The following is a 128846-nucleotide window of genomic DNA, read 5'->3' on the forward strand; positions in this document are numbered from 1 at the left end:
AGCTCTCGTTGGGTGCCGCTCCTGCGCCCTGGAACTTGACGTTTATTATCCGGGGAATTGGTACAATGCTGCAAGATGAGGCTTCCTCCCGTTTTGCAGAGGAGGCAGCTGCCCTTCTGTAAGATGTGACTCAATTTTATTCCAGAGAAATAGGCACTTCATATTCACAAATGTTTTGAGCCTTCTTTTGGGCTGGTTTTCTACCTATGGAACTAATCTTTCCTCCCATAGCCCAAATATCATAATAATAACGAATACTAAATAAAAATAGTGAATAATGACTATCATTTACTATGCTCTTACTATGCACTAGATCCGAGGTGCATACTCATCCTCGTTTACAAATGAAGAAACAGGCTTGAGAATGATTCAATAGTTTGTCCAATGTCATTTAGGTTGTGAGAGGTGGGATCAGGACTCATTCCCCACCATGCTGCTGAAGTGATCCGTATAAAATTATATTTTATTGCACTTACCATGTTTCCTTATAATATTGGGGTAAAAGCTGGCTTTAAGTCTGAATTGAAGGCAAGGCTTGGGACCTGTTTATCTCTCTTCCCATTGCTTAGCACAAGGCCTGATATAAATGTGCAATTCCAGTGTCTTTAATCACCAGTGAGGATCCAGGTCTCCAGAACAGTTTGGGTCAGCTGTGGGGAACTGGGTTGCTTTCACCAGGGGACTGACCAGTGCCCCATGGTTATTTTCCTTCCATTATCAGTTAAAATCTATATATATTTCTAGGCGATTGATTAGTCATTCAATAAATATGGGCTCCAAAATCCATATTGCAGGTGGTTGTTTTTCTAATTTGTCCTTATCTTTTAGTTTCCTTTCCCCTAAGAAGCCCTCCCATTATAGAAATTTATTGGGGAAGACAATAGTGCCGTTATATTCATTTTACACGTGTAAATTCTGTGCTTCAACCCAGAGTGTTTGGCTCCTTGAGGACACCGTACCTGCCCTGTGATTGTTAATTTCTTCCCTTGTGCTAGTAGCCGTGGAGTCAATGTCTGCCGATTGCTCGTTTCGGTTCTGCAGCCAGGCCGGCAGGCTCCGAGCAGCAGCACAGTTTGCCGTTGTGTCTATGCGATGGGAGGAGAGCATGTGCTTCCTCATTCCTTTCAGGTTATGCTGGTTGGGCAGAAACCTCAAATGACTCAATTTCTGAAGCAGTTTCTTTTAGTGATGGTAATTATTGAAGTCTCCATGTTCAGAACTTCCTCAGTGTTTTTCTTCTTCCCTTTTATATGATTTGGAAAAAAATGATTCAAGTTAGCTGTCCCGCTTCCATTCCGCTTTGAACTAATAGAGCCATCTTGTATATTTTTTAAATCACTATTCACAGGTCTTTTATTTCTCTGGAGGAGAAAATACAAACTTTCCTTGCAGTAATAAACTGTTCTTGAAATGTCTCTGTGGTTTCCCTCGGGATCGTTCCCGTGTGGTAATAGTCTTAGTTCTTCCTTATGGCCAGCTATCACACACACACCTCCCACCACATGCCCTGGGTATTCGTGTTCAGAAATGAAACATTTTCAAGAAATGCAGAAAACAGTGTACAATTCTTTTGCCTTTCGTGGTTCTGCAGAAACCCCCCTTCACAAGAGGCCTGTTGGAGCTCCTAGGACTCTGTGGTCCCTATATGCTTGGAATGCCAGGAGAATCAGAGAAGGAGGTGACATTTGGGGCAGAACTGCGCTATCGGGACATTTTTCTTTTCTCTGGACTGAGCCTTCTGTGACTTGTTGGGCTTTGGCCCAGACAGGGCTTAGAGTATAAAAGCTCCAGCCACTCCCAAGGGCCGCATAGCAACTCCTAGGGCCACATAGTAGCCAGCGAGTGGTGGGGAAACCACAGGATCTTGGGAAAGGGCAAGGACGAGCCAAAGTGAATTCCTCCTCTTCCCACCAGACAAATCTCTGAAATCCCAGGAAACTGAATTCACGTCTAGGCTAAGTTCCCACACTCTTTCCTCACAAGAGGGCAATTAGTTATACAGGAGAGGAAGGACTGGAGAGGAGATAAAATTAAAAACAAAATCCTTTACCTAAGTCCAGAGCCTTCCAATCAAATTATCAAGTGGGACAGGCAACAAATCTTGACTTTTGTCGTTAACATACAGCTCGCTTCCTGTCTGATGCTGCGGGATGTGGCGTTGAAAATCTGGTGGCATCTCAAGACCAGGACCAGCAGATACGCCAGCTTTCCACCCACTGGTAGCCTCCACTGGCCCAGAATGTTGAACCTACTTGATGCTGTTTGCCTTGCTTACATTGAAGTTTTAAAAATTCATTTGTTGGGGGGCTGGCCTGGTGGCACAGCGGTTAAATTCTCACATTCTGCTTCTCTGCGGCCCGGGGTTCACCAGTCCAGATCCCAGGCGCGGACATGGCACCACTTGGCAAGCCATGCTGTGGTAGGCGTCCCACATATAAAGTAGAGGAAGATGGGCACGGATGTTAGCTCAGGGCCAGTCTTCCTCAGCAAAAAGGGGAGGATTGGCAGATGTTAGCTCAGGGCTAATCTTCCTCAAAAATAAATAAATAAACAAAATAAAAATGCAGTTATTGTTTTCCAGTGCATTTCGTTAGGAATTTTAGCTATTTTTAGAAAACGGTGACACTATCACTGAAATAATTGTTTCCTCTCAGACACTGCAGTGGTCCATCACTGTTAGAGTTTGTCTAACATTCTCGTTAGCATTTTCCATATTAAAAGGCTCACTACGTAGTGAACAAGCACATCCTCAATATATCTGCGGTGTAAGGATTTGCCACCTGGGTAACGTTTGTCCTCAGGAATTGCTCTGATTAGATTTGTAGAACTTGGAGGCTGGTGGCCATGTAGCCTGCCTCTTGGTTTCTGCCTCTAACAGACATTGACTGGGCCCCTACAGCCTCTGTGATAGGCTCAGGATGCGCGCAGGAGAGCATCCAGCCCTCAAGGAACTTACTTGCAGGGGAGAAACAGATACCAAGCAGCCAATCATATGTTTACTTCCTTGTAATTAAACTAAGTGTTGGGAAAGGCGCTGATTGGTTGTTGGGATATCTGCAGTAGGGTACCACCCCGCCTGGGAGATCAGGAAGGTCTCTGCTGGGGAGGGGCCTGGGGATGGGAGACCTGAGCCCCTCCCAGCCCCCTCCCTGTCGCCCATTGCTGTCTCTCCTCTACCCCGTTTATTTCCTTGTTGGACATGCCCACAATTGTCTGGATTTGTTGCCTTGTTTATTGTTTGCTTTCCCCCTGGAATGGCAGCTCTTTGAGAATAGGAGCTCGCTCTGTCTGGTCACCACTGTACCCCTGCCCATAATGGCTGTCCAGAGTGGGCGCTCCTTGTGTCCTGAAGGGGTGAGTGACTGGCTGACAGCGAGAGAGGAGCTCCCAGTGGCCAGATGGCTCTGGAAGGAGTGAGCGTCAGGCTCGGAGGGAGATGAGGCCTGCAGGGGCTGGAGCGCGCAGGACAAGAGCCAGGAGCCCAGAGGAGGTTGGGTAGAAGCGACACGACCCAGACCCAGTTTATGTTTTTTCCGTCTCTCTGGCCGACATGTGGCAAGTGGTCTGGAGGCAGGCCAGGGTCCCTGTGGAGGAAATGTGCGTATAAGTGTTTGCTTTGGTTTTGTGATCTTTTAATCTCTACATTTGAAATTAAAAAACATTTCAAACAGATGGAATATAATTTCAACATGTATGTATTCAGCACCAAGATAGATGTTAAAATTTTGCCTCCTTTTTTAAAAAAGAAATAAAACATTACGGATCCTGGTGAAGCTCTGCACGCCATCTCCACTCTTCCCTTCTCCATCCCCACTTTACAGAGGAAGAAACTGAGGCACAGAGAGGTCCCGCCATGGTCCCCAAGGTCTCTTGGTGAGCGGAGGTAGAGTCTAGGTGTAGACCAGGTGGGCCAATGTACTCTTGTTTGGCAGGTTTTTAAGTTTTCCATAGATTGAATCATTCTGTGCACAACTTTGCAATTTGTTCTTTTCACGTAGCATTATGTTTTTGAGATTTATCCGTATAGGTCTATTTCATCTTCTAGAATCTAAACTCCACGAGAGTAGGAATTGTTGTCTCCTTCAATCACTGCCTGGCCAGAGTAGATGCTCAATAAAAATCTGCTGAGTGAATTCATTCTTTTTCCACCACCAAGCGGTCCATTGCGTTTGTGAGGCGGGTTCTCTAGGATAGATACCTAGAAATGAGACAGTTGGGTCCCAGGTAAGGGCATCCTTAATTTAGTAAAGGTTATTAGAATGACTTTCTGGAGAAGGTCTCCCAACAACTCGTCACAGAATGTTCCAGGTCAAGGCAGAGTAAAACCTCAACCCCCCAGGGCCCCATATGTCTTACCTCCACCTGGCCAGCTCCCCGACCTCCCTTTCTACCACCCTCACCTTCATACACTGATTCCAGCCAAGACACACACACCTCCTTGCTCCACGGGAGACGGGCCAAGCCCCTCCCCACCTCTGGGCCTGCCCCCTGCTCTCTCCTCAGTCCCCTCATGGCTTGTTCTGGTCCCTGCTCTGTGCCATCCACTCGCTGGGGCTTCCCTGCTCCCCACCTCCCGCCAATCTCCTCCCTCCCTACCCTGCTTTCCTTTTTCTTTATAACATAGGACCCTGGCTGATAAACGTGTACGTTGTATGGACAGTGTGTGTGCGCCTCATCAGGGTGTGTTTCACGGTGGCAAAGATTTTGTCCGTCTTAGCCACTGCTGTTGTCAGTGTCTTGAATAGTGCTTGGCACTTGGCAGACGTTGGTGCATAGTTTTTGAATGAATGAATAATTCCAGGGAGTTTCAAAAGTACAGACATGATGAAATAAATCGAAATTTTGTATTAGTCTTTTTCCGTAGCACTCATACATAATCATTATATATTTGGTATTTTAAGGATTTGAAATGCTTAAGAGAACTTAGCATACTAGTATCTAACGGGAACTTTGTGAGTCTAATTTAAAATGTGAAATCGAATTGAGTAAACTTGTGATTTTAGGTTGAGATCTTACTAAACTTATAAATAGTACTAGGATATTTAAGAGAACTTGAGATTCAAAATATTACAAGTTTAATTTATTAGATTTATAAGATATATTTAAGTCTGTCAGATACTGTCAGGTTTGTCAGATAACTGAGATACTTACAAAGTAAATCAAATATATTAAATTTGTAAGTGCAGTTTAAAATGGTGAAGAGAATTTAATTATATTGTCTCTAAAAAGACCTGTAAAAGTTGTTGTCAAAATTTGCTAGAGTTATAAAAAGAAAAATAAGATTTGTAAAATGAACTTAGTTTGAGGAAGAACAAGGTTTTTCAAATTTGTAATTTTCACTAGTCAAAAAAGAATTTTTCTGTTTGTTGGTGACAAAGCTCAGCCCTGAGCTAACATCTGTGCCAGTCTTCCTCTATTTTATGTGGGATGCCACCACAGCATGGCTTGACACGCAGTGCTTGGTCCACGGCCAGGATCAGAACTTGTGAGCCCCTGGCCACCAAAGCAGAGTGTGCGAACTTAACTGCTACGCCAGGGGGACGGCCGCAGGAGGTAATTTTCTAAAGCGCTATCCAGAGGTCGAGTACTACTATTATTACAGATGAGATAACCGAGGGCCACCGGGATCTGGGGAGGCAGGCCCTTGGATGCACGCTGAGGGACCCCAGCATCCCAGCTCCCCACCTCGGGCCGCTCCCTCCACCTTGGACAGCTGCCTCTCTGCCCACTGTCCCTGGTGTCCTGTTAATGGGTCTGGGGCTGATAACTAGTAATAGTAACTAACAATTGGCTGGGGGCAAGGTCTATATGCTGACTCCTACAAGCCCTCTGTGAGGTTGTTATTATCCCTATTACAGACGAGGAAACTGAGGCATGTGGTCCCCGAGGTCTCTGGGCGAGTAGGAGCTGGAGTCTGGACCCAGCCTTGCACTCTGAGCAGCGGCTCTCACGTCTGCCTCTCTGAGGACATCTTGGTCTCTCTGGGAGCTTCCTGGGGGCCTTGGTGGCCTGGGGTGAAGGTCACTCAGTCCACAGAGGAGGCGCACCTGCCACCTGAAATGCCCCCTCTCCGCGCCTGTCCCTTCCTCCCCGTCTCCCCCTGAATCTGGTGTGTGTCTCTGAGTGTGTGCCTTCCTCTCATCATTCAGGTTAACCAGGTCACCAGGTGCCCTCCAGCCAGGCTCTGTCCACAGGCATCCCAGGGAAGGCAGCCCACTTGAGAAGGACTGTCCTCACTAGACAGCCCGTGCGCGACTCTCACACAGTCAGTCTGCAAAGGAGCAGCCCGGTGTGAGTACAGTTCTGACCACAGCAGGAGATGCAAAAATGATTCTGACAAGAAGTTTACGGTCTGAGCGCCCTGGCAGGGGTACAGCTGTCATACACACCACAGCTGGTGACACCTGGAGAGCACAGGGAGGGAAGAGTCATTTGTGGCCGGAGTGGCCCGGGCCCCACAGGGAGATGACCTGTGAGCTCGGCCTTAAAAGGAAGCCCAGTCAAGTTCAAATCTGGCCGCTCCTGAGCACACGTGTCCAAAGAGGGCTTTTGATTTTCAAATTTTACATCTGTCACCAGAAAAGCTCGAGTCTGAGCCATTTTGAGGGACGGGGGAAGATGTCCACAAATGACCCTGGATGCATCTTTTAAAAGACATAAATTTTTGCTCACAGGGTGGCGTTTTAGAGCGGGTGAGGCTGGTGATCTCAGAGATCCCACCTGCCTTACTCAGATCCTGAGTACTAACACCTTCCTAAACTTCCAGGAGAAGGAGCAGGTAGACAGAAACACACTGTCCGGGGAGGTGCCCTCCGTGCGCAAGCGTTTTCATTTGAACTGTTTTGTTAAATTTTAACAATTGGGAAACTTGGAAAACTGCGCTACCCACTTCCTGGCGTTCCTCAAAGGAAGGGTACAGAATTTGTACAGAAACCCCAGTGATGCTGTAGGGTTACCACCACGGAGGCTGCGTGATTGTGTGCTGTGATGTGGGGACGACCCCAGGGCTGTGGTGCCTGGTGGGCTGTTGGCCCCCATTACAGGGCCCGGAGCTATTTGAAGTCTTTACTTCCAACCTTATTCTGTGTGTTGATTCATCCCAGCTTTGCCTTCTTCCTGTTCTCAGCCAGCACGTCTGCCCTGGCCTCCCTGGGGCTACTTCCACCTCTGCTGAGGGACCTGGAACCAGAGCCCCAGCTCATTCCAGCTCTGTGCCAGTTATCTCGCCACCAGCCGTGTCAACATCACTACACTTTTGCATTAGGTCGATGAGAGATGGAGGTGCAAGTGTTTTTTTGTTTGTCAATCTGGTGTGCAAATATATATATATACATATGCATATGACGTAATATACTTGTATAATATATAACGTGTGTATATATAGTTGCTGTTTTAATTTTCTTTTTCTTTAATTTTCGTTTTCTTGATAAGCACATTTTAATACGTGTGCTGACCTTTTACATTTCTCTTCTGTGGCTTGTCTGTCTGCCTGTTTTTCTGTTCTGTATCAATCGTAAACCCCTTTTGGAGAGCAATTTGTCAGTTTCTAGCAACACTTTAGAAGTATACATTCTTTGACCTAGAATTTGCTTCTAGAAACTTGTCTTACAGAAATGCTTACACATGTGCACAAAGATATACACGCTAGGATATTCGTTGCAGCAGCTTACAATGTGGGAAAACAGGAAATGACAGAGATGTCCATCGCTAGTGGAATGGGTAGGTAAATTACAGTATTTTCATACTATACAGTGCCCCCAAAATGAAGACCATCTATGTAGTCACAGAAAAAGCATAATCCAAAGTACTCAAGAAGAAACTTTATCTCTGCCTGAGCACCACGTGCTCGGTGTTCCCCTCTGGGAGGACCGTGCTGGTCAAGGGGAGGATGGAAACTTCCTCTGATGGTTCACTCTGTGCTTTTCTGTTAGTTTTCATCTTCTACAACACAAATTATTTGTGAAGTACTTGTGTTCTAAACAATTTTTTCAAGTAAAAAATATTCTATCTAAAGCCCTGCCACTTCAGGTGTGGTCCAGGGACTGGCAGCATGGCATCGGCTGGAGTAGGTTGCAAACGCAGAGTCTCGGGAGGGTCCTCAAGCCTGGACGCACAGCCCCCTGGAGAGCTTTATGCCCACGCTGAGGCGGGCCCACCCTGGGGTTCCTGATGGGCCTGGGTCTGTGGCAGGGCTGACCCTCTGCTCTAGCGTCTGTACGTGTACAGGTCAGCAGCGCGAGTGGGGCTGTGGGTGCCCTCCCAGAGGCCCAGGAGAGCCAGGGCAGGCCCTTGGGGCTGCTCTGTGGGTGTGGGGTTTTCGGCTTCCTGTTGGGTTTTCTGTGGTGTGGGATCTTTAGACCGCTGGATCAGTGAGCCCACTTTAAGCCAAGTCCTATCCTGAAAGACTACGTGTCCACACAGGATCACTCAGGAGTTGATTAACTGCATTTTAAAAACCTCCTCTAAGCACTTTGACGTTTCTTTCAATAGCAATCTCCCCTGGACATTATTTCTCAACATGAGGTCCACCACTTCAATGCCACTGCCACTGCAAATGGGCTGGTTCACCCGGGTCCAGTCTGGCCTGCTGGTGCTCTGATTTTGGGGGTGTGTTTTACGTTTTCCCAGATCCCAGAAATAGCCGAGCGTAGGTCTCATGTGAGGAAGGAGTCATGAACATTTTAAACAAAGCTTAGTCCCAGCATGCCCACTCCTGCGCGCACACGCTCTCCACATTCTTTGGGAAGCCCCAGGGTGTCAATTCCAGGAAGGTGTGTCTCACAGATGGAAATGTTTTCCTCATGCCTGAGGCTGTGCGGTGCAGGGTGTAACTTTGAAAATCCTAGATACCCTGCAAGATTCCACCAAGACTGAAATTTATTATTTTCCAGGAAATGTCCTCGGTGCGGTGATACAGGGCACAGGCTGTGTGGTGGGGGTCGGGGGAGAGACAAGCAGAAACAAAAGGCTGGCGGAGTGTGTGTAAGGCACTAAAAGACAGGGTCTGATGTCCTTGGAGCAGATGCGCCGAAGTGTAGGGTTCCATCCGGGGGTGGTGGCAACAGACATGGCCACAGACACAGGTGTTAATTGAGTCACATCTTCATCCATTTATCCATCCGTCCATCCATTCCTTTATTCAAAAAGTATTTATTTAGTGAACAGGACCGAAGAGTCTGGGCCCTATCAGTGTGGGATACGAGGAAGGGCTTCAGCTCAGGCCGTGGGTGGGGGAGGGGAGACTTTGAACCCAGATTTGGAGTGGGAAGCATCAAGGACAGTCTCCTGGAGGAAGTGACACCCAGGCCAGGCCCTGATAGCTGAGCAGGAGTTATTCTCCTTGGAGAGCCCAAGAGATGAGGTGGCCGGGGTTCCAGAAAGGGTGTGGCCCCTGCAAAGATCTGGAGGGGTCTTAGAGACCAGTGGAAGAGCTCAGAGGGAAGTCATGCCAGGCGGAGCAACTGGAGATAAGGAAAGGGACAGCACCGTGAGAAGGGCCCGTTTGGGGATGGCGGGGAACTCCACACAGCTGAAACAGGAGTGGCCAGGTGCAGGAAGGGGAGGGGAGGGGCTGGAGACAGGCCGGGCACTTCTGCAAGAGCCAGAAATCGAAGTCTCAGGCTGAGGAAGGGGGATGAAGGGTCCCCAACGAACAGGCAAATGGGATGCAGCAGAAGGTTAGGCAACAGCCGGACTCACTTGGAGGGCACTGAAGTCCCAAATCCATCTCCATCTGGGGTACAGCCTGCACGTGCCCCCCTCCCCAAGCTACAGAGGAGATGCAGGTGGGCGGGCCCCAAGTGAGCATTGTCCTGGAGGTCCCCACTTTGTACAGCCTCTGTTCAAGTACCACCTCTCCCCCACCACCCGCAAATATTTACATCCTGTTTATGCCGAGGCCTCCCAGGGCCTCCGTTTTCATGAATAAAATATGAGTTCCTAGGTCGAGCCAAGAAGGGAAGAAACCCCCACCAGCTGGTGGGGACCAGAGGCGGTTTAGTGTTTCGGTTGCTGTTGCCTCCCGAGTGACATTTGGAGGAAATTGGAATTAGCCGGTCAAGGTGACCCGGGCCGGGAGATTTGGCATTTTCTATACTCTCTGGTGTTCCTGGAACTAAACTGCTTGCAGGGCACATTCCCCAAGCTTTAGTCACAGGGCTGTTTCCTGAGAAGCTCTGACTTTCACTAGTTCATCCTTCCGAAATGTTCTAGTAGAGTCAGAGCGTTTCACAGCTGAGCAATGACGTAGCTTGACGCCCTCCTTTCAAAGATGAGGAAACAAGGCTCAGAGGACGAGGGCTTGCCCAGGGCCACTTGGCTATTGGTGATGACCTGTCAGGGTTCCATGTCACCTGATCCAATATTCTTTCCACTGCATCACACTTCCTGCAAGTGCAAAATATTTAAATTAATAGACTGTATTTTCAGAACAGTTTTGGATTTACAGAAAATTAAGTAGATAATAGAGAATTCCCATATATCTATCCCCTTTCCTGGCACACAGTTCCCCCTATTATTAACATCTTACATGAATGTGGTACATTTATGACAATTAGTGAACAAATATTGATACAGTATTATTAAAGTCCATAGTTTACATTAAGTTCACTGTTTTTTCTTTCTTTCTTTTTTTTGGTGAGGAAGATTGGCCCTGAGCTAACACCTGTGCCAGTCTTCCTCTATTTTGTATGTGGGACGCCACCACAGTATGGCTTAATGAATGGGGTATAGGTCTGCACCAGGGATCCAAACCAGTGAAGCCCTGGCTGCTGAAGCAGGGCATCTGAACTTAACTACTATGCCTCTGGGCCAGCCCCTAAGTTCACACTTTATGTTAAACAGTTTTATGGGTTTTGACAAATGCATAATGTCCTGTATCCACCATTATAGTACCCGAAAAATCACCTGTGCTCCCCCATTCACTCCTTCTGCCTTCCCTCCCCCACCAGCCCCAGGCAACCACTAATCTTTTTACTTTCTCCCTGGTTAGGCCTTTCCCAGGGTGTTATAGAGTTGGCATCCTATAGTAGGTAGCCTTCTCAGAGTGGCTTCTTTCTCTTAGCAATATGCATCACATCCATTTTTTTAAGTTCCCACAGAAAATTCCCCATGAGTCATGGTGATCTTATAGGTTGGTGAATATTTCACATTCTTTGTCCAAATCGTGGTTCTTCCAAAGACGTGGAAAATTCCTGGAAAACGACACAAAATTCTTCTTTAATTACAATTATAGAAGGATGCAGCTTGGTGCCTGGACTTGCTTCTTTGAGCCTCACAGTTTTTTTTCTCTCTCGCTTTCTTTTTAAAAAAAATTTTCTGACTAACAATAATGTACAACTGAAATCTCACAAGGTTGTAATCTATCATAACATTAATAAAAAAAATAAAGAGCTTCTTTAAGGCAACGGAAAACAGGATTGAAACGAAAAAACAGCTCACTAATTGGGAAAAAATATTTACAAGCCACTTATCCGACAAAGGATTAATCTCCATAATATACAAAGAACTCACACAGCTTAACAACAAAAAAACAAACAACCCGATCAAAAAATGGGCAGAGGACATGAACAGACATTTCTCAAAAGAAGATATAAATATGGCCAATAGACACATGAAAAGATGTTCATCATCGCTAATCATCAGGGAAATGCAAATCAAAACTACACTAAGATACCACCTTACACCCGTTAGATTGGCAAAAATATCCAAAACCTAGAGCGACAAATGTTGGAGAGGTTGTGGAGAAAAAGGAACCCTCATACACTGTTGGTGGGAATGCAAACTGGTACAGCCACTAGGGAAAACAGTATGGAGATTTCTCAAAAAGTTAAAAATAGAAATACCCTATGACCCAGCCATCCCATTACTGGGTATCTATCCTAAGAACCTGAAATCAGAAATCCCAAGAGTCCCTTGCACCCCTATGTTCATCGCAGCATTATTTACAATAGCCAAGACGTGGAACCAACCTACATGCCCAGAAACTGATGATTGGATAAAGAAGATATGGTATATATACACAATGCAATACTACTCAGCCATAAAAAAAGACAAAATTGGCCCATTCGCAGCAACGTGGATAGACCTCGAGGGTATTATGTTCATCGAAATAAGCCAGTCAGAGAAAGACAAACTCTATATGACTCCACTCATAGGTGGAAGATAACATATAGACAAGGAGAACTGATCGGTGGTTACCAGGGAAAAGGGGGGGTGGGGGGAGGGCACAAAGGGGGAAGAAGTGTACTCACAACATGACTAACAATAATGTACAACTGAAATCTCACAAGGTTGTAATCTATCATAACATTAATAAAAAAAAAAAATTTTCACACCTAGATAAGGAGAACAGCTTAGTGGTTACCAGAGGGGAAGGGGGTAGGAGACGATGGAAGGGGTAAAGGGGCGGACACGTATGGTGACAGATAAAAACTAGACTATTGGTGGTGAACACGATGCAGGCTATACAGAAACTGAAATGGAATAATGTACGCCTGAAATTTACACAATGCTATAAGCCAATATGACCTCAATAAAGTAATTTAAAAAAAATAGACACCAAAGGTAAAAACAAATTTTTTCCACCTGAATTTTGTCTCATGAATTTTTCCTTCTCACTTCGTCCTGCTCTCTGGTCTGACCGGGCTCTGAAATCTCGGTGGGGCGTGGGCTCCGGAGACGTTTTGTTTCTGTGGACGTCGAGTGTTTTCCTACACCGGGCTGTGTGCTAGAAACCGTTTCCTGCAACGCTTTGTTTAATCTCTACAAGCCGTTAGTGAAGAAGTCTTTACTCCTGTTTAAGCCGGAGGGAACTGAGTGAGGCCCTGAGCCCCTTGCCCCAAGCCAGGCAGCCGGCTAGTGCCTCAGGGGGGCCTTGAACCCCATCCCGGGCCAGCCCAGGCCTTTAAACCTCCGCTGCTTCCTTGGGCAGGTCTTCATTTTAATTTTGATCCAAATAAAAACTGTCTCAAATTTCCCTGGTTTTCAGACTGGCGTGACAGAGTCAGTAACCTGAAGAAATACTTTTTATGGGAAAGAAAGTTCTGGTTTAGAACTGCCGGCGGAAAACAAAACAGGAAGTTGAACATTCCCGGCTTGGATGGACCATCTGGACTCCACTAGAGTTAGTCCTGCCAGAGACCGGGCTGTGCGCACCCCACCCTGGGCTGAGGGGAGAGAGGAAGGGGCTCAAGGTGGGCTGGATCTGCCCTCCCTCTGGGGTGGGAGTCAGGGTGGGGGGCGGGCGACATCCGAGCTGAAGCCAGGGCAGGGGAGAGAAGGAGAAGGTGAGCGCAGACCTCAGGGCTGTGGGTGGGATGAGTCAGCCTGGGGGCGTCCGTCTCTGGAGAGCCCGCCTGGCTGGGGCTGGGTTGGCCCTTGCTATGACAGGCACTGGAGTCACTCTCTCCCGGGGAGCCCGGTCCGTGTGCAAAGCCCTGGTAATCCTGCTCTGTGAGAGCATAATTACCGACCCCTACAAGTACTTACAGGGCACCAGGAACTATGTGAAGAGCCCTAGAGAAAACACCGTTTCATTTTGCTCCCCCAGAGAGGGAAACTGAGGCACAGAGCAGCGAAGGTCATTGTCTAAGGTCACACAGACAGTAAGCGGCAGGACTAGGATTCTAAGGGTGGCTGATGGTCCCCAGAGGCTGCGCTGCTTGGCCTTACAGCCTCTCTCTAGACAGACACCCCAGCCCTCCTGTGTGTCTGCTTTCCCAGGAAGTACCCATGTAGATGTGGCCCTCCAGGACCAGTTCAACTGACCATCTTAGCAACTGAGGAATTGAGTGATTTTTTGAGAACTGAGGCCCCTTGTCCAGTTCAGGCCGGTTGAGACCACCAATCCATCAGCCGGGGCAGGGCAAGTGCTCAGCAAGTGACCTTTTTGATGTCAAGGAGCTGAAAACCCCACCCTCAAATCCTGGTGATGCGGCCATCTTGTGAACATGTGTCCTGTGAGGAGCCATGAAGCTGGACTACGCCTGCGCAGATCGTCAATTTCCTCGCTCTCCTCACCTCCAGTCATCTATCCCCGCACTTCAGACCTCCTTGCCCCCTGCCCCATAAATATCCCTGAGTCCCTATTTTCAGGGAGGCCATCCGAGATTGATTTTCCTGTCTCCTCGCTTGCCTGTCTTGTGATGAAATCCTTTCTCTTTGCAAACTCGGTGGCTCGGTGAGTGTGGTAATCATGCAGCCGGCAAAACAAACTTGGTTGGGTAACATCCGGGACCAGGTCTGAGGTGTCATTTCATCTCCTACATGAGGCAAAAAAAGGAGGAACAGGGATGAAGGGGCCCGAGTGTCTGTGGCCCCAGTGTGGTTGGACGGTAGGAAAGAGCAGGAAGGAGTATTCTGAAGAACCAGCAACAGCCATGGGAGGGGGCTTCCTGGGGAAGCAGGATTCATGGATTCTTTCCCAGGCCCGGGCTCCTTGGGCTCAGGCCTCAAGGCTGAAAAGCTGGGGGGGCCCGTGGGGCAGTGCCCTCGCCACCCTCCACAGGCCCCCATCCAGGCAAGCATCACAGGGAAGCTGAGCCATCGGGCTAGAGGACAAATGGCCACATCCAGATTTTAGCAGACAGCTGGGATGTGACCCAGGTGGAAGGCAAGTCAAGGGGGTGCTGGCAGGGACCCTCACCTCCTGCTGGGGCCCCGCTGCTGCTGGGAAGGTCGAGGAGGTGAGGCAGGGCAGGCTCAAAGGGCACTGGGCACAGGTGGCCTGCCAAGCCAGGCCCACGAGCAGGGCCCAGGGGGCAGGAGGTCAGGCACCCGCAGGGACTGGTCCCTGGATCTAGGTCTCAGACTGAGCCGGCTGCGTGCAGCCGTCCACGTGTGAGCAGCCTATCTAAGTGGAGGGGCTTCACTTCCTACGTCCCTCTGCTTCCAGGCAGCTCTTTATCTTCTGGAAGCCTGCTGTGGGTTTCCCCATCTCGAGATCTCCAGAAGCTGGATCTTTCCAGAAGTTCCCTCTTTCATAAAATGAGGAAATTGGATTGAAATATTCCAAGGTCCTATAACATTCCAAATACTGTGAATTTGGTGTTGTTTCTACATTGGTTATTTAAGGCAAGTACTAAGCTTTACTAAGTTACTTTCCTTGGAAACTTGGATTAAAAATATATCTGCATTTTAAGTGCATAACCAGAACTTGTTATTTACCAATATTCTGAAATTACTTTGCAAAGCAAAGAATCATTTTGTAAAGGGAATCAACTTAATTTTATCTGGAAGAATAAAAAAGCGGCTACAGAGGAGAGCCATCCTGGAGCCCGGCCTCGCAGCGTGTGCTGACCAGGTTGTGACCGTGCACTGGCACCCTTGGGTGGCGTTTGCCATACTGTCACTGATTTTGTTTCTCTTAACCTTTCTGGGTTTTGTTCTTGTTGCAAAAGATTCAATTATTAAAGCACTGAGCACTATATGTTTATTTTATTAACTACTGAAAATGTGTAACATTAATCTCCATGGCCATGAGGTCTTTGGTTTATGATAATTTGCCCAAGAAATTTTCTTTAAGGAAAAAAATTGGCCCTGTAAGGGGGAGGGCATTCTATGTTGGGATCCATATGCGGCTTCTTTTGGACAAAGAGCCATGTTGCTAAAAAGTCAATGGCACCAAAGAAAAAGATGATCAATTTGAGTACATTAATAGTAAAAACTTCTGGCCATTCCCAGACACGATACACAAAGTCAAATGGCAAGCCACAAACCGGAAGAGGTCTTGGCAGTTCTTGCAACTGATGAAGGAATTGTACCTCGGATAAGTAAACAATCCTGCAAATCATCAAGAAAAAAGCAAACCACCCAAAAGAAAGTGGGCGAGTGCACGGATAAGCGTTCACAGAAGAGAGTCACAACCCGCAAGCTTCTGCAAGAAGCCCGACCCCATTCGTTGTCAGATTTTGCTGGTTTGTCTGGTTTTGTTTTTCACAATGACTGGACCAGCAAAAATGAAAGGATCTGAGGAAACAAAGTGTCATCATGGATACCGGACAGAAAGCACTTATCTTCTGCTGTGGGAATGGACATAGGAAGAACCCCTTGGGAGTAACTTTGATGTTGTGCAGCAAGGTGAAGGCACATGTCCCCCGGACTCAGTAATTCCTCCAAGATGTGCAACCGGGAGACAGCGGTGCAACGAGCACCACGAGGCGGGGGCAAAACAGCAAAAATAGATCAAAACCGAGGAAGACCCCAAAGTAGAAACAACCCAAAGTTGCATCAACAGGAGACAGGGTGAGTACGCTGAGGGACGGCACACGCGGAACCCTGTGTGCCCTCGTCTATGTGGACGGGTCCCCGACGACGTGCTGGGCAGTGCAGGCGACTCTCAGAATGCCTGGAGCTCCGTTCTGTGGACGTGCAGAACAAACGCAGCATTGTCCGAGGGGTTTGTACATAGAAAGCAAAGCAAAGCAAAGGAGGAAAACCAAATTTGAGAAAGCGGTTACCTCTGGGGAGGGGACAGGATGGGGCAGTGCCTGTAGGGGCTTCAAAGGTCCTGGGAACGTTATTTCTTAAGCCAGGTGTGCTTAACATAGGCGTTCTTTCTCTTTTCTTTAAGTTGCCTATAGATGTGCTTTAGATGAGTGATATTTTATAATCAAAACCAAAAGCATTTCCCACACACCTCCCTACCCAACCATCTTATGAACCAAGGACCAGAGTGGTGGGGGTAGCAACCTGCCCAAAGTCACACAGGGAGCTGGGGGCAGAGCCCAGGATTCCACCCCTGGCCCCACCCTGATCCAGAGGCCCCCATCCTAGCCCCACGCTGACCCTCAGACCCCGCCCCCACTGTAGGAACAGTTCCCTCTGCGTTTCCCTCACTCACACATGATGCTTTCCTTCTCTTCTGAAGCCAGGTGTGTGCGTTTTCCACACCAAGCAATTCTTTGCCACACCAGCCAGGTGTCCTAGAATTTAATTCAATTCTGAGGGGCCGGCCCCGTGGCTGAGTGGTTAAGTTCATGCGCTCCACTGTGGTGGCCTGGGGTTTCTCAGCTTCGGATCCTGGGTGCGGACATGGCACCGCTTGTCAGGCCACGCTGAGGTGGCATCCCACATGCCACAACTAAGAATATACAACTATGTACCGGGGGTCTTTGGGGAGGAAAAGGAAAAGAATAAAATCTTTAGAAAAAAAATAATAATTCCATTCTGACACTATCTACCCAGAGTTCGTGTGGACCCCACAGGTTAAGGGCTCAGTCCCCCAAGACTGCCTCTGTCTCCCCACCCCTCAGACGCCAGTCACAAGTCCAGGTTGTCACCTGGGCTGAACCAACCCACTGCATATCGGAGGTTCCCATGACCCCCTCCTTGGGTTCAGTCATTTGCTAGAACAGCTCACAGAGCTCAGGGAAATACTTATTTATGTTCACTGTTTTATTACATGATAAAGGATATGATAAAGGATACAGATGAACAGCCAGATGAAGGGATACAAGGGCGAGGTCTGGAAGGTTCCAAGAACAGGAGCTTCTGTCCCTGTGGAGTTGGGGTGCGGCACCCTCCAGGCACATGGACGTGTTCACCAACCTGAAAGCTCTCCGCACCCCTGACTACTGGGGTTTTACAGAGGCTTCACCACGTAAGTGGGATGGATCCTTAACTCCATTTCCAGCCCCTCTCCCCTTCCCAGAAGATGATGGGTGGGGCTGCACGTTCCAAGCCTTTAATCACGGTTTGGTCTTTCTGGTGACCAGCCCCCACCCAGGAGCCCACCAAGAGTCACCTCATTAGACAGAAGATGCTCCTCTCACCCAGGAAATTCCAAGGGATTTTGGAGCTCTGAGTCAAGAACTGGGGTCAAAGACCAAATATCAGAACAAAAGATGCTCCTAGTCCTCTTATCACATAGGAGTTTTAGGAGTTCTGTGCCAGGAATGGAGATAGAGACCAATATACGCATTTTCTGTTTCTCACAACCACTCATCCCCACCCTGATGTAGAGACTCCTCCCCCACCCAAAGACTCCCCTGCTGCATCCCACCCCCACCCTGGCCCCAAAGCCCTGCTGTGACCCTGGTCTGGGGGTTTCCAGGAGGCTCCAGAGAGGAGTCAGTGACTGGGGAGTCAGTCACATGGGGGTCAGTGTGCAGATTCCAAACCCAGGGCAAAGGGGCCAGAGGGTGAAGCAGTTTCCTGCTGGGGAACTGTCCCTGGGGCACCTTACTTGTGGGGAGAGGCGGCCTTGAGCCGGCCCCTGGCTCTCTTCTCTGGGCCTCAGGCAGACATCTTTGTGGCCAGAAAACTCGGGAGACTGCAGCTCAGGCTGGGCGTGGGCAGGTGGGCCCCTGCGATTCACTGGGTGGAGGATGCTGTTTGGGAGACAATGCTGGGTGGCCTCTTGCAGATGATACCTGAGGCGGGCTCGGTGAGCCGAGGAGTCGACAGAAAGATTTCTTGGACTCTCAAGGTCTGGCAGTAGTGGTCTTTTATTCAGAGAATAGCATGGAGTAGCATGGAGACAGGACCCACAGGCAGTAAGAGCTGCAAACATGGGTTGACAGTAGGGCTAAATTTAAGGCATAGGTATGTGAGTTATCTCTTTACAAGACAAAAGAACGATTATGTAAAAAAAAAAGTTGTTAAAATGGTGTCAGTGTAAGTGGGATCTGGTTATTGGGTGGTCCTATAACTTTGGATAGGAATCAGATGGGCTCAAGTCAGGATGTCCTATGCTTCCTGGAGGATGATATAGATTGGTACGTAGGGCAGGGCTTCTCCCCCTGGGACAGGGGCAGCCTCGATCCTCATCAATACCCTCTTAATTTGTGGCAGCCCCTCTGACCTCCTCCGGGGTCTCAGGAATGTCAAGTTCAGTGTCTGCTGAGAGGACAGGGTTGCAGGGAGGAAGAGGATCATGCAGGAGGGGCTGTGGGATCTGGCTCCTGTCAGCATCCTTCCTGCGCAGACTGGGAGCACCCTCGGCTGACGCAGGGCCCCAGCCCTGTGACTTTGTGAGGAGTGCTGGAGCGGAGCTTGACCAAAATAGAAAAAGGAGCAGCGGTGGTGTGATGGGGAAACCGAGGCAGGAGGCAGTTAGGTCTCCTGCCCAGGGCCCCAGGGAGGGTTTGTGCAAAGGCTGCTTTCAGCTCTCCCAGGCTGGAGGAGAGGAGCCAGCCGCTGATGACATTCACAGACACCCTCCCTCCTGCCAAAGACAAAGAAGGCTCACGCACCCGCCCCCCCTTCCTTGCTCAGTCTTTGATCTGAGCTGACGCTCCGGGCTGACATCTCTGCTTCTGCCTCTCCTGGCTCAAGTAACGTGAAAGGACCATGTGACAATGCTTTGCACAGAAGGAGCCCCACTACCCTGAGTTTCCTGGCACACGGGCCCTCTTCTGAGCCCCACAGCTGAGGGTTAGACGTGGCCCCGTCAGAGCGCAGACGGCTTTTCACTGGGTCTCTGTCCCCGTGTGTGGAGGCAGAGCCTGTCATTCCCATTTTGCAGACAAGGACACTGGGATGTGAGTCCCTCATCCAGGGTCATGCAGCTAGTACACTGCATGCAGCTCGAGGTCGCACCAGGTCTGTGGCCTCCGGAGCCTGTGCCTCTTTCTTCCACCACACGCCTCCTCCCCAGCACCACTTCTCTCAAGTGAAGGGTGTACAGGCATCACTGTTACCGTGACCGGAGGGACGCCCGGCCGGGTGCTCCCCACCCCTGATGAGGACCCCTCGGAATCATCCCTCTTTACGGCACCACCTTCGGATGCAGCCTCCAGAGGGCCACCGGACGGGTGTGAGATTCTAACACCACATCCCTCCAGGAGCAGGGGGAGAATGCAGATTTCACAGAAGGCAGCAGGCTTGGAAGAACAAGTGTGTCCTTGTCCCCGGCCCTGCCAAGCTGGGCTAATTACCGCTCAGGCCACTGGGAGCTTTTTCCCAGGCAGCTGAGATCCACCCTTCACCCCAACTGTAGGCATCAGTGGCTGGGGACCCTCCTCTTGCTGGGAGGAGGTGGGAGCCCAGAATGTGAGGGTCCTGTCCTCAACAACTTGCTCTTTCTCAGCCCACACCCTGCCAGGAGTTGAGGCCATGTGGCTGAGCCACCATACTTGCTTCAGGCTCCGTCCACGTGGCCACTGCCCAGCCTCTCCTCCCCAGCCGCCTTGCTCCTCCCCCGTCACCACACTGGCCCTGTGTGGCCTGGGGAGCCAGGCTTCAGGTCTAAAATTCATGTCCCTCCCCTGCCTAGAACCCTTCAGGGCTCCCTATTGCCCTTAGAAAAAAAGCCCAACTCCACAGCCCAGCTGCATGAGGCCCACCCCGACCGAGGCCTGCTGCCCCTCCACCATCATCTCAGCCCCGGCTCCCTGGTGCTCTGGTGGCCTGAGCTCTTCAAGGTTCCTCCCAGTATCACCTTCAGGCTGCCCCCTCTGCCTGCCACACTCTTATCTTTCAAGACACATCTGGGCTGTCACCTTCCCCAGGAATCTACCCTTGGCCCTCCACATTAAGAATTAGATGCGGCCTTGGGGCTGGCCCGGTGGCACAGTGGTTAAGTTCACATGTTCTGCTTTGGCAGCCCGGGGTTTGCAGGTTCGTATCCTGGGTGCGGACATGGCACTGCTTGACAAGCCATGCTGTGGTAGGCGTCCCACGTATAAAGTAGAGGAGGATGGGCATGGATGTTAGCTCAGGGCTAGTCTTTCTTAGCAAAAGGAGGAGGATTGACAGCAGATGTTAGCTCAGGGCTGATCTTCCTCAAAAAAAAAAAAGAATTAGACGTAGCCCAGAGCACCCTGCCCATCCAACTTCAGCAGAGCTCTTTCTGCTTTATAGTGTATGTATGTATCTGTGTATGTGTGTTTTCAAAGGAACTTTGTAGCCACACACTGGGCAGAAAAGGGGCTAAATGATTTAAAAGCAGTAAAAGGGGTTTTGTTCCTAGGACACCAGTAGTTTGAATATGAGCTCTGACTTTGTATATTATACTTACGTGGACCACATCTGTGGAGTGAAGGGGCAGTTTATGATTGATGAAGCCACAGGGGTAAGCCATAGGGAAAGGAGGCTGCTGTTTTTAGGAGGGCTGATGGCTTCCCTAATGGTACTTTATCTAATGGTGCTTTAGCTTTCCTTGCTGAAAAGTGACAGGCGTTGGACAAATGCCCTCCCAGCCTCTCCTCAAACATCCGGCTTACAGACACTGGGGGCACAATGATACCCAGGGCTTAGGGGGCCCCAGAAGGTGGGGGGCAGGGCATGGAAGTGTTGGTCCAAGAAAAGCCAGACTGGGCAGTGCAAGTCTATCAGAAAGCCGAGGTGGCCGAGAGCCTGGGGGTGGGGGGGAGGGGCCAGGAAAGTCACCCACCTGGGCCTCTAGGCCAGAGTGAGTCTCCTTAGGACACTGGTTCCCAAACCTTCCAGGAACATCTGCCAACCTGGACCAAGCATTCCTCCGTCAGCTGCAAAGTGGTGAACAAAACAAGAATTTTCCAGAAGGCCAGATTTATTTAATTTAAAGGGTTGTCCTTTATTCCAAAATGATGCTCTTACCTTTACTGAGTGCTAAAACGTCCTTCCTTCATGGGAAATGATGGCAATAACAGTCATTTTCCCAGAGTCTCTTCCTGGTAAAATCACAGCCTGGTAACATTTTGTCAGTCTCTGGTTTTGTGTTTGGGCGGGGGTCACTGGTGACTGGTGTGACTTCTCAGAAGGACCCGAAAGACCCCAAAGAGACGTCCCCTGAGAAAGTGCAGCCTTGTGAGGGGCAGGCAGCCCCGGAGGGAGCAGGCCCAGCAGGCAGTGTCCCGGGGAGAAAGGCACTGGCAGCGTCCCCAGGCCAAAGGCTCTCGGAGACACGGAACAAACCTACTTCCAGGGTGTGTCACCACGCAGCCAAGTGACGCAACACACAGATGTGCAAACGTGGGGACTGGAGAGGAGGGGTAAATGAGGAACAGCAGCTGTGAAGGAAGGCCTGGAGGCTGGAAACCGAGCGCCCACAGAGGAGTCCTGTGGCCAGCACCTTCTAGAGACTTCCCTGGGCAAGAGGAGGCGGGACACCTGCAGCCCAGCTCAGGACCCAAGGAGGAAGTGACCCCCGGGGGGTGGAGGCCACAAGCACCTCAGGCCTCTTCCCCGAGGATTTCCACCCCAGCAGCAAAGTCTTGTGACACGTGTCCACCTCACTCTCAGTGAGCGTGGGTGTTGTCCACCCACAGAGGGGTGGCCTCCTCCCTCTGCGTCACCCCGTTTCCAGGGCCCCCGGCGGAAGAAGCCCATTCGGGAGACACCCACGGAGAAGCAACCCACCTGATCAGGCCTCAGCTGAGGATTGGTGTCACCTGTGAAGCCGGTACCTGAGGGTTCCTGTAAATGTTCAATAAGAACATGATGACCCTTCGACCTTGTTCCCAACCCAGACACACATGAAAAGATGTTAACGTTGTTAATTTGCTGTTTCATTGTTTAACCTGAGGGGTGACTCAAGGGTCACAAGGATTTACGAGATTGGTTGTTTTGGGGGGTTTTTTTTGAGGAATATTAGGCCTGAGCTAACATCGGTGCCCATCTTCCTCTACTTTATATGTGGGACTCCTGCCACAGCATGGCTTGACAAGTGGTGCATAGATCCATGCCCAGGATCGGAACCAGCCAACCCGGGGCCCGGAAGCAGAGCTGCGAACTCCACCACTACACCAGGGGCTGGCCCCTATGAGCTTGTTTTGCAAAAGAAAAAGAATGCCTTTAAGGAGGCTACGACCACCAGAGAACCAGCCCCCAGATGACCCCAGAAGTCCGGTTGCCCGGGGTCATATCTGAGGTGAAAGAAACACAGACTTCCCCTTCGTTTCTCCAAAACTCCTCCTGCCGAGCCCCTTAGCTCTGTAAAACTCCCTGCTTTCTTCGTTTTTTTTTTTTAAAGATTTTATTTTTTTTCCTTTTTCTCCCCAAAGCCCCCCAGTACATAGTCGTATATTCTTCATTGTGGGTCCTTCTAGTTGTGGCATGTGGGACGCTGCCTCAGTGTGGTTTCATGAGCAGTGCCATGTCCGTGCCCAGGATTCGAACCAACGAAACACTGGGCCACCTGCAGCGGAGCGTGAGAACTTAACCACTCGTCCACGGGGCCACCCCCTGCTTTCTTCTTTTCTTAAGGCAGATTTGAGAGAACCTATCCCCCAGCATCCTTGTTTTGGCCAATTCGAATAGCAGTTTCTCCGTCTCCAAGCACTGACGTCTCAGTGTTTGACTTACTGCACAACAAGCACACGAACCTGAGACCAAGAGGTTGGGTATCACCTAGACTGTCAAGCGGCCCTGCTGCCCACTCACGGCCACCACTTCATCTGAGAGGCAGGAACCGTAGGGATTAAGACACTGGCTCTGGCCCTGGGCAGCCCGGCTCCCACACAGCTGCTCCCTACCTGCCGAGTGAAGCTGGACGAGTTTCGGACCCTCCTCTGTGGAGGGGGCAGGTAACAGGCCCTGCTCACAGGTGTCCTGAGAATGACATGAGTTTATAGGATCTCAGGTGCTTATAACAGTGCCTGGCATACAGTAGGCCATAAACGCAGCACACCGTGGGCACTCAACATGTGCGCGTGGAACTGGCACATCGTGTACAGCATCTCCTCCCGTGTCACTCAGTTCAGTCACCCTGGGGAGGAGGCAGGTCTCCCACATCACCTGACCCAGATCATAGAGCGGCAGGGGCAGAGCTCGGATTGGAGTTCAAGGTGCATCTCCCTGCCCTCTCCTCGCCTGCGGGAGAGAGCTCAGCTCTGAAGCCCGGCAGCCTGGCTAGCCTTGCACTCACGAGCTGTGCGACCTTGGGAACGTCCCTTAACCTCTCTGTGGTTTCCTCCCCTCTAAAACGACATAATAATCACGCCAGCTCTTAGAGTGGTTGTCGAGGATCACAGGAGTTAATACCGAGAGACTAGATATAAAAACGGACGACGGCCAGACGATAGATAAAAAAAAATCGACCAGGCTGGCCCTGTGGCGCAGGGGTTAAGTTCACACGTTCCGCTTTGGCAGCCCGGGGTTCGCTGGTTTGGATCCCGGGTGCGGACATGGCACTGCCTGGCACGCCATGCTGTGGCAGGCATCCCACATATAAAGTGGAGGAAGATGGGCACGGATGTTAGCTCAGGGCCAGGCTTCCTCAGCAAAAAAGAGGAGGACTGGCAGTAGACGTTAGCTCATCTTCCTCAAAAAAACAACAAAAAAAGAATCAAGCCACGATCTGCAGCCCCAGTCCAGGAAGGCAAATGATAACTCCTAAAGCAATCAGCCCCAGATGGCCAAGACCCCGTCATTAACTGCCAGCTTCCCAAATTTTTGCATCCACTTCCAACTTAAGACCAACCGGAAAAGGGCAGATGTGTTCCCCTTGCCCGTCACAGAGATGGTGTCCATCCCGCTTCTACTCGTCCCGCCTCCAGCTGCCTGTGCCAGCAGCCTCCGATCGCTACCGTGCCTTCCCTTTTGCCCACTCTGAAGCTCTCCCGCTCCTGCCCGCCTGAGAGTCTGCCCAGCGCAGGGATGGCGGCTAAAGCCCTGGCTGCAGCACGCTCTGAGTAAACTGCCTTTGATCCTTCTCATCTGAGTGGTCTCTGTTTATTTCCGCCATCCGTACAAAGTTCTTAGCTTGAGACCTTCCCTATAATAATGTTACTGCACAAAATTGGGGTTCTACCCAACGTGCATAAAAAAACTGATTAATTACAGCATCAGCTTTTGGGAAAACAAGTCAGCTTTATTTTGTGAGATCTATCTGCGAGGAGGCAGGGGCACATTGCTCTCAGATCTGTCTCCCTGATCCAGGGCAGAACCCCAATTTTATGCAGTAACAATAAACCCTCAGAAATGCCAGCTTTTGTTCACTCTGCAAGCCCTTAGGAAATCAGAGAGGCTGCATGGGAAAAGCCCCCGGGACCTTGAAACCCCCAATAGGGTGAAGCGCCAGGTTACCCAGTAGCAGAGAGCTTCCTTCCTGGGCTCTCTCACCAGGGGCTCCACCAACCAGAGGGAGGGGCCACGACTGGGCTCAGGCGGAGTCTGAGCATTTGAAAGTCAGGGTGTGGCCTTCGGAGTGAGGCCTCAGCCGATATCTCCATGGCGATGTCACTCCCAGCTCAAGGCCAAGACAACACCAAACCATCCTATTTTGTGTTTTTAACAGAAACACACACCCCAACAATCCATGGCTTTGGGTGTAAGTTTCTTTTGTTCTAGAACTCACACAGGCTGCTTGCAGGAGAATGCAGAAAAGAGGAGAGGAAAGTCCCACGGACACCCCACCCAAAGCCCACCACGGTTACCAGCTTCATCTCAACGTTGAGATGCGTGTCCATCATTTCATGACGTGCATTTTTAATTGGCATAACACAAGAGTGTTTCCCATGTTATTACAAATGCCTTGTAAACAGCAATTCGGAGGCTATAAAATAACCCATCACGTGGCTGTCTAGTTGGTCCTAAAAACAAATAAACAATAGAAAGCATCTCAGAGAGGCAGCGACCTGCAGGGCAGCCAGGCCTCTCCCGTGGCTGCCATACCACAGGCCCCCGAGAGCTCTGCCCGGCCCCCAGTCATTCGTACTCTTTCCATGAAAACCCCCCTCTTATGGGGCTGCCATCACGGCAGGCTGGTGTCAGCAAGAAAATGGCCAAACCAGCACTTTCTGTGGAGACAAAAGGCCTGGGTGAGAGGTCGCCTGGGAAGCCCCCTCCCTCGTCCTCCCCACCTACCCCCCATCCCCAGGCCTAAGGCCCCGGGCATCACGCCCAGCTCCACCCTCCACATCTATGGCATTCAGTTGGCTGCAGGAAGCTGAAAACCCAATGTACACCTCAACAAGATAGAATCGCAACCTGTTCTCACCTGAATAAGCCTGGCAGCAGCCAGGGCGGAGGGGGCTCCTCTCCTGTGGGTCGTCCCTCTGAGGCTCTGCCCCTTGAGTTCAGGTGAGGGGAAGCTGGGACCACACATGCACTGCTGCTCTGAATAACACCATGGGCTGTCAGGGAGGGACGGGGCCCTGGGGGTCAGGGGTGGGCAGAGGGCAGGAGGGGCCCGCACAGCACAGGTGAGCTCAGGAGCCTCACAGCGCCTGGTAAATCCTTGCCTTTTTTTGACCTCAGTTTCCCCTTCTGTGCAAGGAGGGGCCGGGACCAAATGATGGCTTAGTTTCCAAAAAAGAACTTTCTTGGTCCACCCCTGAGGGGCTGAGGGGATGAGGTCCCGGGAACTTTGGCTGTTTTCTTGGTTCCAGAAGCCTCCGGGTCAAAGAAGGGAGAGGTGCCCCCAGGGCCCAGGCGCCATTTGGCTCAGTCAGAAATCCCCAGGTGGGTGACACACCCTCTGCTGCACCCCACCTACAGCTGTCTTTTCTGAGCTCTCTCCCCTGCCCTAGAACCCAGGTGCACAGACCAGGAGGGACTTCAAGGGGTCTGTGAACTACCGGAACCCGTCTGCAAAACTCTGCGTGTGTGTGTGTGTGTGTGTGCGTGTGTGTATGCACACATGTATGTGGGTAAGCATAGTGCATGTTTCTGGGGAGGGGCTCCACAGATTTCAGTCTCAAAGGGGTGTGCGCCCCTAAAAGCTTAAGAACCTCCTTTGCTGTTCCCCCTCCCCCACGAGTGGCCAGGAGAACATTCTGAATTGCTTCTGATTGGGTCCCACCTGCTTTCCATCATCAGGACCCCCAGGGCCTTCGCAGCCATCCTGGGCTCCCCGCCACCACCCACTAATTCCCAGGGAGAGAGGAGTGTGGCAGACGCCTAGGAAGAGAGCGACCTGCAGAAGGCGCGCCCTCCGCTCTCTGTGCTCCCTCTGCTCTGCAGGGATCGAAGGCACTCTTAGAGGTCACCCCCTCACGGGGAAAACCCCACTCCTCGTACCACTCAAGTCCTTCTGTGACCTTGCTCTTGGAGAAAAAGTTCTTATTTCTTGAATGCTAACTGCGTCTAGGCACCGTTTGTTCTCAGCACTTCACAGATTGACATATGGAACCTTGACAACCTTCAGAGGTAGTCTATTACTGGCTCCATTTTATAGATGGGAAACTGAGGCCCAGACTGTGCTGCCCATCAGCTGGTGGGTGATGGATTCTTACCCCTGCACTGTGCCTTGGGTCTTCTCTCTTAACAACCAGACCGCCGTCCATCCCAGTCACGAGGAACGACCGGCTCCCCGTTTCCTGAACACAGCCCTCTCCACCTCAAATCCCCTCCCTTCCCATCAGGTTGACACCTCCTCCGGAAGCCTGCTCTCCTCCAGGCTCACTCTGCACCCTCCTCTCCCAGCTTGATCTTCAGGTCTGGCTGTCCCCACCAGCTGGGGACCTCCTCAGGGCGGCCCAGTGCCCACCTCCATCATTGTACCTTTACATGTTGGCTGAACTGAAGTGAACACTATCCCCAGTGTACAGGTGGGGACCTGAGTTCCAGAGGTTAACTCATTTCTCAGAGATGATGGACACCAGGCAGTGGAGGGATGGTCATGGCAACTTAGGACATTCATTCATTCAACAATTCATTCATTCAACTGACTGTCCCACCCTCAGCCAGGCACTGTGCTGGGTGCCTTAGGGGATACAAACAAGACAGTCTGGTGCTACCCTCTGGGACGACTCACTGTGAGGACCACACCTCCCCCAACACACCCACATTCCACACTCGAGGGAAATGGAGGTGAATTCCAGCTGGGCTTCCAAGGGGATGGACGATTTGTTCAACAGAGCAGGGGGGAGGGCACTATTGGAAGAGCCAGCAAGGGCAAAGTCTGGGAGCTTAGCTTATCAAGGGGAGAAAAGGGGAAACAAAGGCACAGAGGTCAACCACAGCCCCGGCACCTACAGGTGTTGGGATTTGGTTACTTCTCATCCCTGGGCTGCCACTTAGCCTCTGCCTCCCCATCCGTGGGGGCCCGGGCAGCTCTGCGATATCCTGTGATACGCAGGAGACAGATCCTGCCCCCGGGGAGGAGGGTGCAGGGCTCATTGTATCTTGGGTACCACTTTTTCCAAGGACGCGCTGGGAACAAATCACCAAAACACCCGTTTCATTTATCCGCACCCGCTTTGGTCCCAGGACAGCTCAGTAAGACCTGGAGTTCGGACCTCGGCTACCCTGCCCCCTCCTCATCCCTTCCTGTCCAGTCCAACGTCACCTCCTCCAGGAAGCCTTCCCGGAAACTTCAGGAACCTCCCATCCCTCCCCCCAGCTTCTAGCTCTCCCAATGGTCTGCAGCATCCTGGTGAGCAGAGCAAGCCTGAAGGATGCTGTTTCACGAAACACGACTGAAGCGCCAATAGGCGCCCAGCGCTGGGGTGGGTGGGGCCGCACCCCGGCCGCGGGAGGGGGACGAGGATCCGCCGCACTTTCCGCCCGCCCGCCCACTTGCGGCGCGGAGCCGCGGCCCGAGAACCGCGAGGCCACCCTCGCGCGCCGGCCCCCGCGTCGGCCCCGCCCGCCCGCGCCCGCCCGCGCCGGCCCCTTTTGTTCCCTCCCGGCGCCGCCGCTCGCTCGGCTCCGCTCGGCTCGGCGCGCTCGGCTCGGCCGCGGGGCGCGCAGGCGGCGCCGGGCCGCCTCGGTCAGCATCTCCTGCCTTCCCGCCGCTGGCCGCCCGGGCGGCGCGAGCCCGGCCGGAGTGCGAGCTGAGCCCGCGCGCCAGGAGGGGCTCCCGGTGGGCGGCGGCGAGCATCCTCCCTGGCGGCGCCCCGGCCCGGAGCGCAGGAGGCCGGCGCGGGCCGCCCGCCGCCCGCCCGTTGCTGGAGGGGCGAAGGTAGGAGCGGCCGAGGGGCCCCGGGGGAGGGGGTTCGCCGTGCAACAAAGGACCGAGGGCGGCGGGGGGCGGCGGCAGCCCCTGCCTGGGCAGAGGCGGACGGCCAGCCCGAGGCATTGTCGGGGCGCAGGAGAGCCGGGGGTCGCAGGCCGGCGGGTGGGCGTGGGAGGGAGCTGGTCCTGGGGTGCACCCCAACTTCCCCACCGCCTGCGGGCGAGGAAGGGGCGCTGCTGGCGTTGGGGACGCTTCCCGGGCAGCGCGTCCCTTGGTGAAGGCATCCTTACCAAGGCACCCTCGGTGCCGCCACACACGGGCGGGGGTTCAGCGCATCGGCTGGGGCCGCCTCACTCTCCTCCCCAGGGCAGGCGGCGCGGGGCGGCTGGACACGCCGCCAGGCTCGGGGCTCACAGGCCCGGAGGGCACAGCCTGGTGGGCGCGGCCACACAGCCGCCTTTTCTAGACCCGGGGTCTGGGAGAACACGGAGCATCCGCCAGCTGGGGTCGCCTCGCCGATGCCCTTTGCAAAACTTGGGTGAAGTGCATGGTGGAGGGGGCTGGAGGGAGACCGGGGCGGGGCGTCTTCCCGCAGGGGTGCCCCCCCAAGCTGGCGCTGGTGGCTGGTGAGGCAGCAGATTTTCTGCCCTCCCCACAGGGAGGGGCGGCGGCCGCCGAGGATGCTTCGCTGGGCCTCCAGGGCCCGCCCGTTTGGGCCCTTCAGGCTGGGCCTGGGCGGGGCCGGTGCCCACTGGGCACTGCCACGCAGGCCCCAGCTCCGCCCTGGGAAGGAGGGACAGAGGGAGCATCTTGGGGGGAGTCTCACACCCAGCGGTGCATCCCCCAATCTCTGAGACCCAGCCTCTGTCTTCTGGGTGAGAAGCGAATCCACTGGGGAGGGGGCCTCCTATTGTAAGATGCCCAAAGGAGGCTAGTGGGGGTGGGGCTGGCCTAGGGTGCAGATAGAGGAGGAGGGTGCGGGGAGCACCACGTGGGCCGCCTCAGCTTGTGTGTGCGCCTGACTCCCCACTAGTGTAATGTAAACAATGAGCCCTTCATTCATCCAGCTGCAGTCACCTGGCCCAGTGCTGCCAGGGTCTGGCAGGTACACAGAGGAGGGACCTCGCTACCCCAAGGAGCACAGCCCAACAGCCTTTGATGAGTGTGGTGGTGGGGGAGCTGGGAGCATGGAGGAGGGACACCTGAAGGATGGGCTGGAGCAGGAAGCTTGATAGAGCCCCCTGCAGCTTGCTGCCAGGATGCCAAAGGGGCTTGAGGCAGGGAAATAGCGTGGGCAGGCTCGGAGTCAGAAGAGGAGGCAGGAGGCCTGGTGGCTGTCAGGTTAGAGGAGCAGTGGTGGGCCTGGGGCAGAAGGCGGGGGAAGCTCTGCTGAGGGGAGGGATTTCTCTGTCCCTCCTGCTTCCTCAGGTGGGGCCCTTGGGCACCCTCCTGTGTGAGCCAGGATGCATTGGCGTCTGCAGCGCCTGGCCTAGGGGTCATGCTGGCGTGCAGGCTCTGGGACAGGTGGAGGTGGAGAGAGATGGAGAGGAGTTTCAAAGGCAGGAGAGCCTGGCAGAGGGGACCTGGGGGGAGCCTCAGTGCATGCGAGTGTGCACCTACAAGCCCCCAGGTGCAGCCAACAGGCTGGGAAGGCGGTGCCTGGAACGCTCCACCCAGAGCCAGAAATCCCAGGTGGGGATCCACCCACAGGTCCCCCATCCCTTTCCAGCATTTGTGGTCCACTTTGGCAGTTAAGAGTTAGGATGCTGGAGCCTGACAGCCTGCCACTTACTAGCTGTGTGACCTCAGACAAGTCACTACACCTCTCTCTGCCTCAATTTCCCCATCTATAGAGCAAGGATACTTATGGTATCTACCTTTCAGGGTAGCTGAGAGAATGGGGCAGGTGAGGGTGTGAAGTGTGTGCACTGTGACGGAGTGATTGTCCTGTGTTCGTTCCTGCTGCCGCGCGGGGTGGCCCTCCGGCCTCCCTGCACACACACTGGCTGCTCAGCTGTTCGTCCACCATCAGGTGGTCCTGCCTTTTAGCCCCGCCCAGGCCTGCAGTTCTCCGCCTCCCCACAGCCTCCGCCCTGGGCTGCTTCCTCTGCTCTGGGCTGTGATGTGGGGGACAGTGCCCTCCTGATCCACCCTGCCCCTGGATGCCATCTACGCTACCTTTGCTTCCGTGCCCAGAGGAGGGCAGCTGCATTCTCGGCCCTCTTGGTTCCCTGTAGTCTTAGCCCGGGCTGCCCTAATGAAATACTACAGACTAGGGGGCTTGTAGACAACAGACATTGATTTCCCACAGCTCTAGGGGCGGGAAGTCTGAGATCAGGATGCCAGCGTGCTCAGGTGAAGGCCTGGGTGGCAGACTTCTTGTGTCCTCACATGGCGGTAGGGTGTGGCGTCTCTTATCAGGGCACTAATCCCATTCTTGAGGGCTCCACCCTCTTGACCTAATCACCTCCCAAAGGCCCCACCTCCTGATACATCACATTGGGGGTTCAGTTTCAACAAGGGATTTGGGGGGACACAAACATTCAGACGGTGGCACCTGCTCAGTGTTTCTTGGGGAGAACATCAGCCTTTCTGTAGGTTTTATTTATTTTTAATTTTTATTTTTTTTAAAGATTTTTATTTTTTTCCTTTTTCTCCCCAAAGCCTCCCGGTACATAGTCGTATATTCTTCATTGTGGGTCCTTCTAGTTGTGGCATGTGGGACGCTGCCTCAGCGTGGTTTGATGAGCAGTGCCATGTCCGCGCCCAGGATTCGGACCAACGAAACACTGGGCCGCCTGCAGCGGAGTGCACAAACTTAACCACTCGGCCACGGGGCTAGCCCCTGTGTAGGTTTTAAATAACAACACGTGTTGAGTGCTTACTCTATGCCAGCAACTGTTTTGAGCTCTTTAAGTGGACGTGTTAGTCTGTGGATACCTTAAGAACAGTGCTTGCATTTCGCAGATGAGGCAGTCGAGGCATGGAGGGGGTTTCCCTGTTCCCCTGCATGCGTTTGTTAAGCATCTACTCTGCACCCGGGATGCAGGCCCCCTTCCACTGCTCCGTCCTCTTCGGTTCATAGAGCACAGTCTGGCCATGCCTTCCCCTGACACCTCCACCCCATTCGCTCAGGTACGAAGTCCACACACACTGTCCACCTCTCTGGGCCCCCCAGCCGGTCATGCCTTGGCTTCCCAGCACAGTTCCCGCTAGTCCCGCCGGCCGGGCCTCACCTCCTAGAAACTATGCGCGGTGGCCGTGGCTTGGCCAGCAGGCCTGCCCTTGAGTGGGAGGTGGGGGAGGGTTCTAACCCTGGCTTTGGGACGATTCTGTGCAGGGTACAGGAACCTCCTCCAAGTAGGTTAGGTGAACAGGGAGTTGAGAGGAGGGAAAGGGAGCTTGTGCAGCACACACTGCAGGCGGCGGCTCCCCCAGGGCCGGGAGGCTGGCAGGCACCCCTCCTCCAGCTTTCCTCTGTCTGGACTGCGCTTTTTACCTCAGCCTCTCCCTGAGCATCTGTCCCTTCTCCCCTCCCTGGAGGCCGGCTCTCTCTGGGTTGTCGGCATGGCTCCCCCAGGCAGTGGCTTCAGCTTGAGGCCCTGAGACCTCCCGTGGGTGCTCCCCTCAGTCTCAGGGTGCCAGGGAGACCAATGGGCCCTGTCTGGGTGAGGGCACCCACCCCGTCCCCTCAGCTGGTGGGGGCCAGGCCATGTGGTCACTGAGGGTGGGAGACGGTGCTGGGCACAGCTGGTACAGCGTTGGCTGCGTTTATGATGCGTGGTTTGTGCTGGGGGTGGCTGGGTGAGTGGGGGCATTGCCATCCTTGAGAGCTCACAGTCTGATGGGAGAGGCAGACCCACGGCCAGTTAACCATGGGGCCGCAGGATACGGCGCTTGGGTCTCCCCTGCTCAGCAGCACAGTTTGCTGGGAGAAACTGGGGTGTGCTGATCTGGCCGGTGCGGGTAGGACAGAATGGGACGATGGGGACGGGGCTCCCCAGCCCTGGCCCCCCTGCTCCCTTCTCTGGGCTGTGCTGCCAGGGTTGGCACACAGAAACCGTAATCCCAAACTCCTGTTTTCAGGGGAAATGCTTCACAATGATAATGAAATGTTTCCGTTCTCAGCAGAAAGCAGAGCACGTCAGGTGGTTTTTATTAACAAGACATAAATTTGGGGCCTTGTCCACTTAACGGCTTCCGTCTTCCCCGAGCAGCTCCTGCTCCGGCCCTGGCTTATCCCTCGGGCTCCAGCTGCGGCCCTGAAAGATGGTCACTCCTCGTCACTGCGCCTTTGCCCCCGTGGCCTCTTTGTCACAAGAAGGTGAAGAGGGTGGAATTTCAGGTTCACAAGGAGTGCCTGGGGGTCCAGCCTCCCCGCCCTGAGGAGGCTATTGTAGGGGTCCAGGGCCGGTCTGCTCCTGCCTGCACCCGGCCTGGCCCAGCTCCTCCCTGGCCCCGCTCCGACCAGCATGCAGCACTGAGGGTGGGAGTGAGTGATGGCTGGGCGTGGGGAGCACAGTGCCTTTGGTTTTCGGACCCTGCCTTCCAGAAGCTTGTACTGAGTTAGAGACACCAGCCCCCTTCCTGGAAGCGTAAACAGTATGGGTACCTACCTTTCAGAAACTGTTTGAGGCCAGAGTAGAAGAGATGCCTGGTTGCCTAATGGGGTCATTGCCCCGGCAAGGGGGGCATGTCATTCCAGGGGTCGCTCAGGGAGACAGGACCCGGGTGATGGGGTGGCCTGGGCTTCCTGAGGGAGTGGGACTGGGCTGTGTCTTGAAGGATGCTGGACTTTGGGTGGTTAAGGAGATCCTTCCTGGTGGACGCAAAGGGAGAAAAGTAACGGGGAAGTTTGGGCAGCAGGAAGGCGAGTGTCGGGCTGGGGGCTCAGCATGGAGCCACCATTCTTCCAAGTTGAATGTGAAATCGGGTGTCTGGTGTCCGACCTGTGATGAGGGATGGAGTAACGTTTGGTGTCTCGGGATTTCTTGCCATCTTCTATCCTGATTCTGCTCAGGCTGTTCTCTTTTCTCATGTACTGTTCCCTGCGTAAGTCGGTTTGTTCGTTGGTTCGTTCCCTCAGCTTGCTCAGTTCATTCATTCAGATCAGGGGCTGTGCTGGGCACGGGGGACAAGGAACAGGAGGGAAGACACCCTAAAGGGTCTCGTGTGTTCTTTGTCTGGTTCCAGAAAGGACTCCAGGTGATGCCCAAAGGTGAACGCAGTACCACGAGATGAAAAAGGAATGGGGAAGGTGGGGTGAGCGGAAACCCAGGGCAGCAAAAGTCAGCACAGCAGGGGGGCCGACTGCTGTGCCTTCTGCGGGGAGCGTGACCCCGAGCTTTCTAGCGGCAGACCCGGGGGAGGAAGGAGTTTGGGGTCGCTTCCTCCTGTCACCTCATCTCGTGTAAGCCCGTCTGTGTATACCACTAGCCCTAAGTGAGGGCTCCTGGCTATGGCCCCTGGCAGACAGATGTCCAGAATGCAGACAGAGGGAGGGAGGATGGCCGCCACTTCTGATCCTTCTAATCCTCCTCCTGGAGGGTCCTTGCCAGCAGCTGCGGGGAGCCGAGAGCTGGGGCCGATGCTCACAGCCAGCTCCCTCCATGAGGGTCTCGCTGGCTCCAGGGCGGGGGTGGGGGGTGGCTCCGGGATAGAAGTGGGTGAAGGCTTCCCAACGGTAGGGTGTCTTCAGGAGCAACGACAAGCGCAGATGCAGGCGACTGGCGGGAGGGGCCAGGAAACAGGCCAGAGGCGGGCGAGGGCTGGTCAGCTGGCAGAGGTGCTGCAGGCTGGCCTCAGTCCCCAGGACCGTAGGGTGCCCTCCTCACCTCTTGCCTAAACCTAGCCCTTGACTGCCCAACCCGGGTGCCTGGAGGAGAGGGGTCTTGGTGAGGAAGTAGCGAGCTGGTTAAGAGTGCAGACTCCAAGGCCAGAGGGCCCGAGTGTGAATCCCGCCTCTGCTCTTTATCGGTTGTGTCACCTTGAACAAGCACCCAGACTGCTCTGGGCCTTAGTTTCCCCATTAGTAAAGTGGAGCTCATAATGGTATCTTCTCCATAGGGCTGTTGGGAAGGTTAAACGAGTTAATATTTATAAAGCACTTAAACTGGGGCCTGGAACAGAATAAATGTGACAGGGCTGTGGCTCCTCAGGCTGGAGCAGCTCAGCAGAGGACAGGGTCTCGTGCCACCACGGAACCCCGACGCCAGGTTCACCTGCAGACTCAGAGTCAAGCACAGTGAAGAAGACGTGGGTCCCCCTTCCTCATGTGGTGGGCCACCCCTGGGGGCTGGGTGCTCAGCAGGTTCCCGTTAATGTTGTTGTTTTCTTTTTTTCTTTTTGAGAAAGATTGGCCCTGAGCTAACTGCTGCCAATCCTCCTCTTTTCCCTGAGGAAGACTGGCCCTGAGCTAACATCCGTGCCCATCTCCCTCTACTTTCTGTGGGACGCCTGCCACAGCATGGCTTGCCAAGCGGTGCCATGTCCGCACCCGGGATGTGAACCGGCGAAACCCGGGCTGCCGACGTGGAACACTTAACTGCTGCGCCACCGGGCCGGCCCCTAATGTTGTTATTGACAGTAATCATAGCTGCACGCTCGGGAGAGCCTCTCAGGGCAGCTGGGCCAGCTGGAGCAGGAACTCGCTCTGAGAGCAGGCCTCAGTCTCCTCGTGGTCCCCTCCAGTGATGGGGGGCTCACTGCCTGCTTCTTTGCTCCTTGGAGTCACACTGTGCTGGGTATGCTTAGTGCCGGGTTTCCGGCAGGAGCTATTCAGTTGGAACGTTGAGTTGCTCCTCTGTCCCTGTCCTTCCCAGAGATTACTGCAGGCTGGCCGGCGGATGCGGCGGTGCTGTGTGAACAAGCTGCTCTGGGCCTCCGACTCACCGTGGGGAGGAGGAGGGCAGCAGTGGGCTGGAGGGCATTTACGTTCATTCACGTGTTCATTAAAACATGTACTTTGAGCTGCTGGGCGTGCTGGGCGCTGTCCTAGGTACCGAGAGCCCAGTGATGAGTGAGATGCCCTCGCAGCTGCTCTTAGTGAGAGGAGAGGGGGTGTGTCCACAGAGGAGAGGAAGGGCATTGAGGCAGAGGGAACAGTATGTGCAAAGGCATGGAGATGTGACAGAGTCTATGGGCGTGCGTGGGTATCTGTGGCATTTAGCCAGAATTTGGTGGCAGAGGGTGGACGGGGGTTGCCTTTCTGGAAGCAATAAAAGAAAACACTGGCTCTGAGGGCTTCTTAGTGACTGATGTCACCCCTGGGGCCACCAAATTCTGCCCCTCCTTCACCCCTACCCCCCTGCCAGCAGCTCTGGGCTGCCCTTCCGAGGTGTAGATGGTGCCCATGGCCCCTGGCTGGTCCATCCCTTCTCCAGGCTGTCACACCCTCGCCCTTTCTCATGGGTGCTGGTCTGCATCCTCTCGCCTCTGGCTGGGCCTCTCATACCACTCAGGGGCCAGGTCTGGACCTCAATGGGCTCAGCCTCGACCCTGTCCCCTCCAGGGGAGGGCTCAGGCTGAGGATGCTGGGGTGCTGACTGGCATGTCGTCTTTAGGGAAGAAAGTTGGTGCCCTGGAAGGTTGGTCAGCGAGCGTAGCCCGGCTACGCATCCGACCTGGGTGCCTGGGCTCCCTGGGGCACGGGGCTGCCAGCGGGGAGGCCTCAGACCCCTGGGGGAGACGGATGCTCCGAGGGGTCCACAGGGTTAGGTGCCGCCGGCTGGGGCGGCCTGATGGGTGGGAAGGCCCCAGAGCATCGGGGACCACCCCTGCTTTCTCCTCTCCTGCCGCCACCCACTGCAGCCCAGGCACTTTGGAAAGTCTCTTCATTGAAGTACAACGTCCATCCAGGAGAGCGTGCGTGGCCCGAGAGCCTGTGTCACAGCCCTGGGGTCCGGAGTCCGACTCCGCCAGCTCCCAGAGCCCCTCTTGTTTTTCCTTCCAGTCAATCCCCCTGACCCCGGGTGACCCCTCCCTGATTTCTTTTTTTTTTAAGATTTTTTTATTTTTCCTTTTTCTCCCCAAAGCCCCCTGGTACAGAGCTGTGTATTTTTAGTTGTGGGTCCATCTAGTTGTGGCATGGGGGCGCCGCCTCAGCATGGCTTGACAAGTGGTGCCATGTTCTCGCCCAGGATTCGAACTGGCAAAACCCTGGGCTGCCGAAGCTGAGCGCGAGAACTTAACCACTTGGCCACGGGGCCAGCCCCTCCCTCCCTGATTTCTAACACATCAACAAGTGTTGCCAGCCCTGCACCCCCACTTTTTTTTTTGAGGAAGATTAGCCCTGAGCTAACATCTGCTGCCAATCCTCCTCTCTCTTTTTTTTTTCGCTGAGGAAGACTGGCCCTGAGCGAACATCCTTGCCCATCTTCCTCCACTTTATATGTGGGACACCTGCCACAGCATGGCTTGCCCAGCGGTGCCATGTCCGCACCTGGTATCCAAACCGGCGAACCCCGGGCCGCTGAAGTGGAACATGCGAACTTAACCACTGCGCCACTGGGCCAGCCCCCCTGGACCCCCTTTTAAAGAGAGCATTCAGTCCTCCACTGTGTGCTCCCGTGTCTGGGTATCTGGCTGCCTTCACTCCAGATCGTAATCTCAAGGTTCGAGCACGTTGCTGCCGGCGGTTGTAGTCTGTAGTCCGTTTATTTTCATTGCTGCGTTTGATTCCATTGTGTGAGTAAACCACTACTCATTTCCTCGTTCTGATGGGGGTGGATCTCGGCGTTGTTTTCAGTTTGGGAGGGTTAGGGAGAATAGTACTTGTCTTTTGGTGCCCTATGTGCATGTGTCTGTTGGGTGCACGCCGAGGAGTGGAATTGCTGGGTCGCATTCAGCTGTAAGTGTGACGCCAGGCTATTCTCCAGATCGCTCACACCCCTTTCCCTCCTGGGGGCCGTGCGTGAGCCTTCTGGACGCGCCTCATCCCCTGTAGAATATAGAACTACGAATGTGTTCTCCCCCTTTGTGGCTGGCCCTTCACTCTCTCTCTCAGTGGTGTCATTTGATGCACAGAAGCTCTTACTCTTAATATTGTTCAGTTTATCCATCTTTTCCCTTATTTTTAGCACTTCTGGTGTCTAAGAAATCTTACCCTGCTCCAGTGTTATGAAGACATTCTTGTGAAAACTGTATTGTTTTACCTTTTGCATGTACATCTGCTCTCCATCTGGAATTGATTTTTGTGTGTGACGTGACATAAGCATATTAGTGCCCTGCTGTAACAAAGGACCACAAACAGTGGCTTAAAACAACACGACTGTGTTATCTTACAGTTCTGGAGGTTGGAAGTCTAAGTGGCTCTCACCAGGCTAAAGTCAGATGTCAGCAGGCTGCGTTCCTTCTAGAGTCTAGGGAAGAATCTGTGTCTTTGCCCTTTCCAGCTTCTAGAGACTGCCCGCAGTCTTTGGCTGGTGGCCCCTTCCCCATGCCAGCAATGTCAGACTGAGTCCTTCGTGCACTGCCACCTCTCTGATTTTCTTGCTCCTGCCTCCCTCTTGCACTTGTGGGTCCCTTGTGATTACGTTGGGCTCTCCTGGATAATCCAGAATAATCGTCCCATCTCAAGGTCAACTGATTAGCAACCTTAACTCCATCTGCAGCCTTAACTCCCCTTAGCCATGTGAGCTAACATGTGCAGAAGTCCCAGGGATGGGGACGTGCACATTGTTGGGGGGCCATTATTCTGCCAGCCACGGGAGGGGTCATGATTTTTTCCCCACGTGGCTATCCAGTTGACTCAGCACCGCTTATTGTAAAGACCATCCTTTGCTCAGGGGCAATTCTTAGTTGCTTATGCAAATTCTGACCCAGGGAGGAGGCCGGACAGGCTGGGTTGGGGACGAGAACCCAGGAGATGGGGCAGCACTCCTGTGGCTACCCCAGCCTGGGTGTGTTGGATGGGGCTGCCACGGAAATCAGAGGTGAAGCAGGCAACAGTGAATGACGATTGGGTCAGAGTCCAGGCCTGGGAAGCAGGACACTGGATCCCGTTCCTTCCTGTCTGCCCTGATCACTGGGTGACTGCAGCGGGCCCCTCCCCTCCCCGGGACCCTGACTCTGTGGTTTCAGGGACCTCCTGCCCAGCACAGGTTTTCTTCATTTGGGCACTTGAATCTCACTGTCCTCTTCACTTGCTCTGTGGCTTTGGGTGAATCACTTCCCTGCCCTGGGCCTCAGTTTCCCATTCTGTGAAATGGGAATAAAGGTGGGTCAGAGGGGAACTTGAGCAGTGTTGTTCCCAAGCCCTTCTCCCTGCGCCTGGTGGGGCCCCACAGCAGAGCCAGGCTGATTCTTGCCCAGTTTCCTAGGCCAGCAGCAGGAGGGCCCAGCTGTCTAGTTGCTGGGCCCGTGGGTGGCCACACAGCCAGGAGCAGGCCCTGGGGCCACGGCTGTTCTCTGGTCCTGAGCATGCCAACTCTGTGTGTGTGTGTGTGTGTGTGCACGTGTGTGTGTATGCATGTGTGTAAGGCAGGGAAGTATATTGACCTTCCTTCCCCTCCCTGGACCTGACACAGCCCTGATCCCCTTTGCTCTTTGCTGGGAAACAGGACCCGAGCCACATGAAAGCCTGAGGGAAGATGGCCAAGCCCAGCTCAGGGAAGACTGACCGGCAGGCCATTCCCAGGGCTGTGCAGGCCCCCCAGGCTGTTGGTGGGACCAGGAAGATACAGACTTTACAAGTTGGGAACTGCAGCCCTGTGCTCGGGGGCTGTGGGGCTGGTGAACGTGTGGGACCAGAACGCAGACTTCTGGTCTCAGCTACTGCTTGTCTCCCAGCGGCAGGTGCCAGAGAAGTTGGGGGTTGACTGGGGCTCTAGGTGGCCTGTCCCTCCCTGCTCAGCCCGTGGGTGCCCTGCCCTCGACATCCACACTCCTGGCGTGGCCTGCCCTGCCCTCCCGTCTCCCCGGCTTCATCTTCCCTCCTTCTCCCTGAAGCCTGGTTTCCAGCCCCAGCTCCAGTGGGAGGCCTGAGTGGGTCCCTTCCCCTCGCTGCTTCTGGATGGCTTGCCAGGCCCCTTGTACTCCCAGGGTGACTCGGGGCCCCAAGCAGGGCCCACTCATCACCACCCCCTTCTTCTTGGCGCCCCCTGTCTGTCCCCCTGCTGGCCGCAGCTGTGCCGACAGCTGGCTGAATGGTGGGCTTGCACCGCCTGGGCGGCTCCAGCTTCCGTGGGGCTGTGCTGACGGGTTGAGAGGGCAGGCATGGGGCTGGGGCTAGGCAGACAGGCGTCGGTGGCCCGCTCTCCCAGGCCTGGCCTGAGGGGCAGCTGGCGTGAGGGCTGAGCGCGCTGGCTTCCCCTTGAGCTGGCTGGGCTCGCAGGGACGCCCGCTCTCCCAGGCCTGGCCTGAGGGGCAGCTGGCGTGAGGGCTGAGCGCGCTGGCTTCCCCTTGAGCTGGCTGGGCTCGCAGGGACTGGCCAGTGCAGCCCTGCCCTGCCTGCACGCGGGATTCCAGCTCCCTCCCCGCGGCAAAGGTCCCGCATCCGCCACATGCAGATGCAACAAAGCCCCCTTCCAAGCAGAGGGCATGCAGTAGGAGTGGACTTGTGAGGATGGGCCCCCGCTGGGTTCGGGGGTGGAGTGGCCCTGGGTGTCAAGTGCAGGCGTCAGTGTGGGGGTGCCCGGTGGGGCAGGGCTGAGGGAGCCCACACCATGCCAACATAAGGGCTCATCTTTGGGGAGCCTTGGCCTGGCGGTCAGCACCTATGGGGGTCCGTTCTGCTTGGGGCCTGCCCTCTATTCCTCTTGGTGGGTGTGCACGGGGAAGGGAGAGCATTTCTTCTCCCCTTCCCCTTGTGTCTATCTTTAATTTTTTTCTATTTAAAAAATGATTTTTTAGGGGCCAGCCCAGTGGCACAGCGGTTAAGTGCTCACATTCCGCTTCAGCAGCCCGGGGTTTGCTGGTTTGGATCCTGGGTGCGGACATGGCACCGCTTATCAAGCCATGCTGTGGCAGGCGTCCCACATATAAAGTAGAGGAAGATGGGCACGGATGTTAGCTCAGGGCCAGTCTTTCTCAGCAAAAAGAGGAGGATTGACTGCAGATGTTAGCTCATGGCTAATCTTCCTCAAAAAAGAAAAAAAAGGATTTTTTAGGCACTCAAAATATTTTAGACACTCAAAAAAAGGAGTAGACAGGCTATACAATGTACACCCGTGTAATCCTGCAGGACTTAAGAAACACATCTTATAGTTAGAAACGCAGAACCCAGTTACTCACAGCCTCCTTCCCGCCCCCAAAACCATGTCTCTGGGCTGCATGGAGTGCTGAGGGGAGCACCCTGGAGGGGCCTCCCGGGATGAGGGCGAGGTGCCCACCGGCCCACCAGCCCTTCTTCTGTGGCCTCTCCAGCACTTGGTGTGCCCTGGCTTTTTGATTTTTCGCCCATCTGATTGGGTGGGAAACGGGATCTGCTTGCGGCTCCGATTTGCGTTTCCCTGATGGCGCAGGAGGCCAGGAGCGCTCCAGGCATCCTCCCCTCGAAAGCTGCCCAGCTGCTGTCTGTCGTCTGTTGTCTGTCGTTGGGATGCCCTCAAGTCGGTGCCCTGTGGTCCCTTTCTTCTTTCCCTCAGCTCCTCACATTACACCCTGGGTGGGTGCCCAGGCCTCAGTCGCCCCATGCCCAGTGTGCCCCACACTGAGCTCCCCCTCCTGGGCCGACTCCTCCCAGGTCCCCCAGTGTTGGGAGATTCTCCTCCTGCTGCCGTCCCTGCCCTACCCCCACTGTTACCACTGAACCCTGCTCAGCATGTCCCCTCTCTGCCCACTCCAGGCCCTGCCGCAGTTTGGGCCTCATCGTTGTGTCCCTGTCTGTCACGGCAGCCCCCCCCATCCTCATCAGCTCCAGAGCAGTTTTGGTGACATGCACGTCTGATCTGTCAGGTCCCTGCTCGACTCCTCCCGGCTCCTCATCCCCTTGCCCGAGGCCTGGCATGAGGGGAGACCCCGTCCTCACCCTGCGCTGTCCCTCCCAGTCTCTGGATACCCCACATTTTAGGTGCTCTGGATCCTCAGCTTTCTGGTTGACCTGGCAGAGTGTGGTCTGTGCAGTTTCCCCTCCCCTGACCCCCAGCCCCACACCGTGCTCTGTTACAGGTGCCCCCCATCATGGTACTGTTGTGGTCCTGAGCCCTGGGGCGTGGGCGAGCGGCAGGGGCTGCACTGAGTTCACCTCTGCTGCCATATGGCCAACACTCAAGTCACAGGCTCAGGGGAGCAGGGGGCAGTGTGGGCACCCAGCTCCCAGGACCCCTGAGTGGGGAGACGAAGAGCGGCCCCCAGGAGAGCCGCTGCTGTCAGGGTGTGTGTGCGTGCGTGTGCATGTGTGTGTGTGTGTGTGTCCACGTGTGTATGTAAGCCTCCGGGAAGGCTGGGCCACGTGGCCTCAGTCAGCAGTGTCCAGTGCCCGCAGCAGGAGGGCCCAGGCTGAGCGATCGCCGAGGTCCTGGGCCTGAGTCTGTCCTGAGCCCGCTTCCTGGCACCAGCCTGCCTCCCCTCTGGGCAGTGCTGGCACCCTGGAGCTGGGCTTCCCACTGCCTGCTTGGCACCTGCCCGCTTCCATTGGGGCGCACCCAGGGCTGCCGATTGGTGGAGGGTTCTTGGGCCTCGTCTGCACTGAAACTCCAGTCCCCCCTCCCCCCCGCGGGCAGCTGAAATGGAAACCCTGAAACGCAGCCCGGGTTTGTTTTCGGTGAATGGCAGTCGAGGGCGGCACAAAGGGGGCCTGTTGGGCTGGATGCCACCCGCCCTCTCCCACTGCTCCCACACCGGCTCATCCGGCCGAGTCCCTGGAGAGGCGGCGCGGCCCCTGGGTCCCTGGAGATCATCGCAGAGACCGGATGGCAGCGACGGCCGCCCTCTCCCCACAGCTGCTGTGTGCGGCACCGAGGGAGGCTCGTCCGCCCCCCGTGGGTGGCAGTGCTTTCACCCCATCCTACGGGTGACGAGACTGACGCCCGCCCCGGCCAAGGCCCCACGCCCCGGCCAAGGCCCCACGGCGCTTCTGGTGGGTCCGGCTTCAGACCCACCGAGCATGAATATGTTCCCTCCCAGGCCTCCCCCGTCAGCTGCGGTGTGGCCAGAGGCCAGTTTGTCATCACGTCCCAGCTTTTTCCAAAGCCCCTTCTCTTCCTCTGTCCCACGAGCAGGCCTGAGTCATAGGGGCTGTTGGCCCCAGGCCGCCTCCACTCCTCGCTCACCCTTCTCCCCTCCTGTGCCCCCTTCCCCGGGTGCCCCAGCTTTGGAGGCCCTGGGGAGTCGGGTGGGCTGCTCGCCTCGCCTCCCCGGCCCTCCCTGCGCCCCCAGCCCTGGTGGCCAGGACTGAGTGGCTGCCACCTGGTTCACCTCTCCTGCCAGCTCCTCTGGCTCTTTTGTTGTTGGGGCACATGGCGTTGTCCCTGGAGGCCAGGGGTCTCACAGATGCCATTGCAGGCCTGGACCAGGAGGCAGCCGAGGCAGGACTGGGGTCTGGTTCTGGGCGCGGAGCTGGCTGTGACTTTGGGCGAACCCTCAGCCTTTCCTGAGCTTCAGGTGCTCCCCCTGACGCTGGCCAGCATCTCAGCAGGCTTGTGAGGACTGAGGAGGCCGTGTTCCTCGAGGCCTAGAGCACAGCAGTTTCTTCATACCGGAGGCTGCTGGGATCACTGGGGTCTGGGAGGGCAGCTGTGGGAGCCTCCAGAGGCCTCCCCTGGGAGGAGTGTCTCCAAAGGCCTTCGTCCTCTGAGCAACAGGCCCGCTCTCCTCCAGGGCTTCTGGGTCCTGGGTTCCGTGCCAGGCACCGTGCTGGGGCTGGGGGCTCAGACAGGAGAGACTGTGGCCCCCCCTGGGGTTGCCCGTGGGCTCCCAGGAGGCACGATGAAGATGAACATGCAAAGATCCTCTCTCTCCTCAGCTCAGCATGTGATTTGGAGATCTTTGTGGGCCCAAGGGCCTGGCAGCCTTCCTGGAGGAGGAGGTGGCAGGCCAGGTGTTCTGTGCGTAGTTGGAATAGGTGACGTGAAATAGGTGGGAGAAAGGCACAGGCAGAGTCTGGGAGGTGGGCAGGTGCCGGGTGACTGGTGAGGAAGCAAGGGTCGTCAGCGGCAAGGCTGGCTGGGGCCTCAGTGCAGGCACTCAGTCATGATGCCTGGTCCCTGCCTCAGAGGGTGTGCTGGCTGGTGGGAGGGCAGACTGGCTGTGTGAAAAGCTGTGGCGTCAGATGGCCAGCTGGGGTGACCACCACAGGCCACCCATCCTGAGTGCTGGGCACCGGCGGGGGGGGCGTCCTTCGTTTATTCCTTCAGGAGTGATCTGTTGAGCTCCTGTGGGCGCCAGCCTCCCTCATGAGGACTAAGGATGCCACAGTGAACAGAGTAGACCCTACTCCCTGTCCTCTTGCAGAAGAGAAAAACAAAGCAGGTGGGGGGACTGGGTAGGGTCATAATCATAGAAGGGGAAATTAGAGCAGATATTGAAAAAGACGAGCAATGAACTTGGATATCTGAGGGAAAAGCAGGCAGAGGGAACAGCATGTGCAAAGGCCTTGAGGCTGGAGCACGCTTAGTGCGAACCAGTGTGACTGGAGTGGAGTGGGCAAGGGAGGGCCCTCGTGGAGGCGAGGGTGAGGAGGACCTTGAAGGCTGTCACACTAACTCCTGTGGGGAGGCTTCAAGCATTTTATTTTTTATATAACTTTTTTAAAGTTGAGGCTTGGGGCCGGCCCGGTGGCACAGCAGTTAAGTTCGAACGTTCTGCTTCGGTGGCCCAGGGTTGGCTGGTTCGGATCCCAGGTGCGGACATGGCACCTCTTGGCAAGCCATGCTGTGGTAGGCATCCCATGTATGAAGTAGAGGAAGATGGGCACAGATGTTAGCTCAGGGCCAGTCTTCCTCAGCAAAAAGAAGAGGATTGGCAGCAGTTAGCTCAGGGCTAATCTTCCTCAAAGAAAAAAAAAAAGTTAAGGTTTAATTTACATAACATAAAATCCACCCATTCTAAGTGTATGGTTTGATGGTTTTTAGTATAAATACACAGTTGTGCAGGCATCGCCAAAATCCAGTTTTAGAACATTCCTACCAGCCAGAAAGTTCTCTTGTGCCTGTGTGCAGTCAGCCCCCGCTGCCACCCCCAGGCAGCCACTGATGTGCTTTCTGTGCCTGTAGTTTTGCAGTCTCAGATAAATGGAATCATACGATATGTAGCCTTTTGTGTCTGGCTTCTTTCACTTGGTGTGATGTGTTTTGAGGTTTGTCCTCGTTGCTCAGTTGTACACTGGCGTGTAGATAAGCTGTTGGTTTGTACACTCACCAGTTGGTGGATGTTTGGGACGTTTTCATGTTTTGCGTATTATGAGTAACACTGCTATGAACATCTTTTTACAAATCTTTATATGGATGTATGTTTTTATTTCTCTTGGGTGGTTGGGTCATATGGTAGGGATATATTTAACTTTTTAAGAAACTGCCAAACTGTTTTCCAAAGTGGTTGTGCCATTTTTCACTTCCACCAACAATACGTGTGTCCTGATTGCGCTCCATCCTCGTCAGCACTTGATACTGTCAGTTTTCTGTTTTCGTCCATTGCACTTGGTGTACAGTGGATCTCTGTGGTTTTGGTCTGCATCGCTTAACGCCTCATGATGTTGGTCATCTTTTCATGTGTTTATTGCTGTTTGTGTATCTTCGTTGGTGAAATGAGTACAGTCGTGTGCTGCATAGTGATGCTTGGTCAATGACGGGCCACACTTATGACCGGGGTCCCATAAGATTGGTACCACATAGCCTGCGTGTGTGGTGGGCTCTCCCATCCGGGTTTGTGGACACTCAGTGATGGACACTCAGTGATGTTCACACAACGACGAAATCGCCTGATGACACATTTCTCAGAACGCATCCTGTCGTTAAAAAACACAGGACTGTCTTCAAATCTTTGGTTCATTTGTTATTAGGTTGTTCGTCTTCTTGTTGGTGAGTCGTGAGACTTCATGTGTCCTGAATACAAATCCTTCACTAGATGTATGACCTGTAGCTTTTTCCTCCAAGAGGGTGTTGTGCTCCGGGGCCCGGGCCTGGGGTGGGCTCCTTGTGTCTCGCTGCAGTTCCGGCCGCACACTCGGCCTCGCACACGCGGGGCTCTGCGTCCCGGCTCCTCGGGCAAAGCACCCCTGGCCGAGCTGCTGGAGCAGGGGGCTCGTTTGGCCACCCACAGGGGGACTGTCTTCAGAGACCACGCTCCCTTGCCCTTGGTGGCTCGGCGAGTCCCTCTTCAGCTTGGGGATGCCAACACAGCCAGCCCAGGCTCGCAGAATGACGTGCACACCCACAGGGTGGTCTCTCAGTGAAGGGCCAGGTTGGGGAGCGAGGGGGCCGCCTCATACTGCAGCCTGGCCGAGTGACTCCTGGCCCCAGAGTCCCCAGGGCACAGAGGAGTCCATCAAGGGATTGCACTGTCCGTTTGGTGGGCTCTGGGGCCGGGCCAGGGCTGGCAGGCGTGCCAGGACTCCTGGTGGCTCACAGGGGTGTGGTGCCACCGCTGTGTGCCTTGGAGAGCTTGTTGTTCTCTCTTATGCCTGGCAGCCCTGTGTGAGCTGTTCCTCCTCGTGGCTGTGCTAGGACAGGCAGCCGTGTTGCTGGCTCGTCTTGCCAGCCTGAGAGCTGCTCTGAGGATGCTTTGCGTATTCCTGCCCTGAGCATTGTAGGCTGGCTTCTCTATTAGAACTTTCCTGTTTACAAGCAACAGCGTCACTCAAATACGTTTAGGCAAAAAGAGAAAACGATGCACGTGTGTGCCAGGATTTGTTGGCTGATGTAAGTGAAGAGCTCAAATGACTAGCTTCAGGTTCAGCTGGATCCAGGCCCTCCAAATCCAGGGACTCAGCTCTGCTTTCTCCGTCTTGGCATCGCTCCGTGGCAGGCTCTCCCTGTGGTAACTAGGATGGCCCTGCTGCTCCTTGCTTCCATCCCACACCCAGGCAAGGAACTGGAGGAGAGGCGGAAAGGACAGGCCCACTGCCCCCTGGCCTCCTCCCCCGCCCTGTGCGCACGCCCTCTCTTGTACCAAATGTCTACACCCAGAGCAAGGAGAGCACCCTTCCTTAAATTCCAGCCAGAGGCCAGACCCTGACGCTCCTCAGGTCACGAGATCACCCCTCAGCTAACCCTGGGGGTTCTGGCCAGGCTTGGGTCTCATGTCCACTCCAGGCTGGGGTTAGGGGTCAGCCCAGAGAAGTCAGAGGGATCAAGAATGGAGAAAAGGGTTTTGTGAAAGGGAATAACATCCCATGACTGAGGGTGTGGCATTCCCTTCTGCATCAGAGTTGAGCGCCCAGAGCATGTCGATTTCCCCTGTTCCCAGGGTGACAAAGGGGTGATGCTTTTGTCCAGAATCCTCTGTCCATCCCGCGGTGCTCTGCGTGCCCTCTCCCCACTGGACGGTGTGCTGCCCAAGGCAGAGGCCACGTCCTGCCTGCAGCTGTGGGACAGGCGGCGGCCTGGGCCTAGGTGCATCCTCCACTGACATTTGGTGCAAGAGAGGGCGTGCACACAGGGCGGGGGAGGAGGCCAGGGGCAGTGGGCCTGTCCTTTCCGCCTCTCCTCCAGTTCCCCTGCAGCCAGTCCTGTCTTGCTGTCACCTGTGCCCTGAACTGATCACCATGGAGCCTGGGGCTTCCCCTCTCGGGGTCCCCTTTGGCAAATGCCACTGTCCCCCTGCGCTGTATACATCGCATCCTTCTCTGCTTGGTCACAGGCAGGGAGCTTTGATGGTGGGAGGGTGGGCAGAGGGCACAATGGGTCCATCCTGGCATGGGATTGAGACAGGTGTGTGTCCCCACACCTTGAGGGAGGGGACGGGTGCTGGCACGGTGAGCCCAGCAGCTGGAGTGTGGCCCCCGAGGCAAGCGGAACAGTGAGCTGGTTGATGAAACTGGGCGATGCTTTGTCTGGCCCTCGTTGGGAGGGATGTGAGCTGTTGGCTGGTCCCAAAGGGTCTGGGCACCATTGGAAAGCGACCCACCGGGTTGCTGCTGTGTATCAGAATCCGCATGGGCCCGTGCTCTGCGGTGAGAGCTGCACTCAGCTGTTGGTGGCTGTGCTGACGTGTGTGGTCCTCTTACAAGGTTGCTGGGGTTAATACTGCCATCGCTGCCGACCCCAAGCCACTCTGCTCCTCACCCTTGCCTCCTGGCCCAGGAGGTGGGCAGCGAGAGCGTGCCCGACCTCAGAGCCCAGCAGACCAGGACCCGTGTCCTGGCAACACCACCGCCACACTGGGTCCACACTTGCTGCCACGGCTCTGTGCCTCAGTTTCCCTATGCCCAGTTTCAGGGGTGCTGGAATCCCGCTGTGTCCCACCGGGCTGCTCTGACATCTGGTGACGTGGTGATATGATCGCTTCTGCTCTCTGCCCGCAGGTGAGTGACGATGGCGGAGAGGACGTGACCTGCACAGACCGTCATCCACCCACAGAGTGGCACCGCCATGCAGAAGCCCAGCGGCCTGAAGCCCCCCGGCCGCGGGGGGAAGCACTCGAGTCCCATGGGCCGGACATCCACCGGGTCTCCCTCGGCCTCTGCTGCAGCGGCGGCCACGGGCTCTAAGGAAGGTGTGTGGGGCCAAGGGTGGTTGGGGGAGGCGCCGGTGGCAGAGTGGTTCTTCTGGAAAAGCCCTGGGAACACCGGCTGCTCTGTGACCAGCCGGGAAGCCAGCAGTACCCGGATCTATACGTCTGACCGTGATCCCTCTAAAAATTAACTGGCGACAGGCCCTGACGCATGCTCAGTGTGTGTCATTCCTTCTCCCGCTCCCCTGGCTCCGGGAGGCAGCACCACTGTCGGCTCCACCCGGGGTGAGGAGGTGGTGGTCCCGGGAGGCCTGGTGCCTTGCCCAAGGTCACTCAGCCAGTAAGACAGCCGGGATTCAAACTCCAGCCTCCACCCGCCTCCCGGGGCCCGTTCCTTCCCCTCTGGGACCTGGGCTTGTTCTGGTGGAGCCAGCCTCGTCTCCCCACCGGCCTTCTGGTCTGCCACCCAGAGCCATGCCTGTAACCGTTCCTCACGTGACTTCTGGCCTTTCTGCTGGTGGGCAGAGGGTGCCTGTGGGACGCCAGCCCGGACAGCAAGTGGGTGGAGAGCAGCTGTTGGTTATTGGCTTTTCTGATGATGGAAGGAAGGCAGCTCCTGTGGAACCTTGGGAAAGTTCCATACGAGTAAAGTTGCCTGTAATCCCCCTCCTCGAGGCAACTGCTGTTATTCTGATTTGTCTTTCCACTTTTTTCCTTCCCTGTTTGCAATCATGCTGCATATACAGCTTGACAGTCTCCTTTTTCCTTTGAAGATGATCAGTGAGTTTTTCATGCCACTGGAAATGTCACGTGATAGTGATGTTTAAGTATAATAGGAGTGCGTCATTTTAATGGCTGTAAAATACTCTTTATTCAACAAACATAAGTCAAAGGCCTGCTTGTCGACATCGTCCTAACCACCAGAGCTCTCATTCTGAGCAGAACCAGAATGTGGTCCTGGCCCACAGCAGACTGCCAGTCTGGGTGTCGTGAGATCCTATGACCAGGGCCTGACCAGGTCCTGGAGGGCCACAAAGCCTTCCCTGAGGAGAGGATGGTGAGCTGAGGTATGGAAGGTCCTGGTTCACTAAATGAAGAGGGAGGTACTTCAGGCAGAGGGAACAGCACGTGCAAATGCCCAGTGGCAGAAGGGAGTGTGGGGGGGTATGAAGCAGAAGAGTGTGAGGCTGGAACGTGGCCAGTGAGGAGTGTGCTGGTGAGACAGGGTGGACTGGGCAGGGGCAGCTTGGGGCTGAGCAGGGAGTTCCGCTTCCATCTCGAGAACAGTGGGAAGCTGCTGCAGGGTTTGCAGTCAAAAGGAATACGATGGAAGGAATTGGGAAAGTTTTCTGATCCCATTCTCTGTGGTTGGAGGCTGCGATTGTTTCTTATTTTTCACTTCGATAAATGATGCTGTGATGAGCATGTTTGGGCACAGATCCTCGCTTTGATGACACTCCAGCCAGCAGGGGGACACTGTCCATCTCGCCTGACGGGCACAGAACCTGGAGAGATAGAAAACAGCCCGAGACCAGACTCAGCCATCTGGGCCCTGGGTGGGGTCAGGGGAAGTTTGAGCCAAAGGCAGGGGCAGTTGGCAGAACTAGGTCCCTGGCATAGCCAAACACCCCGCAAAAAAGGGTGAGGCAGCTGCATGACACGGCCCGTGGGCAGACCCCCCCTCCCCTGCCTGGTCCAGCCTCGTTTGAAGGCCAGAGTCCCCCTTCAAGGTGGCAAACCCTCCTTTATTCATGGGAGGCGTTCCTGAGCGAGGAGGAGCCAGGTGAGAGAAAATGGGGAAAGGATGCTCCAGGTGGAGGGGACAGTGATGCAAAGGCCCCGAGGCAGGGGTGAATTTGGTTTGTTAAGAAAGAGAAGGAAGACGAGTCTGCATAGAGAGGAGTGTGAGTGAGGCTGGGGAGGGCAGCAGAGGCAGTCGTGGAGGATGCGGGCTGGGTTTCAGTGCGACGGGAGCTGATGGAGGATGTTAGCAGAGGAACGGCTGGGTGTTCACATCCCTCAGGCCGCTGTGTGGAGCATGGGTCTTGGGGGTTAAGAGCAGGGGTGGGGAGCCCAGTGAGGAGGCTGTGGTCCCCCAGGCGAGGTCGTCTGCACTCACTGCCCGGCTGTGGGAAGTCAGGGGGGCTGAGCACCTCGAGTGGGCTGTCCCAGAAGACTTCCTGGAGGAAGCGTGAATGGCTCAGCCTTGAGGATGGGAGAACATAAGAGTGCAGAGGAGGACGATGTGCGGGCAGTGGAGGAAGAGCGTGGACAGAGGCACCAAGTGGGCTGAGTGTGGTGGGGTGCAGGGGGGGTTGTGTAGCTCACTAGCTGGAGAAGGGCACCAGCTAGGCCCGACCCCAACCCTCTCCTCTCCTGGAGAGAGCCCCATAGCACTGCCTGGGTTCCTTCTTCCCTGATCAAGAGGGGCCTGAATGCTGGCTCTGATCCAGCTCTAATGCCCCTCCTAGCTCTGCCCCTGCTGTGTGACCCTGGAAGAGTTGCTTAACCTCTCTGAGCCACAAATGGGATAATAACATGTCTGCTGGGATCAAGTGAGTTAATGAACGTGAAGTGCCTGCAGGTACAGAACTCATTAAAGAGTAATTTCTTTTCTTTTCACTTGTCCCTAATCTCATTACAGAAGAACTTGGAAGTGATAAAGGAGGAAACACCCATTACGCCCCCTTAACCTAGTCACAGCCACCATGCGATGGATTTCCTTCCAGCCTTTTTTCCTTTTGCACATGAGTTTTAAGCAGCTAAATCGTGGGTAGTTCCTAAATTTGCATCTTCCTTTTTCACATTTTACTGGGGTCTCTGGGGGGTGTGTCCCTGGGTGACCGCCGTGTTGTCTTTGCTGCCGTTTTGAACAGGTGCATGTTAGTCCCCGGAGGGAGTGGGAGTGGGCCGCAGTGTGGCCTGCTGCTGGCTTCCCAGTCACGCTGCACGGTGGTCCAGGAGCCCCTGAGGGCGGAGGCTGGGTGGTCTGACTCTGCCTGGCCCAGGGAGAGGAAGGAGCTGTCACTCCGTGAATGCCCCATTGATTAGAGAGCCCCGCCCCCAAGCCCTGTGTTGGGCTTGATGGCAGTGCAAGGCTGCAGCTGGACGCCCATGAGGGAAGGGGGAAGAGCCAGGAGCAGTAGACCCTGCGAGGGGGCAGGGGAGACGGGAGATTTCTGCACCCGGAGCTGCTTTTGTCCCTCCTCGGGTCTCATAGCAAGGGCCTCTGGAGATGGGGGGCCTGGAAGCGGGAAGACGTGGCCCCCCTCCCCCGCCCTGTGGAACTGGCCGTCTGCTCTCCGAGGTGCTGGAAGTGCCTTCCCCATCTGAGGCTGGGACCCCATGCTAGGGGTCCCGGGGCACCAAGCGGGGGGTCTGGCAGAGGCGGGGGGAGCCTGGGGTGGTTTGGGGGAGCAGTAAGAAGCTGGAGTCTGCTCTGGGAATCGGGGCAGTGGCCACATCCCAAAGCGTGAGCTCAGCCTCCGGACAGAGGGTCTGGCCCTGGGCCCGGCCTGGACCGGACCTGGACTGATGCCCTGTCCCCGCCCTGTGGAGAGGGCGGGCCTGTGCTGGTCCTCAGAGCTGTGACACGCAGGGAGTGGCCGGGCCAAGGGGGCCATTGGAGAGGGTCTTATACCGGGTCTGTGGCCCCGAGGCATTCGGAGCAGGTGCGCGGGAGGGCTGTCTGGGTCCCACTGGCGGGCGGGAGCCCTGGCTGGGGCAGCTCAGGACAGGAGGGAGCACCCCTGCATGCAGCTTCCAGTCAGGCAGCCAGGGAGGGTGTCGCTCAGGAGGTGACGCCAGTGCAGAGGTCTGGGCGACAAGCAGGAGCCAGTGCAGCTGAGGTTAGGGAAGAGTGTCCGGGCAGAGGGAATAGAGGCTGTGAAGCCCCGATCTCAAGGGATGTGAGGACCGGAGGGCAGCTGGAGTGACAAGGGGAAGTGTCTTGGAGGGGCTGGGGTGGGAGCCGGGGAGCTGAGCCGGGGGCCACCCGGGGGTTTGGAATGTATCCTGGCCCTGAGGGAGGAGAAGCGGGTTCAGGCCTGTGGGCTGGTGGCCCAGGACTGCTGCTGGGGTGTGGGCCCTTGCGGGTCCAGGGTAGCCTGCAGGGCTCAGCAGGGTCTGACACTGCCCTGCAGGCGTGGGAGAGTCGGTAAGGGCAGGCTGTGAACAGGAGCCCAGAGCACTTCCCTGGGGTCTGCTTCTGGGGCTGAAGTAGGGGCAGGCCAGGCCGGCCGTGGGGGTCCCTCTTGAACCCAGGAAGAAGAAGGGCTGGCTGCAGTGACCTGAGGAGGACTTGGGGCTGCAGAGCAAGGGGACAGACCACAAGCCACCGTCTGGCCCCTCTGCTGGGCCAGGCAGGTCCTGGAAGGGCCTCTCCCATCCCGGCTCTGTGGTCCAGCCCCAGAGATGGCCCACCCGCGAGGCCGGTGCTCGGCGTTGGCTCTGTTATGAGCTGGCTCTGCAGCAGGCTCTCCTCCAGTTTCTTTGTCATAAACGACCTGGCTGGGTAACTGCTTTCCCCTCGTCGTACAGATGAGAAGCTTGAGCTTGGCGCCTCGTGCTGAGTGCCGAGTTCCAGGGCCGGAGTGGGGCTGCAGCCGAGACTCCTGCTGGGCTGGGGCTAAAGCTGGCTCAGGCCGCTGGCACCTGCTGCCCCGCGCCGGGGACGGGGTGGCTGGGGTCCCAGGTCCAGTCCCAGCTCCACACGCCAGGCAGGTTGGAAGGTGGACAGGCTGGGGGGAGCGATCTGTCCTCATCAGGTTGGTCATGAACGTCCCCCCATGTGCCTGTGGTCTTTCCTCGTGCTGGGGACCCAGGACACAGGAGGTCAAGGACAAGCATGTGTGGGAGTCTCCCCTTAGACAGAGAGTGAGCCACCTGGGTTGCGTCCACTTGCTCTGTCTGGATCCCCACAAAGGGCCCATGTGGGGCTAGTCCCAGAGCTTTTCAGTTCTGGCTTAGTGAGCTGGGGCCCGGATGGCCCCCCCCCCATGGGTGCTCCAGACACGGGAGCCGGCGTGACAGCCCCAGGGGGTCTATAGTCTAAAACTCCGACCCACCCCTCTCCACTTCTGGAGAATTATCTTTCACCTAGGTACCCATTTCCCCTGGGAGGGCAGGGCAGGTGGCATCATCCCCATTTTAAGTGGCTTGTCCCAGATGCTGTGCAGACCTGGGCACAACCAGGACTGGCTTCCAGCCCCTGCTCCCGCAGAGCCAGCGCGGCCCCAGGCAGCCTTCGCTCCCTTCAGGGTCAGCTTCTCTGGCTCTCCTCCCCTAACCACATCCTCAACTTTTAATGGCGTCAGGATGGGGAAAGCCAGGCCGAGCTCTTCTGTGCTGGGCTGCGGGCGGGCAGGGGCAGGGCGGCCTCCTAATGCTCCTGACGTTGCCCAGTGTCGCCCAGGCGGCCTGGCGGCCAGCGCCTGCCTGCCATGCGTGCGCGTGGCCACAGCGGGCTTCTCCATGGGGAGCCGGCTCTGCTCTTCCCAGGGTAAGGCTCCCACATCCTCCACCCCCGGGAGCCCGCTGGGTCTGCCGGGTGTGGGCTCTGTCCTCCTGGTTTGGGAATAGGAGGAACCAAAAGAGACTTCTGAGTTCCGTTTGGCTGAGGAGGGACACTGAGCAATCCTGGGGATGAGGCCTGTGCCAGAGTGGCTGAAAGAGGGTCCCTGCTCTGGGGGTGGGTGGCTGGAGACATCGCAGTAGGGGGATGCGGCCTGTGGCGGGCAGAGTCGGCTGGGAGGGCGCTGTGGGAGGGACTGACCGAAAGTTGGACTGGGCCTGGGGCTCACGGTGGACAGCCTGCTCCCATGAGGAATCTTATGGAGACCCCATGCCTTCCTTCATCCCCTCTGCCTTGAGCACCTGCTGGGGGGTGCTTAGAGCAGAAAGCTGCCTCAGGGTTTGTGGGGCATTTATGTGTGTTGCTTTGGGGCCACTAGGGAGGGGAGGTCAGGGTCGTGGCCAGTCTGCATTTCAGCCTGGCCCCGGGGCTCCGAGGGTGGAGAGGGGAGGCAGTGTGGGCGCCACCTCCCAGGGCTTGTGTTCTGGGTGGGGCGCCGACGTGTCCCCTGGCAGCCTGGGAGGCAGGCTGTGCCAACCGAGGAAGGACGGAGCCCCGTGGGGTGGCTGTGCCGCCGGGAGGTATTGGAGCTGGTCTCCTGGGCAGGCAGGGTTTCCTTAGGTGACACAGAGGAAAGGGCTGTTTTTGAAGGCCAGGGTTCTGCCAGGGGCAGCCTAGGTTATGCCTGTGGTCTCGGCATGACGCCGTGTTAATAACACCTCATTTCTCTCCAAGATGTCTGGTTTTGGACGGTGAATCGTGTGGTCACCTTATTTATAGCCCCTCCTGAACAGTCACAGAGCTCATTAGCACATTAAAGGCTCTGAGAAGTCCTGCAGCAGAGTAACCTTAACTCCGGTTAGGGCGCTGATTCTCAAGCTTGTTTGAATTTGGAGATTAATTTTTTTTCATAGTACCTGTTAACACCTTGTGGAACTATGTTCTCTGGGATGTATGGGCACTGACCGCCTCCTCGAGGGACCGTGTCCTGGCACAGGTACCCTTTTTCCCTCTGGCCTTCAGGGGCTGAGGGCAGCCTTGATCACGCTCCTCAGTCCCTGGGCGTCATCTCTGTGGGTTCCTGAAGGGCCCCTCTATGTTTTCTTTAAGTTGATTCCTTTTTGCCCTGTTCCTGTTCTTTCCCCCACTCCTGGGCGTCTGCGCCCCTATGCTGTGTGTCGGAACACTCTTGAACCCTGCTTCCCACCAAACATCACATCTGAAACGCTTCCCCATGCAACCTGGAAGAATTATTATTATTTTTTTTATTGTGCCAAAATATATATAACATAAAATTTGCCATCCTAACCTTTTTTTTCTTTTTGAGGAAGATTAGCCCTGAACTAAGTGCTGCCAATCCTCCTCTTTTCCCTGAGGAAGACTGGCCCTGAGCTAACATCCGTGCCCATCTTCCTCTACTTTCTATGTGGGACGCCTACCACAGCGTGGCTTGCCAAAGGGTGCCACATCCCCACCCAGGATCCAAACCGGCGAACCCCGGGCTGCCGAAGCAGAACGTGCCAATTTAACCGCTGCACCACCGGGCCGGCCCCCATCCTGACCATTTTTAAGTGTCCATTCAGTGGCGTTAATTGCATGTCCGGTGTTGTGCGACCATCACCCATGTAGTCGCAGCTTTTTCATTACCCCAAACACCGTGACAGCAGCAGCCCTCCCAGGGTGGCTGCCCCCTGCTCTCTGCTCTGTGAACCTGCATCTTCTCGACATGTCCTCTAAGAGGAGTCATACGGTGTGCGTCCTTCGGTGTCTGAGTTCTGAAAGAATTATGTTTAAAGATTGCTTGGTAATCTGGAAGACTTGGCCATAATTTTTATAGAACTGCTTCTATTTTTGGACACTTAGGTTTTTTTGTTAGTTTGTTTATTTTGTGAATGACAAGACAGTGAGTCAGTTTTTTCTTTCTAAATTATTTCTGTGGGAAATGGGCCAAAGATTACATTCACTACTTTATTTTTTCTTTTAACAATATATTGTATTACTTTTCTGTTATATTTTACTATAAGTAAAGTGGGCTCGTTATACAGGTCAAAGGTTAACATACAAAGTGGTCTCTACCTAAAGAGCTCAGATGAGTCAGGGGAGGTGGCATGATGGGGTGGCCTCCCAGAGGGCTCGCTGCTCTGACTGAGGAGAGCCTGAGGCTGGTGACGGAGGCGGGGAGACCCTTCTGGAGGCTGCTGTCCCCAGCGGGGTGTGACATCTCGAGGGCCCTATCTCGGGAGGGGCCTCTGAGTCCTGAGTGGCGGGTGTGGAGTTGGGAGTTACTTCTGCTGTATAATTCGTAGATCTTGATGAATAACTGGATTGGGGTGGGGTGGGCTGAGGGGAAAGGAGCCATGAGGGTTTGTGCCTGAGTAAATGGGTGGGGGAGATACTCCCGAGATGGGGAGGACAGAGGAGGAGCTCTTGGGCGGGTCACTTTGGTTCGGAATGCCGAGTGTGAGATCCTGGGGGACATCCAGGAGGAGGCAGTTGCTGGATGGTCAGGTGTGGCGGCCAGGGAAGGGATCTGGACTGGAGAGAGCAGTTGGAGCCCAGTTCCCTCCTGTCTTCCTGTGTCATTTGGATCTTTTACGAGGAGAATTCACTAGTGTCTTTAAAAAGGCAGCAGTGTGGCAGCATAGAAGCAGCAGCTAGAGCTTTGGGAGAGCATCAGGTACAGGGGAGCACAGGGAAGGGCAGGGCCCAGGCGCTGACCAGAGGACAGGCATGTCTTCCCCCCTCCCGCCCCCTCCCCGCCCGCTCCCTGCGGTGGAGACAGGTCGGGACCTGCTGCTTCTGCGTCGTCTTCTGTGTCATTGGTGGGGTCGGTAATTTAGAGGGGTCTCCGTGGGCCACTGGTCCGGGGCGTGGGCTCGGAGAGGACCAGCGGTGTGCTGGCGCCGGCCACACCGGCTCACAAGAACAAGTGTGGGATTGCAAACCAGATGTTAAACACAGCCGTTATTTAAAGAATCAGATTGAATGAATTTACAGTTAAATAAATTATATTAAAAACATAGGTAGTAAGTATTCAAATCTCATCACACCTAGAGTACTTCAGGAGTGTTTATACCACTGATACTTGTACGATTTTGCTACTGGTAAATACTACTATTTACTGCTAGTAAGATTTTACAGTATCTGAATTTTTAAAGTTATTGGTGGAAATACTATATAATCATCCCAACTCCCTGTTCAGTGACATCCTGCTAGTAGCTTGAGGTCGACTGCAGTGGGAGAATTTACACCATGGAAATTGGCAAACGCCACAAGTCAGCGTTATTTCTTTTTCTCCTAGAGAACCTTTAGCAGCACACCACCGGCCAGCACACAAGGTGGAGGCAGGAGCGGCTGGAGACCGCCCGCGGGGGAGGACCAGCAGGGCGGGCAGGGGTGGAGGAGGCAAGAGGCCGCGTCCTGTCCCTGGAGCAGGGGGTCCCGAGAGGAGGACACAGCAGGCCCGGGCACCACGAGGCTGGGAAGGGCCCACGCAGAGCCCAGGAGGGAAGAGCTGTTTCCAGCTTGGGTGGGGTTGGGAGCCGAGGGTCGGAAAGCGTTGGAGAGTGCCTGGGAAGTCAGCGGATGGAGCCGCTTCCTTCTGGACGCTGCTGGACGGAAAAAGGCCCACCACGAGAAGGTCAGAGGACCGAGTCGTGTCTAAATACGGCCCTGCTTGTGTTTTTGACTTTTAAGTACTTGGTATATATGCACGTACGTGTGCAGGAGAAAGCCTGCAGAAACAGACACTGGATGCTAACTGTGATTGTGTTTGTCCTATGCAGTGATGGGTGCTTTAATTTTTAAAAAATCAGTAACTATGTTTTCTAATTTTTCGGCAGTGGTGGTAAATGATCTATGAGATAAGCACTTGAATAGAGGGAGAAAAGCTTATTTACTGAGAAGGGCAGGGTGACTGCAAAAGGGGCGGGGTGACAGCAGGAGGGGTGCCCTGGGGAAGCTGCTGTTTCGTGGGCTGTGGCTGTTCCTGCCACGCATGGGCTCTGTTGGCCAGCGAGCAAGGGGAGGAGAGAGACGGTGGGGAGGCAGGTTCCGGGGAGACCAACGGGGATGGAGGTTTGTTCTAAAAGGAGAAGAGGGTTCTTAGCTTTCCTCTAGAAATATGGGGATAACTGGAGGGCTCAGGAAGGGGCGAAGGTGGAACCAGAAGCTGCTGGGGAGTCAGTCTCCTTGACTGGAGAAATGGGAACCAGTCGGTGCAGCTTGGGATGGGAAGACCCCCTGTGCCAGCACAGAGCCATCGTGGCTCGACATCTGGCAGTGGGACCTGGCTCTGAGCAAGCCTGCAGCTCAGCTTGCATTGAGGGCCTGCTGCCTGGCACCGGGCTGGATGTTAGAGAGGAGCAGAGCCCTCTCGAGCTTCCTTTTAGGTCCGGGAGGCAGACAAACATGGGGAAGATAGGAGATGAGTCTCTGGAGGAATAAAGTGGGTAAGGGGCCATGTGGTGGGCTGGCTTTTAGATGAAGCAGTCAGGGAGGGCTTCTCTGAGGAGGTGAGGGAGCGAGCTGATGACTCCCTGGAGTGGAGGTTCTGGGAGGTGCTCCCACCCTTGTTTGCCAGGGGCCCTCTGTCCCCAACCCCAGGCCCCCATGGATCTTGGCCCTTCCTCAGGCAGGCAGGTGGCCAGCGGAGTTGTAGCCACAGTTCTCTTGTCCCTACCTTGCTGGGCCTTCACTTGGCCATGCCCATTGTCCCCAGCATCTGACACCACGTGCTCAGCAAATGGGGTCCTGGCAGCTGAGACTTGGCAGGTATGACAGAGGCCTGTCCCGGCTTCCCCAGGATGGTGGGCGAGACCGAGGTCCTTGCGGGAGGAGGGGAGGGGCGTTCTCATCTGGGCGCCCCCGTCGGCCTCCACTCTTGGACCACATCCTCCAGCCCTTTCATCAAAGTTCTGCTTTGAACTTGAAACTGGCAGCAAATTCCTCGGCCTAGTGTCTGGGAGGGGACCAGCTGCTCGCATGAGGCGCGCTCTGTTGCTACCCTTTGCTTTCTTGGGGTTTACTGACCTGCTGCTGCCGGGCAGGAACTGGGAGGGTGCCCAGGCCAGGCCCTGCCCTCAGGGAGCTTCCAGAGCCGTTGGGGGTGTGGCCGAGGGAGCCATCCCATCTGGGGGTCTGAGAACTCTGATGCTGGGAGAGGAGGCTGGACATGGAGAATATCAGTGCGGCTGGGACCCTGGCTGCTTCTGACCTCACCCTTTGTTGTCTCATGGGGAAACTGAGGCCCCGAGGTGGGGAGGGGCTTGGCCAGGCCTCAGCAGTGTGTTGCTAATGGCCCTGGAGGGAAGGGGGCTCTGTCAGGGTTTTCCATGCTATCCCAGGCTCAGACGGGAAAGCTGCCCAGTGCCTGGGGGTTTGTGCCTGCGGGGCTGGGGCAGCAGGAGGACAAAGGGGAAAAGGAAGCAAAACACCCAAGCGTGATTGCCACAGGCTTATGACCTGGATTTTAGCAGCTGTTGAAACAACTGGTCCCTGGGCTGTGACCCCTGGCAGGGGCGGGGGTGGAGAAGGGCGATTACCTGAGGGTCTGCCCTGGCCCGGACAGCTGGGGACGGGACAGCTGGGTGGGCAGCTTCTTGCCAAGAATAGTCACACCGGGGCCCCGCAACCTGGGCCCCTGCTCTGTGCTCTGAACAAAGAGGACAGGTAGGCACAGGAATGCGTGCTAGAAACGGGTTTGGGAAGGGAACTGACGCCTGCCACGAGTGCCTTATAGGGGAGCCATTGTGGGGGACCCCACTCCTGCCTGGGTGACTCTGGGCAAGTTCCATCACCTCTGTTTCCTAATCTCAAAATGACAATGTAACTACAGAAAGGACCCAGTGCACTCGGGGGCATGCAGTCGGTGCTTCATAAATGTAGCTGCTGTTGTCATAACGATAATGTCAACATCTTGTTGACCGGACCCACGGGCTCCTTGAGCAGGGTTACGTGTTACAAGGGGGCCGGGGGCTGGGGCACCATCTAGTTTGTTCTTTCCTCCCCCATAGCTGCTTTTCGGAGCAGCTTTTCCGTGGGAAGGGGCCCCCTGGCCTGGTGAGCGGGAGAGCCACCGTGGGGGCGTGGGTGGACTCCAGATCCCAGCAGAAGCCCCTCGTAATGCAGGATTGTCCTGGGTTGGGACTGAGGGTTGCAGGAGCCGGCAGGACGGGGCCTGTGTGATTTTTGTTAGCTGCGGAGGGCTCAGCCACTCCCCTCCATTCACAGGGGTAAAGCGACTTGCCCAAGGTCACCAGCTCCTGCCTGGAAGCCCCTCTTCGGGCCGCTGGGCCTTTTGTGTTTTAATTTTTTCTAATCGCTTAGTGTGAGTATAGATCATTCTTGTCCAGATAGCAGGAGTCCCCACTCATCGCACACGTGTGGGCAGGTCCTGTCCTGTCATCACACAGCGGCCCCAGGACAGAAGAGCCCGTGAGGAGACTGGATGGGGCTGGGACAGCTGGTCCATGGGCTCCAGGGCCGCCTCCCTCAGCCGCTGTGGCCTCTGCCTCGTGAGACCTCAGTGGTGGAAGACAGCCTCGCGGGCCACCCATCCGGGGTCCTGTGCAGGGTTCTTCTCTAAACCAGAAATGGAAGGAGTGAGAGACGAGATTGTTCCCTGCTGGCAAGGAACCGTAGGTTTGGCCGATGCTGGGAAATGGGTCCATTCAGGGGAGCCCAAGATTTGGGGTGATCATACTTTGGGGTTTGGCCCGGCAGGTGCTTAATGTGCATTTGTTGGATCAGTGAATGTGCCCTGCACCAAGAACGGCTGGGAGCCTAGCTGAAGGGCCCGATGGCTCCGAGCCTCAGTTTCCTCATCTGTAAAATGGGGATAACAAGCCCACGTCACAGGACTGACCGAGGGCCGGGTGCGCTCCTGCGTGTCCGCCTGGAGCCCAGGGTGTCAGCGAGTGGGTGTGATCACAGTGTTGTCAACCCAGTTCAGCAGCCAGGCTCGTTGACCTCCCAGGAGCCCAGCTCACAGGGGAAAGGTCGCCCCTTCCCCCGAGGCAGGACCCTGTCCTGGCTGCCCAGGCCCTGGGTGGCCACGTGCTATCCCACCACAGCTGCCACTTGCTTGGTCCTGTTTGATGGGCTTGGAGTTGTGTGGCTTTCCTGTCCCCGGAAGCTCTGTCCTTAGGGTGGCTTCCAGCCCTGAGCTGGAAGTGTCCAGCCAGGCCTGGGGCCCAGGGTTTTTTTGGCCTCAGGGGAGAGGAGGATGCTGGTGGGCTGCTGCCCTGTGGCCCCTCTGCTGGCTGCCCATGGAAGGGACCAGAAACACAGGCAGCTCTGATGGGGCCATGGCAGCATCTGCTCACCTCCTGTCCCCATCTGTGTTTCACGAGCTGTCAGCCTGCGTCAGGAGGACAGGAGAGGGACGAACTTTCTCTCCCGTGCTTGGTCTGGCAGGAAGTGGGGGGTGGCCTCCAGACCTTGAGGCACAGACAGGTGGGCTTCCTGCTTGCCCACCTGCACAGGAGGCCCTGTGTGGGGCCCCAGAGCCACACACACAGAGCATGGTGGGTTCGAGCCCTGCTTTGTCCTGTCATGAGTAACCTTCAGCAGGTTGTTTCCTTTTCCTTCTTTCTTTGTGACTGGAGCACGTTGGAGCCCAGGCCAGGGAGGCAGGCCCCCTCCCAAGGTTTGAGTCCCTTTCTGCTATGTGGCCTTGAGCAAGTCTCTTGCCTCTCTGAGCCTTACAGTCATTCTTCCTATAAGGAGGGGCTAAATCAGGGGACCCAGTTCAGGCCAGAGAGACCGGAGTTCAGTCCTGGGAATGAGGTTCCAAGCTTTCTTCTGCCTCCCGCCCTCCTCCCTCCCACTTTTCCAGGTCTGTGTAGCCCAGAGGCTTGGGGAGGGGTGGGGGAGGGAGGGGGCCTCAGGAGTGCAGTAAGAGGGTTTTTCTGGCTCCGTCCGCCCCAAGATGTCTGGCTGTGACCAGCTGTCAAGAAATAGGTTGGGAGCCTTCAATGGGGCCCAGAGCTGTCTGGGGAAGAGGGTGGGGGCACAGAGACCACTCTGACAAGGTATCACTCCCACAGAGGGGCCCTGGGTGGTCTCAGATTCACAGCTGAGGGCTGAACCCACCGGGGTGGGGAGGTGGCAGCTGTAACCTTCGAGAATGGGTTTGTTCCTGGCCCTCCATTTTGAGTGACCCTGAGCTGTGGGAAGCTGTTGCATCTCGGGAAGCACTTCACTGAGCTTTAAATCCTTAGAACTTTCCAGAGGGGTTGGAAAAGTACGGAGAGACCCAGGGATACCCAAGGGGCGTGAGACCTGCCCAGGTGCACTGCCAGCTACGTCTGCCTCAGTTTCCCCATCAGCCAGCACTGGCCCCTTCCAACTGTGACTCTGGCCCCTAGGGTCACCAAGGGTCTGGCTCCCGCCGGAGCCCTAACTGCCCCTCTCTCCTTGCCCACAGGCTCCCCCCTGCACAAGCAGGCCTCGGGCCCCCCTGCCGCCACCACTGCCCCCGAGAAGCCCGGCGTGAAGGCAGCCGAGGTGGGCGATGACTTCCTGGGGGACTTCGTGGTGGGCGAGCGCGTGTGGGTGAACGGCGTGAAGCCGGGCGTGGTGCAGTACCTCGGCGAGACACAGTTCGCGCCGGGCCAGTGGGCCGGTGTGGTGCTGGACGAGCCGGTGGGCAAAAATGATGGCGCCGTGGGCGGCGTGCGCTACTTCGAGTGCCCAGCCCTGCAGGGCATCTTCACGCGGCCCTCCAAGCTGACCCGGCAGCCCGCGGCCGAGGGCTCAGGTAGCGATGCCCACTCGGTGGAGTCGCTGACCGCCCAGAACCTGTCGCTGCACTCGGGCACGGCCACACCACCACTCAGCAGCCGCGTGATCCCCCTGCGGGAGAGCGTCCTCAACAGCTCCGTCAAGACCGGCAACGAGTCGGGCTCCAACCTCTCCGACAGTGGCTCTGTGAAGCGTGGCGACAAGGACCTGCGCCTGGGAGACCGCGTGCTGGTGAGTCCTTCCCCCACCACTCCACTCTGCATGGGCAAGCAGGGCCCAGGGGCTGGGCAGGGAGGGGACTCAAGGGGCTCCTCTGGTGGGGGGAGTGGGGTCCAGGCTGGGGCACCCACTCCTCATCAGAACCACACAGACTGACCAGGGAGTCAGGTAAAGTGGGCTGTGGAGACTGGCGCTGTGTGACTCTGGGCAAGTGTCTTCACCTTTCTGGGCCTCAGCATTCCCATCTATAAAATGGGAATTTTAACAGGACGTCCCTCGTAGATTGAAATGCGTGAATGTGTGTCATGCCTTGGGATAGTGCCCGATAGTAAGTGTCCCATAAATGTTCGCTGTTGTTGATATTATCCATTGATCCAGCCTACCAATGTGAAGGCACCAGGCCTATAGCAGATGAGCCAGGGACCAGGGTGCTCAAGACCCCCGGCCCCGGGTTGGCCGGTTCAGACACCTTCTCAGCTGGAGCGCAGTGATCGCTGTTGCTGTGGAGGAGAGAATTGGGCCCTGGAGCCACAGGGACCTCAGCCGACCCTTCTGCCAGGGGCCCCTCTTCTCCGGTGGTCCCAGCTCTTGGGCCAGGCTGGAAGCCCCCAGGTCCATCAGCGTATGGATTCCTCCTTCTATGGTCTGAACGTGGTAGCGCTTTCCTGGCACCTGCTGTGGGCCAGACCTGGGCTGGGGGTGGCCAGGTGGCCCTGGCTGACCCTGCCCTCCAGGAACCACGGTGTTGGGAAAGGCAGACACGACACACGGGGCTGTGCCTGAGGGGCATCTGGGGCCTGGCATGAGGAGCCAGTGGGAGGTGGTCACTGGGTGGCGAGGGCCCTGTGTCCAGTCGGGGGCTTCCTCAGGGGTAGGGGGGTCCCACCTTGAGGTGGGGAGCACATGTCTGGAGCTCCAAGGCCGAGTGGGGAAGGGTTTGAGGGCTCTGGGGTCCTGGAGTGGGCACCCAGGAGGATGCTCTTGCCTGGGGTCCTCCTGCCCCACTCTGGGGACCTCACGCAGGGCCCAGGCTTCTGGGAAGAGCATCCGGGTGGGGAGAGAGAGGTTTACACCCGTTGCCCCGCTGCATCCCTGAGCCCATACCTGAGGTGATTTTATCATCCCCTCTGTACGGATGGAGAAACCGAGGCTCAGAGGAGTCAGGCACCTGTCTGAGGCAACAGAACAGGGCCGAGATTCCAGCCAGCCCCCGAAGCCTGCCTTCTTGGCTCACAGCCACGTGCCTCTCGACCCCGGTGATCTCTCGGGGGCCCTGCCCACCCCAGGGCCAGGTCGCCAGCCTGGTTCCTCATGGACGCAGCTTCCCCAGGTGGGCTGGTGGTGTGTGTGGCCACGCTTGCTCCCTGGCCCCCAGCAGCTCACATCTGTCAGGGGAGAGACCATGATCCATGTGCTTGCAGATGCCAGTGTTTCCTTGTAGACTGGTAAGTGCCAGGAAGAAACAACACACAGCCCTTTGAGGGCCTGTCACAGAGGCGTGACCTACTGGGAGGGCTTCCCTGGGGAACAGTGTTAGGGCTGATATTGGGGGGTGGCCTGACTGGGTGACATGGGGCAAGAGCATCGCACTGACGCAGGCCGGTGGCCGGAGAGATTAGAGACCAGAAGAGCAGGTAGCAGGGAGCCAGGGCCGGGCCGAGCCCCAGAGGCTGGTGTGGGCCGACCCCACCGGCCGGGCCCGGGTGGCAGGGGCTCTGCTCCCACTGCACAGGGAGCAGTGGCTGTCTGCTGGCTGCTCGGTAGGGACAGGAAGGCAGGGGGCAGGAGTGGAGCAGGGGCTGGGGGCTGCTGGGACTGCGCCGGGGAGGGAGGCTGCGCTGGCGGGGCCTCTGCGTCTTCCTGTGCAGGGAGCCACTGCTCTGCTCTTCCTCCTGTGGCTCCCTGGGAAGCCATCCCCGGCCAACAGAACCCAGGCAAGCTGGCTTACCATGTCGCTGAGCTGTCCCTGGGGATGCCCGGGGTCCAAGGGCACTGCAGGAAAGTCAGGCCCAGGTTTGGGCCCTTTCTGCTACTTCCCAGCTCCGTGATGCTGGGCAAGTCGCTTCCGCAGGCCTCATCGTCACTCATTCATTCACTCATTCATTATCTGTCTGTCTGTCCCACAGAATGGGCGGAGATAGCCCCCTGGTGGGGCTCTGTTGGGAGCGCTGAGAGAGCGGGACGTGGAGGGGCTGGGGCTGTCCTGGGCGGGGCTGTGACGACTTCAGGGCGGGAAGTGGAGGCTCTGGGGGTTATTGATGAGCCCTGATTGGTCCCCAGGCTGGGGGAGCGCTGTGGGGGGGGGCGTTTAGCCCCAGTTACTCCTACCTGGAGCTCCCCTTGCATCTGCCCCTTCTTCGGGGAGTGGGAGATGGATGTGCAGGGCAGGGGCACCCCAGCTGGCACGGGCAGCCCTGCTCCGGAAGCCCCTGCCAGGCCAGCCTTGCAGCAGCTGGCCCTGCAGACTTGTCCGCCCTCGAGCGTCATGTCCTTCACACTGAAACGCTGCTCTCTTGGGGGCGGACCCCGAGCTGGATGCTGCACCAGCACTTTCTGCACCTTGTCTCCTGTGTCCTCCCCACTTACAGGGGGGGTTATGCCCCCATTTTACAGATGAGGAGATGGGGCTCAGCCCTGGAAAACAGCCTGCCCAGGGTCTCAGGCCAGGGGGTGGCGGGCCGTCCCTGCTTTTGTCACTCATTGACTGTGACTGCCCTGGAACCAGGACACCCTCGGCTGCTGGGTGGGGGAGAGGAGTTTGAAGGAGGGGTTGTTTCTGCCATGAGGATCGAGCTCCATAGCCCCCGCCCCTGTCTGCAGCTCGCCTGGGTTCCTTCTCCTCCAGGCTGGCCCGCTGCTCCTGCCAGGGTCCGCCGGCTCCGCCGAGCGTAAACCCCTGCCACGTCAGCCCCTCTCCCCAGCCCTCCCTTTAAAATACTGTGTCCTGGACGCGGGTGAATGTCGAGGCCTGAACTTAGACACTTTGAGGATAGGGAACTCCAGGAAAAACCATATGAAAACATACCGCCTTTGCCAATTTTATAAGTTATATGACCCCGTGAATGCATTGTCAGGGCCCCGGGAGAGCCTGGTGCAGCTGGGGACCCTGATGCTGGAGCTCCAGTCGCTTCACCAACTCCAAGGCTGCTCTGACCGGGGTCAAAGGCGCGAACAGGATTTATGTTACTTATGAACAGAAACAACAACGATCATGCTCATTAAGTTATGCTGCTTCTTAAAGATACCCCTGGGTCCCGGTTTCATTTGGGCCTCGACACTGCCCCGTGAGGTACACGCACTAGCTCAACAACCATGGGCAGGTTATTGATCTTCTCCTGTGCCTCAGCTTCTTCCCCTGTAAAATGGGGATAACAGGTCACCTGCCTCGTGTGTAGAAGGTTTGGAAGGTGCGTGGCTCTGGGAAAGCTCTGGGAAGTGTCAGCATTAAAGTTTGTGAAGGAGGGCGTTCCCCTCGACCCTGGGGGTCCCAGGCGCAGGAAGGGGCTCAGGGCGCCTCCCTGAGGTCTCACAGTGGCTCTTGAGGGCCTGAATGTCCTTGGCTCCCGTGGGCCATGAGCAGAGCTCTGTGCCAAGAACCGTCCCCGACTCTGCCCCAGGAGCCCTGTTTCCCCGGAGGCTCTGGGAGGGTGAGAGGGACCCCAGCGACCGACCGCAGACACTGGCCTCACCTTCTGGAATCCGATATTTAAATAACAGGAGTTCCTCATGCGCCTGCTGGAGCAGCTGGGCGGGACCCTCAGGACCGCGGGTCCACCTCTTAGTGTCGCAGTCGCCCGGGAAGCCAGGTTTATCGTTCCATCTCACAGCCGGAGACCAGAGACTCGGGGACAGGATTCTCCCCGGCAATGGAGGGGAAGCAGGCAGCTGGGCCCACAGTTGTCCTGCCCTGTCCTTCCCCGCCCAGGACGCACTCAGGACGTTTCTGGCTAATGCCTGAAGTTCCTCCAGCAATGGGCCACTCTTTTCTGCCCCGATTTCCTCTGCTAAAATCTGCCCCCGCCCTAGTACTCTCAGAGCCAAGTGGGTTTGGGAGATGAGCGTTCAAGGGTCCTGGCTGGCTGGGGTGGGCTGCGTGGCAGGGGTGGCGGCAGATAGGTGGAGTTCCAAGGTCACACAGCCTTTTTAGAACGCACCTGGCAGAGCTAGTCGGACCCAGGCCTGGAGGCCCAGGTGGTGGGACCCTGGCACTCCAGGCCACCCTCTGTTCTCTTTTGCCTGGGGAAGCCCGCCACCCACGTTGGTCCTGGGCACCTCCCAGGCCTGGGGAGCCTCGGGGGCACCTGGCTGCCTGCTGGCCTGAGACTGGAGAGCTGCTGTGTGTCCCCTGGGGCCTGCAGGAGCCTCGGGCATGGTCCTGAGAGTCCCTGCAGGAGGTTGGTCTGTCTGCATGGGTCAGGGAGGGTGGCTCAGAGGCAGCTGACCTGGTGTGGCAGACTCCAGAGCCAGCAGGCAGCCACCAGTTTAGGATTTAGGTCGTGAAAGAGGAGAGACATGCCAGGCTGGAACTACAGAGCAGCAGGAGCCGCAACTGGCCGAGTGGAGGGCAGATGGAGACCTGGTGACAGGGCAGGGAAGGGGAAGGCAATCCCACATGAGGGCCATCGACCAGTGGGAGCCCATCCAGACTCCCAGACAGGCCTGCTGTGGCAGAGACCACTCACCCGACCCTAACCACTCATTGTGCAGGTAAGACCAGTGAGGCTCAGAGAGGGTGAGTGCTTGCCCAGGGGCACACAGCAGGTCACGGGCAGGACTGGGGTGGGGGCTCTGGCTCTACCTACCAGCCCTAGAATATCCCCGTATCCCTGTCCCCCAGCATGCCCAGCAGTCCGGGTGGGGGGCTGGAAACGTTTGGTCAGCTAGAGTTGACAGGATGGGTATGATTATCGAGAACAGAGAGGGCTGTCGCAGGAAGGAAGAGGCTGAGCTGGTTGCTTGTGGCTCCAAGAGGCGCCCCAGGCCAAAGCCCCAGGGAGACAGATGTCGGTGTTGGGGATGGGAGAGCTCTCTGACCCCCAGAGACGGTGGGTGGCGAGCAGGTTGCTGTGGCCGCTTCTCCGGGAGCAGTCGCTGAGGTGTGTTAGGGACTGTGACCAGGCAGAGGGGGAGTCAGACTCAAGCCTGGGCCCGCCGGCGGGGCCTCTGGAGCCAGGTTGCCCATCACCGGGTCCTGTGCTGAGCCATTGGGACCTTTCTGCCCCCGCCTGTCACTGTCACCAGGAGGCGCGTTGTCTCCGGCCAGGGGGTCTCTTGGGCAGAGCAGACCCGAGGGGCTCCCCTGGCGGCCCAGCAGGCCTTCCGGAAGCAGGCCCTGCGTGGAGCACTCCTTGTGGGTGGAGGTGTCCTTTCATGGCTCCACGGCCTGGCCGCAGCAGCGTTCCAAGGGGTGGACCCAGAGACCCTTCTAGAGAGTTGCCAGGGCTGCCAGCCCTGCTCCCAGTGCCTATCAAAGCTCGCAGCACAGGCAGCCTTGCAGAGGAGCTGGGGCGCATTGGCCCAGAGGCGGGCACGCTAGCCCTTCCCCGCTGGGCTGGCAGGTCCCTTGGCCGCTGGCCGGGTCAGCTCTGGGAGCAGCTCCTAGCCTGAGAGAGATGGCTTCTGAGAGCCGAGGATGAGGCTCTCCCTCGGCCAGGCTCCCCCCGTCTCCACCGTCCCGGGGTCAGCTTCCTGCCGCCCTGCCAAGGACCAACACCCCGCAGGGCCGTCTGGGCTGCAGGCAGCAAGGTGATGGGACGGTGGCTCGGCTGCGCCCCTCACAGCACTGTGACCCCGGGCAGGCATGGAGCCCCAGTTCGTCACCCCTAAAACGGCCTGGTATTCCCACTTGGCAGGATTTGTAAAAATGTCACAAGGAAGACTGCTGGCGTGTCGTGTGTCCTTGGCCACTCTGGTTCCTTCCTTTGTTCTGGCCTTGTTCCTTCCCCCAGAGTCCTCCCTGCTGAGCCCCGCACACTGCGATGCCCGGGGTGGGGCCTGGCTCTAGCCGGGAGGGGTTTGTGAGGACCGGCCCGGGGACCGTCCGGGGGGCTGGGGTGCTGGGGGCCCGGGCAGAGGGAACTGGCTCCGTTGGGAGGGGAGGGGTGGGGCTGAGGAGGAGACTGGCCCGGCCCAGCGCACGTGGCCACCAGCCTTCATCTTCGGGCCCTGCCAACGGGGCAGAGCCGGGGGAGGCGGGCCCGGGAGGATGGGAGCTGCCTCGGGCTTCTTCCGCTGTCACAGGATTTTGACTGGACGGCGGGGGGCCCTGGGCATGGGGCCAGGGCGCCGGCCTTTGGTCCTCCCACTTCCTGCCTCCGTAAAGGGGCCAAGCCTGTGAGGTCAGGGCGACCCCAGGCTAGGAAGGCTCCAGATGTCTCTCTTCACCCGCAGTGGGGCTCCTAGATGACTTTGTGCGGGGGCCTCTGTCTGTCCCCTCCCACCTTTAAAGTGTTCACGTGCTCCGGGGGACAAATGACCAACTGCGTCTGTGCTGGGCTGGGGAGAGGACTGACCCGAGGCCCACAGACCCAGCTCGGGGAGTTGGCTCGGCCGCTCCCAACCTGCTGCTTAGCTTCTCTGAGCCTCAGTTTCCTCTTCTGTAACAGTCGTAGCACCTTCTCTCTCCAAAGATTCCCAGCCCCTGCCCCTTCCCCACATTCCAGCTGGTGATGGTTCTGTGCTTCCTGGGAGGAACAGGGCCATTGTCCACCCTCGGACCCACCAGCACCTGCACATCGGCCTTCCCTCCAGCTGCTTCCATCCAGGGCCCCAGCCTGCGGCTCTCGTCCGAGGCCGGCCCTCCCACCTGCCCCCTGCAGACAGCCCCCCATTCTCCCGGGGTGCATTTCCCCTTTCCAGCCTTCTCGCTTGCTCCCTCCAGCTTCTCCCACCTTAAAACCCTCCCCACCCGTGTCTTCCTCCAGCTGTAGCCCATTTCTGTCCTCCCTTCAGCTGGACCCCTTGAAAGGCCCATCTGTGGTCATGGTCTCCCTTCCCCTCCACTCCAGGAAGACGCTCCCCTGAGAGCCATCAGGGCCTTCATGTTGCAAATACACCTCATTTCACCTCTCAGCAGAGTTGGCCACCATCAGTCTCTCCCTGCCTCCTTCTAGAACTTTCTCCTCTCCATTTCGATTCCCTGGTTTCCTCCTCTCTCCCTGGTCACCCCTCCCTGCTCTTCCTCTTCTCAGTGTCAGGTCGGAACTCCGGCCTCGGCTGTCTCTCCCTGTGCTCGCTCCGTTGACGGACTCATCCAGGCCCATGACGTAGAACATTCCGGCACCTGTGGGCATCACACTGCCTGCTGTTGCATCTCCAGTCCCTGCCTCTCTCCTGAGCTCCTGTCTCCTCTGTCAGGCTCTTATCCGACAACTCCACGAGCATGTGTCCGTGTCCTGTGGCTGCTGTAACAGGAACCACAGACTAGCGGCTTAAAACAACAGAACTTTATTCCCTCACAGCTCTGGAGGTTGAAGTCTGAAATCAGCAGTGTCAGCAGGGCCGTCCTCTCTAGACAGGATCGGGGGAGGGTCTGTTCCGTGCCTTTCTCTGGGTCCTGGTGTTTACCAGGAGTCCCTGGCCTGCATCTGCATGACTCCAACCCCTGCTGCCGTCTTCACAGGGCCACCTTCCCTCTGTGTGTGGTACCAGCCATGCTGGACTAGGGCCCACCCTAATAGCCTCATCTTAACTTGGTCACATCTGAAAGACCGTGTTTTTATTTACTTTTTGTTTATTCTTTTGCTGAGGAAGATTCACCCTGGGCTAACATCTGTTGCCAATCTTCCTCTCTTTTGTATGTGAGCCGCCGCCACAGCACAGCCACTGACAGATGAGTGGTGTGGGTCTGCGCCTGGGAACTGAACTCAGGCTGTTGAAGTGGAGTGCTCTGAACTTAGCCACTAGGCCACCAGGGCTGGCCCAAACCCTATTTTTTTTAAATAAGGTCACATTTACAGGTACTGGGGGCCAGGACTTTAGCGTATTTTTGGGGGGGAACACGATTCAATCCGTAACACATGTCCAAAACAGAAATCGATTGATGATCACCCACGCCATGCCCGACCTGCTCGTCCCTGTCCTCCCCGTGGTGGTAAATGGCCCACCTGTGTCTGCAGCTGACCAGCCCAGGAACCTGGGAGTCGGCCTTGCTCCCTCCATTTTCCCCCACACAGTGTGATTTGACAGCAAGTGTCTGGTGCTACCTCCAAAATACCCCCAATCCGGCCCCATCCGCCCCCTCCTCTTAGGCAACGGAGCCGCCGCCATAGTCTCCCCACCCCGCTTGGGTCCCAGCACTCCAGAGGCTCCCATCTCACTGGGGATAAAACCCACCCACCTCCCCATGGCCCCTGGACCCTTGGGATCTGCTGGCCCACCCCAGATGGCCCAACTTCCCTCCCTCCATCCTGGCTGCTCTCTGGCCGCATGGCCTTCTTTCCTCTCCTCCAACGTCCCGGGCCAGTTCCTTTGCCGGGTCCCGAGATTCCTCTGCATGGGATGCTGTCCCCCGGGGCTTCCCACAGCTCGCTGTCTCACTTCCGCCAGGCCTCTGCACCGCTGTCACTCCTCGGGGGGAGGCCTCCGATACTGCTCCGCACAGCCCTTGTGGTCCAGCTGGAGTAACACCATTTGCTCCCTTCACTACTTCGCTGGAGCGCCGAGGAGGGGTTGTGTTGGTTTTGTTCGCACGGCTGTGCCCCCAGTGCCTGCCTCAGAGCCTGGTGGAGGAGGCCCCTCAAACCCGCCTGCTGAACGAGTGCCTCGCGGCCCTGCCGGGGTGTCCAGAGAGCGAGTGAGTTGCCACATGCACTGTGTCGGCTCCCCAGGCTGGCCGAGCCCTGCATCCCCCTCGCCAGCTGTCGTTCAGGTCTGCGACTGTGGACATTGTCAGGGAGGGTCACCGAGGGCAGCTGCCTGCCTCCACCCCCTCATCCTCCTGAGAGGGGCCCCACGCCGCTGCCCACCCGCCCGTCTCCCAGCCAGGCTCCTTCCTGCCGGCCCCGCCACAGCCCCCGCAGGTGCCGCTCCTCGGACAGGAGCCCCCTGCTGTCCCCTCCCAGCAGCCCTGGAGGGAGGACTGGCCCCTGGACAGCTCTGAGGCCCTGTTCTCTCGCTGTGGGGGCGAGACCCTGAGCTAATAAACACGTGCGTTTATTTTAAGTGAGTCACCAGCGTCGACTTCCTCAGAGGAAAGTCCCTGAGACTCGGCTGGATGAGTTCGGCCCCCCACCCCCATTGCTCTGTGCCACCCGGGGTCTAGTTGGTGTTTGGCCTGGGCCAGGAGGGACTGCTGCCCACGGTCACCCCCACGTGCTGGAAGAGGTGGGGGCTCCGAGGGAGATGGGGGCCTGGCGCACGGTGGGGGGCGTGAGGGAGCCGCTCCCGCGGTGGAGCAGCAGGAGCCCTGGGTGCTGGGGCTGCAGGTGGCGCGGCCGGTTTGCGAGAGTTCGGCCGTTTCTTGCAAGACCACACATACTCCATACAAGTCAGCAACCGTGCTGCTTGGTATTTTCCCACATGAGTTAAACACGTATCCACACAAAAACCTGCAGACGAATATTTGTAGCAGCTCTGTCCTGACTGCTAAAGCTTGGAGCAAGCCAGACGTCCTTCGGTAGGTCGGCACGTGGACGAACTGATCCATCCAGACGGTGGAAGGTTCCTTAGCGCTGAGAAGTGAGCTCTCAAGCATGGAGACAGAGGCGGCTTCAGGGCGCCAACTAAGAGCCAGGGCAATCCGGAAAGGCTGCATGCCGTGCAATCCCAGCTGTTGACATTTTGGAACAGGCGAAACCACAGGGGCGGTGACAAGACCAGTGGTTGACGGGTTGTGGGGGGGGGCCACGAAAAGGCAGGGCACAGGGGGTTTGGGGCAGTGAAACTGTCCCGTACGATGTCCTGTGATGGTGGACACATGTTATTATCCATTTGCCAAATGTATGAGGGAGGGGACCGCACTGTCAACAGTGGGCTTTATTAGTAATAACGTATCGGTGTTGGGCCCTCATTGGAACGAATGCTCCACGCCCACGAGCGGTGTTAATGAGAGGGGCGGAGGTGAGGGAGTATGTGGGAACTCTGTTTCACTCAGATTTTCTGTAAACCTAAAACTGCTCTAAAAAATAAAGTATTAATTTTTTTAAAGTAAAAAAAGATTAAAATATAATAAAAATAGAGAGGGGCCGTCCTCCTCACTGTGGGGCGGGGTCCCGGTGTGGGAGCTGCGGTGGACTGTGGGGCCTCGGGGAGCTGGGTGTCCCCAGGCTGTGCTGACCTGGGCGGGCGTCAGGCGCTGGACCCCTCCGCTCTGGAAACCTTCCCGCTGTTTCTGCTTCGCTCCCGTCTCTGGGAGGCTACACGCCTGCCTCTGTCGGCTGAGGGAGGAAGGAGGGTCGGGGCGATTTGGTTCCGGAAGCAGGTGAGGACTGAGGGTGAGGCAGCACCTCCCTGGGGCTGGTGAAGGGCCTGTGCGTGAGCCCCGCTGGGATTGAGGAGGCAGCAGAGTGAGGCCCACTGGGCACTTCCACTTGCTGACCACTCTGAACCTCAGTCTCTTTATCCGGGAACAGGGTAACGCTGCCCACATCAGCATTGTGAGGTTTAGAATTCCTGTCTTCAATGTGCCTGGCACGTAGTCGGTCTTGAGACATGGTGGGAGTGGGGCGAGTTTAATTCGGGAGCTGGTCCCTTTCGGGCGCACCTGAGGCGTCCCTAGGGGCGTCAGAGAAGGCAGTGCTTAGGAAGTCCTGTTTAGGTTCAGATAACGGGACACACAAATAGATTCACTTTCATCCTCTCCTGCACCTGCACTAGAACGACAGTGAAGGGATTTTTTTAAAAAAGGTATTGAACCCTCAAGGATGGAGAGCAGGAGAGGAGACAGCCGCACTAACACTGGGAGTCCGGGGCAGCCGAGGCCACAGGTGGCGGGGAGCAGAGAAGCCATTGGTGTCTCCAGGAGCCCCAGCGGCTCGGGAATCTGCCACGTGGTGGCCTCTGGAAATGGGGCCGATGTCGGCACCAGAAGCAGGAGAACCGGTTGAAGAGTCTTCAGACTCCCCATCCCACCCTGCTGCCCTCTGCTCAGTGGCTGCCTCTCCAGCAGGGGCTGGGGGTAGACGCTGAGTCTCCTGAGAGGCTCAGAGTCTGGAAGAGGGCCTCCCAGGCAGGCTGGACTGGAAAAGGAGGATACATGAACGTTTCTCTCCCCTGGGCCGAGCCCCTTTCCCCACAGCTTCTCCCGCGCTCAGCTCCTGGGCCTCCGACCGCCAGGCCTGTGAGCTCTGAGGTGGTGGGGGGGGCACCGGAAGCTTCTCTGGGGACATGGACAGTCCCCGGAGAAATAAGAGAAGGCAACGCAGGCCTGCAACAGGAAGAGAATGCTGCGGACTCTGTGAATGTGAATATTCAGTGAACCAAAAAGAAGTGACAGATCTGGTTACAGATGTAAGAAACTCCGCTGAAGTATTAGGAGGTAAATTTAAGGCACTCGCCCAGAAACTGGAGCCAGAAGACAGATGGCAAACAGGAGAGAAAAATGAAACTGTCAGAGAACCTGTCCTGTACATCCCACTTCAAATGATACTGGTTGCAGGAAGAACAGGGAAAGGAGTAATAGGTGATCAAGATAGGTAAATTCAGGAAAGTTCCCCAGGATCAACAAGGGCTGCTGAGTTGAAAGGGTCCATGGAACCGAGGAGAAGGATGGGGAGAGGCCACACCAGCGCCTCCCACTGTGAAGCCCCCCGGGGTAAGGAGAAGGCCCTACGGGCTTCCAGGAAGGATGGGACTCGGAACGGCTTCAAACCTCTCAGCAGCGCTGGACGCTTAGGACACAAGAGGGAACCTTGGGAGACCCAGCCCAACTGTTGTTCTGGAGCGAAGGAGCCAGAGCCTGGAAAGCACACCTTCTCAGCTTGTACGTCAGTGTTCACAGCAACCCGACTCCCGGTAACCGCAGAGTGGAAGCGACCCCGGTGTCCATCAGCGGATGGAGGGATAAATAACGTGGTATGATCCTGTGATGGAGTATTACTTGGCCGTAAAAAGGAACAATGTACTGACACCATAAACATGGGTGGACCTTGCAAACGTGCTAAATGAAAGAAAGCAGACACAAAAGGCCACATGTTGTGTGATTCCCTTTATAGGAAACGTCCAGAATAAGCCAATCTGTGGCGACAGAAAGTGGATCAGTGGTTGCCAGCAGCTGGGGGGATGGGAACGGGCAATACTGCTGTTGGGTGGGGGTTTCTTTTTGGGGTGATGAAAATGTTCTGGAATTGGTGGTGATGGTTGTGAATGTACCAAAAGCCGCTGAATTGTACACTTTAAAATGGTGAATTTTATGTTACGTGAATTTTACTTCATTTAAAAAAAGTGAGGATAGAATAAAAATGTTTTCAGACATGCAAAGGTTCAAATATGTTACTGCTTCATGCGCTTTTTCTTAGAAAGGCCTGAGAGGACATGCTCTACTGAAATAAATGAGTAAACCAAGAGAAAAGGAAGATGGAGGATGCTGGAAGCAGGACCCAGCGGGGAGAGAGGCGAGGGGACCCCCAGGCGGTGGTGGCGGAGCCCAGCGCCAGGGCTGGCAGCAGAGGGCCCGTGGCTCCCAGAGAGTCTTCTCCAGAGAGAACCTGGAGCGTCCTGGCAGGAGGTCTAGACCATTGAAATAAGAGTTTGGAGTTGAATTAGCGATGATAAAAACCAGGCAAACCGACAATCCTAAGAGCCAGTTATTATCTGCAGCGAAAAGTTTGTGCCAGAAACAAACTAACTGCCATGCCCCCTGCTCGTCTGTGAGTGGTGTTACTCTGTCACAGTGTGGAAACCCGGAGTCTGCGCAAAGCGCGCACGTCGCTGTGTGGAAAGGGCGGGAAGCGGGAGGGGTGCGTCAGACGGTCGTGACCCGGGGAGCTCACTGCTCCGCTTCCTTGATGGGAGGTTGGCGGGTGTCTCCCAAAATTGAAAAATCAAGAATTAGCAATGTAAGCATGTCATTTAGAAATATGGGGGTAAGTACCAAAAAATTCAGCTTAAAATATTTCAAAGTTTGCTTCTGGGGAGAGGTGGAGAAACTTCTAGGCCTTTCTAAGGTTTTTGAAGTATTTGACTCTCTCATCTATGTGTGCATATAACTGATTTAAAAATTCTACACTATTTTTACAGTTACAGTCACACTTATTGGCCTGTCCTGTGAGTTTTTTTTATTGTGAGTTTACTGTATACACGTAACATAAACTTTACCTTATCTATTTCTGAGCGTACAATTCAGTAGTGTAAGTACATTCACATTGTTGTGCAACAGATCTACAGATCTTTTTTGTTTTTCTTTTGGTGAGGAAGATTGGCCCTGAGGTAACATCTGTTGCCAATCCTCCTCTTTTTCCTTGAGGAAGATAGTCACTGAGCTAACATCTGTGCTGATCTTCTTCTATTTTGTATGTGGGATGCCACCACAGCACGACGTCGAGTGGTGCATAGGTCCATGCCTGGGATCTGAACCCACAAACTCTGGGCCGACAAAGCAGAGCATGCAAACTTAACCACTATGCCACTGGCCTGGCCCCTGAAGATCTTTTTTTATCTTGCAAAACTGAAACTATTCCCATTAAACAACAGCTCCCCACTTCCCCCTCCCCCGCCAGCCCCTGGCAACCACCATTCCAGTCGTTTTTAAGGATAACATTTATTGAGACTCAAGTATGTGCCAGACACTGTACATAAAGTACTTACTCCCCACAAATACTCTTTTTACAGTTGAAGATGCTGAAGCTGAGAGAGGTTAGGTCACTTGCCCAAGCTCACACAGCTTGTAAGTGGCAGGGTTTGAATGGGGGTCTGTCTCTCTGTCTCCAAAGCTCTTGCATGGGACAGCCCTGGGATGTGCTGGTTACACCTGTGTCCCTCCCAGCTGTCCTTGGGCTTCTCCCCCTTCTCACCACTGGGTCCCCCACCCACCCCTGCACACTAGAAGGGAGGGATGGCGTGAGCCAGGGTGCCTGTGCCATCTCTGCCTGTTCCCACTTAACCTCTGGACCTGAGTCTCTCCGTGTGCCCACAGGTTGGCGGGACGAAGACTGGTGTGGTGCGGTACGTGGGGGAGACAGACTTTGCCAAGGGCGAGTGGTGTGGCGTGGAGCTGGACGAGCCCCTTGGGAAGAACGATGGGGCGGTGGCGGGCACCAGGTATGGTGGGCTTCCCCCGGGAGTGTGGGGGGCTCCTGCTCATCTGGGCTGGGCAGGGGACGGGGACAGGGCATTGAGGAAACCAGCGTGGTGCATCTGGGTGGCTGTGCCAGACGCCACGATATAGATGCTGCCTGCTCCCTCTGTCATGGCAGGCGGTGAGAATATCATCCCCATTTTACAGACGGGAGTACGGAGGCCAGAGAGGTCACCACTCAAGGTCACACAGAGAGTCACGGGTTCCCTTCCTTGTGCCACGCATGGCTAAGGGGGTGGGAGCACTAGAAAAGGAGAGGCCGTGGTCCCTGGCTTCCGGGGGTTCCCCTGGGTGATACAGGAAATGATCAGACAGTGTCCGGTTCTCTGCAGCCAAGGGCGGGGGCGCGACTGGGTTCCAGGTTTCACGCCGTCTCTGATTAAAGGGACTTGGCTGCCACGAATGCTGTTGACGGGTCTAAGGCTGTGTCTGGGCTTGTTGGGAACGGGGTGACGCGATGGGCGAGCAGTGTCGGGTGTGGGGCTGAGGCGAGGTGGCCCATGCGGCCCGGATGAGGCTGTGACAGCTCTGAGAAGGAGTGGTCACTTCGGTGCAGGCCTGACCGCCCAAGGGAGAGCCAGGCTTGAGCCATGCCTTGAGGGAAGGTGGGGTTTGCTTCTGGAAGCGGCTTGAGGAAGGTGTGCTAGGCAGGGGGACAGACCAAGCAAAGACCTGAATGTGGGAAGAGGCGGCACAGGGCGGCAGTTTCAGCGTGAGTCGAAAACTGGACAGGACTGGCTCCCCTGGTCCCGGGTGGGAGCCGGACCAGAGGTTTTGAGAGCAGAGAATCTGGTGTTGCCATGACAGCACTTTGCCTTCCTGTTTTCAAGATGGATGTTTCTTAACTCGCTCTTCCTTTCTGAATTCATGGGGCGGGTTGGGCAGCGGTCCCGGCCCCACCCCAAGGTGTCTCCTGCAGGCTTGCTTCTCCATGCCAGGAGCTCCATAGGCAGAGAGCCAGTGGGATTCCCTGGGTCTGAGGGTTGTCCGGGGGCAGCCATGAAGGTGGGGCTGCAGATATGGCTGGGGATCTCTGAATGGTGTGTGGGAGCCAAGCATTGTGGGCTTTGGAGCCCAGCAGACAGAGGTGTCCAGTCCCATCTTTTCCATTTAACTAGCTGTGTGACTGTGAGCAAGTTACTTAACCTCTCTAAGCCTAAATTCCCTCATCTGAAATGTAGATAACAGCAGGGTGGTTGGGGGATTGAAACAAGCCCTTGTGTAAAGGGACTGGCACAGACGGGGTGCTCAGTAATTGTTAATCCTCCCCCAAAATATGCCCCATGGCTGCTCACAGCTGCAGAGACTCTCAGGCCTTGCTCACCTCTGTTCCCTTTCTGGGGGTACCATCTGTTGGTCTTGGGGTGAGGGTGTGGGCCCCCACGGAGGAGCCTCTCTCGGCTGGGCCCTGAAGCAGTGGTGGAGGTGGCGAGGCTCCGGGCTGTGGGGCCGTGACAGCAGTGTGGGTCACTCCTGTCTCCCCAGATACTTCCAGTGCCCACCCAAGTTTGGTCTCTTCGCGCCCATCCATAAGGTGATCCGCATCGGCTTCCCATCCACCAGCCCAGCCAAGGCCAAGAAGACCAAGCGCATGGCCATGGGCGTCTCAGCGCTGACCCACAGCCCCAGCAGCTCCTCCATCAGCTCCGTCAGCTCCGTGGCCTCCTCCGTCGGGGGCCGGCCCAGCCGCAGCGGACTGGTGAGGGTGGGGCTGGAGAGGGTACCCTGGTGTGAGGTGGTGGGTCAGGACAGAGGGATCCAGGTGTCCCCGTCTGCCCCTGACTTGCTGTGGCTCCACGCATCCCTCAGTTTGGGAGTTTTTGAGCAAAGATAAAGCACATACTTTTAATAGGGAAAATTGATCCATTTACATTAATTGTTATTTTTATATTACTGATTTGTTAGTAGCCTAAGCCCTTCCCTGGGAATTAAGGAGGGTCATCCAGGTGCTGGGCAGGGGGTTCAGAGGGGGTGCCAGAGCTGCCTGGGTGAGGGAAGGAGAGGAGCCTGCCCTTCTGGGTGCCCTTCCATGCAGCTCAACCTGGAATGGGGGGCTCCTCCTGGAGAAGGTGGCCTAGGTGAGGGCGCCCACCATGAGGCAGGGCCCCAGGCACTGTGACCCTCCTGGTACGGGGGTCCCTGAATCTCAAGCATCACAGGCCCCCCGTGTGAGTAGGCCGAGTGTGGGGCACTGGCAGGGGTGGGGCGGGACTGGGAGTCAGGCACTCGGGCCCCTTGCTGGGTGGCTGCGGGTCATCTGGATGGCACTCCAGCTCCCTGAGGCCTGCCTGCACCTGCGCCTTCTGCAGCTCACGGAGACCTCCTCGCGCTACGCCCGCAAGATCTCAGGCACGACGGCCCTGCAAGAGGCGCTGAAGGAGAAGCAGCAGCACATCGAGCAGCTGCTGGCCGAGCGGGACCTGGAGCGGGCCGAGGTGGCCAAGGCCACGAGCCACATCTGCGAGGTGGAGAAGGAGATCGCCCTGCTCAAGGCACAGCACGAGCAGGTGGGTGGCAGGCGGGCAGTGGGGGCACCAGGAGGCCCTGGCGGCCTCCTGGGCCAGCCTTATGTCGCTCACACTCAGAGTGGAGACCTTGGGGTGTCAGAGGAATAGGAAGATGGGCATTACCAGGCCCCTCCCCGTCCTTGCCAGAGAGAGCCCTCTGCCTGGTGAATTTCCTCCTGACGGACGGGTGCCCGTGCCCTCAGGACCTGGCTCTGAGCTTGTGTCTCACTTGTTCTTCCCGTTGGGCAAGCATTGTCTCAGTCACGGGAAATTCTTCCCCGGCTCAATGGCTGTGTCGCTGTCTGTCACGGCTGTGTCCTTCCTGGTATGGCCAGTCCTGTGCTGGTGTCTCGGTTGCTTCCAGTTTCTCACTTTTTCTAAGTAACGCTCGTGTCCACGTTTTTGTAGACAGCTGTCCACATTGCAGAGGGTGCTCCCAGCAGATCCACGGGCTGGGGGTCAGGGAAGTGACCCTCACGCCTGCTCTTGAGGCGGCTGCGGTCCTGTGTCTGTTCTTCTCCTTGATGTTTGTCTCCCACGGGAGAGCACCCTCTGGAGCCATTGTCCCCATTTGAGGTCAGGCTCACGCCTCCCTTGGGTGCTGGAATTAATCCAAGCTCACGTGTGTGCTGTGACAGGGGCCTTCACAAGACAATGGGCCTTAAGCCCTTAGGGCTTGAGGGAGGTGACAGATATTGGGGTACTAGGTATTGGAGGCGGGTGGACCTGAGAATCGCGCTGGGTGAGCCGGCCGCTACCAGGTGCTCAGCTGGGCCTTCCCCTCATCTCGAGGCCCTCGGTCCTTGCCCAACTAGGTCTGGCAGGGGAATAGGGGTGGCTGGAGTTCTAGGCCCGGCCCCTGGTACCACCCATGCTTCTCCCCCCTGCCCCCCAGGCCTGGTCCCTGGGAAGAGGCTGACCCGTCCTGGCCCTTGCGCGGGGCCCAGTATGTTGCAGAAGCAGAGGAGAAGCTGCAGCGGGCCCGGCTGCTGGTGGAGAGCGTGCGGAAGGAGAAGGTGGACCTGTCCAACCAGCTGGAGGAGGAGAGGAGGTATGTGCTGGCCCGCCTGCCTGGAGGACGTGCTCCCCGAGCCTCCTTCAGGGGACTGGGAATGGCACAGTCTCAGGACCAGCAGGCCCGCTGCAAACCCTGCCCGTACCACGTGCTGGCCACGTCCCCCAGACTAGGGCTGTGTGCTCCACGGGCCTCAGTCTTCTCTTCTGTAATGGGGGTGATGGTCCCCACCTCGCAGGCTGCTGGGGGGATAAAGCCCCCACTAAGTGCTGAGCACGCGGGAGACCCCGTGTGCGCTCGCTGCCTGCCTTCCTGCCTGGGGGCTCTGCTCTGGCCACCGAGCTCCTAAAGCAGATTGTGAGGAGGATGCCTGCTGGGGCGGGAGCCCTCTCACGCAGGCACCCTGGGGAGACAGGCAGACTGTCTGCCACCCGGGGGCCACTCACGTGCCCAGAGCGCCCCTGTGCCAGGTCCATGCCTGGAGCTCATGGCTCCTGGCCTGAAGCTGCATTCCCATTTCACATGTCAGGAAACCGAGGCTCAAAGAAGCAGCAGCAGAGGCCACTGGAAGCACCCGTGTCTGGGTGTCAGCCCCGCGCTGTGTCGTCTCTGCATCATACTCGGCCCGGGAGGCAGGGACTGTCCTCATGTCACGGAGGAGAACACTGAGGGTCAGAATGGGAAGGGACTTGCCAGAGGCCACCAGCCTGTTAATGGTGCTGCTGGTTCTTTCTGCCCTGCCACAGTGGCGAGTGGGGACCCTGGTGTGACTTGGTCCTGGGTCACCTGGTGGGACCCAGAGCTGACCGGGGACAGGGTTTCCCTTGGCCCAGGAGCCTCTGTCTTCCAGCCGATACACAGATTCCTGCGCTCCCTCCCGCCCCTGCGCAGTAGGCAGCCCCGTCCTCGGCCCCCCACCCATGGGCCTGTCCTGGGCTTTTGGCCGAGGCACGTGCTCCAGAGGCTGTTGTTACGTCTGACTCGGGAGAGGAGGCTTATTTATATCTGCTGGAGATGCTCATCTGGTTCCCATGGCAACGTGCCTGATGCCGACAAACAAAAACAGATTTTTAAGACATCGTGGGAGTTGTGTTCAGGGAGGGCCGGGTGCAAGTCCCAGTGTTGCCCTGGACTTGCTGAGAGACCTTGGGTAGGTCACTTGCCATTTCTGGGCCTTAGTCTCCTCACCTCCCTGCGCAGGCATTGGGGGCCCTCCCTGTCAGGGAGCAGCCCAAGCAGTAGGCACTGGGACTCTGACCCCCGATTTTGAGGCCGGTGGATGAGAGCAGGGTCAGCGGGGAAAGAAGCTCACACCCTCCCCCACAGACTGTTCCATGTGGCAGGGTCTGTTCCCTGCAGCGACGAAAACAGCTGTTACCAGCATCGCTGTGCTTCCGTTTGCAGTCCATCCTGTCCCTTATCCCCACAACCCACCTAGGGAGGAAGGACGTTGCATTAAACTCCCCCCGTTTAGAGAAGGCAGTGGTCTCTGCGGAGTGCACAGGCCGGGAAGTTGGGAGGCCTGCAGGTTTCCAGCAGGGTCTGCCCCCATCAGCCATGGGCCTCTGGGCCTGGCCCCTGCTGGTCTGAGCGTGGCCTCCGGCCGCCTGTGGCCTCCCCTCTCTGCCGTCTGACTTGGTGAAGCCCGCGGCTCTGGGTGCAGCCGCTCAGCCCCGTCTCCCCCTGCAGGAAGGTGGAGGACCTGCAGTTCCGTGTGGAGGAGGAGTCCATCACCAAGGGCGACCTGGAGGTAACCTGCCCCTGCACCTGGGCTCAGCCCTTGATGTGGCAAATGGCCGTGAGGTCCAGGCAGCAACTCTGGGCCCCCTGGGAGGGCTGGGGGGATTGTGAGGGTGAAATGCGGAAGGGTCAGAGGTCATCCCCTGGGAGAATGCTGGGGGTGGGGCAGGTCATGATGACTTGGGTGACCAAGGTGGGAAAGGCTCAGCTCCAGGAGCCCCAGAGGGGCCGTGCTTCCTTTGTCAGCAGCTGCCTGGGATGGACCCAGCGAGAGATGGGGTGGACCCAGGGTATCCACAGGGCTGGGCCTGAGGACACAGTGGCTGGACTCCCTTGTCCCTTCTTTGTTGGGCAGTAGCCCTAAAGGGTCCCTTGGATTCTTGGATTCCCGGTAAAATTTTGGCTGGAAGTAGCTTGTTGAGTCACAGAACTTAAAGATAGGAAAACAAGTTCAGAAAGACAGAGAGACTCAACCAGTCATGGGACAAGGCAGCAGCCACGGGACCAGGACCCTGAACTCGCGACTCCTGAGCTCAGCCCACAAGGACGGCTGGTTATAGCCCCTCCTCAGAGATGACACCTGGACAGGCGGTCTGGGCTCACTCTCCTGTCCAACCCCCCTTTCTGAGCTGAGGGGTGGGGAATGTGCATATCGGTTAGTAAAGATCTAGTCCCCCCCAGCTTTGCCCACCACACCAGAGACCGCAGGGCTCACTAGGCCACCGTCGGGTGGGCAGGACGCCCCCTGCTCCCTGGGAGCCGTCAGGGGGGCAGGGGAGTGAGTTCGGACGCTCTCCGTGCTCGGGTCCTGGCCTTAGCAGGCCGTGGGCAGCCTCTTCCCTTCCCGGACTGTTGGCTCAGCTGTCGGATGAAGAGGCTGAGCTAGATCGGTGATCCCAAACCTGAGGATTCTTCCGCTGGAGGCCTCGTTCAGACGCGAGATGCTGGGCCCGGCCTCAGAGTGGCCGCTGGGTCGGTCTTAGTGGGACCGAGAATTTGCATTTCTAACAGTTCCCGGTGATGCCGGTCCAGACACCACACTTCCGGGCTCACCGCCCTAGATGATTTCTGAGCTCAAACGGGAAATTTCCGTTTCTGATTTTGTGGAAGAGCCACGCTAAGAGCCCTGTGACTCTAGCACCCAGCACAAGCCTGCGTGTGGTTGTCTTGTCCCTGGACGACCCCGGCTGTGGGAGGGATGTGTGCGTCTGCGCAGGGTCACTGCCAGCTGCCCTCCTTGAGCAGGTTTCGCTGCCTGAGCTGAAAGGATGGATGTCGGGCGGGGCGCAGCGCAGTGTGGGAGCCCCGGCCCAGTGTCAGGTGTTCTAACGTGTCTCCCTCTGGGCCGAGGGGGCAGGTCGTCTGGTACGTCTGGCTAGCCTTTCTGCTGGGTGGCTGCCCTCTTGCAGGGGTTGGGGTGGGCTTCTGGGAAAAGCGCCTGTGGTTGCAAGGAACAGAGACCCCTCCTGCTAACTCCAGTCAACAGGGGTTGACTGAAAGGCTGCGGGGGAATCTCACAGGCAGTTTGGGGAACCAGAGCGAGGAACAGCATCAGGAGCCAAGCCTGTTCTCTCCCCGGCTCAGGGGCCTCCCTCTTCTCCTGACCCCTGGTCAGGCTCCACCTCTGTCTCTCTGCCTGCCTCTCCCTCTAACTGTGTCTCCAGGTCTCTGGGCACATGTACTCCCTCTCACCCTTCGGCCACACCCAGGCTCCAGCACCCACCATCTACCAGCCTCCTCTCGAGAGAATTCGATTGGTCCCAGGCTAGCCAATGGGCTGGCTGGATTTGGATCAGGTCTCTACCCCAGATCCAGTCAGCCCTGGCTTGGAGAGGCGGCGGGGTGGGACAGACAGTGACAGACAGCTGATTCAGTCAAAGGACAATAGAGTCCTGTTCTTGTTTTTATTGTGACCATGTTCATGACAACCAGAAGGAAAATTGACCCAAAGTCTTGTTAATCCCCACCCATCTTAAAAGTCAAAAACTTAACCCAGAACGCCTCCTTGAGCTCCTGGTCCCCCTCCAGCTGTATCACCCCAGCTTGCCCTCCTGCTGCCTCACCCCCCACCACACGAGGTACCCCGTTCCAGCCTCGCAGCCTCCTCCTGACCTCTGAATGCTGGCCTGTCTGAGGGCCTCTCCGTCGGCACTCCCCCTGAGAGCTTATAAGCCCACGATTGCCTGAGTCTCCCCTCAGCCTCCGAACTGGCATGGCTCCTGGGCATCTCCACCAGGGTGGGGAAGTGCCAGGCACCTGGACCAGTTTCCTGGGGCTGCAGGAACAAGTTATCACCACTCGGTGGCTTAAAACAACACAGATTCATTCTCTCCCAGTTCTGGAGGCAGAAGTCTGGAATCAAGATGTGGGCAGGGCCAGTTCCCCTGGGAGGCTCCAGGGAGAGTGTTCCATGCCTCTCTCCCAGCTCTGGTAAGATTCTGGCAGCCCTTGGCATTCCTGCCCGCGTGGGCGCGTGGCCTTCTTCCCTGTGTGTCCCTCTGTCCCCTCCACATGGCCTTCTTATATGCACACCCCTCATTGGATTTTGGGCCCGCCTTAATCCAGCACAACTTCCTGTTAATCAACGACATGTGCGACGATCCTATTCCAAGCAAGGTCTCATTCTGAGGTTCCAGGTGGATATCAAATTTGGGGGACACTGTTCAACCCAGTCGAGCTTCCCACGTGGAACATGTCCAAAACAGATCTCCCCGTTTGTTCCTGCCTCCGCCTCACGCCCCCCGCCCCCCATATCTTTTGCATCTCAGGAATTGGCCCCACAGCCCACAGAGTGGCTCAGGCCCCACAGCTAAAATGCATCGTGAATCTTCTGTTTCGCTCCTCCCTCCATCAGAAATGCTCATGACCTTGCCTCGCTGATTCTCTTCACCGCACGGCCACCTCTCTGGGCCAGGCCACGGCGTCTCGCCTTGGACAACTGCACAGCCTCTGCTTGGCCCGTCTGTTTCCTATCTGGTCCCCCCACACTGCCGCTAAAAAGATCCTGTTAATTTTTAACGTTGGAAACGTTTGAACCTACACACAAGTGGAGAGGATGGTGTGATGAACCCCCGTTTGCCCATCCTCCAGCTTCAAGCATTGTCAACTCTCGGCCGCTCCCGTTTCAGCGACACCCCACCCGCGGCCCCCTCAAGTGCTGTTTTGAAGTCAGCCACAGACATCATGTGACCGAGTCTCTGAAAAACATAAATCAGATGCTGTCCTCCCCTGCTCACACCTCTCGTGCCACCCCCTAGATAGAGCTGGCTTCGTGGAGGCGCCCCAGGGGCCCGCCGGCCGCACAGCACTGCCCCTGGTGCACGGGGCTCCTCTCTGCTCCCCCTCTGCCTGGGGCCCCACATCTCCGGCCCCCACCGCCTCGGGCAGGCTTCTGGCTCCTTCACACCTCCCCTTCAGGGGTGCTTCTCTGAGGCCCCTGCTGCCTCCTTGGTTTTGCCTCCGTGCCACTTGCCTCTGCCCAGTGCTCTGTCCTTGCCCAAGTCACGGTCTGAAATGACCGTCACTACTCATTTATCGTTTATGTCCCAGAGTGTGAGCCCCTTGGCGGTGGGGACCCTGTCCATCTTGCCCACCCTTATGTCCCTGATGCCAGAGCCGGCCAGGAGCCTGGTGAGGTGCTCCTCCAGGGCGGGAGTCCTGGGTCACATTTGTGGTTCTGGAATGGGTGTTGCCACGTTGCCTCAGGACAAGGTGTGCGTTGCCTGCTGCCACCTGGGTGGGGACATCGGTAGCTGCCTTAGACTTGAGGGTTTGTTGTTGTTTAATGAGCCATGGGTTTTGTGTTATTATTTTGTGAACTAATTAGCACCTCAGTGTTAACTTCCTCTTTGCATAGGAATGCAATTACCTGCTGCAGTGGACCCAGCCAGTTTTATGAACTTGGCATCCACTGTTTGATGAGAACTGGCCTGCTTCAGGAGCCCCTAGTGCAGAGGGGAAACCCCTTCCCCAATTAATTAATTAAAACCAGCCCTCAGTTACCCGGGCGTGTCCCGTGGCGGTGGCTCTGTGCGTTGGAGCCAGGTAGACGCCAGGTGGGGGAGGAGGCTGCAGCTCAGGGGCTCAGACCAGGCTGGACCGAGCTGCAGGACTTGAGTGGGGGCGGGGAACAGGGAGCCCCCTTCAGGAGCCTCCTTCCCTGCTCCGTGTCACTGCAGGGAATCTGTGCCCCCACTCCGTGGAGTTGGGTTGCGGGGGAAAAGCCCCAGTTCTGGAGTCGAGGGGTCTGAGCTCCAGGCCTCGTGCTGCCCCACGTTGCCGCGTGCCTCTGAACCTGAGGCTGTGTCTCCCTGGAGTGGCATCTCTCTCTCCTGCGAGATGGGCAGACAGCTGAGACTACTCCCCTTACGTGGGGGATGGGGTCCCAAGTTAGTGCATGGGACAAAGTGACATCCACCCTCACGCGGCCCCGAGATCCTTGACTGGAGTTTTGTGAACATTAACATTGAGACTGACACGCAGGGCGCTGGTGGCCCCCACTCCTCACGCCTGGGGCAGGGTGCCTGGAGCAGCGTGGAAGGCCGGATTGTCCACCCCACCTAACATCCAGCCTTTAAGCCTGCCCCGCCCCGGCTCCTGTGGTTGACGGTATCATAATGAAGCAGGTGCTGGAAGCAGCTCTCCCGGGCCCCCTGTGCCCCTGGAGACCCCAGCCCACGGACCAGGAGGCTAGAAGTTCTGAAGGTGATGGGGAGGGGTCCTTTTGGGGGCACCAAATGAAGTTGCCCTTGGAATTGTGAAGTTGGAGGCTTTTCCTTGCCCGTGGGGCCACCCATACGGTATCTGTGATGTTCCATCTAATGTGGGTCCCGGGCAGGGCTGCTGTGCCCACTGTCAGGGAGAGGAGGGTGGGGCCGTGGCCCCTGTGAGGCCAGGATTGAGGCACCATCATCAGCCTAGGATTTTCTGGAAGAGACTGAGTCAGGTGCTTGTTAGCCTGCGGCCTGCTGCCCTCTTGAGAGAGAAAAGCTTTTAGTTGTTCCTTTAGGAAAATTCACAGAAGTAAGATAACAGGCCAGAGGACATAAACATCTCCAGCTCTTGATGAATTGCAGGAGTGTTTCTGGGCAAGTGGTACCCGTGCTGGTGCTGGGTGTGCGTTTTTGTTTCTACACGTGTGCGCTGTGCTGCTCGGCCAGGCTGCTTCAGAACGGCCACACCAGTTGCTTTGACCTGCTCTCCTAGATGATGGCAGGACAAGCGGGAGGGTGAGGGGGACCCTCTGGCTTCTCCGCCCCATGAACCTGGTGTCCAGGCTGCTCCAGGTGCACTGGAGCCCGAGCCTTCAGCCCCTTGCTGCCCTCGCAGATCTGTTCTGGGTCCACATGCCAGTCTGGATGCCAGTCGGAGAATGTGGGGCTTTGTTAGCCTGTGAAGCGGGTGTTGCGAAGCCGGAACAAAAGTGCTCTTGTGCTTTCAGGAGACCAGGCATCCTCCTCGGGGCCCAGGATCTGGGCATGATGGGGCTGGGCTCAGGCAGGCTCTGGGAGGCACAGCCCGGCCTCCACTGAGGAGGCCAGGCCGGGAGAACAGGAGGGTGTGGGTATATTGCTGCAAACCTTCCATGAGGTTGGTTCATCCACCTTCAGCACGGGCCTGGGGGCCGGGAATCCTGGGGTCATTTACTCGTTCATCCACCCTGGGGGGCTCCCGTGTGCAGGATCCTGTGCCTAAAATGAGGAACAGCCTGTGGGCCACCTGATGGGGACCACCAGTAGGCTGGGGCCACGCCCCAGGAGCTGCAAGGGGAAGGGCCATCTGGGGGTGACAAGTGAACAGGTGTCTGTTGGCACCCCCTCAGAGCTGGCTTGTGCAGGGTGCTGCTGCCCTCCTCTGCCCTCAGCAGACCCAGCCAGGACACAGGGAGGGGCGGGCAGCTCTCCGCAGACCCCCTCTCTCCCCCAGGACCTGCTCTCCTTGATCTGCTCTCCTGTCTTGTGCACAGAAGATGACGCCGCCTTTCTCTCTTTCTCTCTCTTTCTCCGCTTCCTCTTCCTGTGCCCCTGTCCCCCGCCCCTGCCCCCGCCCCCTCCCGGGGTGGACCAGACCCAGACGCAGCTGGAGCACGCGCGCATTGGGGAGCTGGAGCAGAGCCTGCTACTGGAGAAGGCGCAGGCCGAGCGGCTGCTCCGGGAATTAGCCGACAACAGGGTAACGCGCCCGCCTCCGGCCCGCCAGCCCCCTGCCCGCGGACGCCCCCTCTCGGCTCCTCTGTTTTATTATTTTCTGTCTTCGGCTGCTGTCCTCATTGATTTTTTCCTTTGGCGCCCCTTCTAGGAGGGAAGTAGAGGTTTAGGAACATGCTTATGCTCCATAGCCACGTGATGCTCGTTGGGAGGCCGGGGGTCTTGGCCCTCTGGGACCTTGCTCCCCAGCTCATGATCCCATTGGCTGGGGACGTCCTGGGAGACCCTCCCGTCCTCCCTCCCCATGCATTGCCGTGACAAGGCCTTGTCATGCTCAGAAATCGGGGGCCTCTTGGGAATGTCTGCCCCTTATGTGGGCAGGCGTGGAGCCTGTCCGCACCTCCCTCTCCCAGGCTGGGGAAGGCGGGAGGCCAGGGGACTGCAGGGCCAGGTCTCTGTAGCCTAGGGGGTCTTCAATATGGTGGTAGGAGGGGCCAGCCTGAGGGACCTGGGGCTGGGGGAGGGGTGAGTCGGGGTGTGAGGGTGTCCCCACGGCAGCGGACTGTCAGCTCCAGGGTCTGGTGTTGTGATAGGATGGGTCAGGGAGCGGTTCCTAGGCCAGGGAAAGCTCTCTTTGGGGGTGAGGTCTCCCCAAGTCCCAGGGTATGGCTCTGAGTCCAGGCTCCAGGCCCAGCTGGCCCCTCCACGCCCACCATGCATGCCCTGGGGCCAGCACACATCCAAACAGCTGGCCAGCCCAGCCCCACCCAGCAGACAGCCCCGCTGCGCTTCTCCTGGCAGCGGAGCTGAGCAGCCAGCGAGTGCTGACTGGGAGAACGGCGTGTGGGCGTGGGGCGCGCCTGTCAGTTTCTGCAGGTCGGCCTCAGCACATGAACCAGCATGTGCATGCCTGTGGGCGTCTGGAGACACACGGGTCCTTTTGCACACACCGGCTGTTGCCCAGTGACCATGTGTGCTCATTGCAGTCCACACGCGTGTGCACAGAGGCTGCTTACAAAAACCAAGCCAGTCGCAGTTGACAGGCTGGGGCTTTCCCACTGAGGCCTCTTGATCTGGGGTCCAACCTGATTAAAAAACAAAAACAGGTCTATTGAACTAAAGGTCACTTTCAGAAACAACATTTTTAAGCTTGTAAAAGATTACAACTTTTGAGTATGTTGTTTGCAAATCTGTGACCATTGACATGATCAGCGGAGGGAGGATGGAGCCTCTGATCTCAGGGTTTTCCATCAGAAGGGCGGTCTGGGAGCATTAATTCTTTTCCGCTTTAGGCATTAAGCCGGACCCCTCTTTGGCCATGCCCTCTGGACAGCCCCTCTGTGGGTTAGCTGGACACTTTCCTAGAGCAGGAGAGCGTGAAATTCCCTCCATCAGCTCTGCCCTTTAAAAATAACATGAGCTTGCAGAAATCCACAAGCTCAGATGGGTGGTTTCTTTTAGCCATCGATTGTCCCAGGCCACCCAGGGCAGTGTGGACAGTTGGCGCCCTGAGTCCCTGGGTCACTGGTTGGGGGCATCTCTGGGAGCCGTGGTAGGCAGCCAGCACCCTTCCCATGACCTTTCTCGCTTGAGGCTGGGCCCTTGAGTGGTGAGACCCCCTCACCCCTGCCGTGTCCCCTGCCCCCCAGCTGCCCACTGACCGCTGTCTCCCTCTCCCCCCGTAGCTGACCACAGTGGCCGAGAAGTCACGAGTGCTGCAGCTGGAGGAGGAACTGAGCCTGCGGCGGGGTGAGATCGAGGAGCTGCAGCACTGTCTCCTGCACTCTGGCCCGCCACCCCCTGACCACCCCGAGGCCGCCGAGACGCTTCGGCTGCGCGAGCGGCTGCTGTCGGCCAGCAAGGAGCACCAGAGGGAGAGCGGCATGCTGCGGGACAAGTACGAGAAGGCCCTGAGGGCCTACCAGGCCGAGGTGGAGAAGCTCCGGGCGGCCAACGAGAAGTATGCGCAGGAGGTAGTGGACCTCAAGGCCAAGGTCCAGCAGGCCACCAGCGAGAACATGGGGCTCATGGACAACTGGAAGTCCAAGCTGGACTCGCTGGCCTCGGACCACCAGAAGTCCCTGGAGGACCTCAAGGCCACCCTGAACTCCGGCCCAGGCGCCCAGCAGAAGGAGATCGGGGAGCTGAAGGCCGTGATGGAGGGCATCAAGATGGAGCACCAGCTGGAGCTAGGCAACCTGCGGGCCAAGCACGACATCGAGACCGCCATGCATGTGAAGGAGAAGGAGGGCCTGCGTCAGAAGCTGCAGGAGGCCCAGGAGGAGCTGGCCGGGCTGCGGCAGCACTGGCAGGCCCAGCTGGAGGTGCAGGCCAGCCAGCACCGGCTGGAGCTGCAGGAGGCCCAGGATCAGCGCCGCGACGCCGAGCTGCGGGTGCACGAGCTGGAGAAGCTAGACCTGGAGTACCGGGGCCAGGCACAGGCCATCGAGTTCCTCAAGGAGCAGATCTCCCTGGCCGAGAAGAAGATGCTGGACTACGAGGTGCTGCAGCGGTCGGAGGCCCAGAGCAAGCAGGAGGCCGAGAGGCTGCGCGAGAAGCTTCTGGTTGCCGAAAACAGACTCCAGGCTGTGGAGTCCCTGTGCTCGTCCCAGCACACCAACGTAGGCGGCCGCCCCTCCTACCGGGCTGTGGTGGGGCCCACAGGCAGCAGCTGCCTGGGTGTGAGGGCCCGGGTGGGGAGGGCCCAAGTCTTTATGGACCACTTTCTTCCAGCCCAGGGAGGCCTTCTCCTTGCCCCCAGAAGCATGCACCTGCAAGGTCAGAGGGCACCTGGCTCAGAGGAGGAGACCCTCATCCCTCCGTCAGAAGGGCAGCTGGCCCTGGTGACCACGGGGACCCAAGGCAGTCTGAGCTGACCTGCCTGGGTCCCCCCCAAACCAGGCCTGGAGAGATGTGTACCTCAGCACAGAGAACAGCCTTCCTTCTGGTCCCTAAGTCTCCGATTCGCCCAGACATGTCCTACGGTGCAGGCTCCTGGGCCTCTCAAGATGCCCGGCACCCTGCCTGTTCCCGGGACTCCCATCTCCAACTCTAGCACTGACCTAGGGGAACCAAAGGCGGCCACATTTCTAATGAGACTTTCTGGGTCCCCAGTCCTAATGGGACTGACCAGCAGTCCAGCGGCCACCTCCCCGGAGTGTGGGGGTCCCCAGAGTGGGGTTGGAAGGCTGGAGGGGCGTGGCCCTGGAGAGGCTGCTGCCACCAGTATCAGTGTTGCTCCAAATGTGGAAGTCCCAGCTGAGTGCGCTGAGCAGGCGAGACCCCGGGGGGCATGGGCCGTGTCCACTCCAGGGGGCCAGGAAGAGCTTTTTGAGTGGCTCTGGGCATGAGATTTTGTGCCAGGCCTATCCCACCTGAACTCCCGAGAGGTCCATATTGGCCCCATTTCACAGATGAGCAAACCAAGACTCCAAGACGAGTAGCTTTCCCCGAGTTTCTCACCTAGCAGTGGCAGAGGGCATGTGCAGGCCTGCTGCCCGAGGGCTGGCAGGGTGCCGAGGACGAGAGTCAAGTCCCGGATAAAGGGACAGCCGGCAGCATGCGCGTTGCCTTTTACAAGCCCCCGGGTTTCTCGAGCCCCCGGTTCCCCTCATACGTTTAAACTGGGATTCCGCGCTCCAGCAGTGGGTTTTCGGAGTGCCAGTACAGGCGCCTTTTTGTAAAAGGAGATCTGCCCTCATGGCGCCTTGAGGTCCCGCTGCCGCGGCCTTTTTGAGCGAGTGCTCCCCCCCGCGATCCCGGGCAGGGGATGAGGCGGAGCCCCAGGTTAGCTGTGTGCACACGGCTGATTGGCTGCTCAGGGCAGTGGCTTCGTCGGGCCTGGGACCCCAGACCTGGACCCCTTAGCGGGGGAGGTTTGAGGCTGCCGTGGTTCCATAGAGCATGGGGGACAGAGGCCTGAGGACAGCCCTGTCCTCAGTCACAGACCTCAGGCTGAGGAGTGGGAGGTGACCCCAGGAAGACCCATCTCTTGATGTCTACACACATGGAGCCTCTCGATCTGGACCCACATGCCTCCCAGATTTAGAGGGTTAAGTCCAGGGACAACTAGATGTTTGGTCTCATGCATTAAGTATGGAGATTTAAAAGAAAATTTTTTTCTAGTGTCTGCCTCATTTTCCCTGCAATATGTATAAATAAAGACCAAGGGGGCTTAATTAATTACAACTGACAGACTAAAACGGGGCTTGGGATGTATGAGCAGAAGTATGAGGGGCAGATTTATGGAGGTGACTGCTTGCTCAGCTCTGTGTGGCCCTGATCTGCAGTGTTAGACTCCAGCAAATGGCAGGCTCAGAGGACAGCCAGCTGTCCGGAGGCTGGAAACTTCTGCCAAGAAGCAATGAGGAGCTCATCGATGTTTGTCATGCAGATTTTTTTCTTAATTGACCTTTTCTTCTTTGGCTTAAGAGTTTATAATTAGAAAGAAGCATTGCAGAGGAAGTAAGTGGCATTTGTTGACGGCCCTCCGGGAGCCAGCCCTGGGCGTGCTCTGCACGCCACCCCATGGCGGTCCTTACTTGTTCTATGGATGGGAAACCAAGGCTGGGAGTCTTGCCTCTGGATGATGATGGAAATGGATGCCAGGGACAAGCCTTCGGCGTCCCAGAGAAGGAGACATCTGTCTAATATTATAGATGTTTTCAACAGAGCAAGGGGTGGGGGCATGCACGAGGAAGCTGTGCAAGCAGCCTTTGGGGCTCCAGGGAGCAGAGGGGGGCCTCTGTTGTCAGGGAGGTCAGACCGGGGATGTCCGTGCCCCCTGCAGGTCACCTTGGGCGGAGCTGGGGTGCCCTGCCGGGCGGCTGCTGGGCTGGGCACAGGTGGGAGGCGAGCGGCCCCTGACAGGGCTCCTTCTTTCAGATGATTGAGTCGAACGACATCTCAGGGGAGAAGATGAGGATGAAGGAGACTGTGGAGGGTGAGTGGCCGCTGGCGGGCCGGGACGCGGGCCCTCGGGGAGGGCAGGCGGGGTCTGCCTTTGAGCCGGTCCCGCTGCGGCTGGTGGGAGTGCCTAGCTGTGCATGGGGAGGGCCGGCCACTGCACCAACTACCTTCTTGTTTGTTTGGCTTTAACTTTATTTTTAAAGTAAATGTTAACTTGTAATTGGTTCTAAGGACATGCAGCAGAGGGTCCCCCACTCGCTGCTTTCCTCCCCAAAGGCACAAGTTAGCCGACTTGGGCTCCTTCCTAGAGACGGTTCCTGCGCATCCGAGCCGTAGGCGCCACCAGAGAGGGGCCCACACCTGCCCGCTGTTCCGTCTCTTACTCTTCCCTTAATCGTGCGTCTTGGAGACTGTGCCTCATCGCTGCGTTCCTTTACATGGTGCAGAATATTCCACTGTGTGGGGCGACCATCACGTGTTTCACCAGCTCCCTGCTGATGGGTAGCAGGTTGTCCCCAGTCTTGTCTGTTATACACCCTGCCGCAGAAAATCACTTGCCCTCCATTGGGCTCAACCAGTTTTCACTCCCACCAGGCGGTTGAAAGTGTGTTTAGCCATAAACCTCACCAACAATATGCTTTACCAAACTTGTGATCTTTGCCAGTCTGAACAGTAAAAGCTGTGACCTGGTGTAACTTCATTTGCCTTTCTCTTACTGTGAATGAAGCCCCATTCCCATTTCTATTCACATCCATTGTCCATTTTTTCAATTTGGAAAAATTAGAATTTGTTGATTTCTAGAAACTCTCTATATATGACATTGCAAACATTTTTCCCCTTTTGTGGTTTGTCTTTTGACTTTTCTTATGGTGATGTTTGCCATTCAGATTTCAAAAAATCAGTCTTTTCTTTTTTGGTGTCTGGGTTTGTTATTTTTAAAACGCATCCCATGGTGTCTTCTGGTACTTTTTAAGTTTCATTTTCTGTGTTTAAATCTTGGATCCGTCTAGAATTCATCCTTCTATCTGGTGTGAGGTAAGGAACCCATGTTTATTTCCTTCCCAAAGAGTACCCACTTGTCCCAACATCATTTTTGAGAAACTCATGTTCCCTCCACTGATGTGAATTTCCAACCTCACCATCTTTAAATTCTCTTATCTAATTGCCTCTATTTCTGGACTTTCTATTCCATTCCTGTAACCTCTCTGTCTGTTCAAGGGCTGGTCCCATGATCTTCTAATTGTTCAGGCTTTGTTTGTATTTTAATTACTGGAGGGCTAGCTTTCCTGCTCTGCTTTTTCAGCATTCTCTTGGCCATTTTCTTTTAATTAAGGCAAAATTAACATAAATTAACCGTTTTAAAGTGAAAATTTTGTTTGTAAAGTGAAGCATTGACTACATTCACAGTGTTGTGCACCCACCACCTCTGTCTAGTTACAAACATTTTCATTCCCACAAAAGGAAACCCCAATACTTGTTACCAGGCACTGTCCATTCTCCCCTCCCCCTGGCCGCTGACCTCCCCCCCCCCCCAATCTGCCCTCTGTTTCTACAATTTGCCTCTTCTGGGGATTTCATACAAATGGCATCATACAGGATGTGGCCTTTTGTGTCTGGCTTCTTGCACTTAGCGTAACGTAGTCAAGCTTCATCCGTGTTGTGGCGTGTGTCTGTGCATCGTTCCTGTTTACGGCTGAGTGACATTCCATCGTGTGCACATGCCACGTTGTGTTTGTCCGTCCACCTGAGTGTGGGCATCTGGGCTGTTTCCAGCTGCTGGCTGTTGTGAGTGGTGCCGCTGTAGACGGGGTCTGCGGGACCTTGTCGAGACCTGTTTTCAGTTCTCTTGGGTGTGTGCCTGGGAGTGGAATTGCTGGGTCCTCTGGTAGGGCTATGTTTAACTGGTTGAAGAAGTTTTTCCAAACCCTTTTGGCTCTTCTTGCTAATCTTTCCAAGTGATTTTAGAATCAGCTTATCTAGTTCCACAAAAATGAAAGTCTTGCTGGTATTTTTCTTGGTATTATGTTAAATTTATAAATTAACTTACGGAAGGTTAATGTGTTTGTAGCACTTTCCGTGCATTATCTTTCTTATGACTGTCCTTAGACCATCCGATACTGAATTCGCGTGACCAGGGGACATGGGCCCCATCATTATCCCCATTTTTCACTCAAGGAAACTGAGACTCTGGGGTTAACTCGCCCAAGACCACACAGTGCTGGGGCCTCTTGCTCATGGTGGGTTACCAGACAGAGGGCTGGCGTGAGGAAGAAATTGGACCCTGGGGGCCAAGTGGGGCCCCGCTTTAGGGCTTCTGTGGGAGGGCCGCCCCTCGCCCCCTGGACCACACGTTGGCCCGGGAATGTTGACAGCCTGTCGTCTCTCCCGTCTCTCCCAGGCCTGCAGGACAAGCTGAACAAGAGGGACAAAGAGGTGACAGCCTTGACGTCCCAGACCGAGATGCTCAGGGCCCAAGTAAGTGGTAAGTCTCCCTCCCGCAGGGCCGTGCAGGCTTCCGAGCACTGAGCGGATTGGTGCCTGGGTCAGTGGCCCCCCGACTCTGCCTTACATGGGAGGCAACCTGGGCCAGGCCACCTGCACCAGACTCCCACCTGGCAGCAGTGGGTGGGAGACCTGTGGCCCATACACCGTCTGTAATGTGATCAGGGGCCCCGTCCGGCTTCCCTCCCCAGTGCCAGCTCTCTGTCCTGTGCGCTGGAGTTCTGTTACAGTTCTGTCTGGTCTTGAAAACGTGGGTTCCTTGTAGGTCACTTTGATACAGCGTCTCTGCCCCCAGTCCCTAGAAGAAGCACCAGCGGTTCAGAACTGGGGGGACGGTGCCGGCTGCAGGGGAGAGGAGGGCACAGGGGAGTGAGGACAGGGGCATCTGGGGCCTCTGGCGTGTCTTGGTGACGAACTGGCCCTGCCTCTTGTCCGCCAGAGTGCCAGTGGTGGTGGCCCTGAGACGGCCCCGTCCTGGAAGCGTTCCCACCCACACTTCTCTCTAGTCCCCGTGACATTCACATGGCACACTTGGTCCCCACAAAGGTCGGTTGACCTCAGACTCCTCCAAGGCTCAGGTGACGATGTGGCTCGCCCTGGTCCAGGCCCCAGTGTCACCGCCTGGTCCTGTCTCGGGAAGGTGGACACCCCACAGCCCGGGCTGCTGTGTTCCAAGGGCTCCGTCGGCTTTTTGTAGCTGTTGTCTTGGCCCCCTGCTGCCTGGCTCCGCAGGACGAGAGACACCCACTCCGTGGACTGTGTCACTGTGATCCCCAGGTGGGCCAGACTCCCTCGGGGCCCTGACTCTCTCCCTCCTTTCCCTGCCACTGACCCTCAGCATTGGAGAGCAGGTGCAAGTCGGGAGAGAAGAAGGCAGACACCCTCCAGAAGGAGAAGCGGCGCCTGGAGGCCGAGCTGGAGGCCGTGTCCCGGAAGACCCACGATGCCTCGGGCCAGCTGGTCCTCATCAGCCAGGAGCTGCTCAGGAAGGAGCGGTGAGTCCACCATCGGCCGTGTGCACAGACCTGTCTGGCTCTGTCACCCAGCCGTGTCCTCCCTCCAGCCTGACTCTCACTCCACCTGACGTTGGCCATCTTCTCCAGAGGCCATGCTGGGATAGACGGGTGGGGCAGGTGGCTGGCGTCACCAAGGACCACTGTGCTCTCTTCTACCAAGCTCAGGGCAGCCTCAGAATCCTTCTCAACACAGTTCTCCAAGCAGAGCTTATAGGGAAGATTAGTGGTCCCAGACTTCTTGGTCTCAGGGACCCCTTTAAACTCTTAAAAATTATTGAGGATTCCCAAAGAGCTTTGGTTTATTCATTCTATATAAAATGGAAAAAAAATTTTAATATGCATTAATCCACTTAAAGATAATAATAAACCAATTGCATGTAACATAAATAACATGCTTTTGGTAAAAAGTAACTATTTTCCAAAACAAAAAGTATTTAGTGAAAAGAGTAGCATTGTTTTGCATTTTTGCCAATTTCTTGAACGTTGGGCTTAACAGAAGACAGCTGCATTCTCGCATCTTCTGCAGTCAGTCTTTGCTGTTTGCTGTTTTGGTTGAAGAATATTATGAAAATCTGGCCTTACGTAGATATGTGGTTGGAAAAGAGGAACATTTTAATACCCTTTTGAGGTAATTTTTAATATGCCGCGTGGCCCCAGGAGAAAATCCATTGTACACTCATGAGAAATGACAGTGTAAAATAGTTTTGTTATCATGAAAATAGTTGTGACCCATGGGCCCCCCTGAAAAGGTCTTGGGACCCTTGAGGGTTCCCCAGACCACAGTCTGAGAACCACTGGGTTACGGTCCATAGACATGGTTTGTGTGACCCACATGAGGTTTAAAAAGAAAACCTAGACCAGCATTTAAAAATCAGAAGATTTCACATAAAATCTAAATTTCTCCAGTCCAGATTCCCTTAAATTAGAAGGTCTGACAGCATTAGGCTCACCTCCAGCAGGGCCTCAAGCAGCATTGCTGGGGAGCACCTGCCCCCTCTCAGTGGGCGTGGCCCTCTGGGTCTCCTCAGTTGCCGCCCGCTTCTATTATTTTCCTGACAACCCCTGCCTGGACATGACTCGCCAGCTCCTGTAAGCATTTGAGGTTCAACCCCTGAGTTAAAGTCCGCCTCTTCCTTGAAGCCTTCCTTGATTGATGTAGGCCACCACGAGCTCCTCCATTCTCCTGTGGTACTTAGCATGGGAGTGGGAGATCAGCCAGGAATCCGTTGGCAGATTGAATGAGTAGAGGTTCATTGTCCTCATGTCACAAGAAATCTGGAGGTAGCTGTGGCTGGCCCTTGGTTCAGTGGCTCAAGATATCAGTGCCACACCTTTGTAGTTTTCTTGGACACTCCCTCTTGGTTGCAAGGTGGCTGCTAAAGCTCCAGCTATCACATTCATAGCAGGAAAGAGGAGGAAAGGGAAAGGGACAGTGCCAGTTGACTTCCACTTTGTTCTCAACTACCCATGGCCACCTGGTGAGGGAGTTTCCCCCTCCTCTATAGCAGAGGCAGGCAAGGGAAAAGGCTTAGAAGGGATGTGTCCTTCAATCCGCGCCCATGGCAGACATTGCGAATTGATCACCACGCTCTTTTCTGCAGAGCCCACATGTGGCCTCAGAATCATTCTCATCACAGTTCTTAGGCAGCTACTGCCAGCTGATTAAGAGCTGACATGGGAAGGAAAACCCATTTGACATCAGGCATTTAAAAATGAGTTCATTGCCACGTGAGCTCTATTGGATGACTGTTTTGTTTTAATTAAACAAAAGTAATATTGTCATTCTTAAAAACTTTAGGGGCCGGCCCTGTGGCTGACTGGTTAAGTTCGCGTGCTCTGCTGTGGTGGCCCAGGGTTTCACTGGTTCGAATCCTGGGCACGGACGTGGCACCGCTCATCAGGCCACACTGAGGCTACATCCCTCATGCCACAAGTAGAAGGACCCACAACTAAAAATGCACAGCTATGTACTGGGGAGCTTTGGGAGCAAAAGGAAAAATAAAACCTTTTAAAAAAAAAAAAAAAACTTTAAAAACATTCTGGGAAAGGCCAAGTCCTCTTGATCGTCCCATTCTCAAATCCTGGCCCCTCTTGGGCTGTGGTCAAATGGTTTCATGTTTCCACTCTGGCCCCTCCTGGTACAGATGCTGTCATTTTTTTTTTTTTTTTTTTTTTTGGTGAGGAAGATTGGCCCTGAGCTAACATCTGTGCTGATCTTCCTCTGGTTTTTGTATGTCGGTCGCCACCACAGTGTGGTGTAGGTTGATGCCCAGGATCTGAACCTGAAAACCTGGGCCACCAAAGTGGAGCATTCTAGACTTAACCATTGTGCTACCGGGCTGGCCCCACAGATGCTGTCTTAGTAGACAGTGTCCCCCTCAGGGTGGCCAGTCTCTAGGCACTTGTGAGTCGCTGGAGTGTGGGAGCAGAGGGGCTGACTGGCTGGGCTGACTGTTGCTGTCCTGTGCCTCTGCCCCACCCCTCGCCAGGAGCCTGAACGAGCTGCGAGTGTTGCTGCTGGAGGCCAGTCGCCGCTCCCCGGGGCCGGAGAGGGACCTGAGCCGCGAGGTCCACAAGGCTGAGTGGCGGATCAAGGAGCAGAAACTCAAGGACGACATCCGGGGCCTGCGTGAAAAGCTGACCGGGCTGGTACGTTGGGGAGGGGGAGGCCGTGGTGGGGCTAGGGCTGCCCTGCTGTCAGGCCATGGAGACTGGTGACCTCCTGGAGCCACCCAGGGACAGCCAAGTCACAGTGAGGGTTCGAAATCCCCTAGAAGCACAGTCAGGGTAGCTGGGGGAAGGGCCACGGGTGACCCCCCTTGCTGACATCATGGCTGGCAGGGTGGCCGTCTGGGTGATGCAGTGCAGAGGAAGACTTCCCAAGGGTGGCCTGCCCAGAGGTAGGACGGGCTACTGCGGGGTAGTGAGCTCCCCGTCCAGGGGAATAATCAGCCGGAAGCGAGCTCTCCCTCAGGGTCCTGCAGTGGGGATTCCCGCATCAGTCTCAGGAAGGCGACAGGAACTGGAAAGGCTCCTCTAACCCTGAACTTCTGGGGCTGCGACTCCTCCGTCAGGAGCAGGAGCCTGACAGAGCAGAGCTCCGGAGGCAGGAGCTGGGCTGGGCAGGGGCTGCTGGGAGCCTGGGCCAGAACCATCCCCACCCCATCCCCCGTGGTCAGCATTCAGGACAAGCCTGGGGCCGGGTACCAGCCTGGTCACCTCCGGGGTATGGACAGGGTGGGGTCTGGGAGGACAGGCCTGCTGTCATGGGAAGCCAGCGGCTCACCCCTCTATCCACCACACGGGCTCGGCTACCCTGGAGGGGGTGGGGACGGGGCCTCCCGGACAGGAGGCAGGGACAAGACCCGCCTGCAGCTGTGGGGCAGGCCTGGCCAGCAGGCCCTCTGGGGTCCTCGCGCTCTGTGAGTCTGGATGTAACTCTGCAGACAAGGCCCTGGGGCTGGCGGGGACCGGGGGTCTTGACTCCCCGAGGCTTTCCCAGAGCCTTGTCTCCGGCTCCGTGGGGCACAGGCTGGTCGGGTTTCCGTGGGAATGTCCCTGCGCTGTCCCCCGAGCCCCGGGGAACCAGGGACGGGCTGTGGTCAGAAGGCCCCTCGGGTGAGGCAGGCCTGGGTGGAGAGATGGCCGGGGGAGCGGAGCAGAGGCACTGGAAGCCCCGGCCCACAGGTCAGTGCGGGGCGGCCGCTGTGGGAGCAAGGAGGCACCCGGGGCCCACGAGGCAGGTGTCCCTTCCGTGTGACGGTGCCAGGGCAGCTGGGGACACTTGGAAGCCGATGGTACCGAATGTCCTGCCGGGCGGGGCTGGAGGTTCAGGTGGGCTCAAGGGTCGGAGGTGAGGAAGCTGTGAGTCTGAGGGGGCAGAGGAGGGACCCACCTAAGACTGTAGGGGAGTGGGGGGAACAAGAAGGAAAGAGGGAGGGGTCCTGGGCCTGGGGACCTGGAGATGTGGAGCATCTGGCCGAGCCGGGAATTCAGGGCAGGGGACAAGGAAGAGGCTTCGTGGGGACCCTCAGGGAGGTAGGGAGGCCCGGGGGCGTGCTGGCATGCTCAGGCCTGGCCCAGGGGCAGGGGCAGAAGAGTGTCCTGCCTAGAGAGAGCCTGCCCTCCTCCACACGCACCCGCACACACCTGTGCGCGACCCTGCTCTTCCAGAGCCCGCCCTCCTGCACACGCGCCCGCACACACCTGCGCGCCCCCCCCCCCGCTCTTCCAGAGCCCGCCCTCCTCCACACGCACCCGCACACACCTGTGCGCGCCCCCGCTCTTCCAGAGCCCGCCCTCCTCCACACGCACCCGCACACACCTGTGCGCGCCCCCGCTCTTCCAGAGCCCGCCCTCCTGCACACGCGCCCGCACACACCTGCGCGCGCCCCCGCTCTTCCAGAGCCCGCCCTCCTGCACACGCGCCCGCACACACCTGCGCGCGCCCCCGCTCTTCCAGAGCCCGCCCTCCTCCACACGCGCCCGCACACACCTGCGCGCGCCCCCGCTCTTCCAGAGCCCGCCCTCCTCCACACGCACCCGCACACACCTGTGCGCGACCCTGCTCTTCCAGAGCCCGCCCTCCTCCACACGCGCCCGCACACACCTGCGCGCGCCCCCGCTCTTCCAGAGCCCGCCCTCCTGCACACGCGCCCGCACACACCTGCGCGCGCCCCCGCTCTTCCAGAGCCCGCCCTCCTCCACACGCGGCCGCACACACCTGCGCGCGCCCCCGCTCTTCCAGAGCCCGCCCTCCTGCACACGCGCCCGCACACACCTGCGCGCCCCCCCGCTCTTCCAGAGCCCGCCCTCCTGCACACGCGCCCGCACACACCTGCGCGCCCCCCCGCTCTTCCAGGACAAGGAGAAGGCCCAGGCGGAGCAGAGGCGCTACTCCCTCCTGGACCCGGCCTCGGCGCCCGAGCTCCTGCGGCTGCAGCAGCAGCTGGCGAGCACGGAGGACGTGCTGCGGGCCGCTCTGGAGCAGGCGCAGCAGGTGGACAGGCTCGTGGAGGCCATGAGGGGCAGCCCCGACAGGTGCCAGGTGAGCGCGGGCGGGTGCCCGGGTCTGAGGGGGAGGCGGCCCTGTCCGCCCTGGGACCCTGGGCTGCGGGGGGACACACCGCCCTGCCCTCTCCTCTGGGCGTCCCAGCCCCGGGGGTGCGTGGCTTTATCCTGAGGAGCTCAGACCTAGGGGAGCGATGCGGCCTTGCCCTGAGCCTTGGTCTCCGGCCGGGAGCCCCTCAGGAGCTCTGGTCGCGCAGGACCTGCCGGGTGACCGCGCCACCTAGGGGCCGAACTGGGAGCTGCCGCCCTGGGAGCCCCGCTCAGAGTCCCGACTCTTGCAGGCCCCGGGCAGTGCCGGCTCTGCGAACGGCGTGCACCAGCCAGACAAGGCCCACAGGCAGGAGGTAAGGGGCCTGGCCCGGGGCGCGAGGTGATCCTGGGGGGCTTTGGGAGACAAGTCCGAAACTGTGTAAAGGGGAACGTGCTCGCTAGGAGTTCTCTTACCAGAGATGCAAGGTTACCTGTTTTAAGTGATATCCTTCCTGAACTGTCCTAGGCACGCACATGGGTTGTTTGCCTGTGTGCATGTGCATGTGTGCGTGTGTGCACATGTGCACGGACAGTTAGTCCTCGTTATTCACAAATGCCCTATTTGCAAACTTGCCTGCTCCATAAAATGTCATTACAACCCCAAAATCCATACTCAGGGCGCCTCCGTGGTCCCTCGCAGACACACGGGAGCGAGGGGCATGCGAGTCGCCCGCCCCCCGCCCCTGCTGAGGACAACCAGGCGGTGCTCAGCCTTCTTGTTTCGGCTCACGCTGAGAACAAGGTCCTTTGCATGGTCTGCTTAGTGCCACGTTTGTCCCATTTTTGTGCTTTTTCTTGGTGATTCCCGCTGTTTGAAATGACCCCCCAGCCGAGTGCTGAGGCCGTCAGCCTTCCTGGGGGCAAGAGGGCTGCGCGGTACCCTGCAGAGAAAGTCCGTCCAGAAGCTTCCTGCTGGCACCGTGAGGCTGCTGTTGGCTTTGAGCTCACGGTTAATGTCATCCATTAAATAGGGTGTCTTTAAAGGGAGTGCACAGAAGACAGGACTGTGTGTTGTTAATGCAAGTGTCGTGATTGAGGCTCACAGGAGCCTCGCCCATGTTTGCACCAGAAGCAGTGGCTCAGCATTCCCTAAGCCAGCGTTGGTGGGGACCTCATAGAATGTACCCACTGCGAATAGTGGGAACCGTTGTGTGTGTGTGTGTGTGTGTGTGTGTGTGGATAGGCACTAGGTTTTTATTTGGAAATAATTTCAAACTTAGAAAAAAGTTGCAAGAATAAAAATAGTGCCTAGAACATCATGTACCCTTTCCCCCATAAGTATTGTTAACCTTTTCCCCCATTTGTCTGTGTTTTGTTTTCTAAATGTAGACATGTGTAAGATGTATAGTATTTTCCGAACCGTTTGAATATAATTGCATGAATCCTGGCCCTAAATACTTGAGTCCGCATTTTCTGAGAAAGGGGCGTCACTTTGCCCACAGGACAGTGCCCAGTCCCCACAAGTGTCGCGCTGACGCGGGTTCGCATGTCACCCCGCCCCCCTGCTCCTCCGCCTCGCTTCTCCGGCTCTTTCTCCCTGGCCAGGAGGCAGCCGAGGGTTGCGGCACTCACTGCCTCTAGTTGGCAGGTGTCTTCGGTCCCCTCTAATCTGGAACATCTCCGCGATTTCTTTGATTCTTAGGAAATTCACAGTTTTGAAAGATAGCTCCGCTCCTTTTTTTTAACTGAAAAGTCCTCGTTTGGGATTGTCTGATGGCCGCTGGTGATCAGAGCAGGGTTAGTCGCGTCCTCCTCCGGGCATCCCAGCTGGGGCCTGACGTCCGTCTGCCCTTCGGTCCTGACGGGATTCCGCCCATCTGGTCAGGTGTCTCCTCTGTAGAGTGCCTGGGCTTTCCCAGCGAGCAGCCTGTGGAGGGACTGGCCGCCCTCTGAGCACCTTGAGCACCTGCTCTTCCTGAACCCCCACCCCGGCTGGGCATCTGTCGCTGGCCCACCCAGGCTGGTCCTCCCTGAGCGGCTGCAATGGCTTGGCTGTCATTTTCTAGAGCAAGTTGCTTACTCTGTGTTTGATTTCACCTCCGGTTTTCTTCACCAAACGCTTTAAACATACGCATTTTGTCTCTGAAGCAGTCTCTGTGAGTTGTATGTTTTGTAGAATTGTGGGTATAAAATTGGCTTTCCAGAACTTCATGGGCCTGAGGGGCGCCCGTGACTCCCAAGCTTGACCTGTCTTTGCTTGACCGTGTGATGTTTTAAGGGGGTGTCTGGTGGCCCCGCCCCACAGTAACCCCTCGTATTCACCCACAGTCTTAGAGGCACCCACTTGGGTCCCGGGTGCTGGCCCGGTTAGGTGCAGGAACCCAGGGCCAGCTCTGTCCCTGGCTCGCTGTGTGACCTTGGGCAACTGAGGCCAGAGCAAGGGAAGGAAGGATGGTGGAGCCCCTGCTCACCCAGACATAGGAGAACCTTGGCTGCAGACTCTGCCAAGGGCCAGGCCTGTGGGTGAGGGGCAGAGAGATGGGGCTGGGGAGTGGAGGGGACCCTGCACCAGGCCTTCGAGCAGGGTGGAGGCCTGGAGCTGGAGGGGACGTGGTAGGGCTGTGTCTGCAGAGCAGCCGCTGTGCCAGGCCCCCTGGGAGCTGATGTCCATATCTGGTGCAGCTTTGTCCTCCCAGCAACCTGCAGAGCATGCAGTCCCAGTGTACAGATGTGAAAACTGAGGCTCGGAGTCTCAGTTCCAGTTTCCATTTCTTCAGATCCAGCCTCCACACAGGCACCCAGTGCTCTCTGTAAACCCATTTGCTCTCATGTCTTCCCCTCAGCTTCCTCTAAACAGCTCCCACCCTACCTCCTGTGTCACCATGCCCCAGACACACATCAGAGACCTCTGCCCCAGGGCCTTTGCACATGTGGTTCCCTCTCCCAGCACAAGTGGGCTCTCTTCCCCCAGCGCACCCCCACCCTCCTTCCTACCTGCCCCCTCCCCCCGGCCGCCTTCACTCAAGGCTCCTGGGGACATTTGCTGATCAAGGCTTTGCTTTCTCCAGGACAAGCACTGACCCTGAGGGACACCGTGGAGCAGCCCAGTCCACACCAGAGCCCCTCTGGCCTGCCCCGGCGGCGCCCCATCCAGGCAGGGGCCAGGACTGTCACTTTGGAGACAAGAACAGTGTTTGTAACGATAACGTCCCCCACCGCCGCGGACAATCCCTGCCCCTCAACCCCCCTGCCGGACCAGGAGGCTTCCTTAAGCGCGACCTTCCACAGAGAGCGGTACAGGCCAACCTGGCCCCGGGACCTCCAGCCTGGACGCCCTGGCAGTTTCTGGACTTTGTTTGGGGGAGCTGAGGCGATCTAGCCAGGCCCCCTCCCCAGAAGGAGCTCCCTGAGGACCATCTTGGCCCTGGGCACATCCTTGCTCTCCCTCCTTCCTCTCCTCATCCCAGGTCCCCCTCAGACCCTGGGGAGCTGTTGTCCTGCAACAGGGTCAGAGGAGGCCCAGCTTCTCTTTGCAGGCACTGAGGAGGGGAGTCCAGTCCTGAGGAGCTGGGGGACCCCTTTTCCTGCAGCCACCTCCAGGCCAAGGCAGTCCCCAGGGCGTCTCGTCCCCACACACCGGACCTCCTTCAGACGTGGTACAAGTTCCCCTCGGTGAGGCCCAGCTTCAGGGTGCGGGGGTCATGGTCCTCCCCGCCAGCACACACTGACTCAGCCCGAGCTGCTGGTGGGCGGTCACTGAGGCCGGTGCCGCGGTGTTAGGGAACCCGGAAGCCCTGGCCCCCGCCGACCTGCTGGAGCCACAGCCAGGCCTGGGACGGCTTTGACTGGTCAGGAATGTGGTGTCCCCTGTGTTGACCAGATGTTCCGTGGCTCAGCCTCCCACCTGCAGGTGTGCCAGGGGCTCTGATGTGTTCACCCGCTGACCTTGGCGCACGCACACTCGGGGTACGTGTGCACATGTGGCTGTGTGGGCGGGGCATCTTCACTCAGCCATGCTCGGGCCACACACACTTGGGTTCCAGGACAGAGCCTCAGGCCTGGCGGGGCCATGCCCACACACCCCGCAGATGTTCTTGCAACCAGCTGTGAACATACACACCCAGGTACATGGGGGTGAGCGTTCAGGGATGTGTGTGCCACGCACACGCGCCAGAACACACGAGTACCCACAGCCCCTTTCTAATCTCATCATGTCCCACCTCTAGAGCCGGGGCCCGCAGGCCCTGCCTTGTGCTGTAGTATCGCCCCAGGGGGCCTGCCCCTCCTCTCCAGCTCAGGGAGGGTCTTCACCCTCCCCCCGGGGCCAGAGGGGCGTCCGATGCCCCCCATGGTGTGCCGCAGTGTGCCAGGACCGAAGTGTGCCTGGGCGGGCATATGGCTCGTGCCCTGGGAGCAGCCCAGGGAGCCTCTGACGTGCCAGGTACAGGCGGGCAGGGGTCACGTCCTTGCCCAAGTACAGCCCATCCTGGGGGCAGCCAGTTAGTCCCACCAGCCCCCTCCTCCCGCCCCCCATTGGCTTTCGGCAGCTCTCGCATGCGGTTTTATTAACAACAGTCTAGAAGCGATGCTTTAGTGGCCTAACCCAGAGTCAGATACTACTCTTTCCAGCAAAATCAGGCAGCTCGCCCCGCCCACAGGAGGCGCTGACTAGTCTACTAACAGCCACAGGCCCACAGGGAGAGGCTGAGTCTGGCGCCACTGGCAGGTGGCAGGTGGCAGAGAAGTGAGTTCCCTGTGAGCATCTCCGCCTGTGCAGTCTGGGCTCAGCCATACCCTGCCCCAGGTCCTCCCCGCACCCTTCCCCTCCCCAAAGTGGAATTGTTGAAGTGTGGCAAGTCCGTGCTCGAGACAATAAAGCTTGTGACTGAGGTCCAGGACCCCTGCAGTCGTCTGCTTCCCTCTTTGAGCGACCTGGGCTCCCCCGGCCTCTCCCAGCTCATGATGCCTGGTGCCAGGAGTTTGTCTCGATCCTGTTCCTTGTGGGCTGCCAGCTAATTCTTACTCAGGTGTGAATGGCTGATGGGAGCTTAAGAGGACCTGACGTTGAAGAAGTCCAAGGCTGAGCTGCCTTCTCTGAGGAGAGGGAGCTGAGCAGGAAGAGGCAGAGAACCAGAGGGAGGGAGGCGGGCAGGCCGGGCAAGGCTGCCCCCCGAGAGGCACAGGGGGTGCGCTTGAATCTGTTAGAGGTATAACTGGGCCTGCGAGGAAAAAACAAAAACTCTTCCCGAGTTGCAAAATAGTGATGGATCAGCTGACACGAATATGATGAGTTCGGTGAGAACATTACAGCTTTGGTGAACCGATGCTGTCCCCTGCAGCAAGCTTTCTGTGGAGCAAATGAGCCGTCACTGTTGTGCAAGCTTTGTGGTCATTTTACCGGCCTTGCAGTTGAGGGTCCCCCACAGAGACTGAACCAGGCTCCTGAGGTGAACAGCCAAGTGTGTCTGGAAGCTTCCCGCCCTTTCTCAGCCTCTGTATCAGCCGAGCCCTGGGGGAAGCAGGGGCCCGTCCTGGGGTGAACAGAGTGGAGGGAGGGGCCACGTGCGCAGGTGTAGACAGGGCTAAGGGCACCCACAAGGGACTCTGGGGAGCCACTGCACCCCAAAGGGACGAAGCAAAGGAAGCCAGCATAAGCTGCATCTGTGCAGAGGACCCAGCAGCAGCAAGCCCAGGAGGGAGGGAGCTGGAGAAGCGCATTCTGCAGCCCCCTCTCCTCCTCCGCCACCTCCTGCCGACCCTCTCCTTGGCTGAACTCCACCTGGCACCGAGGCCAGGGAGCTGTGGGAGGGCTCGGAGGCCTGCTCCGGGCACAGCCAGGATGTGGGTGCAGAGTGGGTCTGGGGGTGGGGATGATGGAGAGCAGTCAACCCAGCATCGTTCCCGAGACCCATCTGGGTCGGTTTCCTTAGGCTTCAGCCGCCTCCAGTATGGACAGGGTCTGTCTTTCCAGATCTCATCCCGCCTGCCCAGCATTTTGCATCCAGAGTGCTTCTGCCCACAGGACTGTCTCCTCTCGAGACTTAGCCCACACCACTGCGACCCATGGTTTCTTTCCATCTGACCCGAGGCACGGGCGTGGCCCCGTCACTCTCTGATGGGGCGGTGACCGAGGGTGCTCAGTGCGTCCCCCTCCCTGGGGGAAAGTGTTTCCTGCCCTCTCGAGACTTAGCCCACACCACTGCGACCCATGGTTTCTTTCCATCTGACCCGAGGCACGGGCGTGGCCCCGTCACTCTCTGATGGGGCGGTGACCGAGGGTGCTCAGTGCGTCCCCTCCCTGGGGGAAAGTGTTTCCTGGCCAGCCGCCCTTCAGTGGGGACTCCACGCCGGGGCACGTGGGCAGAGGAGAGCCAGCCCCAGTCTGCTCGTGGCTCCCAGGCCGGCGGTTGGCCTGACCCTGTGTCAGCTGCTGTGAAGGTGAGGCACTGGTTGGGTAGGAAGGACGCGAGGAGCAGTCAGGGGCAGTCATGGAGACTGGGGGCCTGGGCCAAGGCTGGGGCGCAGGGCTTGCTTACTGTCACCAGGGCTGAGGGTGCGGGCGACTCGAGGCCAGACGGCGGCGGCAGGCTTGAATCTCACAGGAGCAGCCTGAGCCCTGTCTGCCCAGGGCTTGGCTTCCAGAGGCGCAGGATGGGAGGATGGCGCCGGAAAGAGGATGGGGCTCCGCAGGGGGCTCGAGGTGGCGAGGTGGCGGTGACAGAGTCCCGCAGGGACCCTGCCCTCAGGGCTCACAGGAAGCCCAGGGATGCGGTGCGGGCTTCACAGAGGTCTGTGCAAGCCAAAGGCCTGGGGCAGCCTTGACCCTGTGGAGCAGCAGCCCTGGGTGGGGGGGTCTCTGACAGCACCACCCTGGAGAGAGCTCAGGCGCTGGACATCCTGGGTCCAGCCCAGCCCGTCACCCTCTGGCTGTGTGGGCCAGACCCATGGCTCCACTTCCCTGAGCCTCAGTTTCCTCCTCTGAAACGGAGAAAATAAAGCCGACCTCATGCCCCGTGGGGTCTAAATGAGACCCTGCAGACACCCACCCAGTTGTTTCTGCCGCTGTCCCAGCCTAGCAGGACGTTGCCCTCCTCCGTCTGCAGGAGAGCACCAGCAGGTCCCTGGGGCCCCACCGCGGCTTGCTCAGCCCCTCGACAGTCCAGCTTAGGGGTCAGCAGATCGCCTGCACAGGCCGGAGGAGCCCCGCGAGCTCAGCTCAGCCCCCGGGCCCTGCCTCAGGCACCCCCACATGGATGCTCCACGAGCCAGCAGCAAGCAAGTCGCCCCCAGGGCTGGGTCTGGGGCACAGTGGGAGGGGCTGGGAGCCAGCCGCTCCGGACAGAGCGTGTCCCCACACCATCCCTGCACTGACTTTTCTCTTTTAACCGTTTAATTTTGAGATAATTTCAGACTTACAGAAGAATGGCAAAAATAGAGTTCCCGTAAATCCTTCACCAGCCTCCCCTGGTGTTACCTTCTTGCACAACCACAGTACAATGAACCAAACTAGAAAACGGACACTGGTGGGAGGCTGTTGATCGAAGTACAGACTTTTCTCAGATTTCACCAGTCTTCCCTCTGACGTCCCTTTTCTGTTCCAGGATCCCATGAGGATCCCACATGACATTGCTTCGTGGAATCTCTTTAATCTCCTCCCGTCTGTGACGGTTTCTCAGCCTGCCTGCTCTGCCATAACCGTGACACATTTGAGGAGCACTGAATGGTTCTTTTGTCCAGGTCCTCAGTCTGGGTCTGTCTGGTGTCTCCTCGTGATGAGGGGGAGCACAGAGGGGATGTGCCTCTCAGCGCACCTGTCGGCGGCCCCCGATTTCCACGTGTCTATTACCAGCGATGTAACCTTGCTCACTTGACTAAGGCGATATGAGCCAGGATTCTCCACCATCAAGTTGCTCCCTTTCCCTTTGTGACTCGTAACTATTTTGATGGAGGTACTTTGAGATTGTGCTGATGTCCAGTTTCTCCTTAAACTTTCACCACTGATGTTTGTATCTGTCGGTGCAGCCTGCCTGCTGTAATTATCACTGTGATTGTATTGCCGGGGTGATGTTCCCCTGCTCTCTTCCCGTCTCCATTTATTAACTGGAAATGTTCTGTGAGGACGAGTTGTCTCTTCTCCCCAATTTATTTGTTTATCGGTGGTTTATTTCTATCACTATGGACTCATGGATATTTATCCTATACTTTGGCTTATTATCCAATACCATCGCTGTTTGCTTTGTTCAAGTTCTTCTGCCTTGGCCATTGAGAGCGCTTTCCTTTGGCTCCCTCATCTCTGACACGCCCCATCCTTTTGTTCTTTAAGCACTAACTTGCTTTCTACAGTATGTTCCAAACTCATCGTGTATTTTTCCTCCTGCAGCCACGGAAATATGAACCTAAAGCAGGGGCAACCCTAGGGAAGAAAATAGATGAATTGGACTTCATCACAATTGAACACTTTTTTGCATCAAAGGAGACCCACCAAATGTGAGAAAATGTTTGCAAATCAGATATCTGATAAGGATCTCGTATCCAGAATGTATAAGGAATTCTTTCAACTCAATAAAAAGACAAATAACCTAATTAAAAAATAGGCAAAAGTGGGGCTGGCCCCGTGGCCGAGTGGTTAAGTTCGCGCACTCCGCTGCAGGCGGCCCAGTGTTTCGTTAGTTCGAATCCTGGGCGCGGACATGGCACTGCTCATCAGACCACGCTGAGGCAGCGTCCCACATGCCACAACTAGAAGAACCCACAACGAAGAATACACAACTATGTACCGGGGGGCTTTGGGGAGAAAAAGGAAAAAAATAAAATCTTTAAAAAAAAAAAAAATAGGCAAAAGATCTGAATAAACATTTCTCCCAAGATATTCAAATGGCCAATAAGCCTATGAGAAGATGCTCAGTGTCATTAGTCATTAGGGAAACACAGATCAAAACCTCAAGGAGATGCCCCTGCAGACCCACTGGCATGGCTAAAATAAAAAGACAGACGCTAACAAGTGTTGGTGAGGATGTGGAGAAATTGGAATTTTCATACATTGCTGGTGGGAATGTGAAATGGTCGGCCACTTTGGAAAATAGTTGAGTAGTTCCCTAAAATGTTTAAACATAGAGTTACCATATGACCCAACAATTTTACTCCTAGGTATATACTTTAGATAAAGTAAAACAAGTCCACATGAAAACTTGTACAAAATGTTCATCGCAGTGTTATTCACAATAGCCAAAGAGTGGAAATAACGTAAGCATCCATCATCTGATGAATGGGTCAGTAACATGTGGTTTATCCATACAATGAAATGTTGTTTGACCATAGAAAGGAATGAAGTACTGATCCGTGCTGCAGCCTGATGACCCTCCAAAGTGTCACGCTCAGTGAAAGAAGTCAGATGCCAAAGGCCGTAGAACATGTGATTCCATTTATATGAAATATCCAGAATAGGCAAGTCCATGGCGACAGAAAGCAGATTGCTGGTTGCCAAGGCCTGAGGGAAGGGGAAGTGGGGAGAAACAGTGTAATGGACACAGGGCTTTACCTTGCAATGATGGGAATGTTCTGGAACCAGATAGAGGTGATGGTTGCACAACACTAGGAATGTGCTGAATGCCACTGGGTGCCTCTCTAAAATGGTTAGTTTTGTGTTATGTAATTTTCTCCTCAGTAAGTTATTTTCAAAAAAGAAAAGAAATTTTACATTACCCGTACGATGGTAGGAGGAGTGTGATTTGGATATTAGCACCAAACTGTGTTAGGAATCTTCGTTAAATAAGGATGTGTGAATATTTTTATTTGTTCAGATAATTTTGGGGGAAAAATCAACTGGTGCAATCTATCATGTTAACAGAAAAAAGGAAGAAAAAATACCCGGAATTATTTCAGCAACTGCCCTAGATTTGGGGTGACGGGATAGCAGGGCTGGGGGTGAATTAATATATATATATATATATATTTTTTTTTTTTTGGAAGACTGGCCCTGAGCTAACATCCGTGCCCATCTTCCTCTACTTTATATGTGGGACGCCTACCACAGCATGGAGTGCCAAGTGGTGCCATGTCCGCACCCGGGATCCGAACCGGTGAACCCCGGGCCGCCAAGAAGTGGAACATTCGAACTTAACCGCCACGCCACTGGGCCGACCCTAAATTAATATGTTTTTTAAAATTCTCAATAGTGGTAAAAATCATGTAACATAAAATTTGACGCTGTAACCGTTTTTAAGTGTACAGTTCAGCAGTGTTAACTATATTCGTGTCGTTTTGCAGCAAATCTCCAGGACTTTTTCATCTTGCAAAACTGAAACTCTGTCCCCACTGAGCAAGAGCTCCCCATTTCCCCTCCCCCAGCCCCTGGCGCCGCCATCTACTCTCCATCTCTATGAATTTGACTTCTCTAGGGACCTCATGAAGTGGAGTCATACAGTGTTTGTCCTTTTTAACTGGGGTATTTCACTCAGAATAGTGTCCTTAAGTTTCATCCATGTTGTAGCATGTGTCACAGTGTCCTTTTTGAAGGCTGAATAATATTCCGTTGCATGTATGTGACACATTTTCTCGTTTTTCATTTGCCACTACCTATCATTTTCTTTTCTTTCCCCAGCTTTATCAAGGTCTAATTTACAACATAAAAATGATGTATATTTAAGGTTTTGATATACGTATGCATTGTGAAATGACCACAATCAAGCTAAGTAACACATCATAGTTAGCATTTTTTGGTGTGGTGAGAATACTTAAGATCTACTCTCTTAGCAAGTTTCAAGCACACAGTACAGTATTATTAGCTACGGTCACCATGCTGTACGTTACATCCCTCCAAATCAATCTGTTTTGACGTCACTTGGTTTAAAAGTTATGAGATGGTAATCATTTTGCAATAGATACAGACATCAAATCATCACATTGTGCACCTTAAACTTACACAATATTTTGTGTCAATTATATCTCAATAAAGCTGGAAAAAACTAAAGACACAATGTTCCTTCTGGGAAAAAAAATTTTTAATAAAATTTTTAAAAAAGTTATAAGGAAGTCAAATGCAGAACTAGGGAGCAGGCAGGAGCTTGTGTGGGGCTGGTGCTCAGCAGACTTGGCCTGGCTTCGTGCCCAAGACCACGGCCCCTGTGTGGCGTCTAGGTCATCCATGGGCTGCAGCAAGGACCACCTTGCCAGAATCTGGTGAGAAGCGGCGCAGTGAGCTGCAGACCATGGGGTCCACCCACCCCTCTCCGTCCAGCTCCAGGCCTGCCTGGTTCTCTGGGCAGCGGTACTGCCGTGCTGCAAGGATGTGAAGGGAACGAGTGAAGATGACTTTAACAGTCTCATTATCTGGAATTACCAGGAAACCCCCCAGCTTCACCATCACTCTGACATCTGAGGCTGGAGAAAACAGCAAACCTGTCCAGACCACATTCAAGTTCACGTACAGTGAAAAACACCCGGATGAAGCCCCCTTAATGCAATATTCTCCCAGGAAAATATCTAGAAGACAAGGATGTCTCCGGCACTTTAAAATTATTAGCACTACAGGCAGAAGAAACCCTTGGCATGGTGATGATTTTTACTTTAGTGTTGGCTGCACACGAAAAATTATATGAAATAGTAGATCAAATCAAAACCAGAAGAAAGGCAGGAAGACAAGATACAAAACGGGAAGAAAGTAGGAGCCAAAAAGCAATTATTTCATGGTGCTCCTGTTACGATTGAGAATTTCTTAAGTTGCAAGGCCAGGTTTAATGCAAGACTCTTGGAAATTAAAAAGAAACGTGTGGAAGCAGAACAACAAGCGGGAGAAAGCTGATTCGGTGGGAAACAGCGATTCGAATGCTCGTCTCGATTCGTCTTTGACTCTGATGTGTCTGACAGCTGGTTGCACGGGTGCTGCCAGCACGTGGAGGTGGACGAGGCTCTGCGCCGGGAACCGGCAGACTTGGAGCTGGAGCATGCCCATGGTCCAGGCTGCAATCCTGCTGACCCGGGAGTGAGCACTGGCCTGTCCCCATCTGCAGGGGGCTTGCCTGCCACAGCATCGGAGGCCGTGCTGAAAGGGTTTTGATTTTCCGTTCATTTTTTCTAAGAAAAAATAATTTTCAGGAGAATATTCTTCTGATAACTTTCATCGTTAATAAACTGACCCTCACATTCCAAAGAGAAGAAAGAAGTAATAAGGACTTCCGGGTTTGGTGGAGACCCCATAGTGCAGCCTGTGCCAACTTTCCAATATGCCAGTTACAAATGGCAATTTCAGGGTGGGGTGCCCTGGGAGGGGGTGGCGTGGGAGAAGAGCTGTCTACACCTAGGACTTCAATGGGTGTCCTTGAATTGGTGTTATTTTTAAAGTGTTCTGTAAAGGGATGATCCTTTGTAATCTTTTGGATGTTTAGGATATTTTGTAGTAAGTTTTTTTCTTTTTTATTGAGAATGAATTTACATGCATTAAAGCACAAAATTCTTAGGTGTCCAGACGGATGGATTTTTATGTAAGTATACCCCAGTGTGATCACCACTCAGCTCAAAACAGAGGACACTTCCAACCCTCAACAGGCTCCCCTTTCTGCTCCAAGCCTGTGCTCACTCCGCCCGCTAAGACATAACCAACATTTCAACTTGTATCGTCATAGATGAGTTCTGCTCGTGTACAATTTGGGATCTGGTTTCCTTCAGCTCACATTACCTCTGAGATCCATCCCTTTCTTGTGTGTAGCAATAATCCATTCTTTTCCTCTTGCTATGTAGTATTCCGTTGTATGAGTGCACCACAATTTATTCATCCATTCTCCTCTCTTTTTTGGTATTATTGATTATTTATTTATTTTTAAAGGAAGATTAGCCCTGAGCTAACTACTGCCAATCCTCCTCTTTTTGCTGAGGAAGACTGGCCCTGAGCTAACATCCATGCCCATCTTCCTCTACTTTCTATGTGGGATGCCTACCACAGCGTGGCGTGCCAAGTGTTGCCGTGTCCGCACCCGGGATCGGAACCAGCGAACCCCGGGCTGCCAAGAAGTGGAACGTGCGCACTTAACCACTGTGCCAACGGTCCGGCCCCTATTTATTATTTTTTAATTGAGATGTAATTGACATAGAACATGGTATGAGTTTTAGATGTACAACATAATGGTTCGATATATATGTATGTATATTGCAAAATGATCACCACACTGTCTGGTTAACCTCCATCCACCACATATAGTTACAATTTTTTTCTTGTGATGAGAACTTTTAAAATCCACTCTCTTAGCAACTTTCAAATACATGATACACTATTGTAAACTACAGTCACCGTGCTGTATGTTACGTCCCCTGGACCTATTTATAAGTGGAGGGCTGCACCTTTGACCCCCTTCATCCACATGCCACCCTCCACCCTCTGCCCCTGGCAACCACCAATCCGCTCTCTGTATCTATGGCTTTTTCCTTTTTTTGTGGATTCCGCATATAAGTGAGATTATACAGGCGCTGGTGTTTATCTGTTCTCCTCTCAATGCACATCTCCATTGAGAGAGACAGGAAAAGATGAAGGTTTGTAACATCATTGTGCAATGAGATGCACAGACTACCTGACTCCAGGATCCAGGAGGTGTGACGACATTAAGCGAGCCTCTGTGTCCCCGGACTGGACCTCAGGGAACCGCACGTGTGCTGGGGAACGGGCCAGCTCCGTGGCAGCCCCACAGGTGGTGCCGAGAAGGGAGGCTGAGCAGAGGCAGGCACTGAGCAGCTGACTGAGAGCTGGGCTCCCACTCACCCTCCGCCTGGGAATGTGGAAGACAACCAAGGGCCCGGGCCAGGAGAGGCCCTCCTTCTGCTGTCTGCACTGACTGAGCGCTTCCCAGATCAGAGAGCCGGGAAAGAGGGGGGAGAAAGACTCCGCAGTGTAGGACCCATGAAAACACTGCAGGAGAGGAAAGGGAAGGCATTTGGGGGATGCTGAGCAGAACGAACCTCTGAAAACAATCTAGCACGGCATCCAGAAGAATTCCCAACGTTTGCCGGAAGGCACGGTGAGAGTTTTGTTTCTGGCAATATAGCCTGCTAAATTTCATTTCACAAATTCCTCTTCATATAATTTCTTCCGATATAATTTGCCAGATAAATAACACACAAGATTTTCAACATATCGCTGAGCTTGCAGGAAAGTACAGGAAATCCCCAAGGTCGGAAACCAAAGCAGAGCTGGAGACCAGAGTGGTCAGCTGGTGCGGAAGCCGCGGCTGCCCCAGGGCGTTTGCCAACGTCAGAAACCCAAAGGCTCAGGATGTCACAGCCCTAAGGCGCCCAGAGGACGAGGGTTTGTAGGGTGGAAAATCGGAACCAAAACCACAGGGCTACAACCTTCCTAGAAGTCAGGACTAGAAACTCTTTGCCCCAGCAGAGGGAGGTGACGAGGAAACTTGAGTGTCTTGGCCTAGACTCTGGGTGGGAAAAAAGTCACAGGAGACTTTCTAAAAACCAAAGGCTCGAGAGAGATCAGAGTTTGAATTTATGCCCTTGGGGGTTCAGGAAATACTAAGCCAATGAATGACGTCGCAGTGATCCTGGTGCAGAGTGCCCGGCAGAAGGGAGAGCAGTTCCTTGCTGGAGGGACGTGCTGTCATTCGAGGCCTTGCGGGATCCCATGGGCTCAGCAACCAAAATTTCACAACACACAGAACAAACGGCAGGAGAAAAAGGACTTCAGATACTGGAATTGTTGGACACAAAATATGAAAGGCGTCTCTTTAAGGTTTAGAGAAATAAGATTGAATTAAAAACAGGAGCAAGGAACACGATAGCATCAAAAAAAACACCAGACTGGTTTGTGAAGACCTAATTAAAACCTCTAGAAATGAAGAAATCTCATCACTGAAATTAAAATTCGATAGATATTTAAAACAAAAGATTAAAAAAGGCTGACAGGGAGCTGGAGAACTAGAAGACAGATCTGAAGAGATCCGCCGGAGACGGAAAGTGGGAGAGGCTGGGGGAGCCCCAGGGGCTTCGAGGGGCCACATGCCTTGAATCGCGCCTGGCAGAGCGCTCAGCAAATATCTGCCGAATGATGAAGAGACAGAGAATAAAAAGAAAGGTTCATATATGTCTAATTGGGTTCCAAAAGAAAATAGAACTGAAGAGAGGCGTCATTTCAAGAGAAACAGCTGAGATGTTTCCAGAACTGACAAAAGATATAAACTTCGTAAACTGCAAAGAATTGCGAGCATTGTGGATAAAAAATCCACACCGAGGCACGTTATGTGACGTTTGTGGAATGCTGAAGACAGAGAGCCAAGCAGGACTCCCAGGATATGATCCTAACAGCCACCTTATTTTCGCCTCCCGATTTGTCATTAAACCTGTTCATGGCGGGGGCTCCTGCCCTGTCCCTGCCCAAAAGCTCAGCCGCCCCTCCACCCCACCCCACCCGCCTCTCAAAGGAAAGACAGCGCTGAGGTCACCTTGATTGCAAACACACCCTCAAAGCAGGACTTAAAATGCTGGGCCCCCCTCCACTGTGTCCCCCAGCTCTGAGGATGGCATAGCAGGCTCTCCAAGGGGTCTTCTTATAGCCGTGCTTACGAGGCTTCAGTTAGGAGATGGCGAGCCCACCCTCGCCTGAAAGTGGGGCCCACCACACAGCTTTCTCCAAGCCAGAAGTTCTCAGCCCACGGTGGGTCTTCCCCCAGGGGACATAGGGCAATGTCTCGAGACATTTTTGGTGGTCACAGCTGGGGGGATGCTACTGGCATCAGGTGGGCAGAGGCCAGGGATGCTGCTAAACACCCTACAATGCACATGACGGCCCCCAGAACAAAGCATCACCCAGCCCCAGAACATCAGTGGTGCCAAGGTTGACAAATGCTGCTCGCTTTAGAGCACCACCCCCTCTGATTCTTTCTAATCACCCAAACTGGGCCCTGTCATCTTCCTGAAGGGGTCATCTCCTAACAGTGCCTCACGGCTCACAGGGCTCACTGTGTCATCCAGAGGCCGCACCACACAGTGGCTGAGACCTGGGTTCCACCTCTGACTCTGGCACTAACCCGCCAGTGGCCCTGGGCAAGGCCCTTCCCTCCCCGGCCTGTTTCCTCATCTGTAAAGTGGAGAGCCTAATCCCCAGGCGTGGGGGTCACAGAGGGAAATGTTGGGAATTGTGAGCTGGGCAGCCATGGGGGAGCATCCTTCTCTGGGTCTTCCCTCCTGGATGGAACTGGGCAGGTCCCTGGGTCCCGCTTTGGGAAGATTAAATAGAACTCGGGATGCAGGCTTGAGCCACTGTGGACTGCAGGGAGGAGCGGGGTGTCCTCATGACACTCCACCCCGATGTGCACAGCACTGGCCCTTGAGGAACGGCTCCTTGGGACATGAAAGGAAGCTGAACGGGTTTAAGAATGGGAAGGTCTGGGTTTGAATTCCGGCTCAGCCATTTACCTGGTTTGTGACTTTCGCCAGACCCCTAAACCTCCTTGAGCCACTGTTTTCCCATCTCCAGAGTGATCAGGGCAGTGAAACACTTACATGGGGCTGTCGTGACAACCATGCGACGCCTACTCACCGTAACACACAGCCTGTCACAGGGTGGGCGCTGGGTGGGGGGGTCTCGGGAACTGGGACTTCTCTTGTGCCACTTCCCCTCTCTGCTCTGCCCGCCCCGGGAGACACCAGTTGGGCCGTCTAGGTTGACTGGGAGGCCTTGGTCTTCTCCTGAGGGAACTGGGGTGAAACTGGAGGCCGGGTGAAACACACATGCCAGGCTCCATGGGGACCGTCACCCCCGCCTCCATGCTTCCACTCACCACCAGGTGTCACCCTCGGCCCTTTCTCCACTGCATGTCGCATCACCAAGGATGACCAGCCGGGGAGACTGAGCCCCAGCACTCAGAAGCACATGGCCACGTTCCCAAGCCAGAGCCAGCTGGGGACCCAGACGTCCCAGTTCATGGCACTAGAGCTCTCTGCCCCCATAGCCTCCCAGACTTGGTTCCGGCTCTGCATGAGCATGCATCCGGGACAGAGGCCGGCTGGGGTGAGTGTTCGTAACATCACCAGGACCACGGACCAGGACTTGGCCCAGTGCCCTCCTCCCGACACAGTGGCCTCCCCACCCCGTGGGCCCTTGCTACCTCCTGACTTCAGGCTCTCCCCGCTCCGTGGGCTGCCTCCTGGGCCTGGAATCGCTGTCCTGGCTCTATCATGTGCCTCTCGCCAACCCCAACTCCGGACGCTCGCCTGGCACCTCTCCTAGTCCCCAAGAGAGGCAGAAAAGGTCTGAAGACGGATGTTTGGGGTCCTGTGTGAATTCAGGAGGTAACAAGGGATAGGGAACGCAACCCAGAGCCTTAGTTCTAGAATCTTCTCTGGAACCGTGGTCAAAGCTTTCTGCAGAGGGAAGGACCTGCTGTCTCAGGGCTGCTCCAACCCCTGTATAGACGCCCCTCACAGCCTCCCTCTCCCAGCCGCAGGGCCACCCTCCCCTCTGACCCATGCGACAACTCTGTCTCCAGTTTCCCAGAGGCCCCAAGCCTGGAATTTACCAGGAGCCATCTTCATTTACCCGCTCACTATGTGTGTATCCCGGACTTCAGTATGTTCCTCACTTTCTGTCCTTCTCCCCTCTCCTGCCTGGACCTCCCTTGGGTACCCCATCCTCCTTTTCTCTTGGCTCAGCCCTCAGATCCTGGCTCAACCCCACACCCTTGGAGAAGCCATTCCAAGTGATCACACACACACACACACACCCCGTTCACTCTCTCCACCCCTGGTGGCATGCAGCACAGTCTGAAGAGACATTCTCATAGGGAATTTGTTTTCCTTTTCTTTTCTTCTTCTTCTTCTTCTTCTTTTTTGGTGAGGAAGACTGACCCTCAGCTAACACCAGTTGCCAATCTTCCTCTTTTTCCTTGAGAAAGATTTGCCCTGAGCTAACATCTGTGCCAGTCTTCCTGCATTTTGCATGTGTGATGCCGCTGCAGCATGGCTGACAAGCAGTGTGTAGGTCTGCATCCAGGATCTGAACCTGTGGACCCCAGGTGGAGCACCATTATGCCACTGGGCCAGCCCCTCATAGGGGAATTTTTTTTAACATCTGTCTTTCTCCAGGGACAGACACCACGTTTAGCTCACTCATATCCCTAACTTTTAGCCCAGTCCTGCCAGATGCTCAATAAACAGTGGTCAGGGGGGCTGGCCTAGTGGCGCAGCAGTTAAGTGCACATGTTCTGCTTCTTGGCAGCTTGGGGTTCGCCGGTTCGGATCCCGGGTGCGGACATGGCACCGCTTGGCAAAAGCCATGCTGTGGTAGGCGTCCCACGTATAAAGTAGAGGAAGATGGAGACGAATGTTAGCTCAGGGCTAGTCTTCCTCAGCAAAAAGAGGAGGATTGACAGCAGTTAGCTAATCTTCCTCAAAAAAAAAAAAAAAAAAACCAGTGATGAGATGGATCCATCCCCCACAAACCTAATCTTCAGTCTTGCCCTCCTCTTCACCATCTTCCCTGAGCTCCAAACATTCCAGTTCGGCCCTCCTTTCTAGAAAGTGTTCCTCCTCCTGTGGCCCTTTACGAGTGGTTTAATTGTCTTCATTTTTTTTTTTTTTTTTTTTTGTAATCTGAGTTTACTTGACCATCTATGTCTGTAATCTTCAAACCTTTTGCTGTTGTTTCCTTCAAAATGGGGTTCTCTTAGCCCCCCCTCCTTTAAAGTTTACTTCTTGTTGAGAAGATAAACAGCACTGTCTTCATTCCTAATGCCGGTCCTTCGCCCACGCCAATCTCTCTTCTCCTGGGTGGTCGTCTGCAGCTCCTTAAACATTTACGTCTTTAGCTTTCCCGTGTTTAATCTTTTAATCTCAGCCTTCAGGCTTTGATCTTCCATCTTAGATCACATTCGTTCTGTCACTTTATTTTAAACCTCCTAACTTTTATCTTTTGTTGAGGGTAACTTTTCAGTCCGACTCCCCGGTTTTTAATTTTAATTTTGTATTTGCTGATTTTGACTTTGTGTTCAATATACACACATTTACGTTTTAAACTTGCCGTCTCATTGGTCCTGGTCTTTTATTTCTGTCACTTTACATTTTTTTCATTATTTAAAAAAAATTACTGATTTTAGGTCTATGCTGGCTTTGATCTCCTCAGTTTAAAATCCTTATTTTTCTCAGTGATTACTTCTTCTAAATCTTTTGGGCATTTAACCCTCACACAGGCAACCAGTGTTGTATGATTGTCATGAACCCTGTTTCAAAGATGAGCAGATGAGACCCAAGGAGGACACACGGCTGGTGAGTGACAGGAGGCAGGGAGCCCCTGGGCCCTCCGGGAAGGCCGGCGCCTCGTTCCCCTGGCTGCCCCTGCAGGTCCCCCCAGGTGGCCCCCTTGCCTTTCGCCACTGCTTTTCCCAAAACCTCACTCCAACCAACTCGAGAGCTCGCTAGCCGCTCTGTGCAAAGGTCACTGGGGATTTACCAAAGCGGGTGGTGGCCTAGAATCTGATGTCACCCGGGCCTTCTCTAAGGACCTGTGTGTCTCAGAATCTGTGGGCACTGACATCCACGGCCACTGGAGTCAGACAGATGAGGCCAGGAGGGGATGCTGGGCGGAAGGACGCACTGGTACCCCCGCCCTCGGGTGGGACCTGATGCTGAGTGCTGACAGCTGGCATGAGGGAGGGCAGGGGAGGGGCGGCGCCGGCCCCTGGCCCAGCTCTGCGCCCGGCTGCCCTGACACACGGAATTCCTGCGTGGCCCGGTGCTGTCCTCCAAAAGGCCGTGTGACAACCGGGCTGCCATGTCACACAACTCCAGGGGGCGCCATTCGTGTAGCCCCTGCAGAGACACCGCGTGGGGATCCCCCGAATGGGCTGACGGAGAGTTCATCCCAGGCAAGGGTCATCTTTGGGGTCACCTACGATTGGTTCACATGTGGGCTCATGACTCAGCCAGCCGGTTAGATGCCAACCCCCAGCACTGTCCCCCCAGGGCCAATGGCGGTCCCCAGGATCCCCAGACTGGTCATCCTCCAGGTGTCTCACCTCTTACCACCCCCAACCCCAGCGACAACGAACAGAAAAGTCATAGACAGTTAAAAAATATTAAAAAGCAATAGATCTGTTAAAACGAGACGCCAGACAGCACGGTACATACTGTGTACGAATAAACAGGCAGCAGTCACTGCTCTGGGGGAACGAGCAGCAGGAGGTACGAGGGGCCCCGGCGATTCTGTCTCTGCCCGAGGCGCTGGTCATGGGGAGGCGCCCCGTTCGGGAGCTCCAGGGCGTTGTACACTTACCATGTGTGTGCTTTCTCAATAAAAGGCGTTTAAAACAAGAAAGGATGCATCCTCCCGCAGGTGGAGCATGCGGCTCTCCCAGGGCCTGGACGAGGGCTGGCCTACCCGCTGATTGTGGCCCCGGGAGGCTCGGACCCACCACCCCAGGCCGGGACTCTGGGGAAGGCTCCGGGTTTTTCTAGACTTTTAGGGGACGACCCACTTCAGCAGGTCACTCGGCTGAGTTCCCGAGGCCTGGTCTAGAGCCAGCTTCTCGCAGGGAGCCCTGCAGCTCACACCCGCACATCTTCTGTGTCTTGCTGTCTGTTTGTTTCTGTTCCTTTTTTCTTTTTAACAACTTTCTCGAGACGTAATCCACACACCATACAATTCACCCATTTAAAGTGTGCAATTCGGGGCTGGCCCCGTGGCCGAGTGGTTAAGTTCGCGCGCTCCACTTCGGTGGCCCAGGGTTTCGCCGGTTCGCATCCTGGACGCGGACATGGCACCGCTCATCAAGCCATGCTGAGGTGGCATCGCACACGCCACAACTAGAAGGACTCACAAAGATACAACTATGTACCAGGGGGCTTTGGGAGAAAAAGGAAAAATAAAATCTTTAAAAAAATAAATAAGTAAAACATAAAGTGTGCAATTCAATGGGTTTTCATGTATTCACAGAGTTGTGCAACCATCACCACAATCAATTTCAGAACATTTTTATCACCCCTCAAAGAACCCCCATGCCCCTTAGCTGTCACCCCCAACCCCGCTGCCCACCCTGGAGCAGCCATGCTCACCTGGGAATGACGAGCTCTATTGTTTAGGTGAAAACCCATCGCGTTTGTGTGTCAGTCGTCGAAAAGCTCAGAGACGTGTGGCCCACCTCCGACAACTCCGTGACCCCTCACCTCTAGCTTTCTCTTATTTTCCCTAATTTCCTAACTTGTTTTTGTTTTATTTCATCTTTGCATATATAACTTGACCACCCCCCCCCCCGCCAGCATCTGATTGGGGGGGCACTGGATTTATCCATTAATTTAGGGGCGAATCACCTTCCCATCCATGAGAATGGTCTGTCTCTCCATTTGTCTAAGTGTTTTTAAAATTTATGTCCCTAAGTTAATTTTGCAACGTTATCTATAAAGGTCTTGAACAATTTTTACTAACTTTATTCCAAAATACCTTATATTTTGTTTTGGACTACTTAATAAACGATGCTGGGACAATCAGCTGTCCATCTGGAAAAAGAATAAAGTTAGACTCCCACCTCCCACATAAGCAAAAATCAACTCCAGATGAATTGAAGAGCTATGTGTGCAAAGTAAAGTTATGAAACTTTTAAAAGAAGATGTAGGATAGGGAAAAACCCAAAGGAATAGTGGCTTCAGTGAGCTCTCCTCGGTAAGGGCATTTCTGTCTCCAGTATAATCGCTCTAGAGATGGGCAAAAAGCCAAAAAACCAAACAAACCAGAAACACGGTTATGACTGGGTCATGATGAATTAGGCTTCTAACTTCTTGCCCTGTAATACTCAGCACATTGCTTATATACTGAGGTTGCCTCAGAGTCCAATATGATTGCTGGAGCTCCAGCTATCACATCCACATTCTAAATGGCAGAATGAAGAAAGCAAGGAAGCAAAATGTCTCAGAAGTCCCAAAAAACACTTTCATTCACATTTCATTGGCCAGACGTCAGTCTAAAGGCCACAACCAACTGGAAAGGAGACTGAGAAATGCAGTCTTTTAGCTGGGTGGCACTATTTCCAGCTAAAAACTGGGATTTTGGTGCTTAAGGAAGAAGAGTAGAATGGATATTGGAGGCCACCAACAGAACTGACCACAGAAAGTTTTCCTGAAACAAGACACAAAAATTGTAAATGTTAAAGGACAATAGTGACAAAGGTGACTAAATTAAAATATAAACTTCTAATAAATAAAATATTTAAATTATTTTAATAGATATATATTAGAAATAAAATGAAAGATAAGTCTTAGTTTGGGAAAAGGTTTGCAGTGCATATAACTGACAAAGGTTTGGGATCTATCATATGTAAAGAATTCCTACAAATCAATAAGAAAAAGATAAAAATCCAGTATGTGAAACTTAGTCTCATGCACCCACAGAGAGAGTGGCTTTGGTCTGGGCAGGGGGTTCCAGACAAACCAACGATAGTAACCCTGAGCCCCAGAGCACACAACGGGAGGCTGAAGATTGTGACCTCAAGGGCCAAGCGCCTGCAATAGGGCAGTGTCACATCTTAAGGCACAGGGTGACCCCAACTGACATGAGTGCTATACATGTGTGGCTAAAAGTGGCTTTAAACCCTCTCTGAAACGAGATGCAGTCCGGATGGCTGCAGCTGCTGTCTGGGGCATCTCCACCTTCATAGCTGCAGACGCGCCCTCCTCCCCGTGGCTTCTGCAGCCCTGCGCTCCTGGGCTGTTTCTCCCGCCTCGTCCCCTACCCCACGGAGTCGATCTCAGAGAAAGAGGAAATCCTGGCTCTCTTCACTCGGATTCCCCAAGAATCTGGGTGCAAGTGACTGGGAGGTGACCCCAGGATGCCTGCAAGGGAGGGCAAGCTGCATGAAGAGTGAAGGTGCATTAGTGAGCAGGTGACCTCTGGGGCTCGGTCTTGCAAGGGACCCTCTGAGAGCTGGGGACACCGGGCCACCTCAGGGTCATCCCAGCTTGGGCGGCAACTGGGGTGCTCCATCACCAGCTCCAGCCCCTCAAAGGCTGAGGGTCCCCAGGGCGTTCAGGCAGAGTCACAGGAAGCCGTGGGCAGGGGACTCCAGGCAGGCCAAGGGCATCCGGGAAGGACACCAACAGCCTCGGCCACGTGATAAAGCTGACGTTACGACCGGGGGTCTTCCCAATAGATCCGCTGCTTCCCTTTCCTGCCTTCTCCCCGCCATTTGCGGGAAGCTGGACAGCTCGTCGTTCCTGACCCTTGCTGTGCGGTCCCCCGTCTCCTGGGCTGGGCTCAGCCGCCCTCCTGCTCCTGGCCTGCCTCGCTCCTCTGCAGTCATTTAGACACTACTGTCTCTCGCTCTGTCCTCCTCTCTCTAATTACCTGGTATTTATTCCCAGATGTGTCCGTCTCCCCGACTAGACTTGGGCTCTGAGTGGAGGGGACGGCCAGGCCTGCGCCCTCTCCGGGGCCACCCGTGCCCTGCCCGCAGCACACGCCCATCGAACGCTCGTGGAGCCTCGTTCTGCAGATGAGCAGACCCCATCTGAGAAGCAAAGCGACTTCCATCCCCAGGGCCGCATTGAGCACCAACGGTAATCAGCCTGGCACAAGGGACCCCTGGGGTGGGAGCTGTCGGATAAAAGGGGGAGACACCTCTGTCCCTGCCCTCCGGGAGCATCCAGTCCAGCCGGGGAAAGAGTGACCTGTGTCAGCACCCAGTGACTGGCCCTCATTCGAGTGTCCAGTGCACATGGGGTCTCCTGCCGCGTGCTGGAAATGCAGGCATTTGGGGACAACCGGTCCCGCGTGCTCAGGTCTGTGCTAAGCCACGTGTGGGACAGGAGGCAGGAAGGTAGGCAATGAAGAGGCCTCCACCCCTGCCCTCGGGGAAGCCACCACGGGCCAGCGAGGGGACCGGAGCATCCCGGGAGGATGGGACCACCTGAGAGGATGAGGAGGCGGCGGCAACGTGGACAGTGAGGGGCGAAGCAGCTCAGGGAAGTGAGAGATCTGGGAAGACTTCTTGGAGGAGGCAAGTTGGGGCTGAGATGTAGAGAACGAAAAGGAAGGGTCCCCTGGCTTGCCTCCCTTCCTGTCATCATTTTCCCATGAAGGGCTGGTCTCCCCAGCCACCCTGAGAGCCCACAGCATTCAGGAGACCCCACGGGGTGAGATGGAAGGCCCAGATCTAACTTCACGCTGAAGCCCCGAGTGACCTCAGGCTCCTCCGCCTCTCTGGGTCTCAGTTTCCCGTCTGGTCAGTAGGTATGTCATCTCCATCGCCTCACACTCTGCTGGGAGGAAAGTGGACGGTGTGGTTTCTGAGCTGGGAGTGGGAGAGCTCCTTAGAGACCACGCTACGCAGCCCCTCCTTTCACAAACAGGGAAACTGAGACCCGGGAGGCCAAGGGTCCCCCAGGCACATCCAGTCAGGCCCCTGTCTGGGACTGCATGCGCGTCTCCTGCCGAGCGGGACCCCCCACAGTGAAGGGGTCCCCCCCGGAGGGTGCTGTCTTCTTTGGCACCTTGGGAGTGTTAAGGGAGGGAAATGACGAGGAGCCCAGATTGGAGATGGCCATTTGCATCGCAACGAGGCGGCTCCAGGGAAAATGGCAGGGGAGGGAGGTCGGTTTGGGACTGGAGGGAGGCTGCCAGGCCCTGTGCCCTGAGAAGGCCCGGGCTCCTGGGCCCCCGGGGTGACCAGGCCTCAGAGCCTGAGCGTGGCCCCCGGCTCTGTCAGCCTGGGACCCCCACTGCGCTCCTGCTCCCGCTGGTCCCGTTCACACACTGGACACCCGAGCGATGACTCTGAGACTCAGGTCTAACCATGTCGCTCCTCTGTAGACAACCTGCTGAGGCTGCCTGGTCCCTCAGGGCAGAGCCAGCCTCAGCCCCGCACTCAAGGCCAGCCACCCGGTCCCTCAGCCTCACCTCCACCACGTCCCCAGCCTCCCCAGGGCTGCAGCTGAGGGAATGTCTGTCCCAAGGACCCTGGCCTCGCCCTGATCCTGAGCCTTTGCACAGGCCCCTCCTGCCTCCTGGTGCAGCGGCACCTCCTCTCTTCCACCAGGGGACCCATGTCATCTTTCAACCCTCAGCTCCGAGGCACCTTCGGGCGCCTCCAGGCCAAGCCAGTTGCTTCTGGCTCTGCTCTTCCAGAGGCTTCTCCTGGAACACCTGCTCTAGGAACGGATGTGTCCTTGGGTCCAGCCGCCCTGGGCTACAGGCTCCCCAAGGTTGTGGGTCCAGGGCATCCCCTGGGCCTGGCCCCACCTGGAGCCAGGGCTTCCGTCATGCACGGAGGGTGAGGTGTGTGTGGGGATGACCACGGGGCTGCCTCCGGGCCGCCGTGCACCCTGCTCTCTGGAGCTGGCTGGACAGGCCCGGGGACTCTGGGCCCCCAGCCCGGCCTGTCCTCAAGGACAGCAGAGGGCGGGCAGGGGAGTGAGGAGGCAGGCTGGCTACTAATTAAAAAGCCAGTCGTGTACGGGTCCTGCTTCATTCTCAAACAAACCGTCAAGGGTATTAATGACCAGATCTGGCGATAGACGCGGTTAGGCTTACTCAGGCCGGGCAGGGATCCTGGCGGTCAGAATGTCAACGAGCGCCTGGCCTCCGAGGCTCAGGGCGGGGCTGAGCAGGGGCTGGGCAGGCAAGGGGCACCTTGGGGAGACCTCCGGTAATGAAAATGATACCCCACTCCCGCCAGTTACCCCCGACGCGGGGTCACGGAGTGCCAGGCAGGGGCCACGTGGCTGCTTTACATGCCTTATGTCGTCTCCCTCCCAACAGCCTCAGGAGATTGGTCCTATTTTTATCCCCATTTAGCAACCGAGGACATTCGGGCACAGAGAGACTCTATAACTTGACAGGGTCACACAGCTAGCAAGTGGCAGCGCCAGGACACCAGCCTGGGCTCTTAACCACAGGGACACAACGACCTAGATGTGCTGGCTGGCATCACTGAAGCAGTCCATCATCATACAGGCAGGGAAACTGAGGCAGGAGATGATGTCGCCTGCCAAAGTCATACCCACCTTGGTAGAATGTAAACGGTGTCATCTGATGCTCAGCCCAGGATTTTCTCCTTCTCACCAGCTAAGTGTGTGTGCCAGGGTCCCCACCAGGAAAGGAGAGCATTCCGGGGCCCTGCTGGGCCAGGGTTTGGGGGCCTGCCTTCCTCCTCGCCTCCCACCCTTCTCCCTCTGCCGCCTCCCAGAACCCTCGGCAGCCCAGCTGGGCTGAAGCAGCCCCGTCCTCCTCCGTGTCAGCCCCGGCAGCAGTCCCAGCCCGGCACCAGTCCCGGCGGAATTAAAATAGGCCTGACCTAAATACGAACACAATGCCGGCGAGGAAGCACGGCTGTGTCAGCGGAAACTCCCACTGCGGAGGAGACAACGTGCTGGGGGATCGACACCCCCACCCCGGGAAGAGGGTCAGGCTGCCCCAGGCCCAGGGCCAGTGAAATCTGCATGACATGGACACCGACAAGTCCCTGAAGTGTCTCCAAGGGTGGCAAAGAGGTGGGTGAGAGAGAAGGACAACTGTTTCCTGGCCTGGCTGATGGCAAGCAAGTTGGGCAGCCCACAGCATTGCGGCCCTCTGAGACTCAGAGAGGGGAGGTGCCCGCCCAAGGTCACACAGCAGCTGTGGGGAGACAGGTCTCTGGTTTGGGGGCAGAAGGAGGAGCCATGGAGATGGGGGAGGGGGCAGCAGCAAATGGGCCCACGACCCAGGGGGACCACGCTGGGAGCCACGGCTTTGATGCCTTGGGGTGGGGGCCCCAGACAGACCTGTGCTGGGCCCCTTGGGTTCCAGCAGATTCCCTTTGGTCACCCAAAAGAGCCAGCCCTGCAGGCGGCACCAATGATGTGCAAACAGGCAGATGGACAAGCTGCACTCTCTCGGGCAGCCTCGCTTCCCGGGCCACAGAGCTCCACCCCACCCCCAGGC

At 56.2% G+C, this 128846-nt stretch overlaps 1 protein-coding gene, 1 long non-coding RNA gene and 1 pseudogene across 4 annotated transcripts; 2 read left to right on the forward strand and 1 right to left on the reverse strand.

Annotated features, from left to right (window-relative positions):
* Positions 1 to 7392: 7392 nt before the first annotated feature.
* LOC103556008 (uncharacterized) lies at positions 7393 to 27140 on the reverse strand. The gene is made up of 9 exons (XR_011524415.1): positions 25862 to 27140; positions 25299 to 25454; positions 22282 to 22338; positions 21520 to 21711; positions 21335 to 21428; positions 16841 to 18501; positions 12586 to 16358; positions 10976 to 11192; positions 7393 to 10386 (listed from the first exon to the last, which is right to left on the reverse strand). It is a non-coding gene; the product is annotated as an uncharacterized lncRNA (long non-coding RNA).
* A 1179-nt stretch (positions 27141 to 28319) lies between these two features.
* On the forward strand, positions 28320 to 106851 carry CLIP2 (CAP-Gly domain containing linker protein 2). Of its 3 annotated transcripts, none has more exons than XM_070566456.1 (18): positions 28320 to 28455; positions 28723 to 28768; positions 48162 to 48352; positions 62311 to 62858; positions 76918 to 77042; positions 78565 to 78778; positions 79389 to 79586; positions 80534 to 80637; positions 82291 to 82351; positions 88408 to 88512; positions 90173 to 91108; positions 93372 to 93429; positions 95794 to 95877; positions 96736 to 96892; positions 99403 to 99562; positions 101775 to 101960; positions 102265 to 102327; positions 105022 to 106851. In XM_070566456.1, the coding sequence occupies exons 3-18, from the start codon at positions 48229 to 48231 to the stop codon at positions 105031 to 105033; spliced, it is 3135 nt and encodes a 1044-aa protein (XP_070422557.1). In that variant the 5' UTR covers positions 28320 to 28455; positions 28723 to 28768; positions 48162 to 48228; the 3' UTR covers positions 105034 to 106851. The 3 variants fall into 3 exon arrangements, with proteins under 3 accessions (XP_070422557.1, XP_070422558.1, XP_070422559.1); XM_070566457.1 differs by having other exon boundaries at positions 28382 to 28461; XM_070566458.1 differs by lacking the exons at positions 28320 to 28455; positions 88408 to 88512 and having other exon boundaries at positions 28604 to 28768.
* A 6276-nt stretch (positions 106852 to 113127) lies between these two features.
* On the forward strand, positions 113128 to 114139 carry LOC103556011 (RWD domain-containing protein 1 pseudogene; annotated as a pseudogene).
* Positions 114140 to 128846: the final 14707 nt, after the last annotated feature.

Source organism: Equus przewalskii, chromosome 12, assembly GCF_037783145.1.
Source record: "Equus przewalskii isolate Varuska chromosome 12, EquPr2, whole genome shotgun sequence".
NCBI lineage: Eukaryota > Metazoa > Chordata > Mammalia > Perissodactyla > Equidae > Equus > Equus przewalskii.

Bases quoted from the DNA above. Each gene is read 5' to 3' on its own strand.
- CLIP2 (XM_070566456.1), top strand. From the start codon at position 48,229: ATGCAGAAGCCCAGCGGCCTGAAGCCCCCCGGCCGCGGGGGGAAGCAC. The intron at 96,893-99,402 runs GTGAGTCCACCA...ACCCCTCGCCAG, and splicing joins GAGCTGCTCAGGAAGGAGCG to GAGCCTGAACGAGCTGCGAG. The intron at 101,961-102,264 runs GTGAGCGCGGGC...CGACTCTTGCAG, and splicing joins GCAGCCCCGACAGGTGCCAG to GCCCCGGGCAGTGCCGGCTC.